Genomic DNA, 116,377 nt, shown 5'->3' with positions numbered 1-116,377 from the left:
TTTATCTTCAGCTATCACAGAATATGGATTAGCTCATCTTCGCCATCATAGTACTGCTATCGAACCACTAAGTGGTCACTGATCTGTTGACATTTAGATTGGAATTAGCGATACCACATCAGGATGCAGTGGGAAGATACCGACCTGCTGTCTCCGACTGGAAATCTACTTTATATTCTCACAGCTATCATTGAAAAACTTATTAAATGCTCAACCGCCTCTTCAGTCTCTTCTCAATTTGGAGGATTGGCCACCTGGAAGATGACTAAAATACCACCGCATGAATACAGTCACCCTCAAACAAACACACACACCTACACACACACACACACAACATTTCTACTTCAGACAGGTTTCATGGAAACCTCTATATCCCAGTTCTTCATGTGATTCTTTAGTTTAGAGTACTGTAGAACTATGCTGCATTTTTCTGCAATCATGATACACATGAAGAAATTATATGTTTTTCTCATTATCACTTCTTTTGAATCTGCGGTTTAGCTATTTGTACATCACTAACATAGCAACACTCCGACACTACCCAGCCCCAAATGTGTGTGTGGAGTGTGTGTGTGTGTGTGTGCATGTGGAAGTTTGTGTGTTTTGATGTCTCTCTGTCGTACAGTATGTCTTGGAGCGCAGGATTCTTGCAAGTGTGTGTGTGCGTGGCAGTAGGCACACTGAGACAGGCGCTCATTATTGAAAGATAGATCACTTGACACAGGCACTGGCTAGACGCCTAAATCTGGACTCCCACCGGCAGCTCCCGGCCCAGAGTCCTGTCAAAAAAAAGTGCAGTGGGAGAAAAATCTGTTAATGATAATCACGGCCAACTATAACAACAAATCCTGCAGTGCAGCTCCTCTCCTTTGTTTTAAGTGAGGTAAAATTTCCCAGCACTTCACTGCGCAAAGGTGCCGGAGTTTCAAGCAGCAAAAGTGCGTAAATTACTTTAATTAGCTACATCTGCCGTGCAAAAAAAAACACGACGACGGATCTGCACATCTGCTCTTTCCTCGCTCACACTTTACGGAGTAGCACTTTTGCACACACTCACAACGGAGTAAAATACACGTTTTTAGCTGCAGTGAGAATTCGGGAGATTTTATTTTTGGGATTATTTCTACTCGGCATCACATAGGTTTCCTTTTCATTGACTTTCAATGTTTAAATACTATACAATTTATTTATGAAATAGAGGAGTTCAGACTCTGACTTCTGACTGATGAGACACATTCAGCTAAAAAAATGCAGGCACCTGTTTCCTGTGATTGCATGCTGAGGTATTAACGGTGCCACATTGTTAAGGATACCATAAACAATCTACAGTTGGAGTAATTCAACTAAATTACAGTTTGAAAGCAGTTGTTTATTTTAATTGTTATTAATAGATCTGGATATTTGTTACTATTTTCTAAAGCATCATCTGAGGTCCTGTGTTATAGTGATTTTAATCAGGAGGCCTGGTAAGGTCTTGCCAAAGAACACTCTCTAATCCACCTCCTGTTGTTTTTACATTTTAAATAATTAGTTGTTCCTCAAAATTTTGTACATATACCTTGGGTAGGGTTGTAAAATGTTTTGGTAAAATGCTCTACCAGAGTTGCATTTATTTACTTGTAAAAAGAAATATTGTGAAATATTTCTACAAGTTAAAATATTAGCTTTCCTATTTTAATATATCTGAAGTCATCATTTATACTTTAGATGGCAAAGCTGGAATTCTTTATCACCCATTTCTTTAGTCTTTAGTGTGTCACATGGTCCTTCTTCAGAAAGCTTTCTTTGTTAAAAAAAAACTAAAAACTTTTGTTGTCACTTGATCAATAAAATGTGTCTATTGAATAAACATGAATTTTAAATGGTTATTAAACAAAATATTAAGAACTCCTTTTAACATATCTCTTTAATTAAATGCATTTTATGTGGAATTTACTTCAATGTGTGTTGTGCAACCATTTTAGGCACTCAAGCAAATAAGAGTTTATAAGATTTGTATCCAATTTATCTGCAACAATTCTAGCTTTAGGGACTAACTCTCACAACTAGGTGCTTAATAGCATGCCCATTATTATGGGTATACATATTGGCTAAGGTTTATTACTTATAAAGAACACATTCTGCATGCACCATACTTCTACATTCCTACCTACCTAATCTACACAGCAGCATATTAGAAGTTTATTGAAGCAAAAAGTCAGAAGTTAATGGTTTGTTAATAGCGCAGAATTGGACTCCAAAACAAATTTACTTCAAGTAGGGGGTTGGAAAACATACGGTTATGCTCTATATTATGCTCAAACAATATATTATTGAACAAAGACTGCAATGACTGGATCTTATGTTTTGCTTCATCTTCAGGCAACGCGAACTGATCCTGTGCTGCTTTGGTAATTTCCTCTCACTTAATGGATTGGTTCTGTCGGGCAGAGTGGCATGAGTGCGGGCAAGCCCCACCGCTACAACATCGCGTCATCGTCCCGGAGGAGGACGCGTACCGGCAAGGCAACATGCCCGCCGCATGCAATGGATTTAGTGTAACGCAAGATCCAGACGCGGCCGAAGGTCATGGAGCCGCTTGTAAACAAGACAGGCCAGTGCAACGTCGGTTTCGCACACATGGACGAGCAATCCCAGCGCTACCTCGCTGACATCTTCACCACTCGCGAGACATCCGTTGGGCGCTGGATGTTTATCCTTTCTCCTTTTGCATTTGTCCTGTCCTGGCTCGCGTTTGGTTTCGCTCTCCTTCTGGCTTATCGCTCTTTGTCCACGGTGACTTAGACCGGCCACTAAAGATGATTTCACACCATGTGTCATACGGAGGTCAACAGCTTTGTTGCAGCGCTTTCTGTTCTCAGTTGAGACGCAAACAACGATTGGCTACGGATTCCGCTGCGTAACTGAGTGTCTCTTTAGCGGTGTTCATGGTCGCTTTCTTCCAGTCCATCGCTGGCTGCATCATTGACTCTTTCATGATTGAATTTGCCATCATAGCCCAAAATGGTTTGACCTAAAAACGGGGCGGAAATGATATCTGTTCTCGCAAATGCAGTCATCGCAACGCAACGCAGGATGGGAAGCTCTCTGCTCATGTGGCGGGTTGGGAACTTGATGGAAAGTCACATCGTAGAGAGGCTCACGTGAGGGGTTATTGTTTATAAAGCCCGAATCACAATGAAGAGGGCGAAAGTACATACCGGGTCGATCAGATCGACATCAATGTGGGTTATGACCAAGGTCTCGACTGCATCTTTTTGCTGCCCTCTCACCATCCTCCACGAGATAACTCAGGAGAGTCCTCTGTATGAATCAGCAAGCCCAGGACCTGGAGACATCTGATTTTGAGGATTGTGGTCATACTGGAAGGGATGGTCGAGGCTACTGCGATGACGGGGCTCAGGTGCGCAGCTCCTACTCAGCTAGCGAGACTACATGTGGGGCCATCGCTTGAGCCTCCAGGGTGTTTGAGGAACAGAGCCAGTATAAAGTGGACTATTCGTGACTTTCATAAGACCTACATGGGTTCTCGACTCGACGTTGCAGTGCCAAAGACATGGAGGAGAACAAGTCCTTGAGTCTGCGCCAACTTCTGCTGCTATGAGAATGAGCTAGCCTTCATTGTAGTAGGGATGAAGAGGATACAAGAGGACAGGGGTGAGAGGACTGAGTTAAGAGAGGACACTTTCAGCCAATCTGAACTTCGATCAGAGGTCATATCACAAAGAATCCGGAAATATGACTCCCTTTGATTACCTTGCCCCTTAAGACTTTGCTTTATCGTAGACTCAGCCTATTCTTCTAGTGTCGGTTGTAAAGGTTAGCTACAGAGAGCAATGCAAGTGCTATATGAAACCTTGACCCACCGTCCCAGAGCCATGCTGTAGTTGGGGCAGGTCAGGAAAAGAAAGTGCTTTTTGTAGTTGTTGGAAATGCGAGGCCTTCCTGGTAGGAAAACTTGAAATCTGATTATCTGTTTCCATACTGTAGTTTGAAGATAGCTTTAAGTAGTATCATTATGCAATACTAAGCTAGCCTGGGTGCCATATTGACAAAAATTTCTCTTGTTAACAAAATTTGCAATAAAATAGGTTGTCAACCACTAGTGTGTTTGCTTGGATATAGAGTAGAACATGAGACACTCTTGTTTTGGTGTGATTTACAGCAATAAAAAAAACTTAAAGACATTTATCCATGCTCTCTATATTCCAGTTTTTCCCCTTTACGCCAGAGTTTTATTTTTACTGAATGAGGTACTACTTTAGAGGTGTGTGAAAGATAATTAACACCTACAGAGATGCCAATTTCACTGCTAACTGACAATGAGCAAAATGGTTCCCAGGCTAGCAAATAGCGAAGACACAAAGCTATTTATTCAGTATTAGAAAGTGAGTAGAAATATATACTGTATGAGTTTGTGTGTGGATGAGTGAAAGAGGAGACATGATGGATACAGTTAAACTTTTTCCCACAACAAACCATCAGTCGACATTCATTCTCAGGCCAGACACCCTTTGAATAAAACAACTTGTATACTTACAATGACAGCCAAGAAAAACAAGAGTTTCATGTTGCTTCAGTGCCATATTAAACCCACAAATTATGGGTTATAGTGTTGTAGCCAAATTTTAAAGCTCTAAAACCAACATATTTACAACATTACATGTGCTGCTAAAGCAACAGTTACATCAAAAGCTAGTGTGTGTGTACTTTATGAAATATGAACTTTAGTTTGACCTTTCTTTATTGGTGTTTCTTTCCTCTGTATCAAAACAGCTGCCCACTTAAGTAATGTGAAAGGAAATGATCAATACTAAAAGCCAGTAGATCCTAAAGAATAAAAAGTCAGTATTGGATTAAGGGCACACTGAAAAAATAAATTTTTCCAACTTGTTTTCCTGTAAATAAAATAATTATATCCTTAAAACAATATATTTTTACTTGAAAAGCAATATCGTGTAACATAAATATTTAAATAAGTTTATATTTCTTATCTCAGTAGTATTTTTTTCTTTAAACAAATTTAGTGAGAAATAATTCTTGTAAGCAATTAGCCATGCAATGTTTGTTTCACACAGTTGAAAACTAAATTTAAGTGTCCAGCATAATACGATAATTCCATTTAATTATACAAGTAGTTTTTCACTTGGAAACTACACTAAATGAATCTCAACATGCAACTAACAACAGACTAACACCAACCACCCACCTCTAATATCTTATGTGATAATTAGTGATTGTGACATTTTCCCTCCTTCAAAATCAGAGCAAAGTGAACGGAAGAGGTGGAAAACGAGAGCCGGAGACAAAGAAGGAACAAAGGAGAGAGCGCTCACCCACTCACCTCATCCATCACTTTGCTCTGTGGGGCAAATAAGTGTGCCTGATTAAATAAAGAAGGCATTATATAAGATGATTTAAATAAATTAAACGTTTCATCAAGGTAGATTATAAGCTAAAGTCATCCTGTTTCGTAGAGAAGAGGGGAAAAAAGAGATGATCCTCTCAACGTCATCCTCTCCAAAAATACAGTACCACACTAAACTACGTCACAAAACTATCATATAACCCACAGTCGCACAGTTTATTGTTTTTAAAAAGTCCGTCTGGTCCGCGAAAGGAAAATGGAGTCATTAGTCACACTATTTTTATGCAGCTGCATGGCTGTTTTCAGGTCATGTCCTCATAACCTTCTTCAGCTGGGTTTCTGAGGTGAAAGTGAGTCAGCCTCATGATGATTTCAGCTCTTCAGAAAAGGTGGCAAGATAGATATAAAACAGTCAGGTACTTTATAGCAAATGAGCTTAGCTCCTGCTGGAAAACCAGGTCATACCAGTTTAAGGTGCTCAGACTGATTTTTGGATTATGCTAGCTGGTCTTAGAGAGGTATACCAGCTCTAACCAGCTTGACAACATGTTGTAACCAGGACTATCAGCAGGTTTTCCAGTTGACCAACCAAGCTGCTTTGAGCGTGACCAACAATAACCAGCTTGGACCGATACTCATTTAAACCCACCTACGACAAGACCAAGCAGAGCGGGCAGAACGCAAAAAGTGGTGATAAAAATAAAGACACGACAGAAATTCAAAATCTGAAACGCAATAAAAATCACGGCAATAGGATCCAAAAGTGTACCTTAGGGAATCAGAACTACCTGCAGGATTTATATTCTAATATTGAACAAAAATAAGTAATAAATCCACGTGGTGATGTGTAACTTTGTGCAGAGATACAGTATATGTTAAGAGTAAAGGAGATATGAGAATATTTGCAGCAATGAGCTTCGGGTAAATAAGTGCGATGCATAACCTCAAAGCATCAAATCTCACGCTTAATTGCATGTAACTGAATTCCATAATTTAAACACTGAGAGAAAATCAGGAAAACAACTGAAAACTCGCATAGCATGAGGGTACAATTAAGGAAAAAAACTGATCAAGCAAGTGTAAAACACGTATAGATGAATCATTTTCTGTCAGAAGCTGTGTAATCTAGCATGAAACAAATGTCATTGTAATGCGAGGGAGTGAAGTGTGAGTATTCAGTGATTAATATCTTGACACTCTAACATTCAACATGCATTTTAGCACAAAATGACTAAGAAAGACGAGTGAAAGCTAATTTGAGCAATAGGTGAAGCTTATATGATTTTACAATCGCTTAAAAATTCAAAGGCTGTTTTATAACAAATCTTGCTATTCAGCTACAGGTATCCTGCTGTCTGTCATCGGAAGAGAATCATAATATACAACCATGGTGACAAACGAACCACGGAAACAGTCTATCTATAATTACTGGACATATAGGCCTATCTATAGATTTGTGTGTCTGGTGTTCCACAACAACCGTGCACTCCACACACATATTTTGTGGAAAAATGTTTCATTAATTGACCATAAATGCAACTGAATCATATTGTTAAGCCAACACTCGAACTTCAAAAATCCATTCAGTATAAAGCAAATGCCAATTGACAATCAACAAGTGATCTTTTAAACAACATTGGGAATTACGGATTGCAATTAAAAAGATTAAGAATTAATTAAGGGAACATCCTACTGTATATAGGCCACATACTCTTATGGCCAGTGGAAGGGAGAGAGAAGTCCACATGCCCCAGTATCGCCGGTCCATGTCTGTGCTTTGTCTTCCTCCCAAGGGTATGTCTCTAATTGCCATCTCTCTTTAGTACATTATAACTATGGGAACCAGAAGCATGCGTGCCTCTATAGGTTCAAGCCTAAAAGCTTTGAGAATACTTGTCACATACAAAGGTCAAAGAGATCATGCACATTTGCCTTCTGAGAAGGCTGGGTATTAATGCCAAATATAACATAAAACCGGAGGGGAACATGGAACAGCGGGTTCGGTATTTACACATCTACTCAAGCGCTCCTTACATAATCCATGGAAGTGGCAACAATGTAGGGACTGAAAAATTAATTATCCGAGTACTCACAGTTTGACATTACTGGTTTTTAATCTATTTAATGTCTCAAATACTGATACTGGGCCCAAGACTTTCGGAAAGACAAACGAGCAACCTGCACAACACAGAAAACAGCGCACCATGAAACTGTACTAGATTCAAGAAGCGCACCTTAATCATCAGAACCACACAATTAGGGGTTTACAAAAAGTATTCAACCGTGTGTGTGTGTGTGTGTGTATATACACACACACACACCATTGAGTTCTTGGAAAACGGCATTTTTACAACCATTGGCTCTGTATCAAATCTCACCTTCAACTGCATGAAGTCTTAAGTTATGAAGTATTAAATTATGTGATTCCTGTACTGTGTGTATGTGTATACACGTGTTGTGTGATGTTTACTGACGTGCTACTGATGACCCTCCCTTTGATTTGCACAAACCCAAAACACATGCTTATTTTTCCTTTCATAATAGAGACCTCATATAGACTAGGCTGTAATATTTCCACTGGTACATTTTGCTCTAAATATGATAAAATAAAATACATATGTTTATTAACAAACTTGGATTGTCAACATACAAATTAAGCTTCAAGAACAAAAAGTATATAATAAAAGTAATAAAACTTTTTAAATTACATTTTCTTTATTGGCATTTAGATTATTGTAATAGAACTTTGTAATAGAAATCATTCGAAGTCGTGCTTTTGTTTCCTAGTGAAAACCAATGATAGCATGTTTATTAAACAGGTTTTCTCATAGGTGCTGCTGGCTGCTGAAGATATTTTGGTGTACTTATTTATATGTTTCATGCGATATTACATAACCAACCCACTATTGCATTATATATTCATTGTCTACAGTTTAAAGTAGGTATATTTGTAATAAGCATACATAGGTTTTCTAAAGGCCAAACAGAAGAAAATGTTTCACTGATTAACTTGTACAACAACGCTGCCTTCTCTGTGCTGAGAAGAACCTCTCTTTTTCATTGCACTAACCTCTGGCCAGACTAAAAGAGCTGACGTATAATAAAAGTTACTCAAACAAACTGCACAGAACGTCAAAGTTAAGCAGTGAATCCTAACATGACTCTCGTGGGACGACCCGAGGCCACACATTTATGCTTTTAAGTAAGTCAGTGCTTATGTTTTTTCAAAATATCAATTTACCTGTTATAAGAACAGGACTTCTCTTACCCTTCTTGTAAAACGACAAACATGGTTCAGGTGAGGGAGCTGAGAGCTGCATATGTAAATACGCTTTCCAAGGTAACGCAAATGCTCTGAAACGAGCTGAATAGGATGGACACTGAGAGAGAGAGAGAGAGAGAGAGAGAGAGAGAGAGAGAGAGAGAGAGAGAGAGAGAGAGAGAGAGAGAGAGAGAGAGAGAGAGAGAGAGAGAGAGAGAGAGAGAGAGAGAGAGAGAGAGAGATTAAGGCCTTGTCATTTTTAAAATTAATCAGTGTTTTGAAAATTTAACATAATGAAGAGATCATCGATTCAAAGCAACATGCATAATTCATAAGTAATTACAGACAAAGAAGCTGGGTCAGAAATTTAATTAGCAAGCGCACACCTGCCGAGCTCCCTCTCAGTCTCTGTAGCTTACACACAGACCCCAGACATGACACACACACAAAAACAAAACAGCTTTACTGAGACGTATAAGCTAGCAAAACATTTCTAGATTCATTAACGATGTGAAACGATACGGGTCCGTATTAAATGAGGGGAGACAGAGCTAGCCGCCCTCATGTTCAGATGCTATCGGTTAATTGGTTTTTTTGTCTAAATGCTTCGACGCTTTGCAGACTCGGCAGCATATAATGAAACGTATTAAACACACGGCTCAAACAGGACTCCTAAAATCTAAGATAAAACTTCAGAAAAATAAATAGCTGCATCTCTTTTTTAACATTAAGCAGAAAAGCAGCAGGTGAAGACTTTTGTACCGGCAACTTTGTGCCGAGACGGGCCGACTGCTCTCCAGACGAAGCGCGACACCTAGTGGTTAAAAAGGCACTAGAGACATTTATAGTCACAAAAGTTCATTTTAGTTCGCAAACGCGAAGACTTTTAAATACTAAATAAATTAGCTTTTATATGTGCTGTAAAAAAAAAAAAAAAAAGGAGTCAGAAAAAGCTTGGTAAAATTACAGAGTGTCTTTTACACTATTTATACATTAAAAATGGAAAATAATCTGCCTCATCAAAAAAGGATTCCAATATGAAAATAGTTGGAAATTGAAATGGAATTCATTGGTATTCTATTTAAATTGTTTCTTTTATGTACATTGACTCAGGAACCAAGCTGCTGCAAACAAAATGAACAAGATCAAAAGCCTTTATACACATAGGTCCTAGATTGGAATCTTATAGGAATAACTTCAAAAAAAGATTATTATAATTAGAATTCTGTATATTTCTGACAAGAGAATAATAACAATATAATTGCTAATCCAGTATGCAGTATTTCAAAACTGTACATATGGGTTGAAAATGTACACTAACAAAAAGGTAAAGATTGGAAAAGCTTGACTTTATTCATAATTAGAGATGAAGCAAATTGAATGGATGCTCATTCGGGCATAAACATGTAAATATAAACAAAGACAGTTTAAGATTTAGAGAGACAACGTCATATCAAAAATTAATTCTACCATCTAAAGCAATAACAAACAATTAAAATGACTGACATAGGCTCGCTTCTCTCGGTCACACACACACACACCAGTGACTAAAGGTATAGTTAGAATTCATTGTGTTATAAAGATATACAATTAAATAATTTAACCCACGTAATACTTTAAAATGCTTATCTTTCTCTCTCTCTATCACACAGACGCACACACACAGAGTCAAATCTTTTGCGTGCTGGTTAATTCAAAAGCTTCATCCTCTCCTGAACTGTGAGTCCATCTTAAGACTCTGAGAATAAAATGAGAGATGGTGAGAAAGCTTTACATTTTTGGGTACATCAGTATTTTGTTTTATTTAAATGGCACAGACGACCCCACCTTGGATCTGACGGTCTGCGTAAGAGTAGCATGGTCCTTTGGGAAGTCTGGGTTGCTCCTGGATTTCATCAGATCTGCAACAGGCATTTACAATTGTGAATAAGTGCATGCTTATGCACTTAGTCCCTTTGCCTTCACAGGAATATGTCTGTTCTTGTAGATTTGCTTACCGTATTTTAAACTGTGTTGTCTTGCTGGCGCCATCCTTAGTTTATTTAAGTCACTTTGAGTTTTGACTTCTGAAGCAACCAGCTCAGAGTTTAGTTCTTTAAAATACTAAAAAAAAACAAAAAACATTTAATATAGAAATAGGGAAAGACTAGTGATTAAAATTTTACTTTGAAGTGGAAGTAAATTCTTTTGAATCTTTTATGGTTAACATTTGTGATTAAAACAATACAACAAACAAAAGTTTAACGATTATTGCATTTCTTTTCTATTTATTGACTTATTTACTCAATATTCTCATCCTGAGTATATAAATGCTAACTAAAACTATTATTAATTAATTTTTTAACTGAAGAAGGCCTTACCATATTTCCCGCCTGCAGTTCCAGTTTAAGTGAGTTGATCTCCTGTTTTAGACACTTAATCTCCGATTCCTTTACTCTGAGATTTACCTATAGCATCAAAAGAATGAGACAGAGCACATCTGTTTTTACACATGTATACTTTATAGCATCTTTGATGGAATATGCTCTGACATAATCTCATCTGAGTAGTAATAAAACCCACGAAGGCTTCTTTTGTGGAAGCCGATTAAATGTGCTCAACCGAGAGTGCAGATAACTTTAATCTGCGTTCAGTCAACCATCCCCTGCTAATTTTAGTAGTACAAGTCAAATTTGGGCTCTTCGCCATATGAAAGGGTGTCAAGTCTTACCTCCAGCTGATACACGTCTTTCTCCTGAGAAGATTGTGAATGTTTCACCTCCCCATTCATGCGTGAATGCATCAGGGACAATTCAGATGCCAAAACTCATTTAATTCCTTAGAAAAATAGGTGATACATATGCAAGATAAGCAAAGGCTGTGTGAATGTGCACAATTTTCTGTGTGCTTGTGCATGTACCTGGTTGTGAATGTGAAGCTCCTGGTTCTCTCTCTGCGTTGTACTCAATGATTCCCTTTCTGTTTCTATAGTCCGATTCAAATTAGTATTTTCCAGGCATTTCTGAGAATACTGCTCTGACAACACTTCCAGCTCCCTGTGCAAAGTTTCCAGCTCCTCACTGCAGATAATGCACAAAGAGGCATATAGTTCATATATAGTTCTGCAATAAATAGATTTTGATGTTGTGGCAGACAGATACATCACACGCACTTGTATTGTGCATGAAGCTGGCGGATGTCCACATTGGCTCCATTTTGCAGGGCTTTCTGTGTCTTATCCATTTCCTCTTTATGAGCTTTCCTCATAGCCTCAATAGCTGAAAAACAACAAATAACATTAAAAGATAGTTAGACAGAACTGTCAAGACCAAGAATCAGATGCTAGATCATTAGTTGTACGTGTAAGCATGCAGAGGACAAATTTACATTTATCAGATGCTTTTATCCATAGTTAAATACATGAGAGTAGGGACAAATTTGTGCTTAAAGGTACAAAAATAAAAACTGTCATCAATTTCTGAACCTCGTGACTTACAAATCAATTTGACTTCTTACAAGGAACTCATTAGTTACTAAGCAAAATGTCTCAACCACAACTCTCACTGTTTCCAATTCATTTTCATTGCATTGCAAAAGATGAGTGTACGCTTTAAAGGTTTACAGTGAAAAGTATTTTCATGGTCTTGTGAATGGGAGCTTTTGTTGAGAGAAGCACCTGCAATGGTGGCATTCGTCTCCTCCTGCAGTACTCTTTCTCGTTCCTCTGTCAGTCTCTCCACCTCTTTCTGATGCTGCCTCTGCATCTCCTCAATCACTCGCTGGTGGCTATCTTCCATAATGCTGAAACCATGCTCATACGTGGCCTAAGACACACAAAGACAAGGCGCACCTTCATCTTTGTGTATAATTACATGTTAACCTTGTGCTGTAACAAGAAGGCTTATGATACCTTGATGGTTTCCAGGTCAAGCTTGAAGGCTTTGACATCCTGGTTACTAAGATCCGTCTTCAAACAAGTCACCTCAGTCTCAAGCTCTCTGATTCGGTCTTGCAGAGCAGTCACCTTCTCTTCATTCTCCTCTAGTTCTGAGAGAGTTGCAGCATTTGGCCTTGACAAGGTTTCAATGTAATATTCATGAAGACGGCTCATCTCCTCTTCATGGATTTTCTGGAGCTCTTGGAGCTTCTCCTCAAACTCCAACTGCAATTTTTTGGCTTCTTCCGTCCTCAGTTGAGCATTAGTCTCTGCCGAAACACGCTCCTGCTCTGCCTTTTCCACAACAACACGCTCCTCGCGCAGCTTCTCTTCATAGCGCTCTGTCTGTTCCTGGAAAAGAGTCTCCATGCTACGACACACGGCTGCACGACACTCACACTCAGCCTGCTCTCTCTGCTTTGCGTAGGGCACTCATCTCCTGCTGCAGGGCAGAACGAAGACGACAGGCCATGTGTATGCCAAAGTGGCCTGACAAATTGCAGCCCTCAGGATGGCTGAGGGTAGTTCACCAGGAAGATCGGTTTCTCTAACAGTGGACTGTAGCTGTGTTGAGAGATTCTGCAGTGAATGGGCCTGAGCACGTAGCTCTGCCACCAGACTCTTTCTGCAAGCAAGCTGTACCTCAGAGCCCTCTAGAAGAAGATCGGTCGCCATTTCATCGTCCATTTGTTCACTGTATGGTGCAAGCTCTGGCGGACTAATGTCAGCAAGTCTGTCCCCCTGCTTCGAACTGTTTTCCATTTTGGTTCCAGATGAGGAACTCTCTGGCCAAGGCAAGACATAAAAAAGCTCAGATCCCTTTTGCTCCTGTGAGGGATGAGTACAGAGAATATGTATGAGGTATGTCGTCTCCGATCTTACACACAGCCTATGGATTGCACTTTCACTTAGCGTACTGTCTACCAGATCTTCCTCAAGAGGGTCCAAGAAGACCTGTGAGTAACTAGGATCCAAAGACCCATTATGACTTCCTCCTTGAGCCATCCTAAGCACCTGGACATGCACTTCTGACAACTTATTAAGCAAATTTGAGCTGGGATGCTCAAGTGCAGAGGCAATCCGTTGGATAATCAGTGCCTCCAGTGACAAAACACTGCAGGCCATCTCTAAAGACTGATTTCTTCCTGAACTTTCGCTAACCAAACTCTGCCTTCCAGGCTTTCCATCATCATAAAGGGGAGCTTTAACTTTGTCTGAGGCTCTGTCTAAAGCTTCAGTAAAACTTGGCAGAGAATCCACAGAGAGCCGACCCTCCGGATTATGGAGGAACTGCGCGAGCACCAAGAATCACTGAGTCCATGCGGTCCAGTGTTGAGCTGTTGCTGCTGCTGCTGCTGAAGATGCATGGTAAGCTCCCGAAGTCGCTCTTCTGTGTCACACAACTTGCTCTCTAGCGCCTGGATTACAGAGATCACTCTATGGGACTCGTCTACCTGAGTAGTGGGTTGCATTTCCAAATCACTCTGCCATTTCTGTCTGCACTGTTGTGGCTCAATCAATGCCTCACAGAAAACATTAGCTTCAGAAGATTGAGCTTGCTTGAGCCTTTGCTCGGTCTCCTCTAAACTACTGCCCAAGATGGCCATCTTAAGAAGCACTTCCTGTAGTTCTTGTTCCTTCCTGTCTATCTCTTTCTGTTGTTGCACCAGCTGGGTTTGAAAGCGCCTCGCTTACCCTCTCGCAGTCCAGCAGAGCACCCCGCAGGGTCTGTAGCTCCTCACAAGCTCTTTCATAATCATGCTCCATATCATAATAAAGAGTCTCTTCAGTTTGGAGGCGTGCCTGCAGACGACAAACCTCACTGTCTGACTCTTCCAGCTGGTTTTGTAGCTCCTGGCACCTTCGCAGAAGTTCATCAGTAATGTCCCCTGTTGGCCTTTTCTGCAGTTCAGCCTCTTTCTGCCTGAGACGCTCCTTCAGTTCCTTCGAACGCTGTTCTGATTGGTCGAGGCTGTCACTGAAGCTCCTCCTTCTCGTTCCTGGCTCTCTTGAAGGAGGCGCAGGTGCCTCTGTAGCCTGACCTCTTTCAAGGCTTGTGCCTCTTCGGTTGCTTTAAGGCGACCCGTTACCTCTTCCAACTGCCCACGCAGACTCTCCAGCACCTCCTCACGCTCCTTCAGAAGAGTTTCTGCATCTTGAATCTTTAACTCTGTCCTCTGAAGACATTCCTTGCTGTCACTAAGCTCAGCTTGGAGTCTGGCCTCACTGAGTCTTAACTCCTTTTCTTCAGTCTGATTCCTCTCGTGCTCAGCCTTCAGTTCTCTACGCAGGCTCTGAAGCTCCACATCCCACTGCCATTCAGTCTGCGCTGAAGTTGAAGAGAAGGAGACTGGCAATGGAGATGTGGAGCGATCAACCTGTAATGAATTGCGAGACTTTGTTTACTACAATGACAAATTATATGTAAACAGTGAAAGTAATATAGATTGGAACACCACAACCATATTTGCTTGTTATGCTACCTGGTTTTCTTGTTTGGGTTTAGCTTCCAGTAGTTCACCATGACCATCATAGGGCACATATATGGTTCCTGCATCAACCTCTAAGCTGTCTGGGCTGATTGATTCTGGGGAGGTGCGACTGGGCATTGCAATAAGTGATAAGTTCGATGGTATATCAGCTGACATGATGTTTAGGCTTTGCCTCTGTGAGACTCTTTTTTTCTGAAGATACTCATTCATTGCCTCAGGGGCCGAATGTGAGATCTGCTCTTCAGGGGATGATGCAGGTGCAGGAGGCAGTGAGCGCTCGCCGTTATGGTTCCACTGCCTTCCAGATGGATCATTTGACAACTCCTCCTTGTGATGTTTACAACTCAATTCTGCCCAATCAAAGGTTTTGTAGCGCCCCTCTCTACGGCGCTCACGGATGCGTCCTTTGCTCGGACTCCTGTGAAACTGTTTTGCATTGGCAGGAGCTTGTACGAGCATGTGTACTAGTCATTGGCACCTTCTGAGGAATTGAACTAAGGGAAAAGAAAAGAAGTGGTTATGATTAAGTTATCTCTGAGACTGTAGTTGTGTTTTACATTAAAAAAAAACAAAAAACTCTTGTCATGAAAACACATTCAAACCTGGGTTTTATAACAGGATTTTTCCTTGTATAGCAAAGAGAAAGATAAAAAGCAGAAGAATCAACCCACTAACAGAGAAAATTACAGCAATAACTGTATTAAGCACCGTTCACAACAACAACGATAACTATAAAGATAACAATATTAGTGTCCACACAAACTTTATCGTCTGTTTATTCGAAGCGCACACTCGTCTACTGCAGTAATTTATAAGTCTCCTTACATCAGGAGGATCAGGAACAGATTCTGATTGAGTATCAAATGTTTGTATCATTCATCAGCTGGAATAAAATTGTTCTGAAAGTGATTCCAGCGATATCGTTTTTCTGTGCCATTATAGCTGTGGTGTGGACTCTATTCTTTAATATTGAAACGATTTTTAGAATTACTTATCGTTGCATTTATAGTTATTGTACTGGGTGTGAACGAGCCTTTACACTTTAATATCAATGTATGTGTAGTGGTTAAATATTTCTGGGAATGGCAGCTAGTTTTGATCTTGTACCACGTGACATCTGGGGCAACGGCGGGACGAATGTTTTTCATTACTGCCTGGACCCAGTTGCGCCGTATCCCATAAGTCATTGCACAAAGGGTGAACACTCCATCCTTTGTCTGTACAAAAAGAGTGATGAATAAAGGTAATGCAACAGACAAATACATAAGCTTAGAATTTTTCCAATATAGACTCACATGAATCTGAAAGCCATAGTTCCTTTGCACAGGGAAATCTGTAACATCGTAGCAAGTAGACAAGTTGATCTCACCATCCACATCAGCTGCCTAAAACACAAAACACAGAAAGACCTCTTAACTGAAAATGGCAAATCAATTTTTATGATGATTCTTTATAGGGCGAATATCACGAATCACTTTACCTCTTCTGCTGCAGAGTCACGATAGAATCTCAAAGTCTGGTCTGTAAGAACAAACCAGTGTTTCCGCCACTAGAGACAGAGAACATCAGACCACTTCACACAGAAAGAATCATGAACAAGTAGACAGACCATGCACTCCAATCTCAAAATCACCTTTCCATCCTCTCCCAGTCTAGACATCCATCCCTTTTTGAAATTAAGGAGGTCAGGCTGAAAGGAAAAGAACATTAACAATGACATATGTGATACTAATGATCAAGTGACAACTATGATTAATTTGATAAATTTGTTGCAACATCTAATAATTTATTGGATTTAAAATGTATAAATCAATTTACAGCCATAAAGATACACATTAAAATCATTCTTATTTGTATTGGATATACTGCACTTACTGTGGCCGTGGAGTCAAGCGGTCTGCGCTCCAGCGATTTTGAGCGGAGACTACATGATATCAAATGTTGTGAGTGATCAGGAATATCATTAGTGAAGGAAGCCTGAGAAGTAACAGTTGTCTTATGGTCTTTTTGTTCAGTAGAGGATGTAGGGGGGGTTGAGGGGGAAACCTTGGCATCTAGAAATGAACCCTCTTGTTGAACAGCTTCCTGAGGTCTGCTAGAAGTATGCAAATATACAAGTATGCAAATATATAAGACAGTTTTATATTTAACTTTGAGCTCTATAGAATCTAAAAAAAAGTTCTGAATGTAAACATGGTAAACAGAGAGAGGAAATTCTAAGACAGACACAGAGGTTAATAAGCAATACAAGCCATTTGGAATTCAGCACGCACACATTATACTGGTTTCATCAATGTTGACACATATACAGAAAATACACAAAACACCTAAAACTGTCAATCTACAAACTGTTTGAACAAACTGCAGAAATTGGTTTGAGGTACATCAATGCAGTGCTGCTAAGCATTATATAACATTATAACTTTAACAAACATAACACAAATATATTTGGATGAAAAAATGGGAAATGGGAATGCAAGCAGCCGAGTTTGATTTGACTGATGGAGATGGGATGAAGTCTCCTGAAAGAAAAGCAGAGAAGAGTGCTTTTGACATGCTTTTGAAAAAATGGCAAAACCATAATGAACACTAGAGGGAGCCACAAACATAACACACAAAAACCAATGTAATGAGCGAATCAGGAGCACAATGAACCTTTCTTACCTGTACCGATTTCCAAACAGCCGGTGCACTTTTCTTCTTGTGCTGGGAGATTCATGATTGATTGTGTTTGTTATGGATGTGTGTGATTGCCTCTTCCCATTGGGCTCCAAACTTCTCTCCCAGGAGAAACCTCTATCTGCAGCACCATCCCTACATGCCCCCTGTGAATTGTGATTGGTTGGTGGAGGAAGGGGGGAGGGGCTAGGAGACACTGAGGTAGGAAACATACACAGATGTGAAGCAGGTGAAGAAACAGAATCACAGTCACACCTGGTATCAGTGTGTGTCTCTGCATCCACAACTCTTGGACTTGAACTTGTCTTCTCCAGAGATGAATAGCCGCTTTCAGTGCCCAATCGATTCTTAGTACCTGAGAGAGCAAATAAAATCAAAGTAATGGGCTGAACCTGGGGTGGGGGGTTACTTAAACCGTAATATATATTTGTCGTACCTAGTAAAAAGTGCAATGTGCCGAATATCACAAATTTCACACACAAATTAAGTTCTGTCATCATTTACTCTTTACCTCTTATGACTTTCTTCCATGGAATAGCATATGCCATACTGAATTTTTTAAATGCACAACATTCAAAATTGTTTAGAAAATCAATTTCGAAAAATTGAGCATTTAACAACTACACCTTATCTCTCTTAATTTAATTTTCATTACTGCCCAAATTTTTATATTCCGTTACTCTGTCTAAGGTCTATGCAACTCCAGTAAATAAATAAGGTTTTATAAATAACATAAAAGTATTATAAAAGCCACATAAAGATCTGTATGAATTAAGCTTTGGATGAGAAACAGATTGAAATCTGCCCTTGTTGCCCTTCAAACAGAAGTCATCAGATGTCAAATTTATAAAATAATACTTTGAGCTGATTTTGTAAAGCTAATTGACACAGTTCTGTTCAAAATATCACTGATCACATGCTTCACAGGTTGAGAATGATGACAGAATTGACTTTTTCATGCAAACTATTCAGAATTCTTTACTAGAAGAATTATCAATATTCTTAGCCTGCTACCTACCTTTATTTCCTAAGCTGACAAATCAGTAACTACTACAACCATAAACAAATTCATCCAGTTCAAGTCACAAGTCCACACACAAAGGCCAGTCTGAGGTCATACCGTCTGTGTCAGAGCAGCCCGAGGACTGACTGAGCGATGAAGAGGAGAGGACTCAAGCTTGATATCGAGTGATGAAGCATTGCTGGAAGGAACCCCGACTTCACCACCGAGTGGCTCCTCCTCCAGCTTCTTCCCTGAGGACAGCATCAAGACCTCCTCCACCGGGTTCACCACGCTACCTCTTCTGTCATTTTTGGTGGCCCCTTTAATACTATTGGTGACACTTCTGCCTTTAGTGGCACCGCTGGTACTAGTGCCAGCATTGTCGCTGACAGACACTTTGCGCTGCTGTAACTACTAGAACCGATGCTGCCTTGTCTTTTAACAACGCTGGTGGAACTATTTCCAGAAGTGCTGCTTCTTTTAGCAGCGCCACCGCTACCGCTGCTGCTGTTGCTGGAGGTTTGGTTTTCTGTTGTCTGCTAAGAGAAAGAGAGAGGCCGAGAATATAGGTGAGTAAATCAGAGATTGACAGGCTGCACACAAGCGCTCGCCAACGAAATCCAATTGGCACGGGTGGTATAGGAAAAGCCTCTCTTTCTATATACAACCTGCCTGACAAACAAGCACGCATGTCTTTTGCACTCTGCTCCCACTTCGCAAACTCTTCACCTCCCCTGGGGGGAATGCTCCATAATCCTGTCCAGATCGCTTAAGTTAATTCTATTAAACTCCTATCTGACCAACGCTTCAAAATACACAAAAACAAAAACAAACACACAAAATACAGGAACACAGCATTTCATGTACATGATGTTAATTGTTGCAGCACAGTGGAATGGCACTAGATCAATTTGCTCTGTTGTCAGCAGAAAGAATATGCAGAAGGGAGGGATTAGTAAATCAACCGGACAGAAAGATGGGCACAGCACTTAGAAATGTAATTAAAGTAAAGAATAGGGGTGGAGGAGGAGCACATTTAAAGGAGCAGTACTCTAAGAGCATTATTCTTTCTAGCCTTTCTACGCTTATTTAAGTCTACTATTTTTTAACAAGATGGTAATATAATGCTCTGCAATATTGTGATCTATAGATCTGGACATCTAATCCATTTAACGCTGAAACATATAAATCCTGCTATGTGTTTAGTGCATTTAAAACTTGCTGATCACAAATGAAATGCTGACAAAGCAGAAGAGCAAAAAATGTGCAACCTGGAGACAATTCTTTTGATTCTAAAACTGTGCTAAAATATAATTCTGCTATAAAACGCAGAGGAAAAAATCCAGAGGAGTCCATGGAGAAAAATATGCTAAAAAGTATTTAGCATGTGTGTATTCATGCGTTCAAAAACACCCTGCTCTTGTAATTTTGGTATACTAAGCTGCTAAACTTTAAGTTACTATATTGGAACAATTAATTATATACTTCATGCACGTTAGTTGTGTAGTAGCTAAAAATATACTCAAGTATATTTAATAATGCTGAAGCTAAGTGGAACTATTGCAAATATACTTTAGGTAATCTTGCATTTAAAGACTATTATTATACAAAGATCAGACAAGCCTGACATTCATAGTGACAATAAAACACATTTTAGGCTTAATATTAAATATTCATTGTACACAAGTTACAATTACAAATCAGTAAGTCTTAAGTGATATAGTGATTTAGTAAATATGATAAAAGACTTGAATTATACCGTATATGAAATAAATATACTTATACTTAATATACTACATTAAATATTCTATTTATTCATATTTTGCTAAAGGAAATGTGCTGCAGAGATATTAGATGGGATACTGGAATTGTCTGTCACAGAACAAGACTGTATGAAACAGCATTAAATATGAATAAGACTCACTATGTGGGTGGGTGGGCTGGATCCTTCCCTTCTTCTTCTGATTTGATTTCGCAGCCTTAGGGTAAACAATCAGATTTTCCTGCCACCTAAATGAAACAAACAACCTTAAAATTCAAACACACGGCAGACCCAAAAACGGCCCAGGCTGGAAATTGCAGGCATATGCAAACTCAAACAAGCTTTGATTTCTCTTACTTCTGCTTTCTGGACATCACGCTTCAAGACTAAAACCTCTAGTTGCAAGGAAACAGAATATTACAAGCAATAAAATAACAACCCTGAACAATCCCAAAAGAAAAAGATCCAAGCTGGTGTTCTCAACACAGACAGCGACAGAAACACTCACACACACACACTAATCCAAGACTCCTTGACACCTTTTATTACACTCTTAAGGGATTAGATCAACCTTGCTGAGATTTAGTGACTTATAACACTTAAGCAGAAACAGAGGGATGACACTGAAGACCGAGAGAAAGAGAAGATTTTAGCTGAACTTGTGAACAGAGCTCAGACTTTGGATCTTCAATCAACTTGACCTCTTCTGTTCCATTACTTCACAATTATGGTATACTATAACGCATATCGATTAGGATGAAAACAAACAAACAAACGTCTAGTGCCAAAGTAGGTGTAACGCGTGGCCAAGTTCCCACCACAGGTCAGTGAGTGCATTACCTACTGATGCTGAAGCCATCTGTGCTCTCTGTTCGGATGTAGTAGTCTCTGTCAGTGAAGCACAACCTCAGGCAGTTCTGGAAGCCAGTTTGCGATGAAGCATCAAGAACCTCACAGCATTGGGACATGTTTACACTTCCTTGGGGCAATGTACTTGGCTAGAGGAAAACAGTTGCTATGTCATTGCACAGAGAGGATTAAATTTTAATAATCATACATTTTTGATGGAGAATCCTATAGTCAATGGAAAATCTTATTAGGTTTTTGTCAATGACACCAAGGTGAAGTAGTAGATTATTGTAGGCCAACTTGGAAGTTAGTCTTCAAAACACTCCATGAATGATAATGCTAAGTGGAAGTCAGTTTGAAAATAGTCAAAATAAACACATTTTAGATCCAGTGTCAATAATGGGGATTCTTAAGTTTGGGATTGTTAGGTACACAAGACAAAAAGGTTAGGAAATATTGCATGAAGAACAGGTAAAAGCTCACCATCTTATCCAGAGAGTATCTCAGAAGCCCATGCTCGTAAAGCACAAAATATCTCCTCTGCCATTTCTATAACAGAGATGGCAAAGAAAGATCAAGGCTACAGTTAAAACATAGTTACATATCAGCGGCCTGTATCTGATGGAAACAATCTCTGGAAATGCCAGGGTCATCACCCGTTTTCTGGGGACACAACTGCTGAAGTCAGCGTCCTCTGGGGCCAGGAGCAGCCAGCCCACCTGGACAGGCTTAGTCTGCGGCAGAGAAAGATATCTACTAAATAAATAAAGTAAAAGGCTTTAAAAAAAAAAGTTAAAAGTTAAGAAATTATATCCTTACCTGAATCAGATCTGCTTCGCTGAGTATGTGTGAATCCACGGGTTTGAAGCAGTTTTGACATTTACTTTTATTGAAGATGTTGGCCTGAAAACGATGACACCGATTCTCACGTGCAGAAAACATCGTTTTGGGGGTGAATGGTGAATGTGTCAACATTTACTTTTTGTAAAGTAAAATGGCTAAGTAATTAATTTTCAAGTGAATAAATGTGGTTTAATTTATTTAAAAAACGGTAAGGTGGCTTCTCGATGTCTTCATTTATCGACGGTGTCCGTGTTGTTCATATCTTCCTGTCCTTCAGTCCTTTCACTTATTGTTAGAGATTTGTGGAGTCAGACGGAAACCTGCCTGATACAAGGATCTAAACGCGATATTAACATATTACGGAGAGTTCAGCTCTTCTGAAAAGAAACGTCGAAACAAAGCCCTGAACGAGCGTGGTTCTCAATGGCGTAGTAGTCTAGCCGTTCCGCTAACTAGTGCTTTCGATAGGGAGTTGATTCATACCAATGATTCGATTCTTTTGAATCCGTTCACCAGAAAGATTTATTCAGATTCGCTCAGGGACCCTTAATTGTTTTTGTAAAAACAGAATCGTAAAAACTCGCAATTTATCGGTTTTCGGTATTTAAAAGTTTTAAACCCCGTAGAAATACATGTTATTTTACTTTTATGTTTTTTTTAACAGTGTGGTATGCTGTCATATGACCTCACTACATTCTTTCATCAAAGATGAAAGTCCATGTCCAGATAACATTTTTTGAAAATGCCTTGAAATAGTATAATCAGGCAATAAATTAAAAAGATGACAAAAGCACTTTCAGTTCATCAAACTAACAAAAGAAAGGTTGTGTACAGTTGCATTATGAGGTACATTTAAGAAAAAAAACCCAATACCATTAAAATATAAATACAAGCAGTATTTTATTTTATTTTATTTTATTTATAGTTAAAATAGAATACATAAAGGAATATACAGGTTTGATTTCCAAATGATGAGTGGTAATGATCCATATTTATTAGCAATGACATAAAACAAGCAAATATTATGGTTAAATAGATCTTAATTCATGCCACACCTGTCTGTTAAAGCTTTAGCATAAATGCTTGTCTGAATGTGTGAGTGAAAGTGATATCCGTTAAAATTCTCCACCCTCTGCTTTCAGATCAACTTTCATCTTCTGTTTCTTCATTATGGCCTCCAACTCAGTGGCCTTCCTCTTATCCTGAAACAGAGCAATAAGAAAACAGACAAGAAGTCAGTGATCATTTATTTCTGCTAATATCCCAATCGCCTGTGTTGTTCAAATATATGTCAACGAAGTGTTCTGAAAAATGACTTTTATACTGTTTTGACACATTGATGCAGCATTTAAAAATGCTTTGCTTAAAGTTCTTCATAATGTGTGTGTGTGTGTGTATATATATATATATATATATATATATATATATATATATATATATATATATATAAAATGTCTATATTATATATAAATGGAATTAATTTTGTTCACATAATATGTAATGTCCATGTACTGTGTATATTATGTATATATAAACACACACGCATAATAATATATATATATATATATATATATATATATATATATATATATATATATATATACAGTATATATATATATATATATATATATAGAGAGAGAGAGAGAGAGAGAGAGAGAGAGAGAGAGAGAGGGAGAGATTTTCTTTCAATATTCTTTTAAACCTAAAATTAAAGACAGAGAGAGAACTTTTTGTCGATAAATGTCCACAGTTACATTCCCCAGTCGAAGTTGACTGAAAGAGGAGCCCTTTTCTATTAACTAAGGTCTGACAACTGAAACTGCCGGAGGGGAAAAAGAGAAGGCATGAGAGGTATTTTGCGAGAATGTGTCTGAGAGTGTGATTTACCTCCAGCAGTGCTTTCTGCACCATGATCTGACTGTAGACTCTGGTTCCTCTTCTGGACAAACGGCACGCAGCTCATCCTTATTCAGAGAGAAGAGCTGGGCTCCCGTTAGGACACCGAGACTCTGTACAGTGCTGAGAAACAGATAGAGATTACAACATGAGCAGAGGTCTTATGTCAGTTTCAGCTCCAGACTGGGATGTGTGTATTTTACTCACTAATCATGGAAGCCTTTGGCACTGAGCCACCCCTGAACCTCAGCTGGAGGGGAGTGATAGTCCAGCGGGCGGTGGTCTCATTTGCTTTGTTAATTACCACTGGGCGATCGATGCTGATTTACCATTGGCCAGTCGTTGCAAGAGCTCATCATTCATCAAAAATACTGTTAACACATATAAATATTACAGTAAGAAATCACATAAAATATGCATTTTAAATGTTAACATTTACAATATATGATATCTCTGATATAATATATGTGACCCTGGATCACACATGAAAAAATAGTTAAAGCTATATATGAAACTGATAAAATGGCAAAACTCAATAGCAAATTTCATTGAATAAAAATAGAAAAAAATTAAGCTAAATTAAAATATTAATAAAACTATTCAATTAAATAAATAAAGCCAAAATAATGAAGAATAATTAAAAAAAAAAAGTTTAGAATATAGTTTATAATAGTGAAGAAAAAATAATCCACAGAATGCATTAAACTAGCATAGTGTTATAATATGGGATATTGCATCAAACATACAGTTTGGTAAACCTTGCAAACCTTGACAGACCAATCAAAAGCAAGTATTCCACATCAAAAAAAATCTGTCATATGTTTATGAATAAAACACAAAGTCACTTCCAGAAGGACAGTAAGCCGTGTATTTGACTGCATACAACACTAATAATGACGTTACCATCCTCCATAAACTTAGCCTTTGACTTTTACTCCAGAAGCATTGTCTTTGGAATCATACTTTGAATAAAAGGCATTTATTAAATAGTTAGAAGTGACTAATGTACCAATAACGTTGTAAAAAAAACAATACCTTTATCTCCGTCGTCTCCAATTGGTGGCATACTGTGGGGCGTGGATCAGGTGTGAAAGCATTTTTGCCTGTGGAATTGGGCAGAACACACGAGGCTCTGCCTCCTCCCGGGGGAGGAATAGGAGCTTTCTATGAAAATATGATAGGAATTAGTTTGTGAATTAGCATGCGGGTTTGTTGCTGATTACACATCTGAGTGCATGATGCCTTTACCATAGACTGGTTGCGCGCACACTACGTTGGAAGAGTCGACTTCTGCGTGATTGATTGGCTCGAGAATATTATGTGGAACGAAACCAATTTGGTCGTATTCATTCTTACATTTCCACCATCTCTTTGATGACTCTAACACCTAAGACAAAAAGGAAATGACAAAGTGTTTGTCAATTGGTATTATATAATTGATTCCTATTATGGCAAAATAGCATTTTCAGGGAAGGATCGCTTGAGCGTGTGCCTTTGCAAGATACCTCCAGGGTTTCTCCATGTAATACTGAGAGTTCACTACTGTTTCTCGCCACAAAGTCATAACTGCAACGGTACAGCCTTTCTTCGTGAGGAGGCAGGGAGTCTTCCATCCTGAACCAAAATCACAATGAAGCAAAGTGGCATCACAAAGACACACAGCTGACTGGTCAATACTAACCCGTCGTGTTCCTGGTATACAGCTAGACGCGCCTGATCAATGACCTGTGGAACGAGAAGGGAAGGAACTGAAGGTGCGTTTGTATTGTGGCTGTGTTTATATCAGTGTTTTGATAGGTTTTATACCTGTTGAGTCTGCATGAGGGCTTCATGTCTGTGCTGGGACTCTATGGGGTCCTCGAAGGGCTGTCCGTGAGGATCTGTGGCCATTGGCTGCCAGCCATCCAGAAAGACAGGTGTGTATTGAGGCACTGTCTCGCTAAGTTGAGAGCTGATAAACACACAATGGAGTCAACTTACCGATCTTTATTAGTTAAAGCCTTACCTTTGCAAAATACTCCTTTTCCATGAAATATAATACTACACCACCCTGCGTCATATTTGCTGAGTTAAATCCAATACTTGCATTTTATTCATTTTGGGGTGCTGATTTAAAAAATAGTGCCTGTTTTGCTCTAGCATAAAAGAGCAACTTGTTATCTTCTTGTATTTTGCAAAGAAAAGAAAGAAAGTTTATAATAAGTATATATAAGTAAATAATGACAGAATGTGCATTTTTGGGTGAACTATTAATTTATAAGTGAGGTTCAAACTCAAAGTCATTTATTCTAATACTATATTTTGCACTCAAATTTAAAATCTACAGTTTTGTTACTGACTATGGCATGGTCCAGTTTGGGCCGAGTGACTTCCACAGTGGTTTCTCATGCTCATTAAGGTTCTTCTGTAGTAGGGAGATTGCTCCACTGGTCATAGCGGGGCTGGACACTGTTGCTGCCAACTCAGGACCACCTGTGGTCTTTACCATCTGGTGAACATACAACGAAACATACACACCATATGGCGACTACAAATTCTTTCCTTACTCTGCGGTAGCCTCTGTTCTCTTCTAAATTAAAGTTAGACAAAGTTATGCCTAGGTTGCCAGTTCTATGTTCTAATATTCTAACAGATTTTGAATTGGTGCTTTTCTCTATATGTCTGCTGTGTTTGGTTTGTAATACTCTTACCAGTTGCAATGGGATGAATACATGGTGTAAGAGTTGTTCTGAGGTTGGTTCTGAGATTTTCGTCTTCAGGCGATCCTATTACACAGACATACACATTGGTGAAGCATAGTTCTCGTTATTCATTTCTGCTCTACTACCAAACAAAACTGAAATAGATAAAGATAAAAAAGAGAATAAAATGCAAGATTTAGAAAGATTTGTTGAATTTGTCACCTTACCAGTAGACAGAAAGAATATTTAATCTTCTGAAGAACATCCACAAACTCTTGTTCTGATGGTGGGATCACCGTTCGTATGAGAGGGCCGTCTACAAACATAGATGTTTAAGATTTATGATTATGTAGCCTTGTGATTTGTGGAGGTCATCAGGGGCATCTCTCTCACCAAACTGTTTTTTCTTCTTCTTGCTTTTCTTATCATCCTTCTTGCTGTTTTTTTTAATGATCTGTTGCTCTACAATGTTCTTAGCTTCTGCTGTCTCCTGCAGACGGGCCATAAAATGCTCCACATCAGCAAAACAGTGATTCACCAACTCCTACAAGAGTGGGATATAAAAAAAAGTAAGCTTTTAAGCAATAAGTCCAGTTACAAAAATGCAGTGCTACGCAGTGGCACTTTCATTAGTCTTTTCACTTAATTATAAAACAATAGTTTCATATTTTTAACAATAATTTTTACATTTTTATGAATTGCTTTATCTTTTTATATTTGTTGTTTTGCTGATTATTGTATAGTATATGTTTAATGGCAGGTTTTAAAGTGACAACTTGCAAAGGTGAATGTGAACTTTTCTGAACAGTAATGTTCAAAATAACTACAAAATATTTTAAAAATTAGGTCTAAGCACCTAATTTTAATATCTTTTATAACAAAAAATAAATAACCTTCAGAAATATTCACAAGTGTGACAACTAGCCCAGGTCTCCGCCATTACAAAACTGAGTTATAATTTTTCACGTCTGCATTCTATACAAGAAGCAGTTTCTAAACAGTTATACTTACAACTTCTCTCTGTGCATGCATCAGATGTGAATCTGTTTTCACTCTGTCTCCTCCATTTACTAAGATAAGCAAATATAAAGCAATGAAATATTCTATTTATATATAATTATATACACATATATAATTACAAAGTACAGGGGGTTTATGAGGACACTGCCTAAAGGCTTAAAAAACGTACTAAATTTCATTGTTTTATCAGTTTGTACAGTAAAAAACCCCCAAAACATTACGCCTATAGAGAATCCCCGTAAACCACCAATACCAATACATTGTGTGCGTATGTTTGTGTGGATTTACATAAATAGTCAAAAACATGTGCTGCCATTACGTATCAATTTCATTAAACAGACAAACAGAAAATAAACACATACAATACACACATGCATTTATACCTATGGGATGCGAGTTAGCAGTTGTGTCTTTTGTAGACTTAGACTGTCTCCTGGGGATAACTGGGGGAGCAGCCATCTTACAGAGTGAAATGATGAAAAAGGAAGAGACAAAAAACATTCATAAAAATTCATCAGATGGACAGGTTTACCTGGTCACCTGCACACACACAGTCAATGTCAAGCCTGGTACACCGATGAGTCACAATTACAACAAAACCATTTAAATGCCTTTAAGAGAACAAATTCAATATCTACTTCAATTACATCTGCAGTTGCTTGGTCACCACTCTACGTGGGACTCTACTTTCAGTTAAACAGTATTATGCTACCACAACGCGATTATCATTGAGCATTATTGGGTAGTGGACTATTAGGGAGAAAACATTAGAAACTGAAGACAGAATTTCATTCAACTGAGCTGGCAGGCAGACAAAAAAGGCGAGACGACTATGCCAAGCAGCCTGAGAGAATCTCTTTATATGGTTTAATGGTTTAATAAAACAAGCTTTAGGACTTGGGCTGCCACAACTCCCTATAATTAAGACACGCCTGTTCAGATTTTTCTTTTTTTGCCAAACAAACTCAATGAATGGCTTTTTTGTAAATCTGGTCTTGGCAGGATTGCTTGAGAGTTTCACTCCGTCGTTGTTTAAGACTCTGGGATAAAGAAGGTTGACATTCCATGCATAACCAATACATTACTGCACATTAGCTCAGTCACAGCTTTGGCCTCTGACTAGCAGAAACCAATAAACGTCTGTCAGATCTTTAGGATCACATATTCAGTCTCTGAATATCTCTTTAACATTTATTAATGTTAAAATTAAAAAAAACAATAATTACAGTCATTAAAATGTACAATTCATCATTTACATTCCCCTTCTTAAAAACATTTTTTGTATGTATTTTTCAGCTATAAAAAATAAATTCCATGAATAATAAATAAATAAATAAAACGATGTCTTCGGTATCCCCACAGCCTTGTATGACAAGCAGTTTACAAAATGCACTAATGGTTGGAAATAAATAAAAGAAATAACACAGACAATAGACTGCAAAAAAAAAAAAAAAAAGGTTCGTACAAAATTGAGCGATCGTGTTCCTCAGCATGATTTGAGATGATCCGTAGAGCACTGTATGCTTCAGTTGAAGCCAGTACATCTTACTGTCTATACAAAATAGCATGAACATGTCAGTCATGAATGACCTAAACATAGTGTAGAATCTAAAACATTTGTTTTCCATTTCATGTCATAATAACTCCTAATTTCATTTTTTAAAATCCTTTTTATTTCAAGGTTTAAATTAGATTTTGAACTCCTGCTTTTCAATGTGGTCTCAGATCTTTGGACCCTGACTACATTCCTGAAAGTAAAAATTTCCAAGAAGCCAACACAATCACCGCGTCCAAATCACTGCATTGACTAAACACTCTTGTGTTGTTTAGGAGGAGTGGCAGCATATAACCAGGATTTCTAGCACAGCTGCTATTATTAGCAGAGATCTATTCAAGAACTTGTCTGAATCCACGCTGTCATTGTATTGCCAAAGAATAGGTACAAGACACAAAATATAGCTCTTAGATATGAGATTACAATGCACTGAACATTGCTATAGACGAGTGAATACTTTCCAATCCTTCAGGGTAAAGCATTTGTTACCAAAGTGCATCGCAATCAGCATCTGCACGTGACCGTAAAATCATAATACACCTGTTCTCTTAATTGCTAGAATTAATATGTCAATTTCCGTGGCATTAGTATAAAGAAATAAATGGCTAGTTTAAAAGTCTTACCGTGTGTTAGATGCGTACACCTCCTTCTGTCACATCTTCTGTTTACACCTAATAGAGAAATGCAAGAACTAGAAAAACAAGTTGATCTGTTTAACTTGAAGAAAGCCTGGACTCTTCTCTCTCTCTCTCTCTCTCTCTCTCTCTCCTGAGTTTCAGGATATGAAGGTGCATAGAAACATGGGTGGAAGTGTGTTACTACATTCTGATGACTGCATTCCTCTTACATTCCTCTGCGAGACAATAAACACATCAGATCTTCACAGAGATAAGGTTTTTGTAAGAAACTTTGAGAACCCCAAATTAGATTATAGAAAATATAAAAAGTGTAAAACATCCATAAACGTATGTATTCATACGTAAAGACACATAAATGCAATACTCACAGAGCCACAGAGTCTTCAGCAGTGCATCGGTCACTGCTTCAATGCAGTGTGTTCAGGCTGAGCTTGTTTGTCTAGATCTGTCATTCTTCTCATGCCCTCCCTCTTTCTTTTTTTTTTTCTCTCTCTTCCACGGTTCCTGTCACTCACAGGTGTAAAGAAATGATGTTAGCTCAGTGCTGAAGCTATTTGAAGTACTTTCTTGAGTCTAGGTCAATTTATGCAGTGTTTGCTGTCAGCACCCAATACATTTAGACTTGATATTATCTTACTGCAACACTTTTGATGCATAGATTGTATTAGTAATGCATTGTTGTTGTTTTCATTTTTAAACAATCATATCTCATCGTTATGAAGCATTTGTTATTCTTATAAAAACTCTGTAGCTTGCTCAGTTTTTGGAAAATTTCTGCAAAAAAAATTGTAAATGGCAGCTATTATTAGATATGAATACATTAGTATATAAGAGGTATAAAATGTATATAGAAGAATTTCACAAAATATACACAAAGTAAATAAAAATACACTCCCACACTTACATAACCTCTCACTTACAGTGACTGTGTCATTTTGATATGAATGCTATCTATTGCCTCGGATTCTTTGCCAAGTAGAGCACAAATGCTGTTCATCCCAGCAGGAACTGTGAATTAAGTTTCACATGGCACTTTTTGTGCCTGAATTTCCTCTCAGTCAAAGCACCATTCTGCATTTTCAATCTATAAAGCGATTAATTGAGCAATGCAGTCTTTAAATAGATTTTTGACAACTTATTTGTATTTAGTAAACAGGTTAAGTAAATAATTAAATGATTCACTCAATACGACTTGCTTATATCCACCTACCGCGAAAATGTGCTAAATTTATTAGGACACCAAACAGGATATGATGTCACACTCTATGGCCTTTTTTCATACATTCAGCCCGTGGAAAGTACAGTCTTTCATCAATTTCTATTTTCAGAACTGGGTAGCAACTGATTACAGGTAATCTGAATTACATAAGTACTTGCAATTAAATTAAATTTAAAAAATGTTGTTGTTGTTGATTACATATTATTACACAAAAGCAATAAATTATCCATAATTTATTCATTCTTTCTAGTTTCTCTTAATCAAATTTAAATGATCTTTCGTTAATAATCTTATGTAAATATGAATTTACACAAACCCTTTCAGTTGTAAAAATTGAACATTGCATCAACCAGTAATGAACACATGCATTTTATTTTCATTACCACTCACTGTGTTATTTACCCACTATAGTTTTTAATGGCTTTTGTCTTTTTTAAATACATTAAAATGCAAAGATTCACATCATTTCTTACCTATATGTTATGCAGGCATGTCATCTAAACATCCTCACCTAATATATTTACTTGAAGAAATATTACACTTGCATACGTTGGTTTCATTTTTAGTAGGTTAAGTGTTGTATTTTGATTGATGTCATTTGAAAATGAATTTTTTTATTATTTAATTAATTACCAACTTTTCATTAAAACCTAAAATAACAACGTTATTTGGGAACGTCGTGGAAAGCATTTAATGTAATATTTAATGCATTAATCCTATAAAAAATAATAATAATAATGATTTCAATACTTAATAGATTAGGTTACAAACTTGTTGTCACGTAAATTGGAATCAGTAAAGGACTACAATTAATCTAGCTCTGTCCATTTATCACAATACTGCAAACCTGTATCTTTGTTTGCGCCGTCGTCCTCTGCTCATACCAATCAGCTAGGATTCCCTACACTTTTGTTAAACGACAAGGTGCAAGAAAAAACATAATGACACCGCGTACAACTTAACCAAGTTTCAAACTAAGTTAGCTCCTTCTAGTGGGCTTGTTTGTGTCACAAGCGAATGAACGCAAACCAGTGGAAAGCAGTGCCTGCATAAAAGGCTGAACGAGTCAGTGAAGGATTCAAAAGATTCGGTTCAGTTTAAATCTCCAGCGCTGTCAGCCTTTCAGTTTTATCCAAGGCATGGGGTAGCACCCCAAAATAATACAGAATTATGCCCGTATCTGTATAAGTGCGTCCAGTAAAGAACAACGATAGCGATAATAAGATACTCTTTATAAATTTAGGTAAGGCAATTGCGCCCTCGCGTGTTAAAAAGTGCGAAGGCCTACTTGGCAAAAAAAAAGTTTTGTTACGTAACGCAGGCCTGTCAACGTGCCTTCATGCAAGAACTACTTAACTTGTGCTCGTGTAACAGATGTGGTATCTATGCGCACCCACTGACTTTCCACAGTCTCTCGACGCATACGAACAACAATGTGCTCGTTCAAAATATAAACAAGAGGCGTGGCGCGAGGTGGAGCTTAGCGCTCGCGCGTTACCGTGCACGATCCTCATTTAACTGTCCACAGCAGCACCCGACGTGATTTAATATCACTTCAATGAACTCTACGCACTCGCAGCTCCGTAGGTGTTCACACGGGTGGGTATATTGTTATGTTCGTCGTTGTTTTGATGTTAAAGAGAATGCAGACCCCAAAAGGGGAGCTCCGCGTGTTCTGTAATGTGACACAAAGAGCTGTCAAGAAGGGGGAGGGCACGTTACAACATAGGTAAAAAAGTTCACGAGTTGTTCTCCAATGACAGAGCACCCGACACAACGTCAGGGTCTGGCGTTACATTTGCCTTTTACCAAAGTTGTACATTAGGAGCCGAGCCCTCCAACGTGGCGATCCCCAAGAGCGGGGTACAAATATTGCACGACGGGATTTTCTTTAGCCGAATCGATAACACAGAGGCTGCCAGTAGAAGATTAGCGGTTTAAGCCAAAAAAAAAAACCTACTACAGGGCAACTCCCCCTGAAACGGACTGCAAGGTAAGAGTCAAAAAGAACTGCTGCAAGTTTTCTCATAGGTTACGCTGCAAGCGATTACTTTTCAACTGAATCGCAAGTTGTTAAGGACTTGCAAAAAAGCCAGTCCTTAACATTCGTGCCCGTGTGGATAGGAGTCGGATGCATTACCTTAGAAGTTCCTATTTCGTTGCCATCCTCTACCGACAAACGCGTAAGAAACTTAACACGTTATGTCCTATTGCATTTGAGACTTTGCATAAAAGTTCTAACGCAGTCGTTGGTCTCGGTCTTTAATATATGAAGTATATAGGCTCTGTGATTTATTCTACTTTACTTAGTATTTACAGTTTATTTACAGGCTGAAACAATGAGTGCAAAGCATTGGTGGTGTGTAATGTATTATAGGCTATTCCTGGTTGGTTGGAATGGTATGTCCCTAAAATACCGTCAGCTGCCAGATTTGCACCAAGCTGGTGATGTTGCTAAAGATTTCAGACAAATATAAACATTGTGCGTTTTAATTTAAACTTCCGGTCAAAATGTATATTTATATAGCACAGTAAAAGCAGCTGAGGTTGACCCAAAACGCTGCACTATTTAGAAAAACATGGATTATGTATAAACATTTTCCAAATATCAAGCAATTAGTAAATAAATTAATAATTTGTACAGTTTCAGAAACATAAATCATATATATTTTTTAAAAAGATTAACGGCCAGCTTTTGTTGCAGACTAAAAACGTTTTGTTTTATCTTAACGTTTTTATGTGAAATTGTCTCTTATCTTTCTTACCCTGAAACACAAATGAAAGTTAGCTTCTTTTAATCAGACGTATGTAAACAATGAGAGAAATAATGACAGCGAGAGATATTTCAGTCAGCGTTGTTGATACTGTCTACCTGCATAGTCATGCGTTGTCATGCGCTGTCCCATAAACGAAATGAGACTGGCACAGAAAAATAGCACAGCCAATCAAATAACCGGTTGAGTGGGAAGGTCACTGGCACTCGTAGAAAAGGCATTTGGAGGATTAACAAAAATCTGTTCACTTTCCCACTAGGTTCGGTCAGCCTTTTGTCTTTTTTTATTGTGTAATTGGCAGAGTTGTCGCGCCAAACAGCTACCTAGGCATGCAAGGGCAAAGAGACACGAGAGAGACGAGATGTTTACTTTTCCCCTGTCACAAGATCATCATAGAGGCATCGGACACCTTGACAACTTTCCACCTCACAAAGTCCGCCTGTCGGTCACTCAGCTCTGACGCAGCAACACACCTCTTTCTCCTTCTCTCACATGCTCTCTCACTCAGTCTTTGCTAAAGAGAGGGATCTGGACATCTGTACTTTTCCACTCTCACAGTGGAGAGTGCATAGATCCCAGAGGAATACCCATATATTTATTGGACCGTCCCATTTGAAGTAATGCAAGTAAACAGTTTTATGTAGTAAGCTCATTTTAGGACTTGTTTAGTGAGATTTTTTTTTTACCATTATATTTTATTTCTGTAACGTTGTAGCCTCAGATGCTGATATGGCATTAACATCTATACTACTACTACTATACTAGATCCCTGAGCTGGGTCCTTCTTCATGCGGTGGGTAAATAGTGCTAGACTTGACTCTTTCAAGTCAACGTTTACCCATATGGCCTCTTTAGCCGTGAAACTGTATGTAGACGCATGACTTTATGTTACGCCCCAGTTCAGGGGTTTTCAACGTTTTAAACCCTTTTAATACCTGCAAATATGATGATCCCCTTTCATGAAGCATAAAGGCAACTATATACATGTATTTTCATGCACACAGACCCAGCTATACATTGAAAAGCATTGAATTATAAATTATGAATTATTAACCAAAATTATTGAAAAGTTAACTTGAAAATATATTTATTCAATATTAAATTCAATTTTTCTATTCTGTCTTTTCCTTTTCTTTTTATTTATCATACAATTAACAAAAGTGGTCTAACACTAGCTTGCTCTGTTTCTTTTCTATCTTTTTTATTTATTATATACTTTTACAAAAATATATTATATTTATATATATTATATATATTTACAAAAATAAAAATATATTTGAATATAAATAGATATTAACGTAGAATACTTTTTTTCTTTTGTATTTTTCTATTACAGTTGTTTTATTTTTTCCGCTTCTCATACTGTTATTTATTTCCAGACATTATGTAAGTTCCCATCTCTCTGGAGCCTTAGCTTGGAAACAAGCTACGACTCAAAGAGCTTCTTGATTTCTAACAGTTGAAAATAAACAGCAATTAACCAGCCTAAATATTCTCGTACATGCCTGGTTGTGTGTTTCACAATCTCAAGGAGGGCCTCTGTATGTTTATTAAATCTCATGTAAAATACAGTTTTTGTAAAAATTAGTTTTGAACCGGACTCCCATGCTAGAATTATGTTTGCGGGCTGTAGTTGTGGTCGCCTTCTGTTGACTTTAAACTATTTGGCCCGATCTTTATGCAAACATTTGTTATTTGTAAAAGAAACAAGACTATAAGCCACCATTTTGAAATACGCACTTTTATGTTTGTTATTTGTCGCTTGTGTTCGGCTGAGCTTTATCTCCACTGGAGAATGTCTGGATTATTTCTAAGATAAAGAGATTTAGATATACAGAAGGGGTTAGTGACTGTACGCCTTAAAAAAATATATAATAATTTTATATTAATAAAAGAAGAGATTTAAACAAATGATTAAATGTCTTTTTAAGCATTATGCTGTATTAAACAAGTACATGGACATGTAGATCATATAGGCTAACTGATTGATTTAGCCTTTCCATGCTCTCTTCGCTCTGGTTTTCTGCTCTCAGTGGTGCACATTCTACACCATAATCTTCTGTTTACCTTGAAGTGAGAAGAACAGTGATAGCTGGAGGGAAAGAGAGAGATGGCAAGTTGGCCTTGACTTTTTGACTTTACTCACTCCAACTTACACAAAGAAAACAAAGAATCCTTTCACTTCTCTCCAGGGAAGAGTGAGAGAGTCCAAGAAAAAACGAGAGAAGTAAATACAGCGGAGAGGAGAGACAGATAAAGAGAAATAGTGGGTTAGCGGTTCCCGTGGTTTTCTGTGAAACGGGTGTGCTTGTTTTCGTGTACTGTAAAAATCACGTTGAACGTATTCTTTTCTCTTGTATGTCACTGTTTTAGACCTTCTATTGACAATGTAATTGCTGAGAACCTGAAAGGAACATTATAACATTATAACATTAGAACCGCTTCACCATTTTATCCAAGGTGGTTAAAACAAGGAGCTACGCTGGAAGCTGGAAGTGTTGTTGTCGGTAACTAAAACTGAAATAAAAGTATTTCATTCAGACATAAAGCTGAAATAAAAGGAATGAAAAGATAAAAAATGCAACAAAAATTTTGATATAGCTAAAATAATTAAGTTTATGTAGTAAAATAGCTGAAATGAAACACAAAATAGAAACACAAACACAAAAAAAATTACAAAAAATATAAAAATAAAATCTAATTTATAATATTAGTATATGAATGATACTAAAATAAGACTGACTGGTCATCGTTCGTATTATCTCGTGACCTCTAAATGCTGTGTCTTCTCTAGATGGAGAAGCTGCCGTTGCCCAGTGATGAGGATGGCAGTGTTTTGGCCGAGAGTCGATCAGACATGGTTCTGGTGGCGGCAGATGAAGAGGGGTCTGCGGGAGCTGATGGGCCGGAGGACGACAGGCCAGCGTGGGACAGTAAGCTGCAGTATGTGCTCGCTCAGGTGGGCTTCAGCGTCGGCCTGGGCAACGTCTGGAGGTTCCCCTATCTCTGCCACCAAAATGGAGGAGGTGGGTACTTGTGTTCATTGCATGCGTGTGTGAAAATGAAATGTTTGTTAACGTAATCTCACACTCTCTGTCTTCAGGTGCCTTTATGTTACTGTATGTAATGCTGTTGCTCGTTATCGGGGTTCCTCTGTTCTTCATGGAGCTAGCGGCCGGGCAGAGCATCCGTCAGGGCAGCATCGGGGTCTGGAAACACATCTCGCCTCGCCTCGCCGGGATCGGTTATTCCAGCTGCATGGTAAAACACTCCCTATATGAGAATAACAAGTATTTGAGTAGTTAGTAGTAAATGATTTTATTGCATTATAGCATTGAGCTTATGTATACATATGCACGACAATATACATATGTAGATTGTATATGTATATACACACATATTTACATATTCACACACACATAAACAAACTAAATGCCCAATTTTGCTAGTGCATAGTACACATTATGACAGACGTAGACCTAAAATGCTGTGTTGATATTACTGATGAGTTTATATTTAAAACAAGTTGAACGGTGTCATGTTTTGTCTGGTGGTTACATGACATGGCATTCTTTTTACTCGGTTTATGGGATTTATGGGAGCTTCTGTAAAGCCCCAGATCACTTGCAGCAGGAAATTTGGACCTGTCTGCACACAGGTGAAGAAGCCACAAGTATTTTGTGGCTGATGTAATAAAATTAGAAAATCTAGAGAAAATATTTGTGCCATGCCGGGTGGAATTGTCAAAACAAAAGCGTCCGTTTTATTCTGAGACGCCTTTAAATAACACGGCCAGCTTTTTAGGTTTTCACTGTTGTGAGGAGTGTTACAAAAATAGCTGCAGCGTATACATACATTGTTGATATATATAGTCTATGTTTGTGTGTGAGGAGTGGGAGTTTTTCTTCTCCGTATGAGAATATAAGAGGATTTCCTGTGTGCTTGTATGATAACTGTATCAGATTGTCAGTAAGACCATATGGCAGAAGTTCCATGATGTTGGTATCTTACACGATAAGTGAGGTTGTCCGAGTTTGTCTTTCAGTAACAGAATCAGTAAAGATAAGGACAGTGACTATTTTCTGACTTTCTGTATGGTTTAGAAAAATACATCTACACAGGCGTTTTCATGCTGCTCTTGTTTTTCTCAGGTTTGTTTTTTCGTGGCCCTGTACTATAATGTGATCATTGCCTGGTCTCTGTTCTATATGGGCAATTCATTCCAGTATCCATTGCCATGGGAACAGTGTCCTGTAGACATGATCTCAAACCAGACAGGTACGTTGCTCACAAACATCTCATGAAATGGCTATTTTGTAGTACACATATTATTAGTTTCTTACCATGTTACTGTTCAAAAGTTTGAGGTCAAAAAGTTTTTGTGTTTGTGAATATATTCATATTTTTATTCAACAAGAATGCATTAAATCGATCAAAAATGGCCGCAAAGGTATTTCTGATACAAAAATTGTTCAGAAAATAAGCAGTTTTTCTCGAAAATATAACGCATCACAAATGTTTGAAAAATTTATAATATGATTTAATGTTTCTTGAGCAGTGAATCTCCATATTTTAATGATTTCTTGATGATAAAAATGGCTGCAGAAAATGCCTTTAATAACTACACATTAAAATATATTAAAATACCGTAAAATACATAAAAACAGTGATTTTAAATTATATTGCACTGCTGTATGTTTTAAATAGATGTAGCTTTGGTGAGCATAAGACTTAAAAAATGATCTCAAACTCTTGAATAGTAGAAGAAGTAAAGGATTTATTAATAAATAAAAACAGAATTAAAACAGTTAAGGAAATTTTAATTCACAGTATGCTGTAATAAAAACATCAGTTTTTTTCAGTAAAACCTACTGCATTCAAACATTAGGTCAAGGGTTCAGTGGAAGAATACATTTGTTGTTGCCTAAGGGCAGAGGCCTATTTCTATTCAAATATGGAAAAAAATTGAATAGTGTTAGCAATCTACTAATGAGCACTCCACTAGTCAGTTACTCGCTACATCCCTGATAATTATACTCTTTGTATATTGCGTGACTTTGATATAAAGGGTTTTTTCGTACGGCTGTGTTGTAACACATCTCATCTTCCTGTCTTAGTGAAGGAATGTGCGTCAAGCTCTCCTACCTCATATTTCTGGTTCAGAAAGGCTCTGGATATCTCCGACTCCATAGACCAGTCAGGAGAGTTTAACCCCATCATGACTGGTTGCCTGCTTGCAGCCTGGGCTATAGTGTGTCTCGCAATGATCAAAGGCATCAAGTCTTCTGCCAAGGTACGGCATGCACTCTATCATGGTGGAGACTTTTCTTGTACATCTACTGTTTATTTATTGTTTATGATATTGTTTATCCCCTAACCTCAAGTAAAAAATCATTTTATCAAGCCATATTTTTGCAATGTTAGTGTTTCACTATTTTTGTGTTGTTTTATTATCCGTGAACGGACAGTGTGTTGCCAAATCAGCAGACATTTCTTAAAAAAGTAATGATTTGTCTCCTCTTTTCTCCAGGTGATGTATTTCTCCTCTGTGTTTCCTTACGCCGTGCTGATCTGTTTTCTAATCCGAGGGCTCATGTTGGACGGCGCTATGGACGGCATTAAATATATGTTTTATCCCAAGGTGACAACAAGAGCTCACACTACTCTCAGAAAGTGCAACTGAAAAGCACGTCAAATGCAATATCTAAATCGGATTGCGTAATCATAGTGTATTTCTCTCTGTCTTTATCAGCTGGAGATTTGGGGGGAAGTGCAGGTGTGGCGTCAGGCTGCTACACAGGTGTTCTTTGCACTGGGTCTGGGATACGGCTCTGTGATCGCTTACTCATCCTACAACCCTGTGCATAACAACTGCCACCGGGACGCCATCATGGTGTCTAGCATCAACTTCATGACCTCAGTATTGGCCTCTCTGGTTGTCTTTGTGGTCCTCGGTTTCAGAGCTAAGAACATTGCTCTGGATTGTGTCGCAACGTAAGTTCTCAGAATCTGTGTTCATTTTCTTACTTTTTTTGCTTGAAAATATAATTGTTTTCAATTTCTCCCCCTAATTTATAATAAGGTTATAATAAGGACACACATCGCTGTTTGATGTGCTATCATCGCTATTATAATGTTTCATTGAAGTAAATATGTTGAAAGTTTTCTCCAATGCATGTTAGCTACAATTATAGGCACCACTAGAAACTCTTCATAAAAACATCAATTAGATAATGAGATTTCCCCCCATTTCCTATTGTTTTACTTTAATGATAGCCTCATTTATTTGAATGAAAGATCTAAAGGATAAAGATACAAATTTATTTTTACAGCCAGTTTGGCTCACATTTATAAGGGTGCCAATATTAGTAGAGCGTACTGTGTCTACAATAGATCCAGTGCATAGTTTTTCTCTGTTACTAACAATAATTTCATATTTCTTTATTTTTATATTGGTAGCACTTTATTTTACAGCCCCGTTCCTTCATACTATGTACTTATTATAGCAATTACAAGAAATAGATAATGACTAGTAATAACACTGAACCTACCCCTAAACCTAACCCCATTCAGTTATCTTATGTTACCAGTACATTTGACATTTGACACTGTAAGTACAAGTAAGTACACGTACAATAAAATAAAGTACAACCTTGATATTACATGTACTGTTAATATCACTCTGTAGTAACGTGGCCAGGATGGCAGGAATGGCATCGCCAGGTTCTTCTGAGCATTGGTGGCCATGGTTCAACATTTCAGATCCCAAATCAGTGACTCTTCAAGACTACAGAGAATGGTACAGCCACTATGGAAGCCTGCTAGGGTCAAACATCACTGACTGTGACCTAGAAAGAGAAATGAGCAAGGTGGGATTCACATATATGTGTGTGCTCCAGTGCATATTCATCATCCAAATGTGTCGTAATGAAATCGTTTCTGGCTGTGAGAGTCCATTTACGCTGTTCCTGTTTCTAATTCTCTCTAAGGGTGTGGAGGGCACGGGTTTGGCGTTTATAGCATTTACAGAGGCGATGGCTTTTTTTCCTGCAAGTCCATTTTGGTCAACTTTGTTCTTCCTCATGCTGCTGAATTTGGGCCTCTCCACCATGTTTGGCACCATGCAGGGCATTCTCACCCCACTCATGGACAACTTCAGAGTGCTGGGGCGCCACAAGACCATACTGACGGGTACATGCAAATACTAAAGGACATTTTGCCGTGGCTGTAAATATGCGTGTCACATAACGTGGTTGTATAATTTGTATAATTTGCAGTCTGTAGCTGTATCCTGGGCTTCTTCATTGGCCTGCTGTTCACTCAGAGAAGTGGCAACTATTTTGTGACCATGTTTGATGACTATTCTGCCACGCTACCGCTGATCATCGTCGTGATTTTTGAAACCATTAGCGTGGCTTGGATTTACGGTGCTGATCGGTGAGGGGATAGATTTCTAAGATGATTAGTCTAGAGTTAATATGGTTTGTGTCTTTTGTGAAGTCCTAACTGTATTTGATGTTCTCCAGTTTCTTGGATGATGTGGAGGTGATGCTGCACTGGCGTCCTCCCGTGATTTATCGATATTTGTGGAAGTACGTGTGTCTGCTCGGCATGGTTGGACTGCTGGCTGCTAGTCTTCTCCGCATGGTCTTCAAACGGCCCACTTACACAGCTTGGAACCACACCACGGTATTATACACTAGATACCATTATACCATTATAAACAAACTACTGTCTAAAAAAGAAATAAGAATGATTTCAATTTAATTTCTGTCATTAATTACTCTCCATCATATTGTTCCAAACCTGTAAGACCTTCATTCATCTTCAGAACTCAAATTAAGAATTTTTAGTGAAATCTGAGCGCTTTCTGACAGCAATGCTACTACCAAAGTCAAGGTCCAGAAATTAATGAATGAAGGCCTATCAGATTTGAAACGACAAGAGGGTGAGTAATTGATGACATTATTAGCATTTTTGTTCAAACTAATCCTTTAAAGGGCCAAATAAATCATAAGTGGCATCATTTACTCATGTTTTTCAGACCTGTGTATATATATTTTTACACTTGTGCTGCTGTTCAAAATTATGTTTTTAAAAGAGGCTCATTACAACCGCATTTGTTTGATCAAAAATATGAATTATTATTATCACCATTAACAACAGCTGTTTCTAAGTTGGTATGTTTTAAAATGTAAGTTATCCCTTATTCCTAGTATGCTGATTTGAAATCATCAGTGTTGAAAAAAAAAAAATTTGTGGAAACACAAAAAAAAGTTGTTTTTTATGAATAGAAAAAAATCAAAAATTGTAATTCTAAAAGGTATTCGTTTCCACTCAAAAGCACATTGCATGGTTGGGTAAAATAAAAGTCAAGGGGGCCACGATGTTGTCTTTTATTCTATGAACAAAAACATTTGTCGTATTGCTGCAGATTATGTGTGGTGACAGTATCTCTCTTTTTCAGGGATCCGAAACTAGCCTTGAGTATCCTGGATGGGCTCTGGTCGTGCTCTCCATGCTAATCATCGTAGCATCTCTCCCCGTGCCCGTTGGCTACCTGCTCTCCTTCCTCAGAGGGGGGCGGAGCCTACCAGTGGAGGAGGGTGAGATTGAGCCTCCAAGAGAACGATACTCCAAATGCAATTCTGCTGAGCCAGAGCCGAATAACCATCACTCCCCACTGGACGAAGACAGGAACCGGCCGCGCTCCACCTTCCTTCCACTGGGTGCTGAACACTACAGGCTGCTCCCGCAACAGGAAGAGGGAGAGGAAGAGGAAGACACTGGGCTGTAAGGAAACACAGAGACAAAATTGAATCAATCAGGTGTTTGAGCAGAAAACAAGACTATTTATTGATCAGTATTGGAGTATTTTTTAATGGAGTGGAGGGAGGCGGACTCCATTTATTCTCATTATGCTAATGAACATTCATTGAAACATTTTAGACAGTCAAGGCCCTATTTGAGAGGGATGCACAAATCACCGAATTTCTTTGTTCTTGAATCTTGAATCCCTACATGTACATAGTGAATTGCTCTGTGCCAAAAGTGCCTCTTAAAGGGATAGCAGAAATCTCACTCTCAGGCCATGCGACACATGAAGGAATTCAAAACAGAATTAAAGTTAAAATAATTTTCATTCATTCCTTTCTTATAAACACGCAGCTTTTCACCTCACGAGACATTGTAATCGATGGTTTAAATTCCCATTCTGACGGCACCCATTCACTGCAGAGGATACATTTACAATCAAACAATGTAATGCTAAATTTCTCTAAATCTGCTTTGATGAATAAACAAACTCATCTTCATCTTGCATGGCCTGAGGGGGGAGTACATTCAATTTTTTAATAAATACACACACATTTATATCAGATTACAGCTTCTCCAAAGGACAGCATGATATTACACTAATGTCATACAAAATGTAGCCGGTGGAAGATGTTTTTAAGTGTTATTAGAATACTAATATTTTTATATACTTTTCTGCAAGGAAATGGTATTTAGAGGTTAAAGGTTTCTTTGAGTATGCAACTATTAGTCATTAACATTAATCTGGTTTTAGCCTGGAATTGGTTATAATGCATCATCTCTAGATATTCTATGTTATTAATAGGGTTAAAGGAAATGTAAATAGTTACATCAGACATAAAGTACATTCATTAATTTGTAGTTTTCAGTGACACTAAAATACTACAGTGTTTCTAATAGACAGATCATAGGATTGCACAAATTTTAGGTTAAAAGCTACTTTTTTCAAACAAGAAGCACAACTCATGGTTGAGCATCACCCACACACTCCTACATATATGTTTTCATTGTTCTTCTATGTCTCAGCAGTTCAAATAAATGAGTGCCATGCGGATCCTCAGCTTGAATTAGATGTGTGAACACAAACGCTACAGAATGCAAATATATTTCATGGTCTTTTTATGTTTATTAGGGCTGAGAAAGCTCAGCTTTTGGTCCGTCTCGGGCTGACCAGAAAGATTTTAGTCTACATTTTAGACTGATCAAGAAAGGTTTTAGTCATTAGACTAAACATGAAAGCTTTTTTTTTGTTTTTAAACATTTATGCCTTTGATCATGCTTGAGTTTGTTTTACGTTATATAAAGTGTTTGCATGTTTTCTTCATTCGTGAGTATTCTTTTTATTCATTCAATTCTGATGAAAATGCAATATGACATACAGAATTTTTTGGATAATGTAGAGTAAGTGTTTGTGTACGTGTGTTAAAAAACAATATTTTGTAATAACCATTACAATTTGTGCCATGCTAAAAATCACTGTATATAGTCTGTACCAAATAAAACATTCTTTGGTCATAGATGTGACAGCATATTTGTTTCATTAATATTGTTGTTTACCAACATTTTTTTTTCTGTCCTTACATGTGTATAAAAAATTATAAGTTCACTTAAGTTCAATTAAATCATTTTCATGAGCAAATTTTATAGAAAGCAGAATGAAACCGCAATAAATGCTGTAATAATGTTGTGGGGGTAAGGCACAAACATTTTCCTCAAAACATTTATTTTGGCTGCATAGTTGCACATTGTGAAATATTTATTATATGTGGTGCATTAAAAGCAACCTCTACGAAGTAAAAATGTGCAGCTGACTATTTTAATCCTTATTCTCAACCAAAAAAAAAAATGTTCGTGTAACCATTCAAAAGCATAGGCAGGTTGATTATGTCTCTGTATGTTATTATGAAAAATACAAATTTGACCTGAAAACCATTTATATTAGGCTATATGAAATCTTTAGTTATCTGGCATTAAACTGTGTAAGCTATTCATTAATAACGAATCGCCAAGTCTTGTTCCAATCTGCAATCTTTACTGTAGTAAACGCAAGGTGGCGATAGACCGCACATAAACTTTCACGCGGGGCCCTCAGGTGCCATCACATGATCACGTGATGAGAAACTGCGCCCAAACACAACTTTTATTTACAGGTGACCGACTGCGAATGGGATGTACTATTAAGAGTTGGTTACATGATGAATGTAGCGCCTAAAAAAAGCTTTTATTGATTACATAAAAAAACGTCAATGTCTTTACGCTGTTTGAGACATCTATTGTGTTAGCGTTTTCTTATGAGTGTGGGTGGTGTGCAATTATTTTACTTATGTAATGCGCAGTTGTGTAAATGTTATTGTGTGTCGTTCACAAGTTCAAAAAGCAAAAATAACGTGTAAAAGAATTCTATCAGAGAGAGAGAGAGAGAGAGAGAGAGAGAAAGCGGGGGATGTTCGAGGGATAACTGAACTACAGATAGTAAGGCAGAGAGAGAGAGAGAGAGAGAGAGAGAGAGAGAGAGAGAGAGAGAGAGAGAGAGAGAGAGAGAGAGAGAGACGCACGGAGCACGGGACAGGAGCATACCGGTCGGACTCGGAAGTCGCGAGGATGGAGATCCGTCCGGACCGCTTTAAGGCCCAGGCAGGAAAAACTTTGGGGAAAATACACAGGTGAGGAAGTATCTTACTATCCTCAAAGCGTTTAAATACTTAAAAGAAGTTTTCCTTTAATTGTTTTGAATTCCTCTCTTGGCCTCTGTTTATTCTTGTTTAATTAAGTGTTCAAAAGTGGTTTACGTCGAAATTGAGGTGTCGGGAAAATATGTGGCATTCAAAGGCGTTGAGTTTATGACCGTGACCGGATCTGAGGAGAGATGCTGATGGAACCGTGTTATATCTAGTTCACTGTACCCCCCAAAAAGTGTTTGTTTTCCTTGTCTGTGCATGAGTGTCCTGCATCGAGATGTCAGGGGTATAAACCCTTGTCGTGATCGACTCTCAGTCAAAGGTGCTCTTATGTAATCTGTTTGCACGTAATGCGTCCACTCTGTCCGATTGAGGAGATTGTCCAGATGGATCAGATTAGTTCGCGGCTAACCCGGTGCCACAGACATGGCGTTGGTGGCTTGCTCTCTCTACAATCTGTGCGCGTGAGCGACTTCACATTTCACACGCTCCACCTGAGCGTCAGGTAGTGTCGCGCATCACCGCGCGCGTCCCGGGACCTCTGCGAGCTCGGAGTCCGCGCGCTAGTCGATAAAGCGGACCGCGCTTATGGACCGGGAAGTCAGTGGCCAAATTTGGTCTTAATACGCCACGAGCGCTTAACACCAAACATGACGACCTTTCCATACAAAAATCAACAACTAACCTATTTTATATTAGTAATAAGAATGAAGACATTTATTTCAACTAAACTAAAGTGTATTGTGTTTTACAACTAATTAGGAAGGAAGTATTTTGTCATGGCAGATTTGGTTTGAGCACATTTGGCTGGCGGGGGAGCGTTTTAAATACCTTGTTAAATCTTGTTAATTCGATATCTGTCTTAGCCGCAAATTCTGACAGGATGGACTGCTCAAAGGTCAAAGTACATCCCTTTCGAGAAAAGGTTCATCTAATGCCTGGAAAAAAATGTTTTATGTCCACTAACACGAATGTCCTGTGTATAAAATAAATAAATTATATATATATATATATATATATATATATATATATATATATATATATATATATATATATATATATATATATATATATATATATGAATGAAACATATTGTACATCACCACGCAATTAACCACGTCCCATGGTGAAATTAGCCTAGTTTTGCATAACCGTGAGTACGCTACCAATGAATTTTAGGTAGCAACGCAACGAAACATTTAAATCCAGCTCGAAAATAGCGCCTGAGAACCACACAGACACCCACACACAGCTGTCGGCCCTACAAATCCCTGCACGCCCCCTCCCCATCACTTCCTCGTCTCTGAGATCTCGCTGGATTAAGTGAAGGGCGGCACGCGACGCCCGTTTTTTAGCGGCGCTGCACGTGCGCAGCAGTTTCCCCCAGTGAGGGAAATCAATAGAAGTTTTGGAATAAATCGTGCTTTTGTCTACATAGACGTCTTATGATACCTGTGCCTTTAAGTGTAGAGTGTATCTGTGGAAAAGTTTGTGTTAACAGTAAACTGCTGATCTGGATCTATGCCGTGACTGCGTCCCTGATAATATTTTAGAGAAAGCATCAGCAGCTGATTAATCATTTAAAGCTCAGCAATGCGTCTCCTTCTCCTACTGTTTCAGCCTCCCAGGCCAGCAAGCACACACCTCACACCTGCAGTTTTCCCTCTGTCATCCCAACTCCATCTTTCCACCTCACTCTGCACATTCAGTCATGCCTCACTGAGGATTAGATGCTTTTTCAGATCTGAGAATGTTTTTAATGTAGTGAATTCTCACAGTGTTCACTGCTTATTGACAATGGCCAGCATATGTCACAGGAAAATCATAAAAAATATTCCCACTGTGTTATATAATGACAGTCTGTGTTTGAAATGATACATATTCAAACATTTTTAAAGTAAAATAGCAAAGGATTTTGTTTTTGCAAAGGATAATTTCATAGCTTATGATCTTAGGTGATTTTTACAAATTTTACACTTTGCATTTTATATGCATATATATATATATATATATATATATATATATATATATATATATATATATATATATGTGTGTGTGTGTGTGTGTGTGTGTGTGTGGTGGTAAACGTAGATTTCTAAAATGAAATAATTAACATTTTATTATTAATTTTCATGTTTTAAAATGTAAGTGTTATGAAATTTTTTTTTTATTTTAATAATAAAAAGACATGTTAGTGCCGGTAATTGAAGATACTTGTACTCATTAATATCTTACTCAGAGATATTATTATTACTCTTATGAATATCTTGTTCAGATTTCTGACCTGTTTTGAATCCAAGAGAAACATTTAGGTCTTAAATAAAAAAAAAGAATTAAAACTTGCATTTACAATTACACTGTTTGGTAACGTAATGTTTCTTAACTGTGCCAGGCACCATTTTGCACAGATATTTATTCTTATTTGTTGTTCCTGTTTTGCCTGTAAGACTGCTTATCTGAAAGCATGTGAAGGTCAGACTGCTGGGATGTGTATAAGTTTGCATGTGTGTGTGTGTGTGTGTGTGTGTGAGAGAGAGAGTGTGTCAGGAGGGGGGAAGTATCTCCCCAGGTGAAACGGTCCCACTGAGACCCAATCTGTTCAATAGACGCAGGGGAGGGTCAGAGGAGTTTGGCATAAAAATCATAGAACAACACTGATGGTAGAACAGAAAGAAATGTGTAGGGGAGGGGCCACACAGATTTGTGGATGATTTAATCAGTTACCTTTATACAATATCATCAGAAACGTTCATGAAATTAACCAAACAAGGTCAGAGTGGCGAGTAGATTCAGAACACCTCTCTGTACATGAAACAACAGAATAGTGAGACAAGACGATAAAAGGATGAACAGAACATAGATGAAGTGATGGTCAGAGAGAGAGAGAGAGAAAGAGGGGGGGTTGGGAGAGAGAACTGTAGGATTATGTAATTTTTTTTACTGTTGTGCCTTCATCCTCTTACAGCAAGATTAAATGGGAAAGAGTGCATGTGTGTCAATGTATGTTTGATGCGCCCGTGTGCATTAAAGACCTTTGGTGTTAGCAGAAATCTGCATGTCTTACCTCTTAGATGCAATTTTGTAACATGTAACATGAACTTGCACCACAATATGAGATGCAGTAGAGCACGATTTCTGTAATTCAGTTTTTTTTCTTTTTTTTTATAACAATGCATGCAATGTTCATCATAAATAATCAAAATGCTGTCTTGCATCATGTTCATAGTGTCATTGCTGAAAATTATGTAGGTTAAAAGGTGGATATGTCTGAAAGCACACGCTCTCTTTTAAATAAGTGCTTACTTTAGTTGGTAAGCACCGAGTGCTGAAAACCAGAAAGGTGTAAGTGACATTTCACCAATTTTACAGGAGGGTAAAAAAACCTGTTTTGATATGACTTTGTGTTGATAACAAAAAAATGTATACTCATATAGAAAGCTCATCAAGTATATATATATCCTTCACCCAAAATGTAACTCATTATGTTAATACTATATAAGAACGTGTGTGTGTCATGAATGCATGAATCTGGATGTACAACATCATGTTTTAACTTTCATGTGACCTATCAGCATCAGTTGTGTCTCCTCATAGCCAATCACAGCTCTACTAAACACACAGATAATCTTTCTGGAAGTAGTAGGTCATCTGAACACTGTTCATCTAATGTTTAATCAATACTCTGAATCTTGACATACAACTCTTGTCATGCACTATTTTGAGTAGTAGGGAAGTATAGTCGGAAGCAGCCAATATCCATACATTAATAAGCGAAAAATATCCGGATAATATTCTACTTTTGCACAGATTGTGAAAGTCACTTTAGTATTGCACAAGGTCATGGGACAGTAGTCAGTTTTGAAATAATTTAGATTTTAATTTCATTTTGATATTTTCTGTTCTCATATGTACGCTCATAAGTAGCAAAACCTTTTAGTTTCCATTAATAATAACCTTTGATAGAGCACTCAAAGCAAAATCAAAGATGAGAAAGTATATTTGGGAATTGTACACCTGAGCATGACGGCCTTGAAACAGTCATTTGATGAATCTATAATATGCAAATGAGATCAATAAAAACGTATATAAATTTGCTGATATAGTGCTGTTATAGTGAGTATGCAGATGTGTTTGAATCTGATCCAACTTTGGTAACTGTGTGAGATATTTATAATATGCTGACATATAAATAGATGCTATTGGACAGGAATCTGTCAGCGTGTCTTTTATCCATATAAAGTGTGTGTCGTAGCAAGGTCCTCATACCACCCCCTTCTGCGGTACACCTGTCTCTTATTAGATGGTCTAAAACACACACACACACACACACACACACACACATACAGGTCACCGGGTGCGTCATGAACCATGGAATGAGACGCAGAAGTGCATGATCTGTAATCCCGGATTTCTTTTTTTTTTGTTGTTGCAGTGGTCACATGGTTTAAAGAGGTAAAATACACTGTGAAATAAATATTAATTACAGCCAACAGTCATTCTCATTAGTAGGTAGCATATGTGCTGCTGTTGGCAGCAATCTGTTTATAACTAGCTTTAACCTTAATTACACATCTTCCTGAATGTGTGTGTGTTATACTGGAAGAAAATACTTCTCTTTCTCCATCTCTCTCTCTCTCGTTCCACTCAGTCACTCTTTTTTCGCTCATATTTATCTCCGGAAGTCTATAATTTCTGTAATCCTAATCTGAGGGTGGGGCTGCAGATTATCAGTGGATAAGAGACGGAAGAGGGAATGTGAAGGGGAGGGACATGCATGAGTCATGGGAGTTATAATTGAAGCACATTGCTATTTTCTAATGTCCATGAAACACCTTTTTAGTTTCTGTAGAGCATCGCGGCTGAAGAATTGATCTGCTCTTCAACATGGAAGCACACATGTTCAATCATCTCCCTCTTATTTCTCTTCTCTTGTCTCTGATTGGGTGTTGTTTGAGGTTGAGGGGATTATAAGGGATCTGAATGAGAAAAACCGAGAGAAAGAAGTATAGAGAGAGAAAGAGATTAAGACAGATATCGTGATATGCGTATGAGAGCGGTGGAGCTCAGAAGTAGTTCTGTGTTTTTGATACATCTATATATTACATTTTAAGGCTGCATTTATTTGATAGTAAATATAGCACAATTGGTATTATTGCAAAATATTATTATAACTGTTTGCTTATTTTAATATATTTCTTAAATTGTAATTTTTTCCTGCGATAAAAAAGATGAATTTTCAGTATCATTACTCCAGTCTTCAGTGTCACACGATGCTTTAGAAATCAGTCTAATGTTCCAACTTGCTGTTTAAGAAACATTTATTATTATCCTATATGTAAAAAAAACATGTAACATTTATTTGAAATTTTACGTTCCTGGTTCGGTCTGTGAGAATTACACGTTTTGTCATTATATAGGTTGCATATATAGTCACAAATCTAAGGCAGATTTAATGCTGAGCATTTTCTCTGCACATTAAAATCATATACTTATTGTAAGCTTCAGAGCATATGTTGTGAAAGTGTTTGCTTGTGTGCTCTATGTAAGCGTGTTTTTATTGGCTGTAAACGTTGCAGGCAGGTTGCATACGCAGATGGTCTCTCTTTAGGTCTCTGCTGGACTCCCATGTACTGCTATCCAGTGAGACGCCACATTCTTGTTCCATGTCCTCTCTCCCTCTGAGTCTTCCCTCTGCATCCCACCTGCCTTTAGGTGTGTTTGTGATGTAGTTTCATGACCTATGAGGGTTCCCTAGTGGATGTGACTTCACAGCCTAGCTTCATACCTGTAATAAAACATAGCTGATCTGACTAATTTATATAATATTTTAATATACGAAAGCTGAGGACACGGTGCAATAACACTTAAGATGACTGTAACATTTTTCATTAGTGGGTGAATGGTAACCAAAATTAACCTAGTTTGACCCCACAAGGAGCAAGACATAAACTAGTACCATTGTGTCCTTGAGTAAGACACTTAACCTCAGATTAATCCAGGACTATCCTCATAGTATGTGGCCGAAAAGTTGCTTTGGATTAAAGTATTTTTGACCTTTGACTCTCTAAAGGACGTTTCACGCCTGAAATAGTTAAGAGTGTGTCAGTATAAAATCCTGCATGGGTAAGGGGTAAAAAAAAGTGAGGAGCAGGGGTGTCATGCACTTATTGGCTTATTTGTTTCATTTTTCATTTTTATATTTAAAATATTCCCAAATTCATCAAATATATCGATTCCCCAATATGTGTTAATAAATATTGCATTTTGCAACTTTATAGATCATGTTAATGGTCTATCCAGGACTCAAGCACTCTCAAAAACTCCCATTATAATCACTGAAGCTGTTTAGTCTGTGAAAAGAATCTCTCACCTACATCCTTCGCACATCTGAACTTTGTTGTTTCTGATGGAGAATTCGCCAGAGAGTAGAATTTAGAGAGTCCACTCACTGATGACTCATCTGAATGCCTCTGATTGGTCACTGAATTCATAAGCTATAAACAGAATGGGCTATAATGTGCAGAGCTGTGGCTCAGTGCAGCCAATGCGCAGACGCAGATTTGAATTTAGCAGCTATTGATGTCCCAAACATCTCACCTGTGTGATCAAATTGCATATAGAAATATATATTATTCACTTCTTGTGCTTTAACAGACAAATACACCTGGCAAATGTAAAAAAGTGATGGTTATCTATTCAAGTGCAAGAAGATGTGAATAACTCCATTCAGTGTGCTTTTTGAGCCTTGAATGGGGTTTCTATCTGTTTCTTTCTTTACTTGGACACCAACAAATCTAAACACCTAAAGCATCTTTAATTTGTATCTTTGCTTTACTTATTTGTGCTTTTTTGTAATTGCTTTCTTTTTTGCCTTACTGTTCAATTGCCTTTAATAATTTTTCAACTTATTATTAGTATTGAAACTAAAAATGAAAGCTTCAATAAAATAAATCATTTTCATTACTTGAAATACAATAAAAGTTACTTGAAATAAAATATTTCAGTGTTGCTTGAAAACATATAAGTGTTAACTAATAAATAATTTCAATTTCTTATTCATATATTTAGTTTTTTTTTTTATTATTATAAGCATACTGTCACGTTCCCCGGACTCTGTGTTTATGTTTTCGTTTCGTGCCATGTGCTCCCTGTGCCCTGCCTTCCCTCTGTGTTAATTATGTTATTGTCATCAGCTGTGTCTCGTCAATTACCCTGTGTATTTAAGTCCTGTGTTTTGAGTTCTGTTGGTCCGAGCGTCAAGGTCCTTACCCGATGTCTGTACCTGTGTTTATCCTGCCTGCCTGTTCGACCTGCCTGTCTGTATATCTTTTATTTTGCCATTTTTTGGAATTAAACCCTTTTATTTTCATTTAATCTCGTTGTGTGCTCTCGTGCTTACCACACAATCGTGACAGAACGCTCGGAACTACAAAGTGTAAATAGCGGCGTATTTTCCCCCTTATTTTTTCTTGTTTTGTTTGCCATGTTTGCCCAGTTTAAAGATCCAAACTTCCTCCTCCGCCTGCTGGAGCAGGGGGATTGCTCTCTCGAGGACTATACAGAACTATTCCTCGAACTGGCCAACGACTCCCGCTACCCGGACTGCTCTCTGCTCGAAATCTATTTCCGCGGACTTAACACCTCCAGCCAAGCGCAGCTGTCCGGGAGCGGTCCTCGAGAGAGCCTCGCCGCATACGTCGAGTGGGTGCTGGTGTCCTGCAAATCAACCATGATGGTTGCGCCTGAGGACAACGACACCAGCCCCACTCCAGATCCAGAGCCTAGCTCAGCCCTTCACCGCATGGTCGAGCCCCAGCCTGAGCCCACCGCTGACACGGGGGCGGAGTCGAGTGCGACCACGGACCCATCGCCAGAGAGAGCGACAGAGCCGTGGAGCGTAACAGGACCCGAGCCGTATAACGTCAGACCAGGTGCGCGAGCCAGCAACGGAGCTCCCCGCGGTGGAGACAGCCGACTGCGAGGAGAGCGCGGAGTGGAGCTCCGCCCACTACACATCGGCTGAGGATGAGCTGATCATCCACCTGGGGCTGCTGGATCTGCAAAGGGAGCTGGATGATGTGGACTTGGACTTGGACTTAGACTGGGCACCTCCCCTGTATCCTGAGTTCCTGTTCCCGTTTAGCTATCCCGTTAGCCCGCTGGTTCCGCCCAGCCGTCCCGTTAGCCCGCTGGTTCCGCCCAGCCGTCCCGTTAGCCCGCTGGTTCCGCCCAGCCGTCCCGTTAGCCCGCTGGTTCCGCCCAGCCGTCCCGTTCCAGTGCCCGCGCCACGTGCGCTCTGTCCCGTTCCAGTGCCCGCGCCACGTGCGCTCTGTCCCGTTCCAGTGCCCGCGCCACGTGCGCTCTGTCCCGTTCCAGTGCCCGCGCCACGTGCGCTCTGTCCCGTTCCAGTGCCCGCGCCACGTGCGCTCTGTCCCCTTCCAGTGCCCGCGCCACGCGGCGCTCTGTCCCGTTCCAGTGCCCGCGCCACGTGCGCTCTGTCCCCTTCCAGTGCCCGCGCCACGTGCGCTCTGTCCCCTTCCAGTGCCCGCGCCACGTGCGCTCTGTCCCGTTCCAGTGCCCGCGCCACGTGCGCTCCGTCCCGTTCCTGTGCCCGCGCCCCGTGCGCTCCGTCCCGTTCCTGTGCCCCGCGCCCGTGGGCTCCGCCCCGTTCCAGTGCCCGCGCCCCGTGCGCTCCCTCCAGTGCCGCCTCAAGTTTTCCCACCCTCCCACCCATGCCACACCACGTCGATGGATCCCAGCAGCCCCTGCGCTCATCCTCAGCAAACCATCTGGAGCTCGCCACGGGTCTGCCGGTCTCCATCGCCATCGAGGTTGGAGGATCCTCGCCTCACCGTCCTGCCTCCGAGACCCAGACTCCTCCTCGGCTCGTAGACCCGTCGGCTCCCCCTGGGCTCCTAGCTCCCTCCTCTACACCGTGGTCCGTCAGTCCACCAGCTCCACCAGGCTCCATCGTCCCTCCGGCTCCGCCTTGGTCTGTCGTCGACCATCCGTCGCCTCGGGATTCCTCTCCTCGGCCGCCTCGTCCTCCATCCCACCGGCTCTGTCAGGCTCCTCCTTCCTCTGGCTTCACCTCAGTCCTCAGTCGCTCTGGCTCCGCCGCGTCCTTCCCGTCCCCCGTCTCCGTGTCAGTCGCCGAAGCCTGCGGCGTCGCCTTGGACCTCCAGCGCCTCGACGTCACCCTGGCTCTTCGGCTCTCCGTCTCCACCTCGCTCTCCTCCTCCACCTGCTCCGCCACCGTCGGTCGGCCCCATGGAGTCGATGGCTGCTCCTCCTCCATGGCTCCTCCCTCCGTCGGCTCCACCTTGGACCACCATAGCTGGGCTCTGGATCTCCTCCTGCTCCGGACTCCTCCTGTCTCCTTCCTGGCTCCTCCCTCCGTCGGCCCCACCGTGGACCACCATAGCTGGGCTCTGGATCTCCTCCTGCTCCGGACTCCTCCTGTCTCCTCCCTGGCTCCTCCCTCCGTCTACACCTCCTTGGACCCTTCTGCCTTCTGCCTGCCCACTCCTGGGGATCCGTCCTCCACCACAACCTCCTCCCAAGACCCGGTATCCCCAAATCTTAGTCATTTTGGTTTTTGTTTGTTTTGTTTGTTACCCTTTAGGTGCGAGGACGCACCTTCCGGGAGGGGGTAATGTCGTTCCCCCGGACTCTGTGTTTATGTTTTCGTTTCGTGCCATGTGCTCCCTGTGCCCTGCCTTCCCTCTGTGTTAATTATGTTATTGTCATCAGCTGTGTCTCGTCAATTACCCTGTGTATTTAAGTCCTGTGTTTTGAGTTCTGTTGGTCCGAGCGTCAAGGTCCTTACCCGATGTCTGTACCTGTGTTTATCCTGCCTGCCTGTTCGACCTGCCTGTCTGTATATCTTTTATTTTACCTATTTGGAATTAAACCCATTTAAGTTCATTCTAAACCTTGTGTACTTCGTCCCGCGTAAGCGCGACCGTGACACATACGTATCCAAAAAGTGGTGCTAGCCCTTCTGTGCTCTAGAATTCCTTTACCTGGGGTTAAGTGCAGCGTTTAATGTTGCTACATGAATTTAGAAAATCTGTAAACACTTTAATGCTTCTTATCTGAACTTAACTTATGTTGGCCTTTACTTTCTGTGTCCGCGTCCAGACTCCTGGAGAAACGGCAGCAGAATGGCGAGACCATCGAGCTGTCGGCGGAGGGCCGCCCGGAGCTGGTGGAGGAGAAGGAGCTTCCCGTCGTGGACTGCACGTGTTTCGGGCTTCCACGCCGTTACATCATCGCCATCCTGTCAGGCCTGGGCTTCTGCATCTCCTTCGGCATCCGCTGTAACCTGGGAGTGGCCATTGTCAGCATGGTCAACGACCACACCATCTACTACGGGAAGAAGCCTGTCATAGTGGTCAGTGACACTACTGGAATTAAACTTTCAATTCAATAAAGGAGTTCAATAGAGAGCATCCATTCGAAGTTAAGACAAATATAGGAAACAGAATGAAAGAAGAAATTTTGATACTGGGCATTTTTGGGTTTATTAAGGGGCGTTTTTTACATTTAGGATACAAGTGAGATTCATTAAGCATGCATAGATAAGAAACAAAGATATAACAGCTGTGTCAGCAACAAGCATACATAAATACATAAATTCACTCGATCACTTCAAATCCCAATTTACTAACATTAACCAGATTTTTGTCTCCACAAAGTATGCGCTGTGAGCTTTCTCTGTAGAATTTCACACAGATTACAATTACCCCTAGAATAGACTGAGAAAATTAAATAGACAATATTATTTTTGCGAATATTTATCATTATACAAATTTTGATCAATTTATTTTATGAGCTGTTATTATTAGTATTAGGCTACTCTAGCCTACTCATTTAGTTTTGGCTTTTTTGTAAATGTAACATGACACAGAAAAAGCGACTGAGGTTGATTCAGGTTATTTGATGCTTAGGAGAATAATACGTAATGATTTTTAATTGAAAACCTGCCCTGTACTGAATGAAATATTCTCAGATTTTGCACAGAAAGCTTTCAAGTACAAGTTGGACTCAAGGAGTTTGACTCTGTTTTCCCACTCAGGCTGCTCAGTTCACATGGGACCCCGAGACGGTAGGGATGATACACGGCTCATTCTTCTGGGGTTACATCGTCACGCAAATACCTGGGGGATTCATCTGTCAAAAGTTTGCCGCTAACAGGTAATGCGATCAGAGTACTGGTGTTTTTTCAAGCAATCTTTTTCTGTAGAGTTTTATGAATGAAAATGTGCTACTTAAGTGGAAGGGGTCCAGCTGAGCCAAGTGTCAAGTTATGGAAATGTTGTTGCATCGTTCGGCAAATGTCAGAAATGATACATTTTTCGTTAAAAAGACAAGCAGCCCCATGTGATGAGATATTAGTGTGGCATTTGATTGGGATTAGGCCTCAGCTGACTGTACTGCGTATGTGTTTGGTCTCAGGGTGTTTGGCTTTGCCATTGTGGCCACGTCCACTCTGAATATGCTGATCCCAGCAGCAGCAAGAGTTCACTATGGGTGTGTTATCATGGTCAGGATTTGCCAGGGGCTTGTGGAGGTATGCCATCTGTGTGCGTGCTTGGATTTGCGTGGATCTGAATTTGCTTAGTCTGAAATATTCATTTTTCATTAGTCCAAATGCATAGCATCACACTAAGGATTTTTTGTGTCACTTGTCGTTAAATCAGTTATGTATTAAATCAGTTTATTTCTCTACTGTAAGGGTGTGTCATATCCTGCATGTCACGGCATCTGGGCCAAATGGGCTCCACCCCTAGAAAGAAGTCGACTGGCAACAACAGCATTCTGTGGTAAGATGTCTATCAATCATTTGAATCCATAAATTATACAAACCGTATAATCAATAGAATTGATATAAATGGAATTAGTTTTTCTTTTTCTTTGAACCCTAATACTTTAATTTGGTAAGCATTATCATTGATGTTAACGTAAGTGAATAGCTCAATTAAGAAAGTGTATGTTGTAGGTTCATATGCCGGTGCTGTTGTTGCAATGCCTTTGGCTGGAGTCTTGGTCCAGTACACCGGATGGTCCTCAGTGTTTTATGTGTATGGTACGTAGCATACACATGCCATTTTAATTATTTACAATCATTTTTAATATAAAAGGTGTGTTTATCTAAAAAAACAAGTAATGCTAAACACTTTATTATACAATATACACACAGTATCATTCAAACATTTAATGTGAGTTTAGTCTTAGGTCATTAATACTTTTACTTAGAAAGGATGCATTAAATTGATCAAATATGACATTAAAGCCATTAATAATCTCACAAAACATTTCTTCTTCTAATAAATGCTGTTGTTTTATAGTTTAAACAAGACACTGAAGAATGGTGTAATGGTGCAGACGATTTAGCTTTGACATTCAGCTTTAAATAAATTACATTTTAATATTGAAATAATAAATTATTTATTTAATATATGCAGTTATATATTTAATAATAAATTAATTATTTAATAATTATAATTATCATATAATAATAATAATAATCAACCCCAAAAACTGACCATATACTCATACTTTATTGTATTTATAATATATAATATATACTTTTTCTGATAATGAATAATTCTTATCATCCTTTTCTCTTCTCACAGGGAGTGTTGGGATATTCTGGTATCTCTTCTGGATTTTAGTGTCCTATGAGAGTCCAGCTGTCCACCCAACCATCTCACCAGAGGAGAGGAAGTACATAGAGGACGCCATCGGTGAAAGCGCCGGCCTGGTCAACCCTCTGCAGGTACAAACACAGGCATTATTTTTCTCTCACACATTCCTCCTCCCTCTGTCACACGCACATACTCTAACTCTTCTCTCGTTTCTCATCTCTCTAACTGCTGCGTGCTGCACTGTTCTGGATATGTTCGACCTCTGTTTTTTTCGCTACCCTGCAGAAATTTAAAACTCCCTGGCGGCACTTCTTTACCTCCATGCCAGTGTATGCCATCATCGTGGCCAACTTCTGCAGAAGCTGGACCTTCTACCTGCTCCTCATCAGCCAGCCCGCTTACTTCGAGGAGGTGTTCGGCTTTGAAATCAGCAAGGTGAAACACGCACACACACACACTTAAATTGGTGAAGAATTCATGAGCAGTGCTTCTCAACTAGTGGGCCACAACCCAAAAATAAATCACTTGTCTGTAACGAAGGCTTGCAGACTGCAGAAAAAGGACGAGCTAAATATAAACAATAAAGTGCAACAGCATATTATAATTTGTAATTAAGGAGTTTAGACGTAAAATGTATGTTCTGGGTGCAGTGGATGAAGACGTTTTGTTCAGTAACTAATCTTTTTGTACCTTCTGTTGCTCAGGTGGGGCTGGTGTCTGCACTTCCTCATTTAGTGATGACCATTATCGTGCCAATTGGAGGACAACTCGCCGACTACCTGAGAACACACAATATAATGACCACAACGAATGTCCGTAAACTCATGAACTGTGGAGGTAAGATGTAGATAAGAAGGAAAGAAAAATTAATAAATAAATGTCGTAAACGTAGAATCCAGCACACAACGTGCGTTTTAATCAACAGAGCATGTGCAGAGTCAGAAACTGTATATTTGTGTGAGACGCGAGTCAGATTATCTGCCTATTTTTGCTTTGTCTGGTCCTGCAATGGCAGCTGGGGCAATAATCACTGACGCATCAATGCATGACACACTCAGTCTCTGGCAGTCATCTGCACACACAACATACACGCATGCACAACACCGAGACAGATGCATCAGAGCATGCACAGGTATACTCCGACCCTCAGGAAACCTTGTATGTTGAATCCGAGAGACTGTAAGGTTGTGTGTGTCTGTGTGTGTTTTAGGGTTTGGGATGGAGGCCACGCTACTCTTGGTTGTTGGTTTCTCACATACCAAAGTAATAGCCATTTCTTTCCTTGTACTGGCGGTTGGTTTCAGTGGATTTGCAATTTCAGGTTTGTAAAAGAAAAGATTAAAGACAAAACACACTTAAGAATTCACTTCACAGTGTTCACTACCAGCATTGAGTCTTGCCTCTATAAGATTTTCATGTTTTTAATTATGTTCGTCAAGGCTGCACTCATGTGATGAAAATACGGATAAAACATGAATAAAATCAAAAATAATAGTGACATTGTGAAATATGAATCGTGGAACATTGTGAGGCATAAAGTCACAATTACAAAATGTAAAGTCACATTAAAAGAAATAAAGTGTGAATTAAAGCTGCGGTTTAGGCAAGATGCTTTAGATACTTTAAGATGCATGTATGAACATTGCGTTCCTCTTTCCTTTTCAGGGTTCAATGTGAATCATCTTGACATTGCTCCACGTTATGCTAGCATCCTGATGGGAATCTCCAATGGAGTGGGAACTTTGTCAGGAATGGTGTGTCCTCTCATAGTTGGAGCCATGACCAAACATAAGGTACATACTAATAGCACACAACCATCACATGTCAAATAACTGATTTCTGGTAACCGGTTTGTATCGTCGCTTTATTTATGTATTTTTGCTTGTAGACACGTGAAGAGTGGCAGTACGTCTTCCTCATTGCCTCACTGGTGCATTATGGGGGTGTGATCTTTTACGGTATGCCTTGTACAACAAATTAGAATTTCAACATGTCACTCGTTTTTTTTTCACATGTAATGAAAACTCTAAATTACTTTTGTCACTTCTCTCCTGAAATGCCGGACTTGAATACGTTCTCAGGGATCTTTGCATCAGGTGAGAAGCAGCCCTGGGCGGATGCTGAGAATACCAGCGAGGAGAAGTGTGGCATTCTGGGAGAGGACGAACTGGCCAATGAAACGGAAGAGCTGTACAGGACTGGAGGACAGTACGGAGCTATAAACAATCCCCACGCTGGTGGCCCGAACGGAGGAGGTGCTGGGGCTGGATGGGTATCAGATTGGGATAAAACAGAAGAATATGTTCAACCAGTCGGGACAAATAATTATTTATATGGCGGAGAGGGAGAGAGAGAGCTCACATAGTGAGAAGAAAGAGTCTATATCTAAGAGTTAAAAGGGTTAAGATCAATACAGAGTTAAATAGACAGTGAGTGAGTGAATGTGTGAGCGTGTGAATAAGCAACAGAGCAAATGAGTTTCCAAACTGATGATCAGATTATGTGATGATTGTTCTATAAACAGGCACACTGCAGTGTGTGTTTGTGCGTGTGTGGATGCGAAGTCCTTTGTGTTTCAGATTGAGAATACAGTGGTGCTCTGTGAATTATATATTCAGTATTTTAGGCTTCCTGCCAAAATCACTGTAATGCACTTAAATTGACACAGCGGTATTGATGGTTGTGGTGTAAGAGTATACAGTGTATGAGATTCTGTGTGTGTGTGTGTGTGTGTGTGTGTGCTCATGGTGAGTGTGTATGTGTAAGTTTTCATATTGTGCTCAGTTCCTTTTGTTTTATCCAGTGCTTTAAATGGTAAAGGGGTTCAAGCAAATCTATGGACGTGAAGATATTTATTTGATCATAAGTTTGTGCACTTATACACAAAATCCTTAAAGGGACAGTCACCAAAACCGAAAATTCTGTCATTATTCAAATAGACTGAATGTGTGCGAGTTTAAACGACTTACATCCTCATCACTGGGTCAGTGCACAAGCGTGTTTTCATCCATGTGCTACGTTATTCACGTATACACGTTTTCACAAGCTTACACACATGCACACGCATTCAATAAATCTGTGGATGAATCTATTTACAATCTACACACTGAAGGTTTACTGATATTACTGCCAGGCAAATGCATAGTCCTTTACACGTTACATTTACATTTATGCATTTGCAGACACTTTCATCCGAAAGGTATACGTGACAACTGATCCCATTACTTTGTTACTGCTGATGCTGATGCCGTGAGTCCAAATATAACATATCAACACGCACAAACACAGAAAATGCCAGGCGAATTGCAAGGTGTAAGTGCCGAAATTCTGAGAAGTCGATGGGTTGCATTCTCAGCATGCGCAGATTTTATCATGTGCGTCCATTTAGAGGACATTCAGTATATGATCGTAGGGAATCAATCAGAAAACTGTATTAGCAAACTGAAAGAGGACGATTAGTGACCAACTGATTCTGCCCTTTAATTTGATGTTATTCCGCTTCATGTGTTTTGTAATTTTTTGCGCTTATTTCCCGAACCTTTCATTTGTTTCTTTGTTTTATTTGCCTAAACGTAACTTGACTTGTCAGCACAATATAAACAAAACAAAAACATGTTTTCCCTTTGGAGGAAACACTGAAGTAATAATGATAATAATACAAATAATATAATTGAAAATGTGTACAAATTGTATATGTGAACATTCCCCGTGTACAATAAAACTAACTAAATGTACAAACTGTGTATTATTTATTCTTTGCACTAATAACCGATCAAGCAGGCACAAGAAACTGCTCGGGATGGCAGACGTGTGGTAGGCGATGTGTTTGTATGAATCTGCATTACAATACAAGCCAAAAAACATTTTTTTCCAGCATCACTCTGATTACTTGCCCACGTGCACACCACGCTCATCAGTTTTTACAGCTTATACCTTTATTCACCCTCCCTAATGCTCTTCTCCACCCACAGAGGGCATCTGCTGTCCTCTAATCTTTGCCTAAAATCACCAAGATAATCCCTCTATCCATCTGTCATTCAGAAAGAGAAAGAAAGCGTCTTTGCACAGAGAGGTTTTTGTCGTGTTGTCAGTGACATCTAGTGGTTAAAATAAGCAAACAAACAATAATGATGATAATAATAAAATAACAACAACAAATTATACAATTAATTTCTAACAAATTAAAAACAATAAATTATAGACATGCATATTTACATATATTCAAAAATAAATAAATGAGCATGAAAAATTATAAGGCAAGGGCAAAACACTGCACAGTGAGTTGTTTAAATGCTGTACATTTTTATTTGGATAATTGTATTATTATTTACTACATTTTTCTACACGTCAGCTATTGACTTTTATAACCCAGAAAAACTATATAAATGCAAATAAGCATAATTATAATTATTTGCAATATGCTTTGTAAATACAATGAGAGAGTGAAACACTAAATGTATTTCCTGAGGTATATTTTACGTTACTTTTGAGGACTAGGTGATATTTTTAACGGAGACTTTGAGGGCTTGACATGCATCTCTGGCCTTTTAATATGTAAAACGAATCCGATTGGTCCTTATTCACGGGGCGGGACATGAGACAGAAATTGGAAAGAGGCATTGCGCTGCCGTTGGTGAATTATTACTTCCGTTTATTCCTCGCCCAATAGAATTTAAAAATCCGACGGGCCGGCTACATCTCATTGGTCATCTCCTCCAGTGATCCCGCCCCCTCCTCGCCCTCAGTGAATCTGGGAGAGTCTTAGCCGAGAGGAGCTAATGCCTCTACGGGTGGATTTATGTGGGTTATCGTAAAATTTGAACAAAGTGGAGAAACATAATTAGGATAAGAAGATTTATTAGTGTTTTACGGGTGTATTTTCATCAGACAGAACACTTCCAGCGTATCTTCGAGTCTCGGGAGAGTTTAGTTAGTCTGGTCGATCGTAATGTGGCTCAAGGGCTAATCCTTGGACTTCATTCAATACTAATTCATCTCGAAGCGCTTCGTCTGGGCGAGCCGAGCTGATTTAACAACCACTCACGAGGTAAAATACTCAAATAAGCCGATATATAACTTCTTACCTGTTGATTGAAGTTGAGATAAAGCTGTAAAGAGCTTGCCGGCTAAATAAATGTGATCGCAACTGTTTAAACACGATCTTAAAGCACATTCTTAAATGTCTTTAAATATGATTAGTTGTCATAACACAGGAACTCAGAATCGTATTTAAACAACTTATGTAATATGTATGTTCTTTTCCGGTTATTAAAGCAACAGTTCACACAAAGAAAAAGAAAGAAAAAGAAAATCATCGTTTACCCACTCCCATGTTGACCAAAACCCGTTTGATTTTTCTTTCTTCCGTGGAAACGCGAAAGGAGATGATTGACAGCCTCAGCCACCGTCCGCTTTCACTGAGTTTGCTTTCAATGCAGTGAAGAGTGACTTTTAACGCTGCCCTAATTCGTGTATCGGTCAGAGTGAGAAGCGTATGTTTGTAAAGACTTACGTTTTTCCTGAGTTGCTCCTGATGAAATATAATAAGACTGCTCTTTTCTGTTTCTAACCCTCTCCCCGTTCACCTTCTCTCTCTTCCGTGCAGAATGACGGAATACAAGCTGGTAGTTGTCGGGGCTGGTGGCGTTGGCAAAAGCGCGCTGACCATACAGCTCATTCAGAATCACTTTGTAGATGAGTATGACCCCACTATTGAGGTAAGAGTTCAACTTCTTAAAAGGGTAGTCCACCCCAAAATTGAATTTGTCATCTTTTGCTCCCCCCACTCATTTACGTTCTTCTCTGGAACGCTACAAAATATATTTTGAAGAACATTGTTCATCAAACTGTTTTGTTTCCCTTTGGCTTTAATACTATGGACAGAAATATTATGCAAGTCAATGGGAGACAAAGCTGTTTCGTTATCAGAGCATCTTTTCATATTCCACGAATAAAGACATGCATAACGTTTTGAAATGACACGAGGGGGAGTAAATGATGAAACGCAGGATATTTTTAGGTGGAATATCCCTCACAATTTCTGTTTGTTTTTGTTAGTTTATTTCGCTAATACTTTGTTGTTCAGCGTAGCACGTACAAGCTCTGATGTGATAATTGAAGTCATGCTCATTTTATGTCTGTTCTATGCAGGATTCTTACAGAAAGCAGGTTGTGATTGATGGTGAGACGTGTTTGCTGGACATCCTGGACACCGCAGGTCAGGAGGAGTACAGCGCCATGAGAGATCAGTATATGAGGACAGGAGAAGGCTTTCTGTGCGTGTTTGCCATCAACAATGCCAAGTCTTTTGAGGACGTACATCTTTACAGGTACATAGCATGTGGACAAACTGCATCGGTTACCATCAGATAGCCTTTCAGACAATAAGATGATTCCTCTAAAAGTGACGGTTGTCATTATTCACCCTCCTGTCATTTTAAACCTGCATGAGTATTTTTCTCATTAATGTTTTGGATGATCTTTGCTGGCAACTTAACACTTTTGGGTTCCATTCGCTTTTGTTGTATGGTTGAAAAAAAAAATTACTTTGGAAGTGAAACATCTTTGGTTGGACTGTCTTTCTTCTACTCCTGTATTAAATCTGGGATTCGGTGGGTGACCTAGACTGCATGAACAAGATGGATGGTTTGGGTCTGTGTCAGCTGAACGCGATAAAACGTTTTACTTCCTGAAAACTTAGAATATGATTTAGTTGCTAGACGGATTTTAAGCTAAAAAAAAAGAAACGTCAATTCAGCAGGATCACGTCAATGAACTGCATTAATATACCAACTTCCTTTTTATGTGAATTTAAAGTTGTTGAGTAAGGAAACACCCTGAAGAAAGGCCTGGTGTTGTGCTTTGTTTCTGTGCAGGGAGCAGATAAACCGTGTCAAAGACAGCGACAATGTCCCGATGGTGCTGGTGGGGAACAAAAGTGACCTAGCCTCCCGTACTGTAGAGACGCGTCAAGCCCAAGAGCTCGCCAGAAGTTACGGGGTCCCGTTTGTCGAAACATCTGCCAAGACTCGACAGGTGTGTGCCACTGATGTAAAAGTTACACAAAGCTGTTTGTTTTTTTGCTCTGCTTTTCTGTAGTTTTGACAATTTCTGCTAGACAGGGCTATTGCGCTCACATCCTGTTTTTTTTTTTTTTTTATGGTATCCTGAACATGGCGCACAAGTCCAAAAACATAGCTTTGTAGGCATTTTATGTCTATTCAATGCAAAATTCTGACAGAAAGAAGGCTGTGATTTAATTAGTGTATAAAAGCAATATCAAAGATGCTGTTTGTCTGAATACCGTCATATCATTCAGAACAACAGCAAATCCAAAGGTGATTCACACAGTACTTTTTTTCTAGAATAGGATAGTGTAGAAGTGACAGGAAGAGAGAGAGAGAGAGGAGGGGGGAGATCTGGGAAAGTCCTTGAGCGGGGATTCAAGCTCCAGACACCTGAAGTGCCACAGAACACATTTTTGCATTGGGAAATACAGATGTGACTACGGATACAGTCACTTACATGATCTGCATTTCAACATGAAAATGAGACAAAAGAAATTTGAGACAAAAAGTGCTTCTGTGAAAAACTTCTGTAAAAACAATGAAATGGTAGCCCAATGGAATGGATGTTTCTTAATGTATGAATGTGGCTGCATTAGATGATGAAATATCTCAGGTGGTTGAGAAACGGAGCACACTAATCAATCAGAATATTTCACAGCAGTTTGATAAGAGTCGAGATTGTAAAAGCGTTTACACTAGACTTCAGGCACACGCCCTCCCCGAAACCCAGCCCTTCAGAAACATGCCAGCAAACCTGAAGACACAATGCGTTCGCTTTTTTTTTTCTTTTTTTTTTTTTTTTAAGGGGCGAATCAGACTTTTCGACAACCCAAACATTTGCGATTTTTTTTTTTTTTCCCTTTAGCACCATTAGCTCAAGATCGGTCTTGTGTCTTTCTGTCTGCAGGGAGTGGAGGAGGCGTTTTACTCTCTCGTGCGGGAGATCCGAAGATACAAGGAGACGAACCGCAGCAACAAGAAGAGCAAAAAGCACACACAGAGACGCTGCACTCTTTTATAGCGCTACACGCGTACAGCCTCGCACTGCACCCTCGTGATAGCAATGTACACACACTCTCACACACACACACCACTGTAGCATTACACATACATACACACCCCAATTTCCTTTTCTTACCACTCTCTCTTACGCCACCAGCCTTTGAGGAATAGGAACCTGACTGGCTGTCGAATGTGTTTGTGTGTGTATGTGCGCACGAGACCTCGGTGAGAATCGAGCAACTGTGGAATTGCTTTGAAAAAGACCGATTTTTAAATTCGTCTAGTCTCAAGTGGACTCGTCAACTTTGAGCTGCTGCTTCCCCTTCTGTGCTAAAAAGACCTGACGCGTGTCGTAGTTTTAGAGTCACAGCAGCAAGGAATCTTGTTTATAACAAATTTGTGAGGTGGTGAAGGGATATACTTTAAGTCGGTGATGGGTAGCTGTTTTTAAGTAAGCCTGATCATGTCTCATCTCTTCAAAACTTTATGAGCCAGTCAGCACATCCGCGTGGTTCTGTTAACGGTGGTCGGGAACGAGCAAGCCCATTAGAGCCACTAATAAGATGTACACCTTAAGAAGCGTTTCCTACTCGTGCGTCGTGGGATTTTTGTCAGAAAATATTTTTAGTACTCGCTAAAAATGCATTTTGCCATCAAATGGGGTTTCTGTAGCCGTCACCCTGTTTTTCTTTGTACAAAATTGACATTTGATCAGTTTCTCCACAGGTTACTATTGTTGTCGTGGCTTGGACTAAAACGTAGCTGTCCTATACCTAATCTAGACCTTCTATAATTATGAGATTCAGAAAAAACAAGCTCGCTTTATTTTTCCCAGCAGTATTTTAATGGCGAAATCCTGTATTTTTGTAACTGTTAATATTGAACGCACACATACCAGCATTGTATTTGACATTAATATTTCATGTATTATGATTAATTGTTCAAAGTGCCAGTCATTCCAACCTGCGATGAGGCTTGGTTGGGACTGCGAGACCTTTTTTTTTTGTTTTTCTGTTTAGATAAGACAGAACAGACGGTAATGGTTTTGGTTCAGGCTAAACAAGCGACCAAAACTTGTGATTGACGCATTCCCTTTGCCACATTGATAACTGTAGGTATATGTTTTGTGAATAAAGAGACTTTTGGCTAGATAACTTTGTGATTTCCTCAATGTTCAAACCTCCAAGCGCTGCTCAAACTAACTGTTCGGTTATTATATCTTCTTAATATAAACCGAAAGGCTGATCTAGTGAGTTTAATTGTCTTGTGTGTATTTGAAAAGGCATTCTCCAAATAGTTATGTGCACAAGTACAGTAATAAGTGCTCTTGACTAATGCACATTTTCGGCCAAAAGTAACTTAAAGAGACAAAAAGGACCTGTTAGCAAGAAATATTGAAATTCCTATAATTTCACTATATGGTGTAGGTTGCCTGAGAAATATTGATGTTATCTATGTGGGTTTTCAGATACCTGTATAAAACCCCAAATAAAGCTTGGGCTTAGGAATGTAATGACAAACCAAAACACACATGAACGCAATATGTTGGATATATAAAATATTGCCTAGGGTGATGTTTAATTTCCCCCTCTCTTTTCCTTTGTTTTCTGAACCCTGTTGAACTGAAGAAAAAAAATCTTAGTTACAAAAGCAGCTTTATTTTAAAGGATCGCTTTTAAGATAAAAGCTATGGGTTGGATCTCACAATTACTACAATTATTATTATTTTTGCTGATAAAAATCTTAAATTTTAAGAAAAAAAATCATAAAAATGCTATGGGTCTGTTGAATACTTGAATCTGATTGGAAGATGAATGTTCTAAAAGGTGTCCAATTATTTTCAGAGAAACACGGTAAACATCTCCAGACATCTCTATATCACTTCAGCAAATCATTTTAGTTACTTCAAAAGGTTTACTATTCTGTTGTCAATATGTCAGCAATAATTGACTCTGGGCCACTAATTTTATTAAAAAAAATAAATAAATAGCACACTGGGTGTGCATTTTTTTTTCTTCTAATAATTGTATTTATTTTTCCATGACTATGGGAACAGCAATACCTTCATTTTACTTTACCTGTGATCTGTCAAAGTGTTCATAATATACATAATTCATCGTTTTTTGTTTTTTTTTAATATATCAACGTTAAAACAAGCCAAAAGAAGAATTATTTTACAAAAATGCACTTTATTTAGCTACTAGAAAACAATGATTCTTTACAAAAGGATTGAGACAGTCTCTCCATCACTGAGGTAAGATAAAGAATGATAGCAAAAAGAAAAGATCCTCATCCATCACCAACCAAACCGAGAGATGAGCTTCTCCTGATCATCTAAATCTTTCTGCACTTTCTTCCTCATGTAAAAAATGGGGCAGTCTCGACTGAAAAAGAAAGAAAACAAACTGTTTTATACACTGGCAATTGTACTGTAGAGAATATACCGTCCAGGTGTAGCGCGTCAATACCTAGTACACAGCACATCTTCATGCAGTGAACCTTGACAGCGCTGACACTGAGTCCACAGACGAGAAAATTTCTCCTCCAGAGTGGACAGATGAGCGATCTGAAGGACACGGATCAACACTCTTCAGCCTCACTTATGAACACAAGTTTGCCATGATCTGTACAAACATGAACGCAAAACACACCTCTTTCTGAAACAGCTCCGACTCTCTCTTTTTGCAGAAGTCACATACGGCCACTGTAGAGAAGAAAACCCATCAGATTTGTGATTTGTGGTTCTGCTGAGACCTAAACTCACACACTCACTCACACACACACACCCCTAATACATACCATCAGTTTTGAGCACAGCTCGGCAGCCAATGCATGTGCTTTGTTTCTTAGCAAAAGCCATGAGACCCCCAACTCTAGATGTCAAGACCGTCTTGCAGCGTGTGTGATCGCCCTCTGAAAAACAACAGGAAAAGCAGACGTATCAGCGGGATTCATTTCTAAAAACGTTATTTATTTTGCCGTTTAAAATTAATTTGATGAGATTAAAGGTTTATAGCGCAAAACAATACAATCAGCTTTCTATTAGGAATTTAATGCTGGCTGCACTTTAAAAAAAAAAGTGCATTTTCACAAATAAATACTCTTATGAGCGAGCTGTTTTAATGAATCACTCAGAATGAATCATTCATAGTCTGAAGAGTTTGAATCAGACTGAAAAATCATTCACGGAATTGAATTAATGTCTGACTGACTTTAAGTAAAGTCACACATTTACTGTTTGCTGAATTTTTGCAATTCTTTCAGTTTTGTATGAAGGCCAAATATTTTCCCAGGCAGATTGTGAGGCAGTGTGTCACAGAGAGCTGCTTTGTTTGAAAGTGACTTCTGTGTGAGCTGTGCTTCATTCATACACACACACACACACATACACACACACACACACACACTACCGGCAATGAACAATGGACATTTTTTTGCACACGAATTGACCTGAACGACACCTGAATGAAATGCACCTTACGTCAAACTGCAAGTGTTACTTTAAGTAATGTCTAACTTGAAACGGGCAAGAACTGTTCGGCGGAATTAAGTTTTGTGGAACTTAAATCACATTTGCCAGTAATAATACTGAACAGAGAAAAGTCCGTTGTTTCATAAAACATCTTTGCGAAACATTACAAGTTTTAAAAAGTTCCACAATAAGACACAAAGAAGATCTAGAACATGCATTTACAGAGGATACTCACTCAGCAGCACACTCTCAGCTTTGCTCTCGCCCAGTATGGGTTCAAAGATGCGCAGTAAAGGTTTGGACAGCTGCTGCTCCAGGTAGTACTGTGTGTCTATAGGGATGTTGTTCTCCAGCACATAGATGGGGTCCTGAGAGACAGAGCTCCACATAAACAACTGCAGTACAGGTTATCTGCCACATCGAAACAACACTGACCTCTGATTTCATGTACGCTGCCACTCCCTTTGCTGCTTTGATGATGACGTACGGGACTCGATCTCCGAGGTTTGGAGCGCTACCGGCATCACGTTTCCGCATCCTAAAACCCACGTTTGTCAGAAGTGCTCATATGCTCAAGTGAATTACCTGTGCACACCTGCTCATTTTTTTCAACTAAGCATTTCTTGCAATAAACAGCTGCAGTCGTTTCAGTAAATTCTCATATCAAGAATAGATCTGTTACTGAGGTGACAACATTCACTTAAAATGTCCAATGATCTGCAATAACTGTAAAATAATCAGAAAATGTAATGTTTTTTACATAAATATTATAACTACATTTATATAATGAACTTGCCTTATAAAATAAATATGAATAAATATATTGAATGAATTTAGTTTGTTATTGTAGTATTTAGTGTTTTTAATATTTAGAATTTAGTTTGCTATTCATGGCAGCTGGCTGAAGGAAAAAAATAATAATAAAAATAAAATTATATATATATATATATATATATATATATATATATATATATATATATATATATATATATATATATTTTTTTTTTACTTTCTATTAATGTTTGTTTTATTGCAAGTGACAAAATAGTTTTCTTGTGGTTTTAGTTTCAGCTAGTGAACCCTGTACTGAAAAAAAATGGCCATCTACATGAAAATGCTTATTTACTCTGACGGTAGATGTCTTATGGAAAAGCAAAAATACATATAAACGAGCAGTTCCAATAATAAAAACAAACATGCACGCACCTCTCAGCGAGCTCGACGTGGGCCTGTTTGCCGGCATACTCCTGTGCGGTGCGTGTGAGCTCTTTAGTTATGACTAGCTGACTGATGTCAATGCGGTTGCACAGAAGGTCTGAGATCACCTCTTTAGCATGAGCTACTGCTCCATCAGGGTCCCTGAAACACATGCCATGTGAAGTAATGTATATGCAGGGTGCGTTGCAACCACAACGGCTTTTGTAAAGGCTTGTAGAGTCATGTCTTCACTCTTACTCATGTTAGTGTGTGCGTCAACGGTATGCATCCGAGAACATGGGGGGGTTTTCTGAATGTGGCAATGCTTGTACCTGTCAATAAGGATGTTTTGGAGGCATGTGTTGATAAGGTTAGCCACTAGAGGGCAGTTGTCTCGTCTCACAGTCTCGATTCCTTTGCAATCCATCTTATCATGATGTTCAGCATTAGAAGAGAAATACAACCCGGCGTAGCGCTTCTTATTGATCAGCAGATACGGGTAATACACCTGTAAAAGTGTGAAAAGGGATTATTAAGCTTATTAGGAGTAATATTTGATGGATTCTGTTCTAAAACCTTCGAGTTATTTCTGTACCTTCTCAAACTCTAATTTGATTGGTGGGACGAAGTGGGAGGAAACCCAATCGGCTGCCTCCTTTCCCAGATTCATTGCTTCCTGCACCGTGCCCACACCCAGCTTCACCATCACAGAGTCGGTGTCTCCATAGATGACCTGAAACACATTTGACTCGCATCACTGCATGGTTTGAGCACAAGGTAAAACACGTTCATGTGATTAATTACCTTTGCATCCGCCTGGTAACCGTTAGAAAGCGTGTATCTTGATTCCACAAGCTGTTTGGTCTGTTCAATCATCTGCCTACCAAAGCCGGTGACGCTCTGCAGATAAAAAGACGTTGCCTCTTAAAGCATCCCTTATTTGAACCCTTGCCTGTCCGTGTGTGAGTGCTGAAACTGACCTGAGAGATCTCCAGACAGGGCAGTTTGCCCACCTGAGCTCCGGTGAACCCGTACACAGAGTTTGCACTGATCTTCAAAGCCAACTGCCTTCCGTCCAGCACCTGCTTTTTAAAGGGGTCTGTCTCTTTCTTTAGCTCTGCCTTCGCCCTACAGCCACAGCAAAGAGTCAAAATCTGAACATTACACCATAGGATACATTATTACATCAACTTCCCATATATAAAAATAAAAGAATGCTGTGACTTGATGAGTTAATGATGTGTTTTTAAAGGGATAGTTCACCCAAAATGAATTCTGTTATTAACTACTCACCCTAACGCTTCAAATTGTAACACCTTTCAAGGACTTTCCAGGTCCAATACTCCAAAATTCTGGGACTTAATAAGGGTGTCTACAGATTTGAACAAGTTAGATTTAAGCCCTTTTTAATACCACCTATATGAAATTTAAGAAATATAATTTAATGTTTATTCTGAAGCAATATTTTACCCATGTTCTATCAGCTTTTACATTTATATTCTATATATATTATATATTTATATATATACTAACCTCAGGACATAATTTACTTACTAAATAACAAAATAACACATTAGCGGACCGAAGAGAATAATATGGAATTTTTTTCCCCCCAAGAAAACCTCTTGCACAATATAAATTCAAGGACTTTCAAGGGCTTGTATCTATGTATATCTATTTTCAAAAACTTGGGAAAAAATAAAAATAAATAAAAATACAGATTCACAAACTAAAAGAATTTCAAGGACCCATGGGAACGCTGGAGGGCATGAATTAAAAAGTCCACGTGACATCATTGGTTCAATCATAATGTCAATCTTAGAGGCATTTGGTTTGACAGAAATCATTGTATAAAGTTGTTATTATGCAATAGGTATTCTCACGGATTCATAACATTGCAGTTGAGCCACTGAGGTCACATGAACTATTTTAATTATGTCCTTGCTACCTTTTTGGGCCTTTTTGAGACAGTTGCATGTCTGTGGAGGGTCAGAAAGCTCATCAAGACATCAAAAAATATCTTAATTTGTGTTCTGAAGATGAATAAAGGTCTTAGAGATTTAGAACAACATGAGGGCAAGTTATTGACTAAGTAAATTTTGGGTGAACTGTGCCTATAAAATTAGTATATAAATACAGAGAACACACAAATCTGAGGTGAAATTATTTTATTTTTAATTGTTGAACTCACCTTTTCCTGGCACTCAGCAGGTTTTCCAGGATCTCAGGGAGAAGGCCCTTCCTCACAGAGCTATTGACAAACAGATCACCTGTCGGGGTTTTGATGAAATCTTCTGGAGCCAGACTAAAAATTTGCACATGCGCACACACACACACACACACACACACACACACACACACACACACAACATAGAGGAAATAGGATTAAATAAATAGAAAAATAAAGACAGTTTAAAGAAAGTATTATTAACTTCACGTAACATTCCTCTCACCCAAGTTTGTCCACCTGGCTTTTCTGCAGGAGTGTAGTGTAACATAAATTATGAGCCATCATGATGGAGGGATACAGTGAGGAGAAATCCAGAGTCGCTATTGGAACACTGTAATATCTGTAAACACACACACACACACACACACACACACACAATTGGTGACTCAACTACAAAGCAAATCACCTACAAAATCGAAAAAATTGCTTCATCTTTCCCACCTTAGTATTGCATTTTTACATTGCATAATACACAAAATATTAGTTCAGGTCTTTTTTATAGCTATCAGAAAGAAAAGACTGCAATAATCTGTTGTCAGCCATTAGAAAGTCTTTGGGATTAATGAATAAATAAATCTCTCTTAAGCACTTGTATTTACTGATACCACAGAGTTTTTGAAAGATTTCAGATGTTTTTAAAGGCTAAAACAGTAATATTGTAAAATATTTCTACAATTCAAAAGATCGATTTTCCATTGTAATATTTTCTATATCAATTTCCAGTCTTCAAATGTCATGTGATCCTTCATAAATCATTCTAATATGATGATACGGAACTCAAGAAGAATTTATTTTTAAAATTATAACCATAAATAACTTTAATAACTTTAAGTGTTTTTTTTTTTCCTCAAGTGGGTCACTTCATCAATTTATGATGCCTAACTTTTAAAAGATTGTGCATTTATGTGATTTTAGATAAACATTTTATAACAGGAAGCGTGTACAAACCCTTTCTCTGGTTCTATGACAGTAGCTCCAGTGTAGTCCTCCCCACCCTCTGTCCTCACCACTGGCATCACCAGATCCTGCTTCATAGCCTAAAATCAAGCCATTAAAAACGCATTTAAGCATAATGTTTGCTAGGCCTGCCATATTACAAAGAGAGATGTGCAGACCTGTCTCAGGAGCTGGGACACCACTTTAATCTGCTGTCCACGAGAGAGAAGATAGGTCAGGGGCACCCCAGTAACTCTGGCCATTTCCATGTAATTAATGACGCACATTAACTTCTGCAGCAAGCGCAGGGGCAGATACGCATCCTTCAGACAGTACACAGCCAGACGTCTGCGGGTCTGCTCATTCCCATTCTAATAAAACAACAAGACGGGTGTTTTTACATTTACTGCTTTAGCTGAGTGGAGGGATCTGATTGGTTATAAGACTAGGGCAGAGATCTGATTGGCTGCACCTGTAGGTCTGTGATGATAGAATGCTGCACATCTTCCTTCTGCTCCTGCAGGAAATGGAAACTGACGGCGTTTAGTGTGTAAGAGCGCAGTTTATAATCCCTCAGCAGCACCTACAACACAGACAAAACTTGGTGAGTCACAGCATGTGCCGTCATGAATCAATATAACGCCACAATTAAGGGATGGTGCGTACCTGTAGTAGGTCAAACTGCACACGTCCCTCCATATTGACCGTTTTGTTCTCTCTGCGGCCCATCTGCTTGCTCTGGAAGCTAGAGTCTTTCAGGACCGATTTAATGCCCCGCACGCGGCCCAGATACGGGAACAAACTCACCTACGGAGAGAAAATTAGTGGCTCACAATACCATTCACCTGCCTGAATTATAATATAAAGCCTTCTGACATGTGCCACCACTAATCCCACTTGATGTGCGTTCACTTTGCATCAAAAAAACCAATAAATAAATCTCGGTGTAAACAATCAGTTACCTTTAAGGTTGCAGCTCTGTTGAGGAGGTACGGAAGGTCAAAGTTTTGGATGTTGTAGCCAGTAATGATGTCAGGGTCTACGGTCCTCACAAACTCAGCCCAACTCTGAGATAATCGCACATATATATTATCATCACACCGTGTACATTTACAGTTAGAGGAAAATGTAAGCATTTCAGTGTAGGTATAACTGCGAGAATCTGTGAGTATGTACCTGCAGGAGCAGCTTCTCTTGAGTAAAGCAGAGAATCTGGGAGCCCACTATACTGGCACAGCTCTGTAAGGTGAAAACCGTGCGGATAAACGGCTCTTTCTCTCCTTGACGCTGCACCATAGAGGCGATCTGAATCACAGGATCGATCTCTGGCTCTGGAAACACACCTGTACGCACACAAACAGTTCAGATATTTAAACTGCAGGTTATATAATACTAAAGAACAAGCACACAAGTGAAACTTTGTGGCTACTACGTACTACTTAGAAAGTTAATTTGATAATGTGTTACACTGACAAATGGGTTGACGTATATAAAAACGCGCACGAACATTCAAAAAATAATAAAACACAATTTGGCAAAAATATAGCTGGGTGGAAATTATAACATTAGTTTTATAATTACGCTTTGATACGTATACTACATACACAGAATAAGCCAAATTAAAAGGGACAAAACAAGGCGAGAGAAAAAAACAAAAGCAAACACAGACAGACCTTTTCTTCCAGCGCACTCGATATCAAAGCTCAGGACTCTGAGAGGAGCGATCCTCTGCCACTCTCCTTCAGCTGGATGACTGACCAAGTGATTCCACGCCACATCCACCTCATACTGACACAGTGACACCTAAGAGAGAAACACATTAAAGACACACCAAATGAGTGCGCCAGTTCAATACCCTTTTCCGCTCGAATGTATAGTAATGCATTTTAGTCAGTGTGCAGTGTGTATGTTTGGGCATAAAAAAAAGATCTACAAAGTTACAAATCTCAGCTACAAGTCCACTTCAAAAGGGAGATATTTTGTTTTTTAATAATCCCTTTTCAAGAGCTACAACAAATGGCTCGTTTGGATTACAGGGTTGTTTTTCGGGAGTTTGTGAAGTCGCAAAACGGTCCTTTCAAATAATTCCCACCTACAGAAATTTAAATGCATGTTCCAAAATAGAAACCAGGTGTGGACGTTTTTATGTGACCATATTTTAAAATCACAACGCACTGGGACATCCAACCAATCACAAACATTTCATTTTTCAGAAGGTGGGCCTTCATCAAACACAGAACTAATCAACCCATTTGTGCCAGGCTGGGGAGAAAGGTATTGTAGTAATGTAAATTAATAATGATAATTATGCATTTTTTGAACCACCACGCATGAGAGAATGTTATAGAATGTCCTCCAAAACAAAATCAAGTCTTTGTAAAAGAGCATAGTAGGACCGCTTAAATTGATTGTTTTAAGTTTTTACCTTTCCTGGACATCTGGAGTCTGTCTGTCCACTGCTCTCCTCCCTCAGCCTGTACTTTCCTTTCGGAAGCTCAATCCAGCAGCACCCGACCACGTCACTGTCCACCATGAACCTGCCATCATGCACACGCACAGCAAATCTCACATGCTTTATCAGGTCGAGCAAACTACTTCCACGATTCATCACCAGTTTCAGAAACCTTCAAACACACACCTGATCTCAAAGTCAATATTGGCCTCATAGGCCTGGTAGCTCTGGGTGGCAAAGTTGGCAAATTTAAAGCCCTGCTCAAGAAGACGCTTCGCCGGGGCAATCAGACGTGGCATTGCCATGGTGATGCGCAGGAAGTCAAGAGGTTTGTTTCCATGGTAGTGATACATACCTTAGCATAAACAGCGAAAGGTCAGTCAGCTATAACATATCATAAAAACATTTTAATTTGCAATATTTTTAAAAAGCTGCGGTCAGTTAAGACTCTTAAGAACCTTTATTAAATAAAGAAATTAATACTTTTAAGCGGACACATTAAATAATAAAAAGTGGAAAATTATATTTCAAATAACTTTATAACAAACAATAATTTAATAAATAAAATAAGCTTTAATGTATCAAATTTTATGCAATAAAAAAAAAGAATCACATTTCCACAATAATATTAAGCGGCATAAAGTTTTTCAACATTGATGATAAGAATTGTTTCTTGAGCATTACATCGGCATATTAGAACGATTTCTGAAAGATCATGGGACACTGATAACTTGTAATAATGTATTAAAATAATTATTTTAAGTTGTAATAATATCTCACAATGTTATAACTTCTACTGTAATTAGAAGGTGTCACTGACCCCAGACTTTTAAAAGATACTGTATACACAAACACACACAAATGTACACTAAGATGACTTACTTTCCTTCTTGGTGATGTCCACTGCCAGCACAGTGACCGCTATATTGTCTTTATTGGAGCGCATATCTTTCAATACAACAGAGTTCAGCTCTCTCTGAAACTCAGCCAAGTGTGCGTTTGTAAATCCTGAGAGACACACAGGCATAGCATTGAAATAATGAACGATACGTCTCCATTACACCGAGCGGATCCCTGTAAATGGCAGCTCACCGTTGGGGGCAGGAACATAGAAATACGGGGCGAATCCATGAACATGGCAGCACACGCTATTCCCACTGTCCGTCACACCAAACATGCGCACTATGGGCACTTTGCCCTGCACCTGCCCGGGCATTCCTGCCACCGCAGATCCTGAACACCACACAATACCACGCTGAGGGGAAGACCGAGATTACGTTTTTTATGTGTGCATTTATGACAGCGCATGCATGTCTCACCCAAGTAGTAATCCAAGTCTATCTGCTGGAAAATGAGTGTGTCGGAGTTTGGTTGAAGAGGCGGAGCGTGAGGTCGTTTCCAACGTGGATTAAGATCAGCAGAGAATAAGTCACCTGAGCAGGAAAGGGCAGATCATGCATGTAAGGTTTTTTGTTTTAAGTATGTATAGGTTAAAGTGTTGTAGAATGTTTTTTTCTTTTAGTTATGATATTGCCTTAAGTTGTCTTTTGTTTTTCACTGTAAGTGTATTCATGGGTGTTGTTTTAAATGGTTTGCAGACAAACTTTTTTTGTGTGCATAATAGATTCAATTTAATTAGCTACAAAGAAACTGACCAAAGATGCGCTTACCCACTGGGATGACATCGTGACCCGCCTGCCCCTCCCCTGACTCCACCTCCATTTCCATGTCATCAAATAGGGCGAGTTCCTCCTCAAACTGGGAGGGACTGTCCTCCCACTCCGTGTTCATTTTCCCCTTCTTGGCCTGTGAAGCCCCGCCCATTGCAGGGCCTCCATTGCGCCTTTTAAACTCCATTCTAAAGCAGCCCTGCAAAAACAGTGTCAGCTTTTAATAAGCAAATCAAACACTTACAAACCTTTCCAACATGCTGGACAATATGTATAAAGGCATGCAATAAAGTAACGTCACGCGAATCAAAAATAAACAACAACAAAACAACATTAAAATGGAGCGTGACAGCACCGACACATTTGCATAAAAGGGGCGTGGTTAAGAAAACAGGCGTAACATTTGTAAAGGAGTCTTTCAAAGTGAACTGCTTAATTGTTTCTTTATAGGTTTGTGGAGTCTGACAGACACGTGAAGTATAAAACAATAGTGACTTGCAAAACTGGTCCCGCTTAGAACCGTTTAGAAACCATTGCTATTGATGATCTGGGTGTCTTTGTGGTTGGGTCAACATTATTATTGTATAATAATAATAATAATAATAATGCAATATCGTTTGACAAACAACACGCACAGCATACAGGTTATTTAACACAAGTAATCCCGTGCTCGCAATTAATCTCGATTGATAATTCAGCAGTTAAAAATAAATATTTATTCAGCAACAGAACGATCATATAAAGAAGACTTAGACTCATATCGTTGACGTTCAAGCTGCGAATTATTAAAAGCTAAAACTAGGCGAACTGGACAAACAACAAACTTAGCAAAACACGTTAGCAACATGCAAAACAACAGAGAGACGCAGCAAACTCCTGCTAAAATGAATTAGTAAGTGTAATAACTACAGGCGACCTCTTGCTATCAAACGAATGCATAATCTTTCACCTTTTATTCCAGCTCGATCGCTATTACTCCACATATGTGCTTCACAAATCTCCCGCCACTTCTCAGCGTCGAGTGTCAGTTTCCACCGGCCCCGAGCGGCTTCCGTTTTCCCGGTAAAATCGCGTAGGGTCCAAGAAGGACTGCAATTGGTCGAAATGTAGGAAGTGAACCGCTTGTCTGTGGACGGCGATTGCTGCCATGTTGTGAGGGTCGTGTTTGAGAAGAGCGATAAATAAGTGTTTTGATAAATAGATAATCGAATGTGTTTTAGAAATATACTCCACAAAATGCACTTTGCAATTTAAATGCAACCAATTAGCTCCTTGCACTTTTTTCCCGTTTTTATCTAGCCATTTATTAGGATATTTGATGCTGCTGATGTCAAGGAATGGTTGAATATATTACATTTGTTTCATAAAGAACAATGAAGAAATCATATGTCATACATAACCATTAATACAAATATTTACTTTACTATGGAAGTCATAACAAAAAATATGCATGCTTGCGTTCACAGACACAATATTGGCAAAATAATTACAAGAAATATAAATATGAAAATAGAAACATTAACAATAAATAATGCATACCATAAGAAAAGTACAGAAAAGTAGAAAACAGTAAAATACGTGTGACCATGGACCACAAAACCATTCAGAAGTAGCAGGGGTATATTTGTAGCAATAACCAACAACACATTGTATGGGTCTTTTATGCCAAAAATCATTAGGATAATAGGATACCATTTTTTTTATTGATTAGTAGGTTTCTGACGGCGTGCAGTTATGCGCACAAAAAGCAAACCCAGCGGCTTTACTTTCCCTGCGAGACTGGGTGGAAATACCAGGCAGGGATGCAATTTTTCCCCCAACATTCTGTTTAGCCAATCAAGTTCTTCATCCCGGTAAACGCCTATCTCTTGGGGAAGTGAGCGGGGAGAAGGACACGCCGCTCCTTTGATTACCGAGAGATCAAGGAGGAGGAGTTTGCGTCAGAGAAGACACGCCCACGTACCGTGACGTATCCTGTCGCGTGCGAGCTGTCACCCTGACGGACAGCCGAATAGTCCTATAATACAAAGCTAATTTGCGCAGGAGGCCCCGCCCACTGTCAAATCATCCTCCTGGTGATTGATTCCAGCAGATGTGAGGCTTGCGCCGCTGAGCGAGGGAAAGTCGCTACCGCAGGGTGAGTGCGTATCTTACTGCTTTTTGTGGGTTGTCAGTCTGAAATTACGTGTCCGTGTGTCTTAAAACCCGTGGAGGAACATTACCGTCCATCTGCAAAGCCCGTGATTCCTGTCACGCGGGCAAACCCACTATTACAGCCTGCGCTCGACTGGCCAGTTCGTCCTTCCTCAGCTTGCGACTTTTTAGATCGTGTGCACCCGTGTATTTTGTGCACGTAAATGTTTATATCCAGGAAACGCTTTACTTGCTCTGTTGTTATGGTGACCGTGACGTTCTGCGCTTGATTGTTCCTGTGTGGTCAGCGCGCACGTACGCTTTTCTGCGTCTGAGAGAGGGAGAGAGAGAGAGTTAGGGATATAAACTGCGTCTCAGTTATGAATGACAACTCACTAGCACCGATGAATACTACTTTGGAGTTTCATAATTCACCTGGCCACTGCGTGAAGGGTTTATCTTATATGGAGGACCTCGAAGAACCGTTATGTCATTCATGAAGCCTCTCAGCGTTCATAGGGACTATAAGCCTCATCTCTCAATCACTTTCTGTCTTTCTCGTAAAACAGGCCTCATGTTGCACAAGGTGTGTTGTAAATGGAGAGGGTGTGTAAGTGATGGTCTGAATGATTACACAGTGTTGTGATGTTTAAAAGGTCATGCCTAGACTTGAGGTGAAGGCACAATGTCACAATTAATTTGTAGACATCTCAACTTATGATATTATTTGAACATGCACTTCCTCATTGCACTAAAGACGCTTTCTACAGTGTTGTATTTCTATCCTAGAAAGGAAGAGCCAGTGAGCAATGCTGTGAGATGAATCAGTTTGATGAATTGCTGTTGATGTAATTTTGTGTAAGGAGAGAATGAAGTGTGTGTGTGTGTGTGTGTGTGTGTGTGTGTGTGTGTGTGTGTGTGTGTGTGTGAGAGGTGCTTGCTTGAAGGTCATATACTGGTGTAGATGACCTTTGACATTGGTACATCATTTGAGGTTCGCACTTCTAAGATTGATATAAGCTACATATTAGTTTAAATTTCAGGAGATCAATACAAAGCAGGTTATTAATATAAAAACATGGATAGATTGATTGATATGATTGATGTATTTTGTTACCCAGCATGCCACTGGCGCGCAGTTTGTCGGTCACCTCCCTGTCCGGCCTGGAGGAATGGGACGAAGAGTTCGATCGGGAGGATGCAGTCTTGTTTGAGATTGCATGGGAGGTCGCTAATAAAGGTGTGTAATAACGACATGTTTCTTTTTTCTTTGGATATGTTGTTTCATTGCTAATATATCATTGTAATGCCACATCTAATATGACATTTAAACTCATACCTTCAAAGATCTTCAGTAACAATCAAGTTTGGGGGCAGTACGATTTTTTTCAAATGTTTACAATAACCAGCATCATTACTTTTTGAAATAGAAATCTTTTCTTCTTTTACTGCCAGTTTTTTTTTAATCCAATGTAATGTTTACTTGGTGAATAAAGGTATTAATTTTCTTATTTATTTAAAAGTAAATTGAGCAGTATGGTAAATTTTAGTTTTAAGGTGTTTATAAAAACGTAAATAAAAATAAAATGAAGAAGTCCTTAAAAAATCCTGATCACCTGATGCCATTTACTTTTTGTGCACAGAAAACAAATAGGAGAATACTATAAGCACCAAGCTGGGGATAAATAGTTTAAGGGTTATAATATTTGATTATTATGCAGATTATCTTCTGTTTTATGAATTGTTAAAGGTTTAAGCTTCAGTAACCAGAGCCAGACTAGTAAACAATTCATACTGCATTGTACAATGCCTGTCGAATTTTCCACAGATATCAATATACTCAGTAAATATTTCAGACTAGAGGTTTTTGATATAATATTTATAATATTAAGTGTTTTTTTTTTTTTTTTTTTAAGTACTTTGTTATTAGGTTGAACACAGTCTACAATCTCAGTCAAAGATACTGTTGTTGTTGTCAAAACACAAAACCTATACTCCACATGACTCAACGGCCAAGCGTTGACAGATACTGTATCCACATACTCAGGGGCGCAAGAGTCATGTGACTCTGGTGTTGGCATGTGCTGCACTCTGTGAATATTGTATATTATTGACAGCTAGATTAGATAAAGGTCAAGGAGGTTGAGTTCAAAAGACTGGGTGTCCTTCTCTTTCCTGAACCTAAACTTCTGTGTAGATTGCAGTGGAGGTTAACTGTCCTCTCTCATTTTATGGCAGTTGGTGGCATTTACACGGTGATCCAGACCAAGGCGCGTCTGACCTGCGAGGAATGGGGCGAGAACTACTTTCTGGTGGGCCCGTATATGGAGTCCAACGTCAGGACGCAAGTGGAGCTGATCGAACCCTGCAATCCGGCACTCAGGAGAACCATTGATAAAATGAACAGCAGTGGGTGCAAGGTATACACATTCATACACTTCGATAAAGTGATAGTTTTATGTTTGTTCACATCTCGTTTAACCACACTAAAATGTACGTACACACACACACACACACCACGCAGCCCTATTTAATCTGCTCTTATCCGCAGTGAAACCCTAAACCTTCATTCTGGAGAGTGTTTGTGTGACATCCCTCTAGTGTGTGTGTGCGCGCGTTAAAGGTTAAGGGCTATATCAGTGTCCAACAGCCAGACTGAGGTCTATTTCAGTTCTTTGAGGAAATTTCCCCCTGCGAGACACTTTGTAAATCGGTGCCTGCATTATTCTGGGGTCACTGTGCTGTCAACAGGAACAGTAATTGATTTACTTTGTATAAATCAAAGCCACATATCCAGGTTAAAAATATTTGCTAGCTTGTTCAAGCGGTTTCATCTATTGTTGATATACCGTGACATTGTCAGGCAGTTGCTCTCCCAATAGTTTGAATTATGATCATTTGAAAATTTGAGGTGAAACTTCATGAAGGTCATGTTAATATGTGCATTCTCTGTTTTTAGAATGCTATTTTTTAAGTAATTTTCTTCCTCTCCTTTCTTCTCTAGGTGTATTTTGGGCGATGGCTGATTGAAGGCTCTCCATATGTGATTCTGCTGGACGTGGGCTTCACGGCCTGGTCTCTGGACCGCTGGAAGAGTGAACTCTGGGAGAACTGTGGTGTTGGTGTGCCCTGGTTCGACAGGAGGCTAACGATGCTATTCTCTTTGGCTTCCTCACTGCATGGCTACTGGGAGAGGTTTGCAGTTTTGTTTTAGTATTATTTATATACTGTTGCAGAATAATAATATTTTAATATTTTTTTAGTCGCTTTTGGCTTTATAGTAATTTTAGTATTTAGTACTTTAACAAAAGGTACTTATTTTTATGTTTTTATGTTCTACTTTGAATATGTTTGAATATACGTTTCAGTACGCAGCTCAGAGTGACGAGCCTCCTCACATCGTAGCGCATTTTCACGAGTGGCTGGCAGGTTTGGGGCTCGTCTTATGCAGGCAGCGTCAGTTACCTGTAGCGACCATCTTCACCACACACGCCACACTGCTCGGCCGATACCTGTGTGCCGGGAACGTTGACTTCTACAACAACCTTGCTGAGGTTTGTGCGAGAGAATGTGTTTTTGTGAATATAGGATACGTCCTCATTCCTGTTTATACTGTTCAACCCACACCTCCAGATCAGATTTCTTTAGAAAACGTTTCCTGTTTTTTGGTTTGACACCAACATGACACACTCTAAATGGATAAGCAGATTATTCCTCCCTGTGCAGTTTAATGTGGATAAAGAGGCAGGTGACAGGCAGATCTATCACCGGTACTGTCTGGAGCGCGCAGCAGCTCGCTGTGCACACGTTTTCACCACAGTCTCTCAGATCACAGCCATCGAGGCCGAGCACTTACTAAAGAGGAAACCAGGTGACTTTTGTTCCTGCTTGTACCATTTTCTCTATACGCTAATCGGAACGAAATGTTGTCATGAATCAGTCAGATGGGCAGATTATGGCTTCATTTCATTACTGTGGATGCCTCCCGATTTAGTTCAGAATTGGACTTTTGACCTATTTGGTTCTGTTTCCTAAAGTTACCCATCTTCGTCTTTCTTTGTCAGATATTGTGACTCCAAACGGCCTGAATGTGAAGAAGTTCTCAGCCATGCACGAGTTCCAGAACCTCCACGCTCAGAGTAAAGCACGCATCCAGGAGTTTGTCAGAGGCCATTTCTACGGGTCAGAGCTCATAAGACACCCAGTCATATTCTTGTGTCCATATATATGCAAAAATCTGTCTCATGCATATTGTCTCTCGTTGTTTTGTGTGCAGGCATTTGGATTTTAACCTTGACAAGACCGTGTTTCTCTTCATTGCTGGACGCTATGAATTCTCAAACAAAGGAGCTGATATCTTTCTTGAAGCATTGGCCAGACTTAATTACCTGCTGAGGGTAAGCATTTGTGTTTTAGGGCGTATGTCCATTCAAACACAAAATATTGTAACATATTGTGATAAAGACTTGTTTTAAAAAGTTTCAATTTGATGTTGATTTGAAACAAAATTCTTGTATGTCCAGGTGAATCACAGCGATGTGACTGTAATAGCATTTTTCATCATGCCTGCTCGTACCAACAACTTCAACGTGGAGACCCTGAAGGGCCAAGCCGTACGGAAACAGCTCTGGTAACCATGACAACTGCACTGTGAGGACTGCTAACCTGAATGACACTGTTTAGCTCAACCTACTCGCTTAATGTAAACAACCAAGTTCAATCAAGTTGTCTACAAAACAGCTTTATTTTAGAATTATTTATATACCGTTATAGTATTTATTAAAATGTAATTTTTTTTTAAATATCAGATATAAGATTTTATTATTCTTTTAATTTTTTTGTCATATTTTTTATTAGTTTTAAATTTTTGTTTTGTTTTAGTAATTTTAGTACTTCAGCTTACTTTTTCATTCAGTTTTCCTGGTTTTAAAGTTTAAGCATCTCATCTAATAAATATATTTGATCTATTTCAGCTTCTTAAAATTAAATGAATGAAAACCTGTTTTGATCATCTTTACTTTTTAGTTTTACTTAACAATAACAACACTGGTCTAGAGCATCCTAACACAACTACCTGTTTTCTTTTGCCATTCTACAGTGAAAGATGGATGTGTGATGTAGTAAGGAATATATTTATTTATTTATTTACTTAACAATAACAACACTGGATGTGTGATGAAAGAAATATAGATGTCCTCTAAAGGAAAAGTGTAGTTGAAATCATTAAAGCTGTTTTATTTACTCACTCTCATGTTTGTTTAAAACCCATGTACAGTTTTTTCCCACATTTTTTATTTGGACTCGGGGTCTGTTGAAATGGTGAATGAATGTTGTTGTGAGATTGCTTCTTTGTTGTATTGTCAGGGACACTGCTCAGACTGTGAAGGAGCGCTTTGGAAAGAAACTCTACGAATCACTTTTAGTGTGAGTTGGTTTTTGTGCTTGGACTGTAGGATGTCATCTCTCCTGAGGCGTGACATTGCTTTCTTTCTTGTTGTTAGAGGGCAGCTGCCTGATGTGTCTAAGATGTTAGATAAAGAGGATTTTACCATGATGAAGCGTGCCATCTTCGCCACCCAGCGCCAGTGCCTGCCCCCCGTCTGCACTCACAACATGCTGGAGGACAGCAGCGACCCCATCCTCAACTGCATCCGCCGGATCGGCCTCTTCAATACAGCTCAGGACAGAGTCAAGGTACACACACACATAAACACTCTTCTAAAATGGATATATTTAAGGCAATTTGTTATGAAAAAACCCCCCAATATACCTCATATTCTTCTGCTAGGTGATCTTCCATCCAGAGTTTCTCTCCTCCACTTCTCCTCTGCTGCCAATGGACTATGAGGAGTTTGTGAGAGGCTGCCATCTTGGAGTATTTCCATCCTACTACGAGCCCTGGGGATACACACCAGGTAAAACTACACAAACTACCAGTGTATATATGTACATACATGCTCCACCGTTTATTTATACGCTACTTAAAAGTTTGGTCAGTAACATAGAATTTCTTGTTTATATACTAAAAATGTTTTACTATGTTTTGTCACAGAAACTATAAATAATTTTGTTCAGAATGCATGCATTATATTATTCAGAGTCACAGTAAATATGGTAGTTTGTAATCTCTGTATTAATAATGTGAACTCCACACAATACACACATCTTTCTCTCAGCTGAGTGTACAGTTATGGGTATCCCATCCGTTTCCACTAACCTGTCTGGGTTTGGCTGTTTCATGGAGGAGCACATTGCCGACCCGTCAGCCTATGGTGAGAGTCATACATATACAATGGAAATCAGCAGCTACAGAATTCATTTGAATCAGCTTTATGTAGTTTCACTAAGTATAATACTCACTCTTTGCTCAATTTTCAGGTATCTATATTCTGGATCGACGGTACCGTGGAGTGGATGAGTCCTGCAATCAGCTGACGTCTTTCCTGTTTCAGTTCTGTCAGCAGAGCCGCAGGCAGAGGATCATTCAGAGGAACCGAACAGAGCGCCTCAGTGACCTGCTAGATTGGAGATACTTGGGCAGGGTCAGATACCACACACACACACACACACACACACACACACACAGAGACAGTGAATTGCTTTTCTGACCACCAAGAATCCAAGTTGTATCCAGTTACCATTCTGTATCAAAAAAACAAAGCTAACAAGTTATTGTTCATAAACTAATATAGCACATTTCTGTTTCTTAGTATTATGTATCTGCCCGCCATATGGCTTTAGCGAAAGCTTTCCCGGAGACATACATCTATGAGCCTCATGAACCCACTTCGGTAAGTTAGAATGGTGAAACGGTAAAATTAATTTTTTTATTTTATTTTATTTAAGTAAAAGTGTTGATGAATGATCTAGCCCAGTATTTCAGATTCTCAAGGATTACTATAAAAAAAATAGCTATAAGTCAAAACTATTTTCCTTTGAAAACCTGGATATGAGATTTTTGTGATATATGTGTATGTATGTACTTATGCCAAGCTGTAAAACAAAACTAAAAAAAAGAGACAGCTCTGGACAGCTGTCTAAAAACTAGATGTGAATATTTGTTGACATTTATTCTATCATTTACTTAATTCAGGCCACAGGCTTCCGTTACCCGAGGCCCGCCTCTGTGCCCCCGTCTCCCGCCCACTCGCTTCACTCGTCTCCTCATCACAGTGAGGCTGAGGATGAAGATGAGCCCTATGATGAAGATCTGGAAGCGGAGAAAGACCGGGTCAACATCCGCCAACCTTTCAACATGTCGAACCGGAACAAGAATCAAACAGTTGGTCTTCCTGACAAAAACTAAAACACACCCCTACATACACACACACACACTGTGAGGCACTTACATACACTGTGACACACACACACACACACACACACACACACGACATAATAACACTCCCTTAAAAGTGAACGTAAAGCCTGCAAACAGTATGTCTGCATGTTGGTTTTCTGAAGAGAAATAAATAAGATATTTAAGTATTTGGTGAGCCATAGTATGATGATTTTAAGACTCTCTGTTGAAAGATTTCCCTGGTGTCTTTCATATGAAGCCCAATAAAAATAAAACCGAGGGAAGGATTAAATCGTAGCAAGAGTTATTCATATAGATTTATATCACGCTGTCATCTAGCTGTGCGCCAGTGATGCCAATCTAAAGCTGATGCTCAAATGGCCGCTGTTAAAAGACAATGCAAATAAATGTGAAACAATAAAACCTTTTAACAATAAGACCTTTATTAGAAAATCTAAGTTTAACAAAATATTATTTATACACTCTTTAAAAGAGTTGTATGACTTTGTTCTTCCATAAAACGCACTATTTGAGGTTTTGAAGAATGTTCATGTTATATTTCTATACACAAAATGAACACAGAGGGTGATCCAAACTATTATAATACGAATATCTTTAAGTCTTCAGAGGTCATACAGTATCTTTTATATGAAGAACAGACCCAAATTTAAGCTATTTCCTTTAAGTCATGGTTGGACAGTCGTAGTTATTCACTTTCACTGTGCTAATGTCAAAGAGCTAAACCTTGTGTGTTTCACGAAAGCAATTTATACAACTTTTAAAAGACTATAGTTTGCATAAATGTACTGTGTTTTGAAAACTTTCTTACAGTGCTTTATTCACTGCCAGATTTCCCCTCACAGTATTATGTACTGTCACAAACATAATGACTATCCAGCAGTTTCCTAGGGTTTAAAAAACAAAACAAAACGGTTTAAGTTAAATGACAAGCAATTGATGTAGCTAAAGCTAACCAGCCAAACGAATACACTGGAACATCATTGTTACTGTAATACAGATATACACCAGCACTGTTCGAGTTTGTCATGTCTGTCACAGCTGTAAAACCGAAATTAAAGTCTACAACATTATTAACATGACGCTTGTTTTATTAATTCATCATGTGCTATATCATGCGTTTTTCTTTAATCTGTTCGCTTTGTGCAGCAATCCATTGTCATCAACACAGATATACCCTTCCTCCGTGACCCTTGCAGACTGAAAGAAAGACAAATAGAAATACAGATAAAACAGAAAGATCTGTAACGGCATATTCATGTACAATTTTGGACTTTTTGTTACATTTCAGCAGAACAGAAAGCAAAGAGGGCAGTTCCAGAAGTTGTCTTTCTATGCCTGCATTCTCTGTGTAAATCCAGATTTGGCTAAGGATGTTCAGAGCATACTGGGGTTTCTGGCAATGCACTGCATCAGTTTACTCCATCTGTCTTTCTTATACATACCCAGTAAGCTGCTCCAGAAGGAATTGTATGTGGCATTTCCTGTTACAGCTCCTAGTTTGGCTGGGTTTTGTCTCACTGTTTTCACTGTGAACCCATCTGGACCAGTTACCTCAACCTCCACAATATGGTAGTCTGATAATCTGGAGAGAAGGAGAAGGAGAGATTCCAGGAACACTCACATTACAAATCCCATAGCTCATACTAACGGTTAGAGATTTGAATAAAACCCAAAGCTGAAGTATTACATTTTCTTCACTTGAGCCATCTAGCAGCATGATAAAAGTCTTTCTGAATCCTTTAGATATTACAGGACATAGCAAAGTCCAAACACCGCCCAAAAATTCGCGGCAAGCACCATTCTTATTGGAAAGCTTAAAAATCCCCCCCCTCTGTTTTCTGCAGTTTCTTCAGTACTGTGGCATACATCCAAACGAAAATAGAATATAGAAACCGATATAGAAATCAAAAATTCTAAATTATAGGGCAGGGGCTATCAATTGGTTGCTGATCAGGTGAAGGCTATTCTGAATGTTAAAGGGCAGAGTTTATGCTGAATAGATAGAGAAGTCTGGCATTTCACCAGAAAGCCCATATTTTAATTACAAGCTCAAATAAAAAATAAAAATGGAACAGTGCATTGAGTCATTTACAGTAAGATCAAGATGATTTAAGATCATGCCGACTTTAAAAGTGGCCAGCTCTATGTATGGGGGCTGCTTTCTGTGTGAAGGAAATGCTGTGTGGACTCACGCAGTATCTGAGACGATTTCTCCGCTAACCCCATTGAAGCCCAGCTTTGATGCGGCTATGGCCGCTGCTGCCATAGTGTTCACATTATTTGGGGCGATGGGGCAGAGCTCTGCCACTGAGCCGTGGTACAAGACCCGCCTCCCCTCTCCCTCCGTCCAATCAGAGAGCAGACCACCAGTCAGCCGAAAGCAAGAAGGATGTTTAGACATTCGGATGGAGAGAGCCTACAAGACAGACATTTAAAATAAACTCTCATGTTTTCATGAAGTTTTGGATATTATTTTGTATTTTATTTAGGCAGACCACATCTTGGAAATAAATATTTGTTTAATTTTGAAAAGTGCTTTAATTCCTTTGTATTTAAAAATATGTATAAGAAAATAGCCGTACCTGTAAAGTTCCACTGTCATTCATTTTTTGAATATCTTGTCCCCCCCATAATGCACCACTGGGCACATAAAGTGTTTTCCCATGTTGTTTTGCAGCCGTGCGAAGATCTTGCTCGAGCTGGGGATCAGAGAGGGCAGAAGGGCTGCCCACCTGAGGAAGGGAAAAACATGATCAAGATTATGAAATCAATGTAAATACTATGGCAGACAGGATTTTAGGTGATAATGTAAAAAGAGATACAAGTTACCAGGAAGTGAGCATGTGACAGAAATCTGACCCCGAACTCTTTAACTATCATTGGATGGCACACTTCCACTATTACATCGGTGTCTCTGAAACACCAAACACAAGTAAAGAACCCGTAAGTGTCACAGAAACATGCTTTCGTGTAAACAAATACTCAACATGTGTTTACAAACAAATACAAATATACCTGCGCGTGAAATCTGAGAGGTCATGTAGAATCAGCTCTCTGGGCAGTGAATCTCTAAGTTTGTCTGCATTTCGGTTCCAGACAAAGGCTAACTGCAGCCCTGCCTCAGGCCCTTCCTTCTGGATCTTCTCAACAAGAAACTGGCCTGAATATTGAGAAAAGATCAAATATAAGCTTCATGGTCTGACAGAGCTCTTCCACTCTTCTTGGCCAATGAATTTCCATTTTGAAATCAGTCAAATTAAGACCGATCTGTCAGTCAGTTTAAAAAGAAAGAACAGGCTCAATAGACTAAGACATTCACACATGGGACATCACTATGGCTTAAAGTTAAGACAAAACATGAGCAATATCTATTAGCTGAAATATTAATTTGCAGATCGATTTGTAAAACCGCATATTAACTATATGTATTCATTTTTATGAGGCATTGAAAATATATTTTAATGATCTACGTTTTTAATGATTTTATATGATCTAGGCAACCATGTATGGTTTTTTATGCTCATTCCTTGAAAATGTTTTTTTTAATTTTTTCACTATTTTATAATAGCAATGACTGTCAGTATGGGAAGTTCTAATGCTGCCAATGCTAATATTCAAAATTAGATTTTAATTGCAAATTTAAAGTACAGAAAGTTGTGACTTTTGCAACAGATGTTTTCATTGCAGTACTCACCTAAATGTCCATATCCCACAATTCCAACCTTTAAACCTCTATCAGCCATATCTACAAAAGTGAGATAAGGAATTCAACTGATGAATAGTGATGACTTTTTTCTAAATTGCTATTTCAACTTTTTTTCACTTCTACGCAACAACAACTAATTCTGTACGCTCTAGAACATCAAACCAGCATGTACTAGATTTGCTTTTATATCCCCCTCCACATGCTCCTGATTCAATCTTTGGCCCCTCCTCTTTTCCATTTTCAGTGTCCAACTACTCTGCTTTATCTCAAACACACTGATCTCACCGACACGATCTGTCCTAACAACCTTCACTCACCTGCTAACTCCTCACCTTTTCTCTATTTATCACTCTTTCTTCTTGATGTCCGGCGATCTCTCTCTCTCTCACTTCGCTGTTTGAACTTGAGAAACTGTGGGATAGAGCAGGTTAAAGTGCATGTTGGACAGGACTGTTAATGATTAGACTCTGTGTGAATCCACCAGTGTTTGAATATTTCATTGCCTATTATTCATTATGGAAACAGTAACCCTGAAATTTTTAGTTTTTAGTTATTTTAGTGTCAAATATTTTTAATAATTTGTAAAATTATTATATATATTTTTTATTTTAATGTTAGTGTTCTTTTTATTTTAGTGTCAGTTATTTTACTACATGAAAAATAGTAAAAGTTATTTACTTTAGGAGATTTCAAGTAACAAAAAATGTATGACAAAAATGTTAAATTGTTAAAGTCCCTTTTTATATCATAGCACTGCATTTCTGTGGCGCCCTCAAGTGGGAAAAAATGGCAATATCTCCAGAATTGCAACATTTTACAACCATGCTGTTAAAACCACTTACAGCCGAGAAGCTAATGAATAAAATTAGAACGAATAAGTATTATAGTAATTATTGGAATAATTGCAAAATGTAAAAAAATATATATTTGTAAAAATGTGTTGTCCAACCTTACTGACACTGACGCATGCATCAAAAAAAGCTAAAAAACCCAAAGTTTATCTCTGAACTTGTGTCTCAATCATCAAACCTTTGCTCTTAGCGATGATGTCACTACAAGGTAATAGGCCATAATGCAGAGAGAAACATAGGCAGAGAGAGAGAGAGAGAGAGAGACGGGCACAGAAACAGGGAGAGAGAGTGAGGGGTGTACGTTGTTTATGACAGAACAATCTGACAGATAACGCATCACTCATAATGGTCCAAAGTCCAGACCTTCCCCAGCCAATGAAACACCCTGGCATACATGACCGAGGCATTACAGATCTCCCAGCTGTGGAAGAGGTGGCCCACATCTGAGAAGGCTGCGTGCAGGACTGTTTAGGCCAGAAGACAGAGATGGACATCCTGGAAACAAGTGCTTACGACCGCAGACAGCGCAGGAACACGGTAATCTCAGCAAACACACACACACACACCTGCGCACAAATACAGACACCTGTGCTCTGCTCTTGTGGGCTTATTTCTGCCCTTCTATCACATCTGGTTTACTCATTCAGATCCACATTTAGTCACAAAATCATGTTTCTAGCTCAGGAAAACGCTCATATCCTGAGTGATTTTCTTTCATAGGGAAGATATTTGAATGTAATATTTAATAAAAGCTTTGTAATACTGATTATTTTTTCATATTGTATTAATTCTTTTCTCCATCTCTTCTTTTCAAGACCTGCGTACTGTTTCTTTATCTCCTCCCTTTTTTTGCATCCTGTGCGATATACTTCTACCTGTGGATCCCAGACTCCGCCCCTCTCTTCTGGCTGCTGGCATTAAGGCCGCTCCCATCCTTTCTCTGGTCCTTCTTGTGCTCAGCTATAATGGGGGGCGGAGTCTAATGGGCGTGGCTGGAGGGTTGCTGCTGTCAGCGGGCGGAGACTGTTGCCTTATTTGGCCAGAACTTTTTATCCATGGTAAAGGTTCTTTCTTCCTGTCCCATATCTATTTTAAGACACTAAGGGTTACTGATACAAAGCCTACCCAAACCTCCAGGTTATATTTCACTATAAAGCCAAGAGGGGAAAAAGCTTTTCTTACTTTTTGCACTTTCTCACTATGTTTAGTATTATTATCATTTAAAATCTGATATTAGATTATTAATTTTATTCTGTTTTTATTTGAAGTTTGTGTGTGTATGTGTGAATGTACACTATTATAGAATAAAATGAGAATCACCTTACAGAATAATGGAATTTGCCAAACAAATTGTTAATAATACAAAATAATTAATATTAATTTATATGAATCTTTGTTAGTATAGTTTATTTTTGCTTTACTTTACATTTTATTTCCACTTGAATAAATGGAAAGTAAACCAATTTACATTTTTAGTTCACTACATTTAGCATCAACTTGGTCTTTGGTGAGTTTTGGCTCAAGGACTGCATTCAAAGTCACACCAGAGGTGTTCAGCTGGGATTAGGAGTTGGTTTTAAGTTCTTCCACACTGACTCAATCAGTCATTTCTTTTTTAACCTTGCCTTATAAACAGAGGCACTGTCCTCTTAGAATAGAAAAGGGTCCTGTCCAGACTGTTGCTATTAAACTAGAAGCACACAATTCCCTAGAATATCATTATATGCTTTAAGATTAAGATTTGTACTCATGGATGTTACTAAAATAGTCAAACCTGTTCATTAGAAGGGGTTGACCCAATACTTTTGGAAATATAGCGTGTGTATGTATATGTGTTTTTATGGTTGTAGTTTTATTAGTTAACTAAACTCTGTCTTTTTCTTTAGGAATGGGCTGTTTTGCTCTGGCCCACTTGCTTTACTCCATTTCCTTCCTGTCCTCTCGATATTCTACGACATCTTCTTCTTTCTCCTTCTTTGTCCTGTACCTCATCCTGTGGTTATTCGGCATTGGGATGTATGCTTACCTGGTGCCCTTCCTTCGGCTCGATGCAGAAGCTGACCTTCTCGTCCCAGCCATAGGGGGCTACATGCTGCTCATTGTCCTTATGGCCACGCTGGCTGCTCGTACACGCCGACCGCTCCTCCTGCTGGGAAGCCTGGTCTTCATGGCTTCTGACCTCACCATTGCACTGACAAAGTTCAATGTCTTTGATGTAGAATATAAAAGGCACATTATTATGACAACGTATTACCTGGCCCAGCTGATGATCACTCTGGGTGACGTGAAGGCGGTGCTGCAGGAGGAAGCAGACGATATTCACAAGTGGAAGAGATCATAAGACCGCAGTTGATGGCTGATGTTATAATCACTTTGTAAAATGGGGCCATGACTTTGGATAAACCTGTGTTTGTTTCACAGCAAACACACAACTGCTGTGTGGATTTGGCTTACTGTATATCCCTAAATATGAGAAATATTACACAGTTCGACCGATCCACTAAGACTTTCGTCTAGCTTCACTACAGCAGATGAACTCGGCCTAATAGAGTCTGAGCTGGACTGAACTGATTTGAAACAACTGTATAGTTTTGCCCATCTTGGTGAATTCGGAGCCCCCTAACAGTTAAGTGAATGGACTTCACTGCCGTGGTTGCTGCTGTGAAGTAATCATCCCTTTTCACAAAACTTCATACCCATTCTTTAGGGCAAGTGTGAGAAAGAAACATTTATTTTGCCTTATTATAATTAGTTTGAAACCGGTATTTTTAAGGTTACAATTTTAAATACAGTTGCTCAAAGTATTTAAATCCTAATGTATTTAAATCTAAATGTATCTAAATGTAGCCTTTTTTTGTCCAACGAAGATATTTATGCTCAGACACTAGTTTCTAGTGGAGACGATTCGAACTTGGGCAGAAATAAAGCGGAAAAAGTCACATTGTTACAGATTTGTGGTTATTGACTGATTCATGGTTTCGTGGTGTAGACAAAAGAAAAGTGTCAAAATATAATTCTGTTGACTTTGTGATGAATATATAAGCATTTAGAGACAGCAAGGGATTTTTTTGTGTTTTGTAACTTACTTGCAATGGGGTCCAAATGAAGACCACTTTTATAATAAAATAAGATTTACATTAATTCTTAATTTAGTGAGTTTTTAAAATCATCATTTAAAACTGATAACTTTTAAAAAATCTTAATGTTTTGGATCCTAATAGAATAAATTATTATGAAAAGTAATTTCACAGTGGTATTAACAAAATAATGATAAAAAAAACATACAAATAAAAAAATAAGTGAAAGAAATCAATGGTTCGCATGGCGCCACCTGTAGTTAAAGTTGTGATGTGTGTGAGAGAAAAGGCTCAACAATCAGACGAGGACGAAGGGGCTGCGGAGAAGTTGGCGCTCGAGACAGGAACGAATCTGTTCCCGTTTAATCAGTGCTTGAATCATGGAAACATTCCGGATGTTGGAAACATCACAAGCGTTTTTGGGTAATGAAGAAACGTTCACATCTCGACGCTGGGAGAATATTAATGAATAAACGGCAACGTGATTTTTTTTTAAAGGAAAATTGAAAGAAATAATCTCTACAGTATAAATGCAACGTGTGTTTATACGCTCAAAACCACCAGAATTTTTAAGAGGCGTTTTCATCTTTTCTGTCAGGTAAGTAACCTAGGCTATATACCCCCTTTCACATTAAGTTTCTAAACTTATTGAAACATATGTAATATAATAAATAAAATACTGTATATATATATATATATATATATATATATATATATATATATATATATATATATATATATATATATATATATATATATATATATATATATATATATATATGTGTATATATATATATATATATATATATATATATATATATATATATATATATATATGCACTGTATTTTCTCTATAATAGTACATTCTTATATTCAGTACATATTCAATGTGTGTGTGTGGAGAGAGAAATAGAGGGTTTGTTAGAATTTATATAGAGATAATGAATGACATTATTTGCCTGTCACTGAACAAAGCAAATAAAATACACAAATTAAATGTGTACCAATCGTTTCCTGTTAATGTTTCTCACTCGTTCCCGTACATCTGAAAAATATATGCGACTCTGTGTCGTAACAAAACCAGCAGTTGCTTGATAGTAATTAACCTAACAAGTGCCCATTTGTCCTCAAAATAACTGCAATCAGCAAGCATAATGATAGCAGTGTGTTTTCTTCCTGTTTCCTGTTTGTTTTCGGAGTCTCGAGCTGGTGCGCTTCTCCTCCTCCTGATGTTCAGCTTGCTCTGGGAGGGTCATGCTGTGGCCAGCTGCCTTTCTCTCGCTGTCATGCTTCTTCTGCACATCTCGGACGTGTGCATGTCAGAGTCCCACCGAGCAGAATGCCCAGAGAGTTGCTTCTGTTTGGAGAGCGTCGACGGTGGGCTGGCGGTCCGTTGTAGTGACATGAACTTAATTGCGGTGCCGCATGGCCTTCCGAACAACACGCGAAATCTATACCTAGACAACAACCTGCTTCTTACCATCCCGTCTGATTCATTTATAGGGCTCCCGCTGCTGTTCAAACTAGATCTTTCCCACAACAGATTGGTCCGTATAGATCCTGGAGCCTTTCGAGACCAAGCAGACTCTTTAAGCAGCCTGGACCTTTCTTTTAACCTGCTGGAGACACTGGACCCCGAGGCGTTTGGCGACCTAAGAGCTCAGACTAACCTCTCTCATAACCCCTGGCTGTGTGACTGCCGTCTGCAGCTGGCTATGCCACAGCTGCTCTTAGATCCCTCCTCCCTCGCTGAGGTGGTGTGCAACACCTCTGAACCCGAGGAGCTGGCAGCTCAAGGTATGCCCTTCATCCTGGTCGCGACTGATCTCGACTTCTGCGCCACACTGCAGAGGACCACTGACTTTGCTATGCTAATAACAATGTTTGGCTGGTTTACAATGGTTATATCCTATTTAGTTTACTATGTAAGGCACAACCAAGAAGATGCTATTCGCCATCTAGAGTATCTCAAGTCTCTCCCAAACATGCAGGGCAGATCTGGGGAGGCTCTGACACGTAGCACCTGGCTGTAAACGTTAATAAGAAATAATACTGATACAACTACTGATAAGATGAAAAATAAATATTCTTACATTACTGACAGAATTTACATTTTTTGGTGAACCATCTCTTTACTGTACAATGTTTCAAAGGCCTATTGTTTCCTATTGTTTCAAAGACCTATAATGCTTGGATTTGTCATTTGTTTTTTTGCTTTTTAGTTTATATTTGTTGGCTTACTGAGTGATCTGTAAGTTCTTAATTTGGACATTTTTTTTATACACTTCTATGTTCTCTTCTATAAAAAATATTCAAGACTCACCATGCACTACACAGATATTATAAACTCTCAAGAAAAAAGTGTGCCACTGAATAGCGGTAGCAGCTAGCAAAATCATAGTTTATGGCTTCTGCTGAAAAATGAAGGTCTCTGATATCCTGACAACCATAATAAAAGAAAAGAGTTTATAGTAAAATAAAGTCTTTAATGGTGCAAAATGCATTGAAAACAACTGAGAATGCTTGATCATTATTGATATTTTGATGCTTTGGTAATAGTTTCTTTAGGATCAACTGAAAAAAATTGGTTTTGAAAAAAAATGTTAAAAGAGTTAAAATATGTCTCTTTCAAAACAAGAAACACGTGTTATAAATATATTAGATGCTGAGAGGTTTTGCCGGATTTTGTTTCTCTTGCACAACTCAAATTTCAATAACCATGAGATTACGTGTATCACAACTAAAGTTGAAATAAAGAGAAATACTGCTCTGGGCTTGGGTTCAGTACTTCTAAGAAGAGTAGGGAGAGTTGGTTTCAGACTGCATTCAGTAACTACATCACATTTGCAGTCAGGACTCTAACTCTCTAACACAGCCGGAGGAAGTGTTTCTCTGTGTTCCCCTGAGAGGGACTTCTGGGGGCGCAGATATCTGTTGGAGGACAACACTTGACTGAGCTTGAGCACTTCAAACATCAGCAACATCTTTTGTGACTATTGTTTAGGCCTGTTAGGCAGTGCAGGCACCAACACCTGCTCCCCATGTGCGACTTCTGCCATTAATATTATTGTCTGAATATGTCTGGAAAGGTCTTTATGATATCTTGATCCTGTAGCATAAAGGATTAGTTCAATACTGAATTAAGCTTTCCTGATCATTTACTCGCTCCCATTGTCAACCAATAAATTTGTGTCTTTCTTTCTTTAGTTGATTTTTTTTTTTTCACGTAAAGCTTGAGGTCTTGGATGTAATGCAAAATGAACATTTGTGGATAAAGTATATACATATAGTATATATTATTTTAGAAAATGGCTAGTCATTTTGCTGGTAGGACCCTTATTTCTCAGCTGGGATTGTGTAGATCCCTTTGAAGCTACATTAAAACGCAATTTGGACTTTTAACCTATTGGCCACTATTGAAGTCAATTAATTTCTTTTCGACATGAATATCTCGGTTGACACGGGGGTGAATAAATTATCAGAAAATAACTCTCTGCATGCTCAGGTCAAGATGTTCATTATTGGTCCAAGAAAATATGTCCCTCTTGTTTTAGATGATATGCTGCTCCATTCATAAAATTTGATTATCAGTTATTTTATTGAGATAAACTGTATCAGGTGTCCAGCAATGTGATTTCCTTTTTTGACCGAGTTGCCACATTCATTTGTATTTACAGGATTACAGTGCTTTTTTTCTGATATACGTTTTCCTGATCATGATTTTTCCTTTTTGACAATTTGTTTTTCATGCTTTTTCTTTTTCATATCTGACAAAAACTGACCAAACAATGATTGGAGATCTGTACAGGGTTTTCTGTGAACTTCATACAAGAGTGTAAGGGAAAATCTATGCAATGTGTGTTACAAACGTAACATATCTAGAAGTTAGAGCCTTATTCTTATACTAATATCATATTTGTCTTGATCGAGTATGCCATCCACATACAGACTGCTTAAGACAAAAAATACACCACACTCCTAAGTAGAATATGCATTTAAGTTTGTCTTTATTCTCCCTATTTCTTGCAGAGTGAAATCCCTTTAAAACTTATTCCATGTGCTGGACATATAGATGCCAAAAAAATAACCTTTCTTTTTAAGAGTGAATAACAGAGAGTAGCGTAAATGTTCTAACCTATAAGCATTATAGTGTGATTATGTAATAGAAAGCATAATATACTTGATATGTTGTTTCTTTTGTAAAGTTTTTCTTCTTTACCCACAAAATCAGTAGAAACCAATATGGGAGATGAAAGACCAATAACAAAGCTCAATGTCTCCACTACTAATGATGAGGAGGAAATACTTGCAGCTAATGGTTATCAGCTCATCAATTCTGACCTCAATGAAAGAAATGGTAAAAAACAGAGGGGTTTTTTGGTACAAGAAAGAGTGTGGTTTGAAACTTGTGACCAGGTCATCTACCTGTGGGTGAAGAGAGAGATCACAGCTACTGTTGACTTCTCTTGTTTGGTCTGGGCTTCACTCATCAGGGTAGAAAGCATGTCTTCTTCTGGGATCGCCGCTTAACCGATAAGAGCAAGGCTCTCACTGCTCTTAACGTATCCACCTCACCCCAGGAGCAGGCAAAGCTTCAGGCTGAAGGTTTCCATATGGTCGTTGTGGGTCTCAGTGAAGAAGCCGCTGGAAAACATGTCCATGCTTTGGTACAGGAAAGAAAGATCGCAGATCCAAGCCATGGTTCCATGTCTTCCAACCATTACGTCTGTACAGGTAATTAAAGTACGATCCATCTAAGTGTATACTACAACTGTGCATCCTCTGTACACTGTTTTGTACTATTTTATCTGTTTGTAATCGTGTACGTGATCATGCAAGTATGGGTTCGAAGCCCGAGAGCGCACATGCTAAATATGTAAATCATTTATGAGTTTGCAGGATTTTTGCAACGGGTAGATTTAGGTGTGAGATTGCTAATTAAAACAGTCCACACATTGCATTTAAACAAAGCAAGCATTTTGATTGGCAATGACAGTCATACGTCATTTTTTGACGACAGACACAACATGACGCTGTCATTATTTTTTTATGGTTAAAGATGACATGCAAATGTAAAATAATTAGATAAATAAAACAGCAAATTCAAAAATTAAAAAGAAATGGTAAATGACGTTTCGTCGGGCGCACGCGCCTGGCCCCAAAGATCACGTCCGGTCTGTGTTTGTTTATCGGTCTGTTTAGTGAAGTAATGAAGCTGGTTTCAGGTTATTGTACTTTGGGATGTGTTTCCCATTCATTTATTTAATTGTGACGACCTGTCACAATATCAAAACTGACTGATTTTACAAAAAGCCTCGTCAAATAAACGCAAGCACGTAATGCACGTTTGAAAATCTAACCGAGGTGTGTTTTTATATCACTGTATTTCTCAAAATGTAATTTTATTCCTGCATGTAAGGAAGCATTTGTAGGCTCAGTTTTGTTTACTGCCCTTACCAGGGAAACCACCATTTCTCGTGATTAAAAGCACCTCCTGCTGACAGACAATGGATTAGCATTTTTAATAAAGCCGACTGTTTTATGCAGCAAACATGCTTGTTATAAAAAATAATAAAAATTATTTAAAATAAAAAATCTATTCTAGAAGCACTTAGCTGTTGTTATTGATTCTATTGCGATATCTACCGGAGGTTATGTTAGGGCCACAAAAGTATGTCATTGAAACCGTCTTTTTATATTCTTAGTTATTAACTTGACCAGAACTTGCTTCAGATTTACTCTTGAGGGCACTGTAAGCATCATGAAATAAACCAAATTTAATTACAACTAATGCTTTGGTGAGATTTTTACATTTGTGTACCTGTCTTTGGGATATGTCTGGTTATGTATGCAAATTGTGATTTAGAAATAGCCTACAAATGAATTCAAAGGTTTCTTGGATGTAGATTTCAGAAAAGGTCTTGTATGAAATTAAGAAACTAAAGCTTTTCTTTAAATTAAAATACAGATCTGGGCTTAGGTTCTAAATGAAGACAGCTACAAACATAACTCATATAAGATGTCTACTTTAAAGAGGAAATGTGAAAGATTGAAATTACAACTAATAACTCACCTTGCAATGCAGACTCTTTACATACCCAGAGGAGACCCCTGGAAGGCACAGATATCTGGTGAAGGGTGACAGTTGACTGAGCTTGAGCTCTTCAGATGTCACTGTCATCTTTTATCACTGTTATTCTGGTAGAGATGACAGATCAACACCTGATCCCCATGACTGACATCTGCTAATAATATTCAGTTCTGAATATGCTCATCAAGGTCTTCATGATTTTTAGGCCCAATAGCTATACTCTATATGGAGCTGTTTAATTAAGGGACATTCTGTTCCATTTATAGTCTTTGAATGGTTTTCATATGCGTCTCTTTTACTGATCTATTGATTGTTTTAGACATTTACAAAATATTATGAATGAATTATAGTAAGAACTATCCAGTGTCCCGCATTTTGAAAGTCCATTCATATACAATTCAGTTGTTTTTAGGAAGTGAAATTTTTAGGTTGATAAATTGATCAGCACTGCATTCTGAAAAATATTTTTTTAATCATCTGAAGTCTGCCATGCTCAGAGCAGGCTACAGCAGCATGTGGGAGATCAGAAGACAATTTACCGTAACATTTGATGTTGTTGTCATTTCTTAATTTCTTCAAGTATTTCCCACTAAAAATGGTTTTTGGAGAACTATTGTTTGTGACTTTTCATCCAGTCTGTGACAGACTTTAATGACTTGTTTTAATCTGTCTTTTACTATCTGTAAAAGACAGATTAAAACAACTAATCAATATTTTCATCAGTGCTTTTACACACTTAAATCTGCATATTTATTTCACTTTACAAAGGCCTAATTTTACAATGCATACATGTTTTGATATTACACAAAACGTAAGATACTGACATTTGAAATTATTTAAATAATAAAAGGTGCTTTAAATGTGAAATTAATCCACCAGTAGTTGGCAGTAAGTCACTGTTAATAGTGAGTCAAAGCGATTGAACCGAATCATTTAAACGGTTGATTCATTCAGGATGCAAAACAGTGCTGTGGCTGGGTTTGTAATGATTTTTGTTGCCGAAATAGTCACATAAGACATCCTGGCAATTCTGAATGACTGAAGGCGGGGAAATAGTGTGCACTTAAATAATAAATAAAAGTCTATTGTGCAAAAAGAATCAGGATATACTACTACAATAATCTAGTAGATTGCCTGCAAAACACAGAAATATTAGATATAATTGTCACATCTCTGGACTGTTTTTTTTTTTTTTTGTCTCGTGCCACTTGCTATCTGTGCCCCACCTTCCCTTTGTGTTTAATTGTTTAATTATCTTCACCTGCTCCTTGTTAATTTAGTGATTTACGTTTTTAAGCCCTGTGTGTTTGTCTTGAGTTTGTCGGATCGTCAATGTTACCCTATGTCAATGTCTTTAGCCGATGTCCAGAAGTGATTTTTGTTCCCGAGCTCTTTTCGTGGTTTTTGTTCTGCCTACCTGCCTTTGTATATTTATTTTTGCCCGTTGGGATTAAATCTATTTAAGTTTATTTCAAGTCTCGAGCGCTCCCTCTCCCGAGAAACCGCGAAACGTGACAGTACGATCCAACAAACTCAAAACAAACACACAGGGCTTAAATATACAACATAAAGCACTAAATTAACAAGGAGCAGGTGAAGATAATTAAACAATTAAACACGAAGGGAAGGTAGGGCACAGATAGCCCGTGGCACGAGACAAAAAAAAAAACAATAACAGCAAAAGGGAAATGTATCTGAAATACAATGGTTTTTGTCAGTAGTGTCCCCATCACTAGACGGAGGTGTTAGTTTAGGACCGGGTGAGCCTCACAAACACCTCCTTCCAGCAGCAGGTCTCTGATCCAGGTACTCGATGGGAATTGCAGTCCAGTGCAGCAGTTTATGTGGCGTGAGAATAATGGAAGAGGGACATGTGGTGGTGAGTGAAGTGAAAGTCCATGGACTGAGTTCATGACAACTTTCATATTCCATTTCATTTTTCCAAATAATTTTGCGTGATTAGGTGCTTCAGTGTCTTTAGAATGTGCCCAGTATCCAGTATTATTCCCTTTTATTCCGATTATAATTTCCTTTCATATATGATTTTTTTTTTTTTGCTGAATAAACTGAACATATCTGAATTCTGGATAACATATATTTTTTAACATGTGAAACCTGCTGTGCTCAGCGTTGGTTAGGGTAACTTGACCGATCAGATGGCAGAATTTTTTTAGGACTTTCCATCAAAAATTCTTTCACTTTCTTCTGTCTGTAGATGTAAAACTAAATAAAACAAACAAAAAATGTATAAAAATGTAAATGATCCCTTATGTTGATGAAATGGAGGTCAGCTGGTGAGATTATTAGATATTAGAGGTTATTACTGTGCCCATCTCCCATGCTGGCTGTTTGCTCCATTTTCTTAAACTGCCAAACAATTCAACAAGATTAGTTCTGTATAAAGACAAAAGAAACAAAAAAACCCCACTAAATCTATACAAGACAACCACTGTCAGACTTGTGTACCCTTGTTCTGTGTTTTGCTCCCCACATGTAAGTCCATATTTGCTTTTCCCTTTCTTGTTCTCACTTTGTCTTTATACTTAACTTTGTTTATACTTAAACCCTGTGTTCCCTGCGTCCTGCATCGGCTGTTAAATGTCTTCCTGTCCCTGTGTTTCTGAGTTTGTGCTTTGCTGTATTCTGTTGGATTGGATTAAAGTCTATTGAAGTTTGCTTGGCGTCTCCTCGTTCTAAAGCATCGGAAAAGTCTGACAACCACATCTTTACTGGAAAAAGGAACAAAGCAAAAAAAACCTTACCACACCTTACCTGTTTGGTTTTGTAAATTTCTACACTCTCAGAAAAAAACCCACATCTCAGTGTTAAAAGTTGATCATGTGCTAGGTTGAGAAATAATTTGGTAATGATGATCTAACAGAAAGGGGTGTGTGAGGAGCAGATCATATCATATATAAGTCAAAATCTGTTCTCATCAGCCCGAAATCGGTGTCTTCTACAACAAGCAAGACAGGTCCTGCATTTACTGGTAAGATGGTAATGTATTGGTCTGAACTGAATAATGACACTGTTAACATCTGTAGAGCTGCTTTAGTTTAATTTAATTTGTTTCATGATTGATGCACTGACTCTTGAACTTGAGTTGAATTAACATCAACTTGAGATGATACTTCTACAGTAATAATATCAGTGTTAATTTCAATAATTAATAGCATAAAAAAGTAATTAAATGTAATTAAATTTTAACATTGAACATTGTATTTGTTAACATTAATGTACTTTGAACTAACATTAACAAAGACAATAAATCTTTTAAAATATATTGTTTCACCAGTTTATTTTGCAACACTGCTATTTTCGTGTTTATTAAGGTGAAGCTGCTTTGAAACAACACTATATACTTCAGATAAATTACAACAAATATTTAACATGAACCTTAAAATACTTTGAGGTAGATATATGCAAATACATGCAATGTGCAAATATTTTTACTCTACATAGAGTACCTATTACTCTAGAAGTACTAAAGTGCTCCATTTTCTAACAACAAATATTTGAACTACTATGCATGTCAGAAATTAATCCAGTGTATAAAGAATTTATATAGTTTCCTATTGTGTAATCAAAAAATATACAAATTTTTTTTTACAGAAAGTGAACCTAATTCCTCTGCGAAGAAAATAACAATGGCAACACATCCAATAACAAAGCTCAATGTCTCCACCACTAATGACGAGGAGGAAATACTTGCAGCTAATGGTTATCAGCTCATCAATTCTGACCTCAATGAAGGAACTGGTAAAAACCGGGTCTTTCTTTGGTACAAGAAAGAGTGTGGCTTGAAACCTGTGACCAGGATCCAGGTTTCATTCAATGACAACATGAAATCTGGTCTGGCTGATGCTGGGTATGAGCTGGTCGAAAGAGATCTGAATAGAGGAGCTGGTGGAGATCCCATCTTTCTGTGGTACTTCTACGGCAACACTGAATCTGACATCCCCATTGTGAACCTCGAGATAAGCAAAAATGCCAAAGAAGAACCTGCTCTTCTGAAAGATGGCTGGGAGAGACTGGGTTGTGATCTGAACCGTAAAGCAGGAGGAAACTACATCTACCTGTGGGTGAAGAGAGAGAAGCCGAGCTACATCTGTGAGATCACAGCTACCGTTGACTTCTCTTCTGACAAGCAAAAGTTTGATCTGGGCTTCACTCGTGTGGATGAAGACACCAATCGCGACGCTGGTGGAAACTACGTCTTTTTCTGGTATCGCCGCTCGACCGATAAGAGCAAGGCTCTCACTGCTCTTAACGTATCCGTCAGCTTCCAGGAAAGTATAAAGCTTCAGAATGAAGACTTCAAAAAGCTCAGTGTTAACCTCAACTCTGGAGCCGGTGGAAACGATGTCTACGCGTGGTACCTGAACGAGGGATGTGAGTCTCAGATCAGCAACATGGTTCTGCTGATCAACCCCAACGCCTGGATCGTGTATCAAAAAGCCGGCATCAACTTCATCGACAAAAATCTGAACGAGGGCAATAAAGGCAAGAAAATGTACCTAGCATACCAATAATGCTGTGCCTTAAATAATCTAACGATTGCCACTATACGGCAACTATAAGCAGAATTATTGCAAATTGAAATGTTTGACTTAAAAATCACTTTTTTAAAACCCTTGCTGACTTACTGTTGTAACAAGCTCAATCAAACTCACTTCATTTGTCTTTGGCGTTTTTGTTATAATGAACAATGAAATAAAAGCTTTTTTAACCACAGCAATAACTTACAGTGTCACTAACTCCTCATCATACACTCATGTTTCAGTATAATATACCCTCCTTCTATTCAAAGTGATTATATAACTACATATTATTAAAAAATCTTCAGTCTTATTTTAGTCCCAAAAGGGCTTAAATAGCAGTATTTCCTTATCTGAATTAGATCTTTATTAAATTCTTGTTATCAATCAGGGCTGTGTTAAATATTTAAAAAATGAACCTTATCCGGTTCTAACTGTAGCTTAATAAAACAGTTTTAACTGATGAAACTTGAAGCAATAAACATATGACTGCGATAACAAAAGGTTCATTCTGTGTTCTTTAAGCCACCTCTGGTTTTATGAGAATCAATTTATAATGCAGTGCTAACCGACATAACCTTTATCAATGATATACAGTATAATACTACAAAAACAAGATCATTTCTACATCATTCTGTGAAATCACATCAGTTCTGTGACATGAAATCAAGTACATCACATGTGTCTGTTGCTTACTAAAGCAGATAAATTGCTTAATACTGATCTATTCATTCAGTGATTCATAAAAAGTAAGATAAAAAATGATCATATCCATTCATGTTGACAATTCTTTACGCAAAGTACTGTGGGTCAGTTTGGATATAAAAACATCTAAATGACAAACATCATATAAATCGGTTTTCTCAGCTCAAATGTCCATTATGTCCACTAGGTGGCAAAAACAGTTTACTTTTGAGTTCATGTCTCTGTGACAAGAACAAAACAAGCAGGTCAGTCCCGGCAAACCAAACTGAGTCACAAAGTCACAAGAATATCAAAAAAATAGGCCTATGCAAAAATGCATTTATTAAACTTTTTATTAAAAAAATTCTGCCACTGTATATATGGTCTCTCTCTCTCCCTCTCTTTCTCTCAGTTTTTTTTTTAATTCCTTCTTGAATTTTGAATCCCTGCATATTCTAAAGACTTATAATTAGGGTGTGTGTGTGTGTATATAGCGCATAAAGTAGTGCTGTCAAACACTTAATCACGATTAATAAATATATATATATATATATATTTTTTTACATAATATATGAGTGTGTACTGTGTATATTTATTATAATATAAACACACACACACAAAAATACATATATATTACATTAAATATATTTATATATGATATAAACTATAATAATAGATAAATATATAAATGTATGTACATGTAAATAAATAAAAAAATATTTTAAAATACTGAATATAAAATAAAATACTGAATGTTTGTGTGTATTAATATATATATAAAACACCGTACACATACATATATTATGTAAACTATTATAATTAATCATTGGTTTGACAGCACTATATATATATCTATATCCTGGTAAGTTTTGCTCTGCTGGCATTTTCTATTTTAATCACAACATGCTCTCTTTTTCTCGTCCCCATGAGAGGTATGCACCTTTTGTTAAAGTCTCATTCTGTACCCTATGTTTCAGGCTCATGGCCTGGTTATAAAGGCATCTTCTGTGCTGCTGCTGGGAGTTGTTCAAAGTGGAATTTCCTGCCATTTTGCAGTGTTCTCTCTGTATGTCTGAGATCAGATTGGCAGCTGTCCCGCCGTGCTCAGGACAGATAAGAAAAGTCTTCAGACAGCAATCAGCTGCAGGTTACAGTACAAAACAATGGCCGAATCGGCACTGTGATGTCGAGCAGTGATTGGTCTATAGACCTATTGGGAATTTATGTGGGGTAAATAAGGGCATTTATGTGTTTTTTTACACAGAATCTTATCAAGCAGACTAACATTCTCATTTATCAAGTGTCTGCTCATGTCCAGGAAAGCAGGATGGTGCTTGTCACACACTGTTTAAAAGAAAAACTGCATATATAAAAAAAATTCTAATCAATGATCACCTCCCTCGGTGAACCCCACCTCGTGATTTTCTTTTAAACTGTGCAAATAAAATTTGAATTACTAGTTAAGAAATTATGCCTTCTAACAAAACATATTTGGGTCATAAATTAAGTAGTGGAACAAAACACAAATGATGCTTTCAGTTTTGTGATCGTCAGCTGTGCCTTGAATTATCAGTGTTTTTATCTCAGTATCGTACCTGCAGACTATGAGAGATGCCACAGCGATCAAGTTACGCAGATATCTGTCTTTGTTTGTACACCGTGAACTGCATCACAATAACACACAGTGCAATGCCGGTTATGTACCACATTTGACAGTAAGATGATGTGATTTAATGCTGATTTCTTGAGTTTAGGGATGATGGGAAGGACTGAAAGTAAAATTCTGGGCCATAGGTGGAAAAATTAATCCGCAATACACCGAAGCATGGCCCTCAATTGAGCGAACCCAGCTAACAGTATGGAGTACACGGTTTTGCCTGCTGACAAAGCAGAAGAATCTTTTGTGTATGTGTGTGGATATATGCTTGGAAATACTCCAGTGTTGCATTTTTCCAGCATTTGTCAGCACAGGGCAACTGTGGGTTTTTCTGGTAAAGTCATCAGGGTGAGACCACAGTAGATAGAGGAATTTTGTCCTGATCAGGTATGTTTTTGTGCATGATTGTGCATGTAGGAATAAAACTGAAATAAAGAAGTATATAAATAAACTTGACATATAGCTTTTATGTATTTTATTGACATGACTATTTAAGTATGTGGATGAAAAATGCAAATGCAATTTCAATGCAGCCTAAGATTTTTGGATCCATGTGTTGAAACAAATGTCCAAAAATATATTTCGAATATTCATAAAAGAGAGGTGTTGCTTAAGGACCTGGCCTGATAATACAAAGGTTGCAGGTTAATTTCCTGGAAGGGACATCCGTGAGCTTTGAATTATGTTTTATTTTATCTCTGTACCCTTGAGCAAAGCAATTACAAATGTTGTAAAATCCAGCTCCCTGCCAAGTAAGTTTTCAGCCCTTATTCTTCAACAGTAGTAATGGAAAACACCAAAAGTTTGTGAAAACAAAGACAGAATCACGTCACTTTCCCTCCTTCATTTCACACCAGTAATTAGAGTAAAAAAAATGTCCTCAGACAATACTCTCTTTTTGAGGTTAGCTCAGGCTAGTCCGAAACAGTCAACTCAAGTTTTGTTATTTGTTCTTTGCTTGTGTTTACACAATCTGACCAGGAATTTATGACCCCACTGTACAAGGTCAAAGGTTTTCTCATTGGTTAACCACTTGACCCGCCGGTCACCATCTCATTGACATACTTAATGCTTTGTGTATGTTTGTGTGTGTTTGTGCATTTTTTTTTCGTTGAGTTTGATCTGTGGGAAGGAGTGTCCACGTCATCCATTACCATTAATGTCACGACCTTGTACCCCTGAGACGTTCTGGAATGCGGCACATCCACTGCGTGTGTGTGTGTGTGTGTGTGTGTGTGTGGAAGAGGCTGGAGAAGTAAGCTGTGGGAACTGTCCTTTGGTACACACATGCAGCCAAAGAACTCCTTATTTTCCTTCCTTGCCTCCGCACAACATCCACTTCCTGCCTCTCTCCTGGAGCAAACTGCTGCAGCTCACTGATGTGTGTTTGTGTATCTGCGTCTCGAAGACAATAAACTTCTAGGCTGTTTACGCATCAACGTTCATGAGGAAACATCAAGTAGACCAGAGAAAAATTCACAAACAATGAAGACGTCTTACAAAACATGAACGTTAATGACCCAGTTAGGCTTAAGCATTTCAACAACAAAAAAAAAGATTTAGTGTGAACTCACCCGAGGCCCAGGAAAACCTCAATCCTGTTAATTCTCTGTATTTGATTTACTTATTAATCTATCAGCGAATATTCAAAACCACTCAAGTTACTACTTCTGAGAACATGTCAGTGAAATAGCACTGTTTTTGGTCTCTTCACAGTATGGGTAAAGAGTGTATTTCTGTATATATAACTGTATTATTTTTTCACTTGGGGTGATCAATACGCACAGAATGATTTTAGTTGGCAAAAATGGAAAGAAATTGATCTGCGGTTGGCGAATTGTGTGAAAACTGCATTGTGTTCCTGTGTCTGAACACGAGTGTAGTCTGAATTCTAATCTGAATACTGTTGCCATAATTATATTAATAGCATAATTAAGTCTCTCTATTAAGACTCTATTAATAACTTAATAATAAGAAGAAAAGCAGGCAGTCAGAGTCAGTCCCAGACACACATGAGCGACAATATGTGGCCTTACAGGATTGTCAAAAAGAACTCATCCCAGACCTGGCTAAACACATTCTTGGTATGTCATGTGATTTCTCAGATTTTTTTTTTAGTGGAGGATTTTTTTTTTTTTTGGACTTTGGAAGTTATGTCACCATTCCTAGCATATTTGACATTTGCTTTGTTATCGGGCTACTTACCACAAATAAACAAGCATCATAAACAGGGAGATCGGAGTTGAAATGTCCGAAACCACTAATGAAACGCTACCTTTCCCTTTTTTATACATCCTTTTGGCTACAAATCATTTAAGAACATAACCGTTTGAGTGAAAGCATAACTATGTAAATTATTTCAGTGCAAAGATAAAGGGTTCTGTGTGCTTGTTTTCAGTTTTTGCCACAACTATATGAAGTGACATTCGCAACGGTTAGTTGAGTCACACAATTAGGATGAAGTACATGGTATTTAAAGTGGATTTAAATGTATTTAAAATTAAGCCAAGAAACCAAACTGCTCAGCCGTTAAATCACTGAGCCGTGGTACCTTTCCTTATCTCACTTCCCATTTTTGTGTTGAATTCTGTTTGACTTTTTACAAAAAAAACAATGATTCGGGCTGTCTCTAGATGTCTAACTTGTTAAACTATGTCAAAACTGAAAGTACTTAATAGAACTACTTGCACTATCTTAAATATTTCTAAGGTGTGTCATAAAAACCCCAAAATGACATCACAACATTTCTCAAGCCAGTCCTGAAACCTACTTCATTCAATGATAGGTATGGCAGGTATGATTTTCATTTTCATGGTAGACCAGCTTTACCAAAGAACAGGTGTGAAATACGTAGATGCCAAATATGAGGAACTACTTTACTCCTAACGTGTTGTCCTGTTGTGTTTCTACTAATATTTTTGAAATACATTCATTCTTTTGTAATGTCACTTGACAAAATGTTAGGTCTTCAGAGGGCACTGAACTAAAAGGATATTTACATTGTACATTTTCATTCTCTACAAACACTGGAATATATACGTCAGTTCATATTTTAGTGAATGCTAAACGGGTCGCGCTAACCAGCCAAACTTGATCTCCTGATTAAATCTGCGTTTAACAAATCAAATTCCTCTTTAATGCACTTTGTAAAGAAATATCTTGTAGATCGTTGTGTTTTAATGTGGCAGGGCAATGTGCATGTGAGAGAAACCCCAGACAAAAGATTAAATTACTGATAGACTATAGCATAACCTTAGGGTGACTTGTCCCAGTTGCAAAGACTTCAGTGTTTTTTGTTTTCCATTGTGTGTTACAAGAATAATTATGAGAAATCCCAGTGCTGCATACTCAAATGTCCGCATTGAGACATTCACGCTCCCCTTGAGTCATGAAATCAAGCATAAGTTGTGGTTATTGTATGAACAGGCTAGAGGAGGCTGAAAGAACTTGAGCCTAATTTCAGATGAGATGCATGGGAGATTATGGGAATCACTGTTATTATAAATTCTCCAGATCCATCATGTCTTAAATGCAAATGTGCTCTGCGGGGTGACTGATTTTCCATTGCTCTCTTTCCCTTAAACGCTTCACTCCTGCTGGGGGACAGATCGGTGGAAAGAGACTCAACACAGTCGCTACCCTGTTTCAGGTCTTACATATTTGTTTATTCTGCCTTTGTTACTACTGGCATTAATGCAGTATGGATGATAGTCAGCTTTGTGATCAAGTATTTGGTTTCCCTAAATATTAGTCTTGCCTCTAAAACTGAGTTTGCGGCTTTTCCTTATGCGTCAACATTGAGGGCACTGACTAGTATTTCTAACCCCCTGGTGACTAACACAGAGGCTAATACAACTTTAACATCTTTCATCCTTGCCTTTTTTAAATATTAAATATGAACTCTTTGGCATTTGTCTGGTGTTTGAAAAGAAAACAAAAACACAATTCTGCGCAACCTAAGTGACTTGTTACCTTTTAGTTCAACAAAGTGAAAGGATTTTTTAAAATATCAATGTGTATTTTTATTTTAATTAAAATGCACTGCAGACATTACTTTAATACTGATCACTATAGGGTTTTGAGTGGTTGTTAGGCCGTGGTGACTAGGTGGTCTCCTCAATAAACCCCATGAATTAGTATCACTCATGTCTGTGGCACAAATGGTCGGGTAAGTATATAAATATGACCCCATGTGCTTGCGCTAAGGAGGACTGAGATCACAAAATGTGTGACCAATAAAAACAACACTAAAATCATCACCACGTTTTAATGCACTGTGATTCATAGGAGCATATGGAGAAGGGCCGGTCTATATGTGTTTTAGGAATGTCTTTAAAGACAATTTTGGCATTGTCAACTTTTGCTGCATTAGCGGTAATGTTCTGTTAAGTTATTTATGAAGTCTCTGACATGAGTTCCAGATTTATTGGCGTATTGTTTTACCTGTTTGAGATGTTTCCGACATACTTTTGTTGTTATTTCAGTCGTTTTCTCTTTCTGTTAAAGAATACTTTCCCAGTATTGTTTCTGTCTAGGTGTAATTCTGTCTGTCTATCTATCTATCTATCTATCTATCTATCTATCTATCTATCTATCTATCTATCTATCTATCTATCTATCTATCTATCTGTCTGTCTGTCTGTCTGTCTATCTTCTGTCTATCTATCTGTCTGTCTGTCTGTCTGTCCATTCTGGTGGGGTTAAGCAGATGGAAATGGTTGTAACCTCTGGAACATTTTAAATGTAGCATTCCATGAGCTAAACAGCTGGAGCTTTTCTTTCCAGAACATCCCGTCTGTTTTCCTAAAAAAGAATGGAAGAGCAAAGATAATGCCAAATAGGGAACGATTAAGGGGAAAAATTATGACACTGGACTTTTTCTGAACGGATGTACGTGCCTCCCGAGCAATCAGATCCCACATTCTGGCTGACAGCAGTTTATAGCATCTTTTTGCTGAAGTAGGACGTGCTGTGTCGCATGGCCCCTGAGTTCTGGACAAATTCCTGACTAAAAGGTTTAAAGGATATGACCTCTTCTCCCTCATTGACAATAATTGCATAATGACGTCTGCTTTTTCTGTGCTTTACCATGTTGAGATGTGCTCCCACAACAATGATAAGAAGCATACCGTAGCTTATGTAAGTCAGTGTTATATGCAAAGTAGTATTGCATCATTTAGGAATGTTCCAGCATGGTGTTTTCCATCTTTGAAAGCCATTCCTAGCATGCCAAGACCAAGGAATGGACAACACCTTTGGTCTTCCTCGAGGTGGCACTGAACTTTTTGTTTCTAAAAATTACTCAAAGAGGAAATCGCTCTTTATTGGAAAAATAAGTACGATTATGTCATGCTGCCTTGAAACGGGTGTGTTACTATAAAAAAAAAAACAGTCCAGCAACTGAGATTACAGTTGTGAGAATTACTCATGTTTCATTGAAAAGCAATGGCATGAGCTATGAGACTCCACACAGACACACCTGTCCCGTGAGCTTCTTAATACCTCAGGAGAAAGGATGGTTTTTCAGAAAAGGGTAGAATTTCGGTGCTTCCAGTGAATCCCCAAATATAGTATCTGACCCAAAACATCAATGACCTTAATTCACCCTGAATTGCTGACCTGAATTTGTTTAATTAAAGGATGCTGAATTGTTTGGATAGAAAACTCTTGATCAGAACATCCCTACAGAATACACCGTTATATATTGACAACATGTCTAAGCAATTTGTCTTATCTGTACACAATGACACAAGGCCACTGACATGGTCATTGACACATTTATTTTTGAGAGATGAACTAAGGATTTCGAGCAAGAGACTGCAGGTTTTGCAGGTAATCCACAGTGTTTTGCTGTTTGTACGAATTGTTTTGAGAAATGTAAATGTTATGTAAATTCTATTGTAACAGTTTTACTATTTTTATTTAGAAGCTGATAGTAAATGTCACGAGAATCTAGAAGGGAACAGCAAGCGACGTTGTGTTCAGTGCTGTGAAATTTTAACATACAATAGAAAGACTGAATATACGCTCTTAAAATGCTGAGTTAAATATGGACAGAACCAACAATCGGATAATTTTGACCCTGCAATTGGGTTTTATACCATTAGTTTAAAAGAGCCCGAATGCTGGTTCTGTCCATATTTTACCCAGCTCTGTGTTGTATTTAACCCAGAGTGTAGTAATATTGTTATAGAAATACTTGTTAAACATACTCCAGTAATCTTTGTTTTCTTTACTTAAAAAAAACCTTTTTTAACACTAACAGTAAACTTGAATTTTGCATTGCACTTTGTGTATTAGTAGTGGCACTGCTTCGTACAGCTAGTGTAACTTTAAAATATCTCACTCCCAGCTCTGCTCTTAAACTATCGCTCATAGACTATCCACATGGATGTGGTTACCTGCGTCACTTCGTGATGGTGCGCACGCTTGCTCATACGCTGTTGCATAAATGACCAGAAGATCTGTCCCCTCAGATGTCACTCGGCGTGGCTCTGTGTTTGCATGACAAGAAAACCACACGACAGGAAATGTCTCACATGAAGTCATGCTGTGTAGAGATATGTGTTTGCCTGGGGTTCTCTGGGGACAGAACTGTCACACCACGTCACCATTATTTTAACACTTGGGCATATCATACTATACTTTAAAGGGGCACTCAGTAATGTTTTGCTAATAATAATGTACAGTAAAATGACAGTTTGAAAAATAGCCTTAAAATTTGTGACTGGGAGTCATTTCTGTCTTTTAAAAAAGTAGTTTTTTTTGTGGTTTAACTAGTTTAATGTGTGATGCTTCAATGCGTCTTCCTGCCTCCCCCACCCTGCGCTTTATTCTCTTTTTTTCAGGTAGTTTTGCTGCTCTTCAGATTCAGATAGATTTGATCTATCAACACTCAGCATAGGCTTTCTTTGTCACAGTCATTCAGAGAAAAAAGGCAACATGAATGTGTCGTTTATGTGGTTTGTCAGTTTGTTAGCTTTCAGCAAAATTTGTATCTTGGTTTTTTCCACACACACTCACAAAAATGCTGCAGCTTCAGTGTGAGAATATCAGCGTGAAGGACTGCCTGGAAATCATGACGTTGTGAAGCCCACACATCACACACATCAGCGTTATAATGATTACTGGCATAAAAAGACAGTTATATGCGTTAACATGTTTTGAAAGGCCTCTCTGTAACCATGGACCACAAAACCATAAGTAGCTCAGGTATATTTGTAGCAATAGCCAGCAATACATTGTATGGGTCAGAGTTATAGATTATGCCAAAAATCGGTTGTTCTACTTTTGGGATTTCATCTAATGTCTAAAGACAGAAACGTTTGAGTGACTTTAAAAGTTTGTGTGTTTATAGGCATTGAAATCGGGAGAGATGGAGAAAAAAAGGAGGGAAAAAGGAAAAATGTATTATTTGAGTCTTCAAAAAGCTCCCAAAAAGCCCAGATGTCTGAGAGGCAAAAACACACACTCACAGTCACATTTAGAGTGTTTTACGACTCTATTTAAATACAGACAACTGTTATATTCTTAAAGCGTATTTCTCTTTGGGGAAACCCCTGATGATTTTTTTCATATGTGGCCCGTTTATGTGGAGCCGTTACCTTTGAACTCTGCCGTCTGGTTGGATGCCTTTACAAATGAGGTTTTAAGCTGAAGGAACATTATACTTGAAGGCTTTCCCTCTCTCAGTTTCAGACGAGACCCTTAGGAGCAGGCGCAGAGCATGGGAGCACTGTTTAGCTCCCTGTCAGAGTCTGCACAGGAAATCTAGGAAATTCCTGACAGAGATGCGGAAATCCGTCCGCTGTGCGGGGAGTTGTGTTATCCACACAGCACACACACTCAAATACAAATACTTCTGTGTGAGGTGAGACACAGATCCAGGAGGATTTTTAAGGATTTTGCTATTGTGTGTGCACAGAACTTATTTAGCTTTGATTTAGATTTTATTTATTAATTTATTTATTACATTTCTTTATCATAATAACTCATTCTAAATAGCTCGTTGAATGTCGGTGACTGCCTGTATTTAAATTTGTTATGGGAACAGTCATTTTTCCGACTTTCCATGTGTGCCCATGCCTCACAAAATTTTACTATACTGCATTTAATCACATTTTTTACAGCTTAACTAATTCAGAAATCTAAACTCCAAACGCTGGAAGTCCTGCTGCATCCAAACCACAAATCC

General features: G+C 38.6%; 11 protein-coding genes and 2 pseudogenes across 16 annotated transcripts; 8 read left to right on the top strand and 5 right to left on the bottom strand.

The window, feature by feature from the left end:
- The first annotated feature begins 2,436 nt into the window (after positions 1-2,436).
- On the top strand, positions 2,437-3,768 carry LOC122341336 (annotated as a pseudogene).
- A 6,564-nt stretch (positions 3,769-10,332) lies between these two features.
- Positions 10,333-11,428, bottom strand: LOC122341335 (myosin phosphatase Rho-interacting protein-like). The gene is made up of 5 exons (XM_043234688.1): positions 11,341-11,428; positions 10,991-11,077; positions 10,628-10,733; positions 10,458-10,531; positions 10,333-10,368 (listed from the first exon to the last, which is right to left on the bottom strand). The coding sequence occupies exons 1-5, from the start codon at positions 11,410-11,412 to the stop codon at positions 10,333-10,335; spliced, it is 375 nt and encodes a 124-aa protein (XP_043090623.1). The 5' UTR covers positions 11,413-11,428.
- Positions 11,429-11,448: 20 nt separating this feature from the next.
- LOC122341334 (myosin phosphatase Rho-interacting protein-like) lies at positions 11,449-22,415 on the bottom strand. Its single transcript, XM_043234687.1, has 24 exons — positions 22,151-22,415; positions 21,988-22,065; positions 21,815-21,880; positions 21,323-21,480; positions 20,645-20,730; positions 19,220-19,259; positions 18,942-19,087; positions 18,838-18,888; positions 17,973-18,072; positions 16,914-17,133; positions 16,672-16,728; positions 16,519-16,587; positions 16,334-16,423; positions 16,146-16,255; positions 15,434-15,532; positions 15,030-15,336; positions 14,499-14,924; positions 14,242-14,400; positions 13,818-13,964; positions 13,077-13,374; positions 12,520-12,929; positions 12,286-12,433; positions 11,782-11,887; positions 11,449-11,689 (listed from the first exon to the last, which is right to left on the bottom strand). Exons 1-24 carry the CDS (start codon positions 22,304-22,306, stop codon positions 11,449-11,451), a joined length of 3,768 nt encoding a protein of 1,255 aa, XP_043090622.1. The 5' UTR covers positions 22,307-22,415.
- Positions 22,416-23,145: 730 nt separating this feature from the next.
- LOC122331634 lies at positions 23,146-30,450 on the bottom strand (annotated as a pseudogene).
- Positions 30,451-31,828: 1,378 nt separating this feature from the next.
- Positions 31,829-44,288, top strand: slc6a16a (solute carrier family 6 member 16a). Of its 2 annotated transcripts, none has more exons than XM_043235897.1 (12): positions 31,829-32,782; positions 36,752-36,983; positions 37,061-37,218; positions 38,109-38,235; positions 39,075-39,250; positions 39,488-39,598; positions 39,710-39,951; positions 40,646-40,826; positions 40,947-41,148; positions 41,235-41,394; positions 41,484-41,646; positions 42,425-44,288. In XM_043235897.1, exons 2-12 carry the CDS (start codon positions 36,752-36,754, stop codon positions 42,752-42,754), a joined length of 2,082 nt encoding a protein of 693 aa, XP_043091832.1. In that variant the 5' UTR covers positions 31,829-32,782; the 3' UTR covers positions 42,755-44,288. The 2 variants fall into 2 exon arrangements, with proteins under 2 accessions (XP_043091832.1, XP_043091831.1); XM_043235896.1 differs by lacking the exon at positions 31,829-32,782 and adding an exon at positions 32,928-33,176.
- Positions 44,289-45,276: 988 nt separating this feature from the next.
- Positions 45,277-61,836, top strand: slc17a7a (solute carrier family 17 member 7a). 2 transcript variants are annotated; one of them, XM_043235004.1, is made up of 13 exons: positions 45,277-45,434; positions 55,593-55,845; positions 56,530-56,648; positions 56,910-57,024; positions 57,190-57,277; positions 57,454-57,540; positions 58,091-58,233; positions 58,388-58,537; positions 58,807-58,939; positions 59,313-59,423; positions 59,768-59,895; positions 59,991-60,060; positions 60,184-61,836. In XM_043235004.1, the coding sequence occupies exons 1-13, from the start codon at positions 45,373-45,375 to the stop codon at positions 60,465-60,467; spliced, it is 1,743 nt and encodes a 580-aa protein (XP_043090939.1). In that variant the 5' UTR covers positions 45,277-45,372; the 3' UTR covers positions 60,468-61,836. The 2 variants fall into 2 exon arrangements, with proteins under 2 accessions (XP_043090939.1, XP_043090940.1); XM_043235005.1 differs by lacking the exon at positions 59,313-59,423.
- A 1,007-nt stretch (positions 61,837-62,843) lies between these two features.
- Positions 62,844-67,322, top strand: zgc:55558. Its single transcript, XM_043235007.1, has 5 exons — positions 62,844-63,149; positions 63,708-63,819; positions 64,253-64,431; positions 64,978-65,137; positions 66,077-67,322. The coding sequence occupies exons 2-5, from the start codon at positions 63,709-63,711 to the stop codon at positions 66,188-66,190; spliced, it is 564 nt and encodes a 187-aa protein (XP_043090942.1). The 5' UTR covers positions 62,844-63,149; position 63,708; the 3' UTR covers positions 66,191-67,322.
- Positions 67,323-68,340: 1,018 nt separating this feature from the next.
- pold1 (polymerase (DNA directed), delta 1, catalytic subunit) lies at positions 68,341-79,188 on the bottom strand. The gene is made up of 27 exons (XM_043233554.1): positions 79,078-79,188; positions 78,129-78,327; positions 77,778-77,891; positions 77,551-77,691; positions 77,341-77,466; positions 76,645-76,813; positions 76,432-76,543; positions 75,680-75,809; positions 75,183-75,349; positions 74,969-75,073; positions 74,673-74,813; positions 74,479-74,589; positions 74,186-74,377; positions 74,019-74,107; positions 73,294-73,410; positions 73,032-73,145; positions 71,821-71,968; positions 71,645-71,740; positions 71,436-71,573; positions 71,173-71,348; positions 70,850-71,002; positions 70,079-70,181; positions 69,879-70,011; positions 68,971-69,084; positions 68,823-68,875; positions 68,640-68,737; positions 68,341-68,555 (listed from the first exon to the last, which is right to left on the bottom strand). Exons 2-27 carry the CDS (start codon positions 78,313-78,315, stop codon positions 68,468-68,470), a joined length of 3,315 nt encoding a protein of 1,104 aa, XP_043089489.1. The 5' UTR covers positions 78,316-78,327; positions 79,078-79,188; the 3' UTR covers positions 68,341-68,467.
- Positions 79,189-80,109: 921 nt separating this feature from the next.
- On the top strand, positions 80,110-88,658 carry gys1 (glycogen synthase 1 (muscle)). Its single transcript, XM_043233566.1, is given in 17 exon segments — positions 80,110-80,265; positions 81,383-81,501; positions 82,500-82,681; positions 83,266-83,398; positions 83,401-83,456; positions 83,630-83,815; positions 83,988-84,132; positions 84,326-84,443; positions 84,538-84,658; positions 84,785-84,891; positions 85,626-85,685; positions 85,763-85,955; positions 86,050-86,176; positions 86,438-86,533; positions 86,640-86,803; positions 86,972-87,052; positions 87,355-88,658. Coding segments are annotated over 16 exon segments (2,100 nt in total). The 5' UTR covers positions 80,110-80,265; position 81,383; the 3' UTR covers positions 87,568-88,658.
- aspdh (aspartate dehydrogenase domain containing) lies at positions 88,650-92,251 on the bottom strand. Of its 3 annotated transcripts, XM_043233601.1 has the most exons (9): positions 92,235-92,251; positions 91,618-91,696; positions 91,274-91,324; positions 90,595-90,739; positions 90,409-90,493; positions 90,162-90,311; positions 89,772-89,995; positions 89,022-89,161; positions 88,650-88,776 (listed from the first exon to the last, which is right to left on the bottom strand). In XM_043233601.1, exons 3-9 carry the CDS (start codon positions 91,320-91,322, stop codon positions 88,739-88,741), a joined length of 831 nt encoding a protein of 276 aa, XP_043089536.1. In that variant the 5' UTR covers positions 91,323-91,324; positions 91,618-91,696; positions 92,235-92,251; the 3' UTR covers positions 88,650-88,738. The 3 variants fall into 3 exon arrangements, with proteins under 3 accessions (XP_043089536.1, XP_043089535.1, XP_043089534.1); XM_043233600.1 differs by lacking the exon at positions 92,235-92,251 and having other exon boundaries at positions 91,618-91,715; XM_043233599.1 differs by lacking the exon at positions 92,235-92,251 and having other exon boundaries at positions 91,603-91,712.
- Positions 92,252-92,398: 147 nt separating this feature from the next.
- Positions 92,399-95,083, top strand: tmem86b (transmembrane protein 86B). The gene is given in 4 exon segments (XM_043233602.1): positions 92,399-92,673; positions 92,952-93,027; positions 93,030-93,194; positions 94,023-95,083. Coding segments are annotated over 4 exon segments (747 nt in total). The 5' UTR covers positions 92,399-92,622; the 3' UTR covers positions 94,478-95,083.
- A 363-nt stretch (positions 95,084-95,446) lies between these two features.
- On the top strand, positions 95,447-97,690 carry lrrc3cb (leucine rich repeat containing 3Cb). 2 transcript variants are annotated; one of them, XM_043233575.1, is made up of 3 exons: positions 95,447-95,636; positions 95,712-95,811; positions 96,413-97,690. In XM_043233575.1, the coding sequence occupies exons 1-3, from the start codon at positions 95,449-95,451 to the stop codon at positions 97,244-97,246; spliced, it is 1,122 nt and encodes a 373-aa protein (XP_043089510.1). In that variant the 5' UTR covers positions 95,447-95,448; the 3' UTR covers positions 97,247-97,690. The 2 variants fall into 2 exon arrangements, with proteins under 2 accessions (XP_043089510.1, XP_043089520.1); XM_043233585.1 differs by having other exon boundaries at positions 95,509-95,811; positions 96,378-97,690.
- A 6,446-nt stretch (positions 97,691-104,136) lies between these two features.
- si:dkey-30j10.5 lies at positions 104,137-106,038 on the top strand. The gene is made up of 2 exons (XM_043228720.1): positions 104,137-104,293; positions 104,917-106,038. Exon 2 carries the CDS (start codon positions 104,952-104,954, stop codon positions 105,834-105,836), a length of 885 nt encoding a protein of 294 aa, XP_043084655.1. The 5' UTR covers positions 104,137-104,293; positions 104,917-104,951; the 3' UTR covers positions 105,837-106,038.
- The last annotated feature ends 10,339 nt before the right edge of the window (positions 106,039-116,377 follow it).

The sequence above is a fragment of the Puntigrus tetrazona genome, chromosome 3 (genome assembly GCF_018831695.1).
Source record: "Puntigrus tetrazona isolate hp1 chromosome 3, ASM1883169v1, whole genome shotgun sequence".
In the NCBI taxonomy this organism is placed as follows: domain Eukaryota; kingdom Metazoa; phylum Chordata; class Actinopteri; order Cypriniformes; family Cyprinidae; genus Puntigrus; species Puntigrus tetrazona.
Note: the sequence above shows the minus strand (reverse complement) of the source record. Positions and strands in the feature narration are given on the sequence as shown.

Coding starts and splice junctions, on each gene's coding strand:
- LOC122341335 (XM_043234688.1), bottom strand. CDS start 11,412: ATGCATTCACGCATGAATGGGGAGGTGAAACATTCACAATCTTCTCAG. Junction 10,734..10,990: donor AACTGCAGGCGGGAAATATG/GTAAGGCCTTCT, acceptor GTTTTTTTTTAG/TATTTTAAAGAACTAAACTC. Junction 10,532..10,627: donor ACAACACAGTTTAAAATACG/GTAAGCAAATCT, acceptor TGCCTGTTGCAG/ATCTGATGAAATCCAGGAGC.
- LOC122341334 (XM_043234687.1), bottom strand. CDS start 22,306: ATGTTGACACATTCACCATTCACCCCCAAAACGATGTTTTCTGCACGT. Junction 21,481..21,814: donor GATACTCTCTGGATAAGATG/GTGAGCTTTTAC, acceptor GTTTTCCTCTAG/CCAAGTACATTGCCCCAAGG. Junction 16,424..16,518: donor GTGACTCTGCAGCAGAAGAG/GTAAAGTGATTC, acceptor TTTGTGTTTTAG/GCAGCTGATGTGGATGGTGA.
- slc6a16a (XM_043235897.1), top strand. CDS start 36,752: ATGGAGAAGCTGCCGTTGCCCAGTGATGAGGATGGCAGTGTTTTGGCC. Junction 39,251..39,487: donor GCATCAAGTCTTCTGCCAAG/GTACGGCATGCA, acceptor TCTTTTCTCCAG/GTGATGTATTTCTCCTCTGT. Junction 41,149..41,234: donor CCACAAGACCATACTGACGG/GTACATGCAAAT, acceptor TATAATTTGCAG/TCTGTAGCTGTATCCTGGGC.
- slc17a7a (XM_043235004.1), top strand. CDS start 45,373: ATGGAGATCCGTCCGGACCGCTTTAAGGCCCAGGCAGGAAAAACTTTG. Junction 58,940..59,312: donor TAAACTCATGAACTGTGGAG/GTAAGATGTAGA, acceptor TGTGTGTTTTAG/GGTTTGGGATGGAGGCCACG. Junction 60,061..60,183: donor TGGGGGTGTGATCTTTTACG/GTATGCCTTGTA, acceptor ATACGTTCTCAG/GGATCTTTGCATCAGGTGAG.
- zgc:55558 (XM_043235007.1), top strand. CDS start 63,709: ATGACGGAATACAAGCTGGTAGTTGTCGGGGCTGGTGGCGTTGGCAAA. Junction 63,820..64,252: donor AGTATGACCCCACTATTGAG/GTAAGAGTTCAA, acceptor TGTTCTATGCAG/GATTCTTACAGAAAGCAGGT. Junction 64,432..64,977: donor GAGGACGTACATCTTTACAG/GTACATAGCATG, acceptor GTTTCTGTGCAG/GGAGCAGATAAACCGTGTCA.
- pold1 (XM_043233554.1), bottom strand. CDS start 78,315: ATGGAGTTTAAAAGGCGCAATGGAGGCCCTGCAATGGGCGGGGCTTCA. Junction 76,814..77,340: donor GGACATCACCAAGAAGGAAA/GTAAGTCATCTT, acceptor GTTTATGCTAAG/GTATGTATCACTACCATGGA. Junction 74,108..74,185: donor TGTCCCAGCTCCTGAGACAG/GTCTGCACATCT, acceptor GCTTGATTTTAG/GCTATGAAGCAGGATCTGGT.
- aspdh (XM_043233601.1), bottom strand. CDS start 91,322: ATGGCTGATAGAGGTTTAAAGGTTGGAATTGTGGGATATGGACATTTA. Junction 89,996..90,161: donor ATGACAGTGGAACTTTACAG/GTACGGCTATTT, acceptor TCTGTCTTGTAG/GCTCTCTCCATCCGAATGTC. Junction 88,777..89,021: donor CTTCTGGAGCAGCTTACTGG/GTATGTATAAGA, acceptor TCTTTCTTTCAG/TCTGCAAGGGTCACGGAGGA.
- lrrc3cb (XM_043233575.1), top strand. CDS start 95,449: ATGGTTCGCATGGCGCCACCTGTAGTTAAAGTTGTGATGTGTGTGAGA. Junction 95,637..95,711: donor AACATCACAAGCGTTTTTGG/GTAATGAAGAAA, acceptor TTTTTTTTAAAG/GAAAATTGAAAGAAATAATC. Junction 95,812..96,412: donor GTTTTCATCTTTTCTGTCAG/GTAAGTAACCTA, acceptor TTGTTTTCGGAG/TCTCGAGCTGGTGCGCTTCT.
- si:dkey-30j10.5 (XM_043228720.1), top strand. CDS start 104,952: ATGGCAACACATCCAATAACAAAGCTCAATGTCTCCACCACTAATGAC.